Source organism: Amblyomma maculatum, chromosome 5 (assembly GCF_055883805.1).
Source record: "Amblyomma maculatum isolate TAMU_Amacu chromosome 5, ASM5588380v1, whole genome shotgun sequence".
NCBI classification, from domain to species: domain Eukaryota; kingdom Metazoa; phylum Arthropoda; class Arachnida; order Ixodida; family Ixodidae; genus Amblyomma; species Amblyomma maculatum.
Window position 1 is genome coordinate 4,987,137 of NC_139348.1, and position 144,179 is coordinate 5,131,315.

At 45.6% G+C, this 144,179-nt stretch overlaps 1 long non-coding RNA gene across 1 annotated transcript; it reads left to right on the forward strand.

The window, feature by feature from the left end:
• The first annotated feature begins 18,735 nt into the window (after positions 1-18,735).
• LOC146187651 (uncharacterized) lies at positions 18,736-119,233 on the forward strand. The gene is made up of 5 exons (XR_014707382.1): positions 18,736-18,797; positions 101,712-101,774; positions 114,275-114,515; positions 116,203-116,298; positions 118,487-119,233. It is a non-coding gene; the product is annotated as an uncharacterized LOC146187651 (long non-coding RNA).
• The last annotated feature ends 24,946 nt before the right edge of the window (positions 119,234-144,179 follow it).

Sequence of the window (144,179 nt, forward strand, 5' to 3'; positions counted from 1 at the left end):
CTCTTCAGTCGTGAAGTCGGCCGGTTTTGGTTCGGCTGGCCACCTTTCAGCTGCGCTTGTAATCCACGGTGGCCCGCTCCACCAGAGCTCGCTGGACTTCAGTTGTGCGCTTGTCAATCCCCTGGTCAGCAGGATTCGTTTTCCAGTGCTTCCATGTCGTGCCTTCCGTGTTCTGCTGAATCTCAGTTACGCGGTTTCTGACAAACTTCCACCTTGCCGCATCTCCACGGATCCAGCTCAGAGTGATCATGGAGTCCGTCCACAGATACACGTTGTCGATCTCGACTTCGAGATTGGCTTTCAAAAATTGGCAAAGTCGTGACGCCAGCAATGCAGCCATCAGCTCCAGCCTTGCAAGTGTGACAGGTTTTACTGGAGCCACACGGCATTTAGACATTACCAAGGTGGATGTGCACTGCCCAGTGCTGTTTTCGGTGCAAAGGTAGGCTACAGCGCCGTAAGCCTTTGTGCTCGCGTCTGCATATATATGCAGCGTCCTGCGCACCGGGTCTCCTGCGTTGTTTGCATCGTAGGTACGGGGGATCTTGAGATCGTTAAGTGACGAAAGGTCCTCACACCACTTGGTCCACTTCTCCAATATGTGATCTGGCAGCGGTTGGTCCCACGAAAGGTTCTCTTTCCAAATCTCTTGAAATAGCGCCTTCGCTCTCATCGAGTATGGGGATAAAAATCCAAGAGGGTCGTACAATCGTGCTGTTGTTTGCAGTACAAAGCGCTTGGTGTTTATCCTTTCCTTGGAGAATTCAATGATCGGGTCCAGGGAAAAGGTGAGAATGTCTTCGTTTGCCTGCCAGGTGAGACCAAGCACCTTTAACAAGTCCGCTGGCTGACCTAGCGGCCTTTCGTTCGGGCAACTTTCCTGGAAAATTGACTTCATCCTCTCGCTGTTCGATCCCCATTTATGCAAACGCATTGAGGCTGCTTCAAAAATGCCGTTCGCCTGCTCGTAAATTTCTGCGGCTTCTTCATCGTTGGCAGCGCCACACAGCAAGTCGTCGACGTAAATGCTTCCCTTGAGAAGCTCAGCAGTATCGGGGTATTGGTCTTTGACACTGTCAAAGTGGTGTCGCAGCGTCGCCGCCAGCAGGAAGGGACTAGACGTAACTCCAAATGGCACGCGTGTTATTCTTAACACTACGGTTTTGGGGAGCGGTTTGTCCGTCTTGGGGCTGCTTTCATACCACAAAAACCTCAATGAATCCCTGTCTTCAGGAGCCACCCTAACTTGTAGAAATGCCTTCTCCACATCGGCCACCAGCGCGATTCGATGGCGTCGGAAATTCAGCAGCAGCCGAAGAAGTTCTGGATTTAAATTTGGTCCGCATTCTAAATTCTCATTAAGAGATTTTGCTCCCAATCCATGAGCCGATGCGTCGAAGACAATTCTCAACTTTGTCGTGCTGCTGCTCTCACGAAATACAGGCTGGTGGGGCATATAGTAAATATGTAATTGACCGTCGCTACAAGCCTCATCGGGCACGATCTCCGCTATGCCTTCGGTCACCAAGCGTCGCACTTCGGCATCGTACTCACTCATTAGAGCAGGCGTCCTGCTCAGTCTTTTCCCCAGCTGGCGGAATCGTTTTTCTGCTACTGCTCGATTGTCTTGAAGATCGACTTGCTCCTTCCAAGGAAGCTTCACCTCATACCGCTGATCAACAACCTTTACGGTCTTGGTAAAGCCTTCCCAGAGACACTTGTCGATGGTATCTTCCTGTGTGTCGGAGACTCCAATGCTTTCCAACTCCCAGAAACATCTCAAAACAGGCTCAACTTGTTGGTCTGCAACCGTAGTTCTTAGCACGACTGCATGGGTGCAAGTGACATCTTTGCAGGGGAAAGACGTTTGCCCCTGCACTGCCCAGCCAAACACTGTTTCGAGTGCCGTTAGCCTGTCGCCCAGTTTTTTAACCTTGCCAGTTAGAAACTCCCAAAAGTGATCTGAGCCCACCAGTACGTCGATCCCTGCTGTATTGGGATAACAGCATTCGTCACCCGGTGGCAAAGAAAGCTCGTGGAGAGTCTCTATAATTCGCTTATCTGGACAAGGAATGGCCTGTTCGCATATTGTAGGCGTTTCTAAGAATTCAAATTTGAATTGAGTTTTCGGATCATCCTTTGCCAATAGACACACCTCAACGCGCCGGAATGTGCGCTGCTTTTGCTGTCCTCCGAAAATTCCAATCGACAGTATCTCTGTTCCGAGCAATTTGCAACCAAGTTTTTTAGAGCAGTCTTCTGTAATGAATGTTCTCTGACTGCCGCTGTCAAAGAGAACTCGGGAAACCTTTCTTGATTTACTTCCCTTGTTCAGGGCTGTCACGGTAGGCATTAGGACGGTGCGGTGACTGGGGTCTTCTGATCCTGAAGCATGCAGGTTTACTGGTTGCACCCCTTCGTTGGCCGACCGTGCGTTCTCGGCTTCGTTGATTGCAGGGTCGCATAACGCTGTCGCATGTCTGCGCTTGCACCTTTTGCAGCTGATATTGACTCTGCATTGCCTTGAACGATGTCCATGCTTCGTGCACCGAAAGCATCCGCCTTTCGCTGTTAATATCGTTTTTCTTTCTTTGACTGACATCTTCGATTGGCACTCTTGGCTGTCATGACCATCCGATTTGCAGAATACGCATTCCATGCAGGATGCTGCGCCATGCAGGGTGAGGCGGAAGAAGGGTGAAAGTTCCCTCGTTGAATTCGTGCCTTGTGTCCATCAAAATGAGAAGTAGGCTTACCGTGCGTGTCGTCGGGCCTGTCCTCCATCGTCCTCTCGCGGCTCTGCAGCTCGAAGCGGAAAAACCTCAGCAGAGATTGCGGAGGCGTCACCTGTGCGGGGTCTGATGGTGAGCTCGTTGACCCAGAATCATCGCTCATCGTTGACGCTGTTGCCTTGTGGGCCTCAGCATATGTGCGATGAAAGTCCAGGATCAACTCCTTCGGCATAGCACGGAGAAGGACGGGATACAGCATCGCCTGGTAACCACCTTCGTCGATGCCCAGCGCCTTGAGTCCCCGCATGTGAACCTGTACATCATCATATAGCCGCCGCAAGGCCGCCACGTTCTTCGCAGATAATACAGGTTTCACATCAATCAAGCCTTGCATGTGATCTTGGATCAACGCTTCCTGATTCCCAAAGCGCTGCTGTAAAATGTCGACCGCGTCGTTGTAGCAATCACCTGATGCTTGCAGTCCGGCGATAGCTGTCTTGGCCTTCCCTGTCAGCAGCGTCTTTAGGTAATTTAGGCGATCTATGTTGGAAACATCTGTGTTCTTGTGAACTGCCACCTCGAACTGTTCCCAGAATGGCTGCCAGTTTTTCCGTTTGCCGTCGAATTTTGCCAGCTCCAGCTTCGGAAGTTTAATTTTCTGAGCCGCGGGACTGGTACCAATTGAACCTTGATTCCGGAAATCTTTAGTCCCGATTGCGTGTTCAGCTTCATCTTTTCTCAGTTTTAGACGGCAGATGCAGGTAGTCACTCTGTCGCTATATCCGATGACTTGTTCAAATTCAGCTTCGGCTTCATCTTCTTTAACGGTAGGTTCTATTGCCGCATCCACATCGATAAGCTGTTGCTTTACCAATTGTAAACGTTCGATGAGAACGCTCACCTTTTCGATGGTGGGTAGTGGTTCAGCGTCCAAGATGTCGTCCGTTTCTTTGGTCAGCCGCGTCGCTTGGCTTCTGATGGTCTTTCTCTTTTTCCTCAGAACATCCATGTCGCTGCTGTCGTTGGTCGTTTTAGTCGCTGGGTCCGGTCGATAGTCCTGATTTCCGTTCCCGTGTTTCGGCACCAAATTTTTTTTTTACTGTTGTAACTGATTCAAATCGTTACGGCTGTTGTAGTTTTAAGATAACTTCGTTTATTTACAACAACAATTGAGAACCAAATACAACATCTTTAAGAGGGGAGCAAGAGCTCGGAAATACACATGCTTATCGATGGGGCTCCCCGTTCGTTCTGTCCGCCCGCATTCTTTTCTCCCTCCGGTCAGAGGGGTCCGCGGTCCGCTTGTCCCGGCGTTGGCCCCTCTCCCATGGCATCCCGCAGAGGGTGGCCCGGGGAGGAGCTGTCGCCGGCCATAAATTGCTGAAGGCGCCTGTTTAGTGTCAGGCGAACACTTTACACAAAGGGAGCAAAAAAAGGAGAGAAAAACGCAAGTTTCAACAACTACTCCTCCATGCATATCTTTACTTTCTTGCTTCTCCCACCCCTCTGCTTTTTAATGCACCATTGTTAGCAGCGTCGCCCACCAAATCAATCTTATTTTACTATTCATACAGGTACTTTGGAAAAATAAACCCTTTCAAGGGCCGAGGAAAAGGGCCAACCAGCGGTATTTCACCGAGGTCGTTGAGCCTGCTACGGGTGTTTTTACACTGGTGAGTTGACCTTTGAATTGATCACAGTCACTGTTATGTGGCTTGTGCTACTGTGATAGCTTATAGCAGTGGCTAGAGTTAATGCACATCTACACAATGCATTTGGATTTCCTTCACTCCTCTTAGTTCAAGGAACCTCATTCCTACATGAAAGGCTTTTTAAAGAAAGTGTTGTTCAGTGTGACTTGATTGATGCACCATTAGACATGAAAGGCTAAGTTGCAAATTGTGTAGTGCATTAAGAAAAAATTCATTTGTATTATAAATTCGTCTGAGAATAAGGCGAGGAAATATTCGGCGGCAGCTGGTAGTTGCTGTGGTAGTTAAAGTAAATTGCAAAAAACCCTTTACTGTGATTATTTCTTGCAGCTCCAAAAATTTGAATATATGTAGTTGCTGAGATTTGAAGCAGGCAATGTGCAAAACGACCAACTATGTAGCATTCAAAGGCGAAATTTCTGACCTGTGAGTTTTCCGACTCTCGATTATTTCGACATTTTCATGGAACCACAGCAGTAGTCATAGAACCAATGTTTCAAGTTTTTCAAACCTTTTACATTCGCCGCAGTGCTGCTGCAAAGAGCCGAACCACTATATAATATATGCAGAGTGGAAAGTCAATAATTCAGAATTCAAGGGGGCCGAAAATGTGATCAGACAGAAAATTTAATCCAGAAAGGAGCCTAATAAAAGCAAGTCTATTATCAGTGGGTTCATTCGGTACATGCGAATGGCTGCAAGCTCTTACTGTTCTTAGATATCGTCCACTGCCAAAGCTTGCACTGCTCAAAGTTCGCAGAGCTCACATGTGCTTGCTTTCTTCGCAAATACAACAATCTTGATTAATTCATCATTAAGAGATGAGGTAAATGCTTAGAATTTTTGAATAACCCTATGAAACTGACAAGAACTGCCAAGAACATACAGCATCACAGTACTTTTGCCTAATGAACGCGCTGAATATTATTCAAAACCATGCGCCAAGGAGCATTTTTTCCATTTAATCTAGTGTTCTGCTTTTGCACACATTCTTGGAAATGTTCAAGAAAAGATCCAGAATTGTGAGCGCCTTCGCACACCTTTCTGCAGTGCAACGCAGTAGCAGTGGTGGCTTTTCGCAGCTATAACTGCCATGTTTTGAAAGTGGTTAGCCACATGAACTACAAGACTGTGCAGGGAAGTGTCCCACAAAATGTGGTCGTTCAGTGAGCTCAAAGAAAAAATATGTAGCGCAAAAAGACATGGACACAAGTAGGAGAGACATGCAGTGCAACAAATGTTTATTTTAGTAAATAAATGTTTTTATACCTTCATATCACAGTGGACCATCAGGCATGCACTAGCAAAGTGTATCTGACAGATACACAAGTTCCCTTGACAACAGTGCGACCGAAGGGTTGCTTGCATAATTTTCTTTCGAAAGGGACGATCCACTCGGCTTCAATTATTTCATGTGTTAACCTGTTTTTATGCACTTTTAAAATCACACGTTTTCTGAGATGGGGAATGCATTCACACACATGGAATTGGGTCGATAAACCTTTCCCACACATGCTCTTGACGCCCAGCCCATGGTCCCAAAGCTTATCACTCAAGCATCTGCCCACTTGTGCTACATATTGTTTGCCATAGCCCATAGGAGAGATCAATTGGATAGAGAACATTTTTAGTGCAATAAATGGATTTTTCTTCAAGCTCCATTGTGCAACTAACTGCCTTATTGAGTTTTGAAAACGTTTTCGTGCACAGATGACTCAACTTATAAGGAGCCGAAAAATAGAACTCTGCCACTGGGTTGCTGGGCTCAAAGGAAAATAGCGCAGTGATCTAGCAGCAGAGTGGATTTTTCGGCTCCTAACAAGTTGAGTCGTCTGTGCACAAAAACTTTTTCAGAGCTCAATAAGGCGGTTGGCTGCTGCACAAGGAAGCTTGGGGAAAATTTGTTTATTGCTCCGAGAATGTTCCCTACCAAATTCCTCACCCATGTGGCAAACAATATGTAGGAGGAATGGGCAGATGCCTGAATGATAAGCTTCGGGACCATGGGCTGGACGTAGAAGAGCATGTGCGGGAAAAGTTTGTCGACTCACTGCCATGTGTGCGAATGCATTTCCCATCTCAGAAAGCCTGTGGTTTTAAAAGTGCATAAAAACAGGTTAACACGTAAAATAATTGAAGCCCATGTGATTGTCCCCTTTCAAAGAAAATTATGCAAGCAGCCCTTTGGTCGCACTTTGTCAAGGGAACTTGTGTATCTGTCAGATATGCTTTGCTAGTGCATGCCTGATGGTCCACTGTAATATGAAGGTATAAAAACCTTTCTTTACTAAAATAAACATTTGTTGGAAGTTCGCACTGTGTGTCTTGATCGTGTATCCATGTCTTTTTCTGCTATGCTTCTTTCCTTTTATACCATGAACCAACAAGCCCAAGCATTTACCCTCGAGTAAACTCACAGTGGCAGGTTTATTTTGAGTCTAAACTTCGTCTAAGCCCATGTTTGCCTTAGGCTTGCAGAACCACTACAGCCATTGTCATCGATTACTGCTTGTCGTCTATGTAAACAATGTGCTGAGACAGTCAAGCATCAGAACGGAAACAAAACTGCGAATCTCTTGCTCCACCATGTTGGCAATTGGAAGTTTATGTAAAGTCATGTTTTTGTACAAAATTTGATTTTTCTAACCTTCCTGCAGCCCTAGTGAATCTGAAAAGTTGGTTGTCGGTCTTGTGGCGGTTGCAATTGTGCCTTGCGGGAGCGACAATTTGTTTCTAGGAGCTGGCCAGTTGAGTGAGATGGTAATGATACATTTCCATAACTAAGACTGTGCCTAAATTGCAGCATATGAAGTACCCCATAAGCGAAAGTTTGACCTTGAGGAATTATTATTATTAGGATTGAAGATGACTTTAAGCGTTTGTGTTCTTTAACTGAAAGAATCAGGCAAAGGAAGAAAATTGACCAATATAATTGCCTTCACATGGGAAACATAAAAGTAATTGCATGAATATAATCTCAATGGTTTAGAGATGAAATGTTAATGAAGTGAGAAAATGAAGCCATTCCTTCCGACAGTGTAAAATGTTTACCTCAACTACAGTACTATAAAGAATTTGACTGTCATCTCAACTTTTGTGGTTCATCTCTGTTCAAATTGTTTATTTTCAAAGGCTTTGGGAAATAACAGCTGGTATAAGTGGACTTGGAAACTGGAATGTCAGGCTAGCTTGACAAAATCACTATCTCTCGCAGAGTCAGGGAAGAGTTTGAATAAAATGACTCAAAGCTCATAAATACGAGTTGGACAGATTTTTGTTGTCTCATTTTATAGAAATTACTGGTATGCAATGATGGTAACAGAAGTTGCCCAAGTTTTGAATGTTTGTATTTTTTACATCCGAAGTTAGTTTCAGCGTATGTTGGATGCTTTTCTTATGGCCCCGTATTGTTCTATTTACCCTTAATATGATCATGTATCTAATATGAGTATACGTCATATTCTGTTTTCTAGATACACCGTGCATGATTTTGGGAAGGATCTGCGAGCAGCAAGCTGCAAGTTCAAAGTGTATTTTTACATTACATTTTAGCGCATTTATAACAATAAAGGTTTTTTGAAAGTGCCCATTTTTTGTGACTTCCTTAAAGATATTCTGCGAGTCAGTCTGCAGCTTGACAGCAGCAGCAGTGGAAGTCCTTGATTAAAAATAAAAAGGAACAGATCCAAATGAAAAAGACAAGCAGTTGAACTTATCTCTTGAGGCTCGATTTCAGAGCGACTTAAATTTTGATCAGCATCTTACAACCGATGCTGTAGGAAATTCTAAATAAATGTGTTTCAGATTCAAAAAGCTGAAATGATATTGATGGATTCTTATAGCATTATATTGATGGCTTAAATATGCCTTATGCTGAATGATAAAAAATGTTTAACTGATACTGTACTGTAGAAAAAAGTACTTAATGTCATTGGACCGTGAAGTGAAAACATGCTAAGTTGTCATATTGACGCTTTAAATGTATTTCGAACTGACACAACAACCGTAAATATGACGGCACATTGTACAATGGCACATTGATGACTCCGTTGTATTCCTGGTTCACAAGCAGTACATCAAAATGATTAACAACACCATCATGTGGAAATGACAGCCAGCCATCATACTGACGGCCTAATTGTATTATACCAAATAATGAAATGAACCGTCATTTGAGAAGGACAATCAACTTTGATATTTACATCGAAATGAGGAAATGCACCGTCATTTAGAAATGATGGTCAACTGTCATATTGACGGCTTAAATGTATTGCAGTTTGACAAGTAAACATCAAAATGACTAAAAGCACCATCAGTTGAAATGACGGATAATGCTTGGAAATAGAGCTGCCAAGAATTTTCCGTCATTTTGACCAATTTGTTTTACAGTGTAGCGAGACGGACTTGCGGGTGGCTCAAGGAGCGCATACTAAAGGAATTCATAGAAGTGAAGAAGCGAGCGCGGAAGGCGCGCGAAGAAATGCGTACACGAGAGCAAGCAAGGAACGGTTCACAAGATGGCCGATTACGGAGGGAGAGCCGACAAGATGACGAAGCAGACGGAGTGAACTCTGCGCGCAAGGGGAAATGCTGATGCGGGCGCGCACAGAAGTTCGCGGGGTTAGCACCCAGGCGATCAGTGGCATAGAAAATGCGCCAGAAACTAGTCTAGGCAAGGTAGAAAGCACTACTGTAGAAGCCGCCTGTGTCCCGGGCCGCTTAAAATGGAGGCGAGCGTCATAAAGAGTGCCCATGAAATTTGTGGGCCGCCCGAGGGTAGGAAGAAAATCCGTAGCAGATGTCCACAGGAATTGGGGCAACAGGGGAGCGGTAAAGAGAAGGGGACGTGTGAGCCAGCCCTTGTCGTGACGCTGGGACTAAGTCGACCCGGCCTTCACTTGGTAGCGTGTCGAGACTCGGGGTTGACGAAAGATTGAATCTTCGTAGCTGGTAAAATATATACAAGCAGGTTTAATGGCACTTTGAGAAAACTTATTTACATGATTATTTACATGAAAAAGAAGGGTACATCAGCAAAATGGCAAGCGTTAAGAGTTCATAGCGAGAAGCGACTGGATGAGCCGTTTACCCAGGGCCCAGAGCGACATTTCGTGCTCTGCAGCGTCCTTAAACCCCCTATGTCCAGCCCCTCTCTGAAGATGCTGACCAACCAAATCCAGGGCACGCCCCTCAGATATCGGCATCCAATCGAACACATCACTGCACTGATGGTCTGAAGCACTGACTGGTCCGGCATTAATTCGTTGGGCGTGATCACTTGTTGGCGGGAAAAGCTTGGGAACGGCGAGGAGAGGAGGTACATTTCTATTCTTCAGCAAAGAAACCACAGGCTGGTTCTGACAAGTGGGTTTACTTCTCAGAAACCCAAGTGCACGTGGGCGCCGCATACGCTCCCAGCATTGTTCGTTTTCGACAATTGCAAATCTTTCCTGCATTCCTGGGAAATCACTTAATGGCTGTATGCGTCATGCTCCTTTCTTGTCCTGCACGTCAGCGGACATGTCACTCTGTCGTCTCCTTTGGAAAGTAGGCATTCCTCACTGGACGATAGGGCTTCTCGACTGGAAGGGTGAACAAAAGAAAGAAAGCACTTCCTGCATTTCCCGCAGGGGGACGTTTGTGTTTTTCCAGACGTTCTCTTGACAGGGTCAATTTGGCATTTGCAGGGTGTCCACAAAGCAAAACAGGCTTACAAAACAGGATTCCTGGAAACAGGCTCACTTAGAGCCATTGGACCATCACCACATATCCACAGCACTTATTCATGCCCACAGGCGAACAATAGAGCGCGCCAATGCGGATGCACGGTCGTAACAGCCTCCTCCCCCGCCAGAAGAGTCTCGGAGGGCAGCAGTCGCAGCTGCTGCATGAAGAGACGACTTAATGGCCTGCACGTGAACGCTTGAAGCTCGCTGTTGCTTGTCGCGTTGTCTTGATTGTTGTAGGCCAAATTGCTCGAGCTGTCTGAAACTCAACCACATGTCTAAACAAGCACTCGGCTCCCGTCTGAAGAGACCAGGTCAAAATAAAACTGCCATTGTTGTTCGAGAAAAGCCCACTCTCAAGACGTTCAGGACCCACGTATGCCTCGAAAACCAAACGTGCTGCTTTACATAGTCACATATATTCAAGCGCACGAAGAAAAAAAAAACCTGATTATCAATTTGGATACATGGTGAGGAACATCTCGGACCGCTTAGAAAGAGCGGCTAAGCGCGTCCGCATTCCCATTTAACTTCCCCTTTTTGTATCTTATTTCAAAATTGTACTGCTGTAAAATCAAGCTCCACCTAAGAAGGCGACTGTTCTTCGATGTCGCAGTTTGCAGCCAAGCCAGGGGACAATGGTCCGTCTCTACGGTGAATTTGGCCCCTCCAAGATAGCACTGCAATTTTTGAATGGCCCATACAATGCAAGCGCACTCTTTCTCTGACGCGCAATAAGCCCTCTCTCTAGAACTCAGTTTTCTGCTCAGGTAGAGCACCGGGTGCTCATTACCGTCGTCATCTCTCTGGCAGAGAACAGCACCTAACCCTCGATCACTGGCATCACACTGGACCGTGAATTCTCGGTCATAGTCTGGAGCTCGCAATACCGGACGGCTAATCAGCACAGCCTTCAGGTTTACGAAGGAGGCTTCCTTTTGTTCGTCCCAGACTACATATGTCGGTTCTGTCCTGCGGAGAGCGTCGGTCAGAGGGCTGGCCAAAGCTGAATAGTTAGGGATGTAGTGATTGTAGTATCCAGTCAGACCCAGGAATGCTCGAATTTCCGTCTTCGTGCTCGGCCGCGGGTAGTCTGCTACCGCGGAAATCTTAATCTCGCTGGGTTTCCTGAAACCTTGACCTACATTGTGACCCAAGTAGTCCACGGTCGCCCTTGCCAGGCAACATTTCTCGGCCTTTACGGTTAGTCCAGCTTGACGCAAAAGGCTCAGTACAGCTCTTAGATGTACCATATGGTCCGCCCATGAGTCGGAAAAAACCGCAATGTCATCTAAATAAGGCACCGCGAATGTTTCACACCCCTTTAAAACCCTATCCATGAGTCGGGAAAAACAAAATGGAGCATTTTTGAGCCCGAAACTCATCATTGTTGGCTGGTAGCTGCCCGTCGGAGTGACGAAAGCCGCGTATCTGCTGGCGCGTTCAGTGAGCGGTACTTGCCAGTATCCTCGAGTAAGGTCCAGCGTAGTCACATATGCCGCTCTACTGACCTGTTCTACTCTCTCCTCAATATTCGGAATAGGATACACGTGATCCCTGGTGAGAGAATTTAGCTTTCGGTAGTCTACCACAGGCCTAGGGTCTTTACCTAGAGCTTCTACTAAGATCATAGGCGAAGCATAATCGCTTTCCGAGGGTTTTATTACTCCCAATTCCAGCATGCGAGTTACTTCCCTATCCAGAATTTCTCTTTGCCTTGGAGAAAATCGGTAGCACCTTGATCGCACTGGCACGTCTGAAGTCAGCTCAATATCGTGCTGAGTCAAATCAGTCCTGCCTGGCCTGTCCACGAAGCAGGCCTCAAACTCTGTTATTATTTCGCCCAGATTGGACAGCTGGGATTTCTTTAGTTCTCCTCTCTGCTCCGTCTTTCTGAGAAGCTCCTGAGCGTTGCTTCCTTTTCCGCTGAGGCAAATCAAGTTATCCCCAATCTCCTCAGGAAGCTTTAACGTTAGATTTACCATGGTTTCCCTCTGCTCATAGGGCTTCATAAGATTGCAATGATAAATGCGCACTGCTTTACGCCTATCGGAGATTTTCACTGCGTAGTTAGTGTTAGAAAGCTTTGCAACGACTTCAGCGGGTCCTTCCCACTGTACTTCGAGCTTATTCTTGGGATCATTGGCTTGCTCCATAGCTAAGTCCTCTCGGGTTCCACTTAGAAGTCTCGTGAGATTACTAGACACCGGCGGCAAGAGGTTACTCTCTAGAACGTCCTCATTCCGTGTCTTATCAAACTCACTTTCATGTTGACTTATCTGAAATGCCTCGCTCTCAAAGCTTTCTGACCTGCTATCTTCTGCATCTACCACTGTTTTAACTGCCGTTTCCTCCGCTGTGGAATTTTCTGGTATGAGCAGTGTAGCTAGTTCTCGCGCCTTTGAACGTGTTAAGGCTTGCACAACTCTGTCTCCGAAAAGGATGCCCCTCTTTCGCAGTAGCATGTCCGATTTGTTGGAGAACAAATACGGATAGCACTTAGGAAGCTTTCCTGAAACGGCAGCCTCGGTTGTTAACTTGCCGAAAGGGCCCTCGATGACCACGTTCGCGATTGGCAAGCAAACACTCTGTTCCTCCACTACCTGGCGGATCCATGCTCACTGCCCGGTATAGTCGGAAGGCGACACATACGCCGGATGGACAACATCCATCGTTGCGGCCGAATCGCGCAGTACCTTGCAAGGCTTCCCGTTGACTACTAGGTCATGCAGGTAGGGTTCCAAAAGCTGCATATTTTCATCGCAGTCACTGACATACGAGAAAGCAAACTTTTCTTTCCGGCAGTTGACGGCAATGTGACCCTGTTCATTACACCTAAAGCATGTGAGCGGCTTCCTAGCCCCAAGCTTGTTCTTTGTGTTCTGCGCGTTGGTCACTTCCCCATTTTTCTCACTGCCGTCCTTTCTAGGGCGTTTGCCTGAAGAAGCCTTCCTTTCTTCGTTTGCAAATCTATCAAAGTGCCTTTTCTGACGGTTATTCACACTGAACTTGGGATTGCGGGGCCTATCCACTGCTGGGTTGCTGAATTGTCGGCGCGAAGCATACTCCTCAATGAGTTCGGCAGCTTCAGTTGCCGACTTAATTTCGCCTCGGTCCTGTAACCAATTTCTTTCTTTTTCTGGGAGGCAGTTATAAAACTGCTCCAAAAGAATTCGCTCGACTACAGCGTCCCTATCACTGTAGGAATCTGTGCTCTTTAGCCACTCGCCCAAATTAACTCTTAAATTGTACAGGAATTCAGGGTAACTCTCGTCCCTGGACTTAGTAGCGTTCCGAAAACGTTGTCTGAACGCCTCGGCGCTAAGCCTATACTTTCTCAGAAGGCAAGCTTTGACCTTCTCGTAGTTGTCCGCGTCCTCCTTGCTTAGCCGCGCGACAACCTCCGCTGCCTCGCAGGGCAGAACCGTCAATAATCTCTGAGACCAAGTGTCTCGCTGGAAGGACAGTTTTTCGCAGGTTCGCTCAAAGTTAGCCAGATACAGACCGATATCCCCTGATATCACATATGGCTGCATGTACTTTGACATCTTGAAATCTGCCTCCTTGTTGAGACGAGGTACCGCTAGCTGGGGACAATCGCCCGACCTCTTGCTCAACTCTAGTTCTAATTTCCGGAGCTCAATTTCTTGGTCCAGCTTTTTTGCTTCTCTTTCAAGCTTCTCACGTTCATGCTCCCTTTCCTCTTTTTCCCTCTCAAGTTCACGCTCCCTTTCCTCTTTTTCCCTCTGACGTTTGCGCTCCCTTTCCTCTTTTTCCCGCTCTTTCTGCTGTCTGAGCTGTTCCTTTTTTTGCCCGATGAGGTTCCATGCTTCACTGAGCTCCTCATCATCGGTTCCCAGATCAGTGATTGCCTTTATAATCAAGGGTTTTCGTGCCAAACCACTTGTATCAATTCCCAATTCCTCACACAATAGCAACAGGTCCGGTTTCTGCAGCTTTTGTAGGTCCATGATCGCTCCGAGTGTCGGCTACTTCCAAAACAACAGTGCAAACTACCAAACCTAAAGGCGTTTCAACACTTTTTACCAGTTCTAAAATCTAACCCTGTTCTAGAACCTGGTCCACATCAGAAGAAAAGCCAAGCACTCATCCACACATGCGATCGATGTTCCGAGCTGCTTTCTTGTTGGCCGATTGTTGCTCCTGCTTGTTGCTTGAGATGCCACCTCCGATCACAAGATGTTGTAGCTTGTAGATCCAGATCCCACCTCCAGTCATCAGATGTTGTGGCTTGTAGATTCAGATCCCAACGCTGGTCACCAGTTGTCGTGACGCTGGGACTAAGTCGACCCGGCCTTCACTTGGTAGCGTGTCGAGACTCGGGGTTGACGAAAGATTGAATCTTCGTAGTTGGTAAAATATATACAAGCAGGTTTAATGGCACTTTGAGAAAACTTATTTACATGATTATTTACATGAAAAAGAAGGGTACATCAGCAAAATGGCAAGCGTTAAGAGTTCATAGCGAGAAGCGACTGGATGAGCCGTTTACCCAGGGCCCAGAGCGACATTTCGTGCTCTGCAGCGTCCTTAAAACCCCCTATGTCCAGCCCCTCTCTGAAGATGCTGACCAACCAAATCCAGGGCACGCCCCTCAGATATCGGCATCCAATCGAACACATCACTGCACTGATGGTCTGAAGCACTGACTGGTCCGGCATTAATTCGTTGGGCGTGATCACTTGTTGGCGGGAAAAGCTTGGGAACGGCGAGGAGAGGAGGTACATTTCTATTCTTCAGCAAAGAAACCACAGGCTGGTTCTGACAAGTGGGTTTACTTCTCAGAAACCCAAGTGCACGTGGGCGCCGCATACGCTCCCAGCATTGTTCGTTTTCGACGATTGCAAATCTTTCCTGCATTCCTGGGAAATCACTTAATGGCTGTATGCGTCATGCTCCTTTCTTGTCCTGCACGTCAGCGGACATGTCACTCTGTCGTCTCCTTTGGAAAGTAGGCATTCCTCACTGGACGATAGGGCTTCTCGACTGGAAGGGTGAACAAAAGAAAGAAAGCACTTCCTGCATTTCCCGCAGGGGGACGTTTCTTTGTGTTTTTCCAGACGGTCTCTTGACAGGGTCAATTTGGCATTTGCAGGGTGTCCACAAAGCAAAACAGGCTTACAAAACAGGATTCCTGGAAACAGGCTCACTTAGAGCCATTGGACCATCACCACATATCCACAGCACTTATTCATGCCCACAGGCGAACAATAGAGCGCGCCAATGCGGATGCACGGTCGTAACACCCTGCAGACGCGCGCGGTCCGTGAGCAACAGAACGACGGCTCCCGAGCACGAAGGATTGAAAACCTCCGCCCGCTCGGACGTGTGCACCTTCTCGGCAGAACTCGACGGAACGTTTCAAAATGCCGCACTCCTTTCCGCATCTCCCCACAACGCCTGGTGGAGTCGTGCCAGAAGCCTTGGCAACCGCCAAGTATCATTACTTCGCCGATATGAAACACGACTGCATCTAAGCGGAATCATGGGTCTACGTAGACGAAATTCTTGCATGGGTCAGTGCCATGGAGGAAGGAAACAACTTAGGAGAGGCCCTTGCCATTCCCAATGCATTAGAGAAAGTGTGGCTGAAGTGACGTCAAAATTTAGGGTTAGCCATGGAGGAAGGAAAGCTTAGGAGAGGCCCTGACGTCATTTTTTTGAAGCCGGCTCGGCCGCGCCGTGACCGGACGCTGCAACGTCTCTCCTCCTCCTTTACCCTCCGCATTCTCTTTCTCCGCGACGCTCAGGTACCTAGGGCCCTTAGCAACGCTGTTGCTAGTGGCCCGAGTTTTCATAGCACCAGCGTCGCCGTTGCTAATGGCCCGACTTGGCTAACCCTAAATTTTGACCTCACTTCCGCAACACTTTCTCCAATGCATTGGGAATGGCAAGGATCTCTCCTAAGTTGTTTCCTTCCTCCAAGGGGTTAGCCAAGTCGGGCCATTAGCAACGGCGACGCTGTTGCTATAGGCAACTTGCAGTGGCCAGGCCGCGCTAGTGGAGCACAGCATTAAGCGCCGCCAACGGCGGCGCCGAATAATCTGAGGTCGCCGGCGCGGTCGGGTTGCGTTCGCGTTGTACGGCAGGAAGCATCTCGGCTCTCATTTTCTGCTGTTTAAAGCAATCGAATGTCTTCAGAGCTACTTCCGAAAACCAATACTGGTGAAAGGACACCGCCTGTTCGAGAATGGTCATGTTTAGAACATGAACGGTGTCGATGTCAGCGCGAAGTGCGCGTCGCTCGCGACGGAACACCCGCGTGCACAACTTTGAATTTCGCGTGAACGTAGGTTATTTTTTTTATGTAACGAAATTTATTGTCTCAGGGCCTCAGTCGGATATGTAATGATGAATTAAGAAATGATGAAATGAATAGAAAAGTTTGTAAACGTAGCTTTTTATTTACCTATTGCGTTCACACCTCATACCGAAACATTGAAAGTGCAGAGAGAACAGTGAGAAGAGATTGATCGCCATTTGTTCTTTTTTTATTCTTGCTGTTTGATTTCAGTAGCATAATAATTTCCTCGAGGTTTTGCTTTACAGTGTACAGTTGACACCATGACGAACACTTTTGTTCGTGGTGCACCTTTCGACAGTGCTGCGGAAGTTGCAGGAGGCATGGTGCGGTACCCGCTACGGATGTCGTGGCGATGCCAAGCACTGTGCGATTGTAGCGTGCGTCATCAACGAAAACTGCGCGTGCCGAAAGCGGGGAGTAGGGGGCCTCCTACATCGGTAGAAAAATAAAGCTCTTAACAACAACAACTGGCATGCATTTTATATCTCCGTACTCCAAGCTTGGGGGAAGCCGGCGGGTAATGTTGGCACTCAACGGCAAAGGTTTCGTAAATGAGGTCGTTAAGAATTAGGATTTTTTACTGTTGCTACTAATGATGGAACGGTCTATCGGACAAGAAACTCTTGAGCAGTCGGAGCAAGAAATGTTTGGCGCGGAATGATAGAACGAAGTTCCGTGCTCAGCGGTATCAGCCTCCACACACCGCCTTTCGACCTTTTCAGCACCTTAAGAACCAATGTACAGATAAATATGCTTATTCAAATATGTAATTGGAAGTTTTGAACATATTTTGGCTTCGTGGTTCCGAATAAACACCGCATTAGAAATCCGGTTCACAGATCCACGAACATATTTTTTGTTATTTCGCCTCTGATGACATGGGGCTAAAATTCGATGCTGCGGCTGCGCGGCTTTGTTGCTTTTCTGAACGTTACGTCCTTTAAAAGAACAATGCCACTCGATCTTACACAGCATATACCAGTACACGCCAGATTTTACAGCGCGGAGCGCGTACTGGGGAGACTGCACCAACCAGCGTGCGACATCCCGAGTCAGAAGTTTATACAGTTTCCTCCGCTCAACGGGCAGTCATCTTATTTTAGCTCCTTGGCGTCTGTACGCCATTGGCCCCATAACAAAACGAATTTCAGTTACATTACTTTCTCACAGCCACTATCCCCTTCTCTCATCATTCTCCCCAGGTTGTTCCAGCAAGCGGTACGTTTAAGTTTCCTTCGCTATTGTGGCAGTGTTTCTCGCCGCCCCTGCGCTTATTTTTATTCTTGTTCACATCCGTAGTAGTCGAAGCATCGCACGAGACCACTGAAGTCATTAAATGAGTAAATCACTGGGATAACAAAACGCGAACGCAGAAGGAACACAGCGGCCGCAACATATACGGCGTCCGCTTCTGCGCCGCCTCAGTATTAGCTCCTGTCAACCTGCAGGTAAAGCCACGTGTCTCAGCAAACTCCATTGCAGGTTGCCTATGAAAACTCGAACCACTAGCAACATTTTCGAATAACAGCGCGAAGGACGAGGACGAAGATCAGAAGGACACAAAACACAGCGCTGACTGACAACTGATTTTATTTCCAGAGGTTGGCAAGTATGTATACATGGCTTGAAGATAATTGGCTTTGGTTTCGGCATGCGCATTGCATCTGTTTTATCTGTTTTTTCTGTCACGCTTCAAGCCATGTATATATACTTGCAAACTACTGTAAATAAAATCAGTTGTCAGTCACCGCTGTGTTTTGTGTCCTGATCTTCGTCCTTGTCCTTCGCGCTGTTATTCCAAAATGTATTACCAACTAGCCGGCACTTCAACGCTCACTAGCAGCAGCGTTCCTAAGGGCCCTAGGCACCCTAGGTACGTGAGCGTCGCGGAGAAAGAGAAGGCGGAGGGTAAAGGAGGAGGAGGGACGTTGCAGCATCCGGTCGCGGCGCCGCGCCGGCTTCAAAAAAATGACGCCAGGGCCTCTCCTAAGTTTTTTCCTTCCTCCATGGCTAGTGCGAAGACGGTTAAGACGCCATCACTGCCTTCTTTCTCGCATAGCAACAACCCAGCAACGGACGAATGATCATGTGACTCTTTCCTGAGAGTTTATTGGGTCTGGAGTGGGTGACGCAACGATTCGTCTAGCCCAGTTTCAGTTGCGGAGGTGCCGCCGTGCTGGCCGGAGTGTTAGGACTGAGGCTGTGTGATGGTGTCGTGTTCGTGGCCAGCGTGTTGACGTTCGGGAATGTGACTGAGGTTGCTTCGGGGCTCACCGGCTGTGGTCTCGCCGTCGTAAAGACTGTGAGTATTATTTCGCTTGCGCGGAGGTCCTGTAGCATGGTTTTTATTTTCATCCAGAAGAACGGAGTGTGGTCCGCACGTTTGAAAAAGGTCGGACAAAATACATCGTTCCGTTCGATGTCGTTTACCTCGTTCAGCTTTAACGCAGGTTTGAAGCACGTGACGTCTTCATTCCAGCCTTTGCTGAATCGTATTTTCTGACTGCTTATCCGCGCTGAGTTTATTAAAGGTCTTAGTCACCATGTCAGCCTTTGAGTCTTCGTGGCGCTATTGCACGTGGCGATGCTTGCCGTTGACGATAGTTTGTGGTCGCTTGTCCGCGCTATGGTGGCTAGAAGGGGGAGGTGACGCCAACGGCGGACGGAAGCCGCTCCTCCATTTCAAGCCGGGTGTAGGTGGCGCTGTTGGCCGTAGTGCGATGTGCGATGCATGGTACGCGCCGCTCGCCTTCAGCCACGGTACTTGAACATACGTATGCCCGCCGTGCGTGCAACGCGTCGGCCTTTCAGTGATGTTGCAGGTAATGGTTTAGCTCATTAAACTCTAGTCGAACCTGATTACGGCTGACAGAATTCAATTTTAAGCCATGGTGGTGCAGTGGTTAGGGCGTTCGACTGTTGTGCCCAAGGACGAGGGATCGCATCCCGGCCACGGCGACCGCTTTTCTCTGGAGGCGAAAAGCAAGGCGAAGAACTCCAGGTGGTCGAAATTCCGGAGTCCTCCACTACGGTGTCTCTCATAGCCCGAGTAATTTTGGCACATGAAACCCAACAAACAAAACGATTAAAATCGATCGGTTGGTACTCCAATACTTCTGGTGCGTAGAATACGGGCGTATCTATCCTTTCAGTTCCAGGAATTGGAGGGTCTTGAATGAGTCCCGTCGGATCGAGATAGTGCATGTCGTAAGTAGAAGACAGACCAAGATAATGAGTCTTCAAGGTATACTGCCCACACACAAAACAAAGACGAGAAATTTGGTACACAACAAGCGCAACACCTGCGCTTAATTGTTGTGTACCTTTCTCCTCCTTGTTTTGTGTGCGCGCAGTATACCTTGAAGATATGTCTGACCGACTCGCCCAACAACGCACTCTTTCAAAAGAATGAGGATGGAAGAATGTTTCGGCTCCGTGCGGTCGCATTTTTTTCCCACAACGTTGTTTGCCCCAAGGCATAAAATAATATGTAAGAAGAAAATTAAAAGGGGTAATAAATGAAAGAAAAAAGGTTGGCTGTTCTTTGGTCGATGTTTTCCACCTCCTTCAGTTTCAAGGATACGAAGCATCAGCATTACGCTTAAAAAATGTGATTGGGGATCCAAACAAGCAAAACAAAGCATAGCAAGCATTTATTGCATATCGTAGTAATAGCAATGTACTGCTCATAATAACATTCAGGGTAATTCAAAATAACAGATACATTTACACATGCTTCTGTGTAATTAGAAAGAAAAAAAAACATTAAACATTGATTATCAACACTGCATGCATCGCTTAATTGGCACTAAGAAATGGGGAGCAAGGATATCTCTTCCCGCTAAATAAAAAAAAAATACTACATTCGACCTTGAATAAATATGCAACTTAGAGCACCCTCTTAAGTTTCGGCACTTTCATTCTTCCCTGCTTAGCGTTGCGCTTACAGTTCTGCGCCTTAACATAGAAGTGCTGCCTGGTAAGAACATAAAATTTGATAATTTTGCTTGGGAGGGACATACTGTGATTTTTTTTTTTTTTTTTGCGCTGGAGTTCATCATCTGTTCGGCGAAGTTAGGCCCTCATATTAAAATGTCAGCAGCGCAACACATCTGGCCATAAACGAGAGATCATGCTGGCAGCCGCGAACAAACAGGAACGCTGCCGCACCGTCCATACACCGCGCGCGAACCTGCACACGCGCGCGATCGCGTGACTCCATTGCCAAGCTGACCGCAGCGCCACCGCGGCCTTCGCGGCAGCGCATGAACCAGAGGATCGCGCTTTCTGGGCGGATACGCCGGCGCTGGCGCCACCTCTCCCTTCTAGCCACCCTATCCGCGCTGGGTTCGTTCAGAAACGCCCTCGTCGCCATGTCAGCCTTTGCAGCTCATGATAACACGATCGATGTTCACAAAGAAACGAAATTTAATGAAGATTGAACTGGATTAGAACAGGTTACACAATTCAATCCGATGTTACGTCCGTCCGTCACGAACGCTCTCCATCTCCCGTGCCCTCTCTTCGCCTTTCGACGATACTCCCTCTATTGGCTCCGCTGTCATTTCGTCCTCTTGTCGGTAGATGCCGCTAGTCTCTCAGCTAACGCCACCGCTAACACCATTCGCGGCCGGTCTCGTGGGAGAGCGCGCGCTCTTTCTTGCGGCCTTCTCAATCGCCGCGGGAACAATGGGAACGTTTTCCTTGAGTAATTACGCTCTCCGCTGCGGCAAGGAGCGCGACCTGCTCACTGTTCGCTCCGCGTGTGCGTCAGCGGCGGCGGGTGGCTTTTGCCTGGTTTCGCGCTGTCGCTTGCGGATTCGGTAGGGAGTGCGACCCTGAAATGAAAGAACACAGAAGGTAGATGCTACAGCGGCATGTCGTCAGCGTACTACACACGTGAACGGAGCCTTTATATAAAAAAAACAGATTGCGGCATGGTAGCCACTTTTGTCCATTTTAATACGAATTTTACCAAGCCTGTACAAGAATAGGAATAAAAAAAAAAAAAAAACTATGAACAGTGATCCCATCGAGGCTTCTTCAAGGCTAACATGACAGCAACTCGTCTGCAACAGCAAAACCGTCTTTCAGCGCTAGATGCGAAATCATCCATGTAGCACCAAAGATGAAAATAATTTCATAAAAATGTAAAGTAAATTTTGCATGATATAAAGTATGAGTATAACAGTCAAAGTAAATGTTGTAGGGTTGAGTTACAAATGTTATTTAAATTTATATATTAGCCAATGTGTTGTATTAAGAACATATTTTAATTTGCAAATAAACGTTGTTTTGCTGAAATGTTTACATCATTTTAAGCTTATTATGAAAACAATAAACAATGGTTTGATATTCATGACACCACTTGTGCTGGAAGTGGTAAAAAGAGGCCAATAAATGATAAAGGTGATTGCAGTGACTACTTACAAATGAGTTCACTTGCTATATGGAAAGTATGCAAGATACTTTTAAAGCGTTAAAGAAGGACACTCTCACTATGGGCACATTTCAAGCCCTATATAGCGACCCACTGAGGCTCTCTTCGGGAAAGTAAGGCTAATGAGCGGAAGGAAGCGACATATGCTAGATGCGAGTAGTGTTCCTCCCTGCGGGAGCATATACAGGAACACTAGATGCGAGGGCCGCAACAGCTAGCGGCACTTGACTACATGGACGTTTCCTCTGAGAGCAAAATCAAGGCACCTTCGTCGATGACAAAAAAAAAAAAAAATCATTTCTACTGTGCTGCAATCAGTAACGAAACAACTGAAGTAAGTGATGGCATCTCCTGTCATCCCATTTCCCACTGCCACATATTCCGGTTTAGCTTACGTCGATGGATATATTAAGGTAATCAACTTCGGGTGTGACGCTTGCGCTATTCATCTTGAAACTAGCGAAAGAAGCAGCCCCATGTAAGTACTCTCTTCTACCAGGGCAATATTCTAGTGGACTGAATTATTTGAAACCAAAGCTTGTTGCCCTATTGGACAAGCTTTTATTTTTTATTTTTTTTTTCGAAAAAGCTGCCGTCCACCTACTACACACAAATGTTCTCGAATCTGCTTAACTGTTTATGCCCATTTCCTTGATCAAAAGTAGTCACGAGAGGACATATACATCTCCTGTCTTTCAACAATTGTTTTGAACGAAGCTACAATAGCCCACTCCACTAGACAAGTGAAATTTTAACTATATGAGTACATGTTTGTTCTTTACTCTGAATCTGAGACGCGCCATGAATTTTTGCCGGTGCCTCTTTTGATCTAAACGAAAACGGTAGCAGTTGACAGAATCTCCACCCAACAGTTCACCATGCACTACCGTCAAGTCGCGCAACACCTGCTTACAACATTGAAAGGCGCATTGCATAGCCTGGTGAATTTATTTTTGTGCAAAACTTAGGGGAAAAAAAATGTTGAAGTGTACCTGAAGCTTCATTCGACCGTGCACGGCCGCAGTGACGAAGGCGCGCGCGCGCCTGAACGGATTGTTGACTGTATATTATTTCTCGTACGCGATAAATTTTCGATGCTGATTATGGCCTTTGTATAAACCATGAGGGGCGAAATGTTATGGCCTACCAGTTGGAACTGACGCGGACGGAGTTAAGAGCGAGCGCGCGTTTCCCTTGTGCGTGGACAGCTGTAGCGGAGGAGCATGGATGGATGGATGGAATATAGGAGCGTCCCCTTTGAAACGGGGTGGTAGCAGTAGCTATCATGCTCATTTTTCTCCCTATATCTTAATTATTGATTTAGATTGGTTAACTAAACCATCATTCTATTTATTACATTGGCACCGCGGCGGTGGATAACGAGGGTGGGGAGGGCAACAGTGATGGGTCCCACACACGTCTCTCTGAAAGGCAAATGGAATATAATCTGAAAATGGCGGCCGGAAGAGCGGAGCAAAGCTTTGGAACCTAAACTAGAGCTCGCTCGACTTCATGGTCCCGCCACAAGGCGCACACGTGATGATGCGAAGAAGGAGAACCACAAGGCAGCCGGATGGCATTGAGGAATTAAGCTGAATTCCCCATAGTTGCGGAAGTACCCATCTGGTTCGAATGCATAGAGAGCTCGCTGGAGGCGTACGGAGTGCCGAGAGGGTTTAGGGCACAGATTGTTTTGCCGTTTATTGCGCAGAGGGTGCAGTACCTGTCAACGCGACTCATGCCCGCTCAGCACCGCGATCACGAGATGCTGAAGAAAATTGTGCTGGAAGAGCTAAGGCTGTCTGCAGCCGAATATCAAAGACAATTTCAATCAGCTCCCAAACGCACAGGCGAGACTTGGAAAGCGTTCACGACGCGTCTGCGCAGCTACGCGAACTTTTACGTAGACGCACGCGGCGTGAAGTCTTTTGAGAGCCTTATGGAGCTTCAGGTTGGTGACCAACTGAAACCAGCTGGTTTAAATCAAGAAGCCAATAAATACGTAAAGCTTCGAAAAGGCGAAAAATGGATGAGGTGGCTCACTTTTTGCAGACCTTCGAAGAGGCTGCGGGAGAGGGTAGAGCACAGACGAGCGGTAGCGGCCTTAAAACCAGTTGAACCAAAGGACGTAGAAGGAGATTTTGGTCTCGACCGGAGCCGAGCACGCGGATCGTTCTCCCGAGTAGCCTTGGAGTGGGTTCACGGTGCGGCCGGTGAGACATCACGCCGAGTTGTATATAGTCATTGTAAATAGTCTTCTGTATATAAAACCCATTTACCAGTGCTCAACAAGATTCCCCTGTCTTCGCTCAAGTATCTTCCTATTGGCAAATAACTTCGTTGGAAGAAAAGAGAAAACAACCGCACCTTAATATCTCCGAAACCAGTCACACGCTAAAAAAAAGCTTATTTCGTATTATCCGGCCACTCCAGCCTAGTTTTTCAGTTGTCTCAATTTTGTCCTTGTGGGATCCAGGCGAAGTGCGAGCAGGGCCAGCTAGCCTCATTGCCGACACACGGTGACATCAAGGAAGCACAAAGACAGACATGAATGCAAACAAGGAGGATCAGCCAAATACTGCACCGGCATCCACAGCCAGCATGTAGCTGAATCAATTCTAGGCTAATATTTTACATTGCTGAATAAGTTACTAAAAGAGTGTAACGAAAATGAATTCCTAAACTTGTACAAGCCTGCCATTAACCGCGGTGTCGCCGGCAGAAAGCTTTCAGCTTGCTGGGCACAACTTTTCGCGCTGTGCACAGCTTGCTGGGTACAGCTTGCTGGGCACAGCTACTCGTCAGTTCAGCTGTACAGCTTCTCGAGCAATAAGCGCGAAAATATGTTCACGCGGTTTTTCTTTTTTTTTGTGTGTGTGTTGGTGTGCCAGGAGCTGCATTCGGGCAGTAAATTAATAGATGTACTTGGAGTAGTAAAGGATACGCTCTCGCAAGAAATCGGATATTACAACATGCCTCGCCTCTCTCACTTAACATTAACGCGGGTTTACTTTTTTTTTTTTTTTTCAAGGAAAAAATGTCGAATTATAAGGAAAGCGATAAAATGCTAAGAATTTGTTGTTGTTTGCGCCGCACCTCCGCTGCCTCGTGCGGACAGAGGAGATATTGTGGACGAAAGAGAAGAAGAGAGAAAGAAAGACGCGCGTTGCAACAGCCTTCGTCCGCCACCGAAGGAAGCGTGACGGTTACAATGACTATACCCTTCGACCGCGGCCGCAAAGCATTTCAAGTTGAGCCGCTGTTCATCAATCAGAGATACCTACTAAAAGCGGGTGTTCATATTCCTAGAACTCCTGGATGTCAGGTCATTTCCTTCGTGTCGATCAGTTTTCATTCCGCAGGTAACAACACCGTGTACACTGTGCACGAACAGCTATAGTTCGTTGTGCAGTTATTTGAAAAACTTCAGATTAAGCTGTTCGTAATGCACGGAGGATGCACAACTGCAAGCTTTTAAGATGTGTTGGGTCATGTCTTGAAAGCTAAACATTTCGACAGATTTGCCTCTGTGGTTGGGTTGATAACTCAGTGAAACTTGAAAATTCTCCAACCATCACATTTTTAATTTTATAAAAACCCGACGTTTCGGAGCCGGCTCTCCTCCTTCTTCAGGAGTGCATGATGCGGGGCTTGGTGCAGAAGGCAGCCGAGCCGGCTCCGAAACGTCAGTTTTTTGTAAAATTCAAAATGTGATGTGTGGAGAGTTTTCAGATTTCACTGCATAATTTCTTGTAGCCAGTTTTAACCCCCTTTCTTCCAGAAACAGCGTCGGCAGTAAATTCACGATTCGGAAGGCAGGCGCGACAAAAGGGTGCGGTCGGTTAGGAATACGCATAGAGGTTTACATGTTACCCGCGCAAACGTACGTGTCCCAGCACTCTTTGTATCATCGCGGCCGTTAATCACAAACCTCAAAGTGCGGGTATCGAGCGCCGCTTCGATACATGCGCGTCTTAATTTTGCGCCAAGGACGGCGGAGAGAAATCGGACACGCGTTTGCTGTTAGAAACCTCTTAGTTCGTCGTACAGCACCGACAGTAGCACAACTTGCTAATATACCCAAACTCTGCATACCTACCACACGAAAATGTAAGAAATGCGGACGAACGCGGCGTGTTTTTCTAAATCGAGAAGGTCGCGGTCGCAGGAACTAGAGCACTGCACGGGCATTAAATACTTAAATCCGATACTTAAATCTAGGCCTGGACCCGGCCCGGACCCGAAGAAGCTCTGATCTACCCGGCCCGGCCTGCTAGGTGGACAGGCCCGACACAGGCCCCGAAACCCGAGTGCTATAATCCGCATCGGTAAAGCCAAAATATTTTGTTAGTACGAATCTCAATAAAAAAACACCTTTATAACTTTAAAAATGGAAACACTACACTCTGCAGAGATAGCAGCAGTTGAATAACTATGATTTCATTACTTTGTCTGGTAACTGGTAATGTATAATTTACTCTGGTATAGTTAGTAATGTTATCAATTACTTCATTTCAGTAATCTCGTAGCAAATTTCTTTGGAAACTGCGTATACTAAGTGCAATTTTACTGTTTATAAACAATTCAACGTACGCCCGGCTGGGGCCTCGAGAGTAGGCACGAAGCGCGGCAGTCTTGGGTCAGCGTAAAGGACCAGCGTGAAGGGGCGAAAATGAGAACTGACCTCTTCCGAAGGGCCGCCGAAGAGGGACGGAGTTCTTCAGTGTCAGCACTGCGCAGCGCTTTGTGGCACTGACTAGGTTGCGCCGGCTAGGGCAGTGTGGTGCCTGCATGGTTGGCTGACAAAATTGGAGGGAAGGCGAAAGAATGCTTCTGTCGGGACATCTCGAGGCTGGCTGTAGTTCCGTTCAAGCCGTTTCTTCGTTTTTGTTTATACATCAAGACCTGAAAGTAATTTGAGAGAACTGTATTACTTTTCGATAATAACTGTAGTACAATATTAATTTTTGGGATCAATAATTTGAAGTATAATTTTATTATTTTTGTGCTATTTTCCGGATAGTATTTGGTAAGGCAGTTGAATTCGTTTTCAGACCCTCCGTGGTGTTGCAGTACGTGGTTAAGGCGCTCGACTACTGCGCCCAGGGATGCGGGACCGAATCCCGGCCGTGGCGGCCGCTTTTTGATGGATGCGAAAAGCAAGGCGCCCGTGTGCTGCGCGATGTCAGTGCACGTGAAAGAACCCCAAGTGGTCGAACTTTCTGGGTCTCTTCACTACAGCGTCTCATAGCCTTAGTCGCTGTGGCATGTTAAACACTATAAACCAAGCCGAATTCGTTTTCAAAAGTAATTCTTCTATGTATGACGCTCTCAGCCTTTTTTTTTTCTTTTATTTTTTTTTTTTTTTAAGCTGAATGGACTTCTGGCCCACTTTCCCGAACGTATTGCAGTAAAGCCCAATGCAGCCTCGCGAAGTTGCTTTTAACTCATGCGAACGTGTAACAAGGATGCTTGCGACTGGCAACGCGGCCGGCAACGCGCAGTGCACGCCGACTGAATTGCTCTCATCTGACGCCGAGGCTGCAGCGTTGCCTGACAAGTCCCGTTCGGGGCAGCTTTTTCGTTCCTTAAACTATAACATGTGTTGCGATTTGGCGTCCAGAAACACGGAATATGTGGAAAAGGATCGAGATGAGGACAGTGCAGCCAGCTGGAAAAAAGAAAATAGCAGGCATAACGTCAAGAGGTAAGAAGATGTTTGTCAGGGAACAAACGCGAGTTAATGACGTGAGATCGAGAAGACGAGCTAAAGGCATGTGCAGGCTACTATTCTACACTGTGCGTGCGTGTGTGTTTGTTGAGATGTGCCCCTTGCTTTGCCTTCACCGGCGCGAACTTTTGTTTTCAACCCAGCACTCTACCTTTATTTATTTATTTATTTTTACATTACTGCAGACAAAATGTTCGGCCCCAAGCAGGGGAAAAGTAAATAATACATACAACTATCACACAAATATAATCACAACTGGGGTGTGTTACAGAAAGATTTGTGATGAGAACACACACTCAAAACGCACATAAGCACAAACAATAATAACAGAAAAGAAAAAATAAAGTTAAAGTTAAATTGGTTCACAGGAAAGGAAAGGCGCAGTAACTGTCACACTTGCTCTGTGGACACCCGAACCGCGCCGTAAGGGAAGGGAGGGAGGTGGGAATGAAAGTGGAAAGAGAGAAAGAGGAGCCGTAGTGGAGGGCTACGGAGTAATTTCGACCACCTGGTATTCCAACAATGCCTCGTCAAAGTTTTCACTTTGTAGAACACTTTCTGGTAAGTTGTTCCTTGCTGAAATGGTTCGGGCAAAATAAGAAAATTTGAATGTGTTTGTGCGAGCAAAATAATAGGAAGAAGAAAACTTATGATGGCGAGTCTAACACGAGTTTCCAGGGGCTTTGATAGTCAGTGGAAAAAATTCCAAATTTCCTGTGAATGAGCAAGTGCGTAAATGACAAGCGCGACACTTTTCGCCTATTGTGAAGAGGAGGAATACTATTTCCGAAAGGAATAAAAAAATAAGACATAAATAACGGACGCCGTCACAACAATTTTTAAATAATCTATGATAATGCTAGCTCTCTGAAATGAAGAGTCGTCAGTAAAAGTTTACATAATCTTATGTCTATGCTTTATCTCTCAAGCGAGGGCAAAGCACCAAATAACACGCATGTGGCTTTTAAATACTTACAAGTTACAGGTTTTTGTTCAAAAACAAAAGGTTGTCCAGGTGGCCGAAAGCAGGTTATTCGTTCATGAAACATGAAACCAGCGGCACTAAAGTTCCTTTCGCTGCTGGCACTTGTGGCTGGTATGCACAGAACCTTTTTGGCCGGGAGAGAAAGGCCTGGAAACTTTTCGGGATGAGTCTTCCACCACTGCAGCACGCTGTCATTGTTGTATGTGTCAGCGTCATGAAGGTAGCTGCCCAGCTCGTGTTCATCAGCTTGAGTTTCGACGGTGTCGTGCCACTCCTGAAACTCATCCATCAGCATTTGTCGCTTCGCACATGATGATTGGTTGCTGGTAGTTTTTTCTCCTGCAGAAAGTGATGGCATATCCACAAGCGCTTGCCTCACTTTCTCGCAAACAGCGTTGTAATGTTGCAGTGTTGCAATTTTATGGAGTTCCCCGGGCTGCATTTTACTTTCAAAAACCTCCGTTGCTCTCCTCTACAGAATGGCCATTTGTGAGTTGGTTGTAGAAGATGCAAAGTGTTTCTTCAGCTTCACAAAGTAAAGAAGAACAAGTGGCAATGTTGGCTGATTATCTGTTGCCTCTTCGAACGGCTCAAGGAAGTCAGCAATGTCCGTCAATGTCGCCTTGCTGACATCCTCCATCAGGGAGTTCTCTCTCGATTCAAGCAAGGTTTCAATGCTCTCGTATTGGGTCAGAACTGATCTTATCATTGCAAGCTTTGCATTCCATCTCGTGCTCACTTCCTGGCACACGGTGTGGGGAAGCTGTCTTACGAGGCCACTTTGCTTTAAAAAAGTGACGGCATCCTTCACTTTCTTCATTTGCTCGCGCAGCTCGGGTAGATCTTCAGAAAGATAGGCATCCTGAGTACAGTGTTCACGATGTGAGCGCTGCAACTCATTCTTGTGTAAGGGCGGAGGGCACTGATAATATTGGCGCCCTGGTCAGTGGCAAACAGAATTAAGAGGGCTTCGTCAGAACCAATCTCCGCGTTCCGGCGCAGAAGTTATTTCCGAATTTTCTCGCCTGCCTTTTCCTCGGGAGGAAAGTCGCCTGTGAAAAACACCAGGCGTTTCAGCTTCCAGCTATCATCGACGTAGTGGGCAGTTGCAGTAATGTACGAAACCTTCTTATAATCATCAGCCCACGGCGAAGCAACACCGACCTTTCTCCATTGCAGCTTCGATGCTTCACGCTGGGCCACTTCACTAACATTACGGGACTCAGTTGTAGGCTGTGGAAGCACATTTTTTTATGACACGCTGCCATACCACGCACCGACAGAGATCAGTTCATAGACAACCTTCAAAAATCCATCTTCACATACGACGTCGAATGTCCTCATGTCTTTCGCGCACCAACGGACACATGTTGTCAATCAAGTTTTCTTTCACAGTGGCAGGAACACCTGTTTATTTATTTATTTTTTTCACTGAAGAAAGAAGTAATGGCAGCACACTCTGGCGTTGACTTGCATTTGTGACGACTCTTATGGGATGTCCCTGTTTTGCCTCCATCGTTGGTCAAGAAGCGTTTGCAGTCTTTGCATTGCATATGCCCTACTGGTGGCAAGGTATTGGCGTCAACCAGTACGAGAAATTTTTTCCTTACTTCGCTTTTTCTGGCTTCCTTAGAAATAAGTTGCAGCTTTCTCGAAGCAATGTCACTTTTAATTCGTGCTGCGTTCATATTCCAAGACTTATGCGGAGCCCTAAACACGAAACACTATGAGCAGATGTATGAATACCTTGAAATGAGAGCTGGAATGCCTTGGTAGGTCCACAGGGGTGCAATGGCCGTGCACGGTGGCAGTGTCTCTTTAGTGATGTATAAACATCTTGTATCCCGCTGTTCGCCCAAGGAGTCCCAGCTTGTTACCCGAGCGTGCCCAGCAACAGTATCTGCCGCAGCAGCGAGGCGACGTCGTGGCGCCAGCGACCTGCACCTGTGGCCGCGGCGGCTACACCATTCGCCGGGGTGGCGTTCTCCGTCAACACAATTCCACAACGCCATCCGAGACCGATATCCAAGGTCGGGTGATGCGTGCCGCCGCGGTGGAAGCGGTAGATAGACCACATCCCCCCCATCTCCTTTTTTGTTCGTCGCATGCTTTCTGCTTTTTTTTTTCTTTAACAGCGCAGAAAGGGGCAGGCAAGATGGCCAACGTAGTCGGTGCAGTTTCGAACTATACACGCTTGCGGCAGCGGAGGAAGCGTTAAAGATATGACTGCATCTCGGCGCAGCGCGTTAGAGAACATCGGCCGCTTTTGCACCTAAAGATGCACCCGTTATGTGAAACAACTACTGTCACGGAAAATTGTCCGTCCATAAGCTGATATGATCGGAGGACCGGGGCCTATAGGACTTCACCGCAAAGCGTTGAGGAAAGCAGACGGCGGCAGGGGTTGTTAGGAGAAAAGAAACTGAAGATTTATTTTACATATTTACCTTAATGCAAACGTGCAAGCACGTCAAAGGGAGCGAGATAGCCTTTAATGAATTGAGAGCACAGGCGATTCATCCTGAAGCAGCCCTCGTTGGCTGCCTAAAATCCCTTTTCAGTCCAACTGTAGAACGCGCAGCTTCCCAAACGTCCAATGAGCACTGAGCCGTTTCTTTTGGCTCCGACCATAGCTTCCTTGGCTCCGCCCAACTGTTCTACCAGGACCTCACGCACAAACGCGCACACATACACACACTTCCTCGCACTTGGACAAGGAATACTGTATACCATTGCAGAACAGCGAGGCTATCCCCGCTCTCTATAAAGCGGCGATGTCCCCCATCTGGGCCCGCTTGCACGAACGTGAAGGTATAGTCCTGTCTTAAGACCGAGTCTAGTCTTATCCAAATCTATAAAGACTGGGTTTCCCGGCGGCCGCCGGGCTCTTGCTCGAACCGATGAGACTGAACTACAGTCCAGACTTATTGAAGAGTGTAGGTACTTTTGGTCCCTAGGCGAGTATTTTAGCCACCGGCAGGAAGTGAGACGGGGAGCTGGCGGAAGTCGGCCGCGAACGCGGCCTGCGTTTGCGCCGACCAATAGCTGATCACAGTTCTTTGTAAACATCCGGCTGCTTTTGCTTGCGCGCGTATTTCGAAAGTTGAAAACTGTACATTTTGACAGCGCTGCCTGTCTGATCGCGTATAACGTTTATATAACAGTGCGAAACACTGGCTATGAGGTATTGCTCAGTTGCGTTCTACAATTCTCTTACCGATTTCAACACGAGGATAATGTATTTAATCCCAGCTGGAATGCAGAGCCGAAGCGCGCAGGAGTGTGAATAGATGTCTCCAGCGCTCACCGACCTCTTGAGTTCGTTGAGCTCCCCTTGTTTATTCTCAGGCACTTCCCTCCGTAGGTCGTAGAAATTGAAAGCAACAACAGGCTAATCAAAGCAAGCCCCCCCCCCCCCCCCCCCCCCCGCGCCCCCCCTTTCTGTGCCCGCATTTTGAGCACTGAATCGTAACTTCCTTTCTGCTGCTCTGTGCTGAAAGTTTGCTTTGATCTCAAATTCGCTCTGCACTCAACCACGCAGCACGAATGAAGTAGCATTTTTTTCTCTTTTTAACACTATGACGCAGCAATCGCGCCCTACGACTGGTAGCAAAACATAACACCAAAAGCACATATTTCCAAAAATGCGGTGGGCGTCTCCAGGCGCATATTTTTAACCCTTCCTAATTTTAACAATGACTTTGCCTTTTCCGAGAAAAAAAAAGGTAACCGCGTGAGCAGCCTTGGGTACATTTGCTCTCAATTACTCTTTTAAAGCGCCTGGTATTGCTAAAGGCGTCTGTCTAAATATAATTATATATTTTATTTCTAGTCTGCGAGTGATGTTCAGACCAATTGCCATTCCATTGAGCAACAGGCATCCCGTGCGTTTCGGCGTTTTGAAAGTGCGAGGCATACGTGACTGCGCCGAGGAGCGAGAGAGGCACAGGAGATAAGTGGAAAAGGCAAAATACTGCCGGGGAGTCCGCGCTTGCGGCGCTGCCGCTGACGGGCGCAGGTGTTTGCGATGGGTATCGGGTTAGGTGTTTCCAGGGTACACGCACGTACACAGGCCCGGTCCAACGTCAAATCCGCACATGAGTGCCGTCGATCGCAGCCACGACGCGCGGAAAACTGGCGACCGCGTAGAAATCTCCTTGTACATCTCGCAGCTCATTCTGCGACGGCCAACTGGAAAAAAGGAAGAAAGGTTTTTAGTTTTCCTATTAACTTAACGTGTGATACACAATCGAAAGCTTTCGAAAAATCGAGCATCACAATATCCGTCTGAATGTATTTGCAGCCTTGCATGCGGCCAGTACACTTGCACGTTTTCATTACAATGGGGAAAGCAATTGCACAATTCCTGCAGCGCTCTGCGAGGACGCAGACTGACTCATGATTCCGAGTCCCTGCGTCCCTTCGCCTACCACCTACCCCGCCAAACCACTCGAAGAGAAAGAGCCAAAGCAAATATTTCGCGATACACCGAATCAGTGCTCATTCTAAATTCCTGCGCATTGTACATTTTAACTTAACAAGCGCGCCCATCTCTAAAAGAAAAAATCTCCACGAGACGTATGTGACGTATAGGCTGTGTCACCCATGTCACGTGATTATGCACTCTTCACACAAAGAATAATGATATTATTCAAAAATGAGTATGAAAATCATGAAGGCCGAATGAAAGCAACTTGAAGAAAGATACATTCCGTGAAAAATGGAATTGCGATGCGTAGTAACTCAAAATTTAACAAAATGTACGAACATAATACTAATTGCTGTTGAATTTAGGCTAGCTAATAATAATACCTTCTGACTTCAATGATTCCTCTACATGCATGTATGACGTATGCACAGAGCTACGATGCCGTTTAACAAAATGCTAGCTTCTATTACACGCCCCCTGCTTCAGAAACTAAAACGTCTTCTAGAAGCGTCAATGAGAGTGTGCAAAATGCTAAAGTATATTAGATGCACTTTCAAACCTTTTTGCTGTGCTTATAACGCTTTTTCAATTCCAACATTTAACGAAGCATTAGTCTACCTAAAGAAAATCGCACACGGGAATTTTTCAAAATTGGCACCTTCCCCTCAGCTGCCACTTGTTAAATACGGGCCCAAGCCCAGCCCAGGCCCGTAGACACACAGGCCCGAGCCCTGCCCAGGCCCACAACCCAAAAGCCTGGGCCCGGCCCAAGCCAGCCTTAGTATTGGTGTACCCGGCCTGGTACCTGCGCCGGGGGGCCAGGCCGGGGCCGCGCTTTCGTGTAAGCCCGAGCCCGTGCAATGCTCTAGCAGGAACACAGCCCTGAACCCAGCAGAGAGCTCCATTGAAGTCGCCCGTGGCGCCACCTAATGCACGTAACATACACTGCATCAGGGAAGGAAACCTGGTGAGCCCACTACCCCATTATAGCTCACTTTATCTCGGAAGCAAGCGCGCGGGGATGATCTCGGAGGCCACGCTGGTGTGATGTAGAAACGAGCACTCATGAACTGCCTTCAAGCCGAGCCAATAGATTGTAGATGAACAGACTTCGGATGGTGTGCTTTAAAAAGTTGGTTACTGAAACGTGGCTTGACGGTCTTTTAAGTTTTTACAATGTGTGAAGTTTTTATGCTGAAAGGTTGTGTAGCCGTTGGGGGAACGAACTCGCACGGCGTGCAAGAACACGCGCGTCGCATGCCCTTCACAAGTGCAGAAAACATAGAGCAAAGCAGAATGCAGTCCACGTTTACGGTTGGTGTTCGTTCGCAGGTTTCTAATTCATGAGATCGGCCTTTGCTTACGTCACATTAGTACCAGAATATAACGCGCGAACACTCGCTGAGGATTTTATACAAGAAGCAGAAAGCCGCCAAAATTCCGCAACTATATATAATGCAGCCCAGGGTCTGGTTATACCCTTTTCTACGACATTTCCCGCTTTGGTAATGGCCGCCCTTTTACCAGTTTCGGTAAAAAAAAAAAAAAAAAAGAAAAAAAAACGACAGTTTTTGGGAATGATTAAGAAACAATAGCTTCAGTTACGATTACCACGTTTTGTTATCAATGCTCTCCATTGACATACTACTACAAAACGTTCCATTTATGGGGAGAAAAGTTTCTTTGCAGATGGCCTTTGATGGCCTCGTATTTTGTTGTTGCTGACGCTCCATCTTTTGGCTTCTCTTATGTATAGATAGGTACATTGGTGCTCCTCGGTACTTTCCCCAGATTAAATTTATTTGTTCTTGAAAAGACTTAACATATATGATCCCAAGAGTGTGAATATGCCGGTTTATTTTTCGAGTACTGTCTAAGGGTAAGAAAGTATGCGATAACACGATGCTTTAGCGGCACCCCAGGAAAATTTCGGAAACTTTACCTGGTCGAGCGAATACTTCACTGGCCACAGTTTAGTTACCGTAGAGCAGATTTCACAGTCGTAAAGCGGCACGGCAAGGTATTGAAGAGGCAGGATTCTGAAACCCCGTTCACTTCGCGTGCCTGCCGGGGTAGCCTGCGTAGAGTGGTAGGGCTCAGTAACGTCAGTAGTGCAAGCCATGCAAATCTTCGATCGCTCTGCTGTAGAGTGATAGGGCTGCCGTTCGTATCGTTAGGTAAAGTGTTTCGGCCCCTTTTCATTTGTTTTGTCTGATGTGTGCTTGGTGTTGAAAAGCGGGCGGGGGGGGGGGGGGGGGGGGGGGGTATCTGCCGTCATATACCTATATACTTTGCGTTATCATCCACGCAGTGTTTTGTGGGGCTGTAAGTAGTGGACGAAATCGGGGACTTCACATGCTACTTTCTCAGCAACATTGTCTTTACATTTACTCGCAGAAAACAAGCAAGTAGGGTTGCCGAAGCCAGTGTAGCGTATTTTCCTATATTATTGATTTTATATTTTGCGTTTTCAGTTCACTGTTATCTACGCCCCGCTATGTGGTGCGCTCGACTGTCGCCCGTGTGCTGTGCGATGTCAGTGCACGTTAAAAAACACCAGATGGTCGAAATTTCCGGAGTCCTCCACTACTGCGTCTCTCATAGGCTAAGTCGCTTTGGGACGTCAAACACCACAAACCAAACCAAAACCAACCAAACCAAGTCGTCCGTGTGCTACGCGATGTCGGTGCACGTTAAATAATGACAGGTGGTGGAAATTTGCGGAGGCTTCCACTACGGCGAGGGTATGCTGCTGGGCTAGTTGGTGGTGGTTGTCAAACATTGAAAGTTGTCAAACAAGTTGAAAGTTCAGCGCAGTTGTGTGTGTCCCTAGTCCTTTCTTTCCTTGTCTGCCAGCGTTGCGACCCCATAATGTTCCACTACGCCGTCTGTCATAGCCTGAGTTGCTTTGGGACGTTAAACCCATAAACCAAACTCTTTTCTACGATGGCAATCCGAAAATTGCGTCCTGTATTTGTTCTAGAATTTTTATCCACAAAAGTATTTCATTCACTTCAGTTTAGTCCTAAAAGCCCTGCATGACAAAAAAGGGGGTGCGGCACACGAACACATACAAAAGAAATACAGAAATAACACTTGAAGAACTAAAATTCACACAATGCGCTGATACGAAAATATAGCAATTTTAAAAGCACAAACCATTGCAATAGTTAATACTAAATAAGTTGTTACACAGCATTTGTGTTGGAAAGCAGATTGCAATGATAGTAAGTATATATGTTATGGCAGCTTATTCCAGTCTATTATTGTGCCCGGAATGAATGATCTTGCGTAAAGATATGAGCTGCAAGTTATGCGTTTTTCTTCGTTATTCTAATCACGGCGCGGGAGGAGTGCAGGGGGCGGGAGTGCATGTGCCTGAAACAAAAGTGTGTACAGGCACAGAACCGATGCTGCAAATTTAATTTTTCAGCATGGTGTGTTCGCTTTTTCGTGCACTTCATCTATCGGGCTACAAGTTTGCATATCGTTTACAGCTGTGGCGTTTCTATTTTTTTTTTTTTTCGCGAATCTAGTTTTGCATCGCTTTCTGTAACCTCTCGTTTGTATAGCACTCCCGGGAGCGACGTGCTATAGGAGCAATATTTCATTGCGGATTTCTTGCATATTTTTGGTGTCGCGGCTTGAAAATACGTTGACGCTCATTTAAATCTGCCCTTGTCTTTTGTGCGCCTGTATATTTTGGACAACCTTGCAAGACATCATTGAGGAGATCAAAGCTAATACCGCTGCCACACGGGTATTTCGAAGGCCCGCGAACCGACTGTCTATCGACTCGAAGGCTTTCGAAAGCTGCCACATGGGCGTTTTCAATGGCTATTCAGTCGATAGTCTATCGAGTGAATGGAACAGCTCAAAACTCTTAACGAGATCTCCAAGGCCTTCGAACGCGCGCAAGGTTGCTAGCGTTGACCCGAGGAGCGTCACGCACACACGTGCACAGCGCGTTACGATGCCGAAACGGGAACAAGCGTTATTATTTATATATTTAATTTACGCGGTAAAATATTAATGTCCGTAATAATTTTAAAATAGCAAAGCTCTTTTTAAAGCGCATTATTTATCTACTCTCTACCACTGTAACATGCGCCGTCGTGAAAAGCAAACACGATGAAAAGCACAGTCGTTTGAATGTCAGCACGATAAAAAAAAAAGTTGTCCTTGAATAACAACTAAGCACCTGCAGCTACTAAAAAAGAAAGTAACAGTTATATTTTATTTTGCATTTATAGATATTTTAGTTTTTTAAGCAAAACCGAAAGCAACGATAGTGGCGCCACAAAAGTTTGGCGCCAAACACCAGAACTATTTCAATAGCCTTCGAGTTTTGCCGCGTAGCAGCGGCGCAACTCCTTCGAGTTCGATCACGATTGAAAATCTCGAAGGCTGTTGACTCAACCGCCTTTGAAAATGACCGTGTGACTAGGGTATTAGTCTGTACTGCAGTAAAATAATTGCATAAGATGAATTTCATCCCCTATCACGGCTCCGAACAGATAAATCTGCTACTGCTCGCTGTTCCTCCTTGGTGCAAAGTGCTAGTGGAGCGTGCTTTACGCGGTGATTGATGACTGGCAAATGATGCGATCGAGACCAAATTGCGCACATCTGACTACGGCGGTACGAACTCGACACGTGCTTACGCAGACGGTCATATGAGGGCCATTCTGCATGTGTCGCTGATCAGAGACCTGCGAGTAGCGGTACAAAAGTGGCTTCTCGACCAACTGGAAATATTTTTGGAAGGAATAGGCAAGCCCGCGGAATGATGAGCCAAGTGCGTTGAAAACGGAGGAGACTATTTAGTAAAGCGTTGTGTATGTTCTACTTCTGCCTTCGTACATGAGTAAAGTTGTACAACAAAAATGTAGGTAATCTTTTACTCACTTTCTTACCGCTCGTGCTTACTTTTTCTGGCGAAAAGTCTATCTTTTAAATGATAACCCAATCGTCGGAGGGATTAAAACCGCTCGTGGTACATTATCTAACATCGAAGTGCTTAGTGGGGCTTCATTCTATAAAGGCCTGTTATCTGCTTCCCATTTCAGATTCATTTGGTCCTCTGGCGTTGGTTGCTGTTGCTCGGTCGCCAATAATTAGCTTATTGGCGACTGGACCTTGCAGAGCACGGCCTCTAGTTTTGCTCATGCTCAACAAAACGAAGTATAAGCAAGTGTGAACCCATGTTGTCCAGGAAGATTAATAACCTGCATGTACAATCATCATCATCATCATCATCATCATCATCATCATCATCATCATCATCATCATCATCAGCCTGATTATACCCACTGCAGGGCGAAGGCCTCTCCCATATTTCTCCACTTAACCCGGTTCTGTGCTAGCTGCATCCACTTGACCCCTGCGAACTTCTTAATCTCATCCGCCCACCTAACTTTCTGCCGCCCCCTGCTACGCTTTCCTTCCCTTGGAATCCAGTTTGTTACCCTCAGCGACCATCGGTTATCCTCTCTTCGCACTACATGTCCTGCCCATGTCCATTTCTTCTTCTTAATTTCCACTAGAATGCCGGTAACTTGAGTTATTTCTCTGACCCACTCTGCACGCTTTCTATCTCTTAATGTTACCCCTACCATTTTTCGTTCCATAGCCCTCTGGGTTGTCCTCAACTTAAGTAGAACTCTCTTGGTTAGCCTCCATGTTTCAGCCCCATAGGTGAGTACAGGCAAGATGCAACTGTTGTATACTTTCCTTTTGAGCGATACCGGTAAGCTGCTAGTCATAATCTGCGAGTGCTTGCCAAATGCGCTCCATCCCAATCTTATTCTTCTTGTTATTTCCTTTTCATGGTCCGGATCTGCGGTTACTACCTGTCCTAAGTAGACATATTCGCCTACTACTTCCAGTATTTCGCTACCTAATGTATAATATGCGCGAGAAATCGTAAAAGAAACTTGGTTCCCACATTATAAACGGGGTCTATTTTCACGTATACGTATTTGTACTATGAGAGATATATCTGCGCGACCTGCGCAAGTGGGCTGTGTACGTAAAGAGGGCACCATGTACGTATACTATAGTCTAATGACTACGATATTATATTTTTACGAGGTAATAAATCCTCTACCTTTCAATACATCGGACGATAATAGGAAATTCCAGACCATCAGCATAAAACTTCTGAAATGTTCTTATAGACAGTGTCATTCAGTTTCCGTGTCAAAAATACGCATTGGTATCTCGTTAACATTTCAGAATTGCATGGTCATAAAGTGGCGTTGATCGCTGTGGGGATTCACAATCCCCTTCCTCCATTATAACGCCCGCGCGTAATTAACACGCGTGATTACGCGTGGTGGTAGAGAGGTTGGCGGAGGAGAGGGCATGCTGGCCACCCCCCGCCGCCTCCCGGGCCTGCGGCGACGCTGCCGCGGGCTTCCCTCTTTCCTGCTGGAGTAACCGGGAGACCTCCTCTCCCGTTCCATGTCGAGGAGCGCGGCTGTAGCAACTCGCTCGGGGTTCTTCGGCGAATGGGCGTGCACGCGCGCAGTTCATTATTTTCGCCGAGGAGACCACCGCCGTCACCGAGAATCGCCCATTGACCGTAGGCACTTACCGCAACGGGATGTGAGCGAGAAGCCGTGTCAGGTGAGAACTCTTCCTCTCACCTCCCTGGCGCGCTTCCCCATTAGGTGGTTTTTATTTCACCCCCGTACGCGGCGTTCGCTCGCTACACGGTGGTTATTCTTGATTGCTATTCCTTTGCCGTGTACTCGAGCAAAATAAACTCTGTTCGAGTACGTATCTCGGTGTTTGTCCCCTGTGGCCCGAACCCGCTGCAGTGGCGATTTCTCGCACCGCGGGTTGGGGGTCACAGCTCTGTCTGCTAGGGCTGGCACGTCGGGGCTAGAAGGTGACTGTAGCGTCTAGCCCCCCCGTGGCGCATTCTTGCGAGAATTAACCCCCATATCGCATATCTTATGCAAAACATACATGCTCTGTCTGTATATTTGATGATGCAGACGAAAATATGATTTCAACAAACTGGTATGTGCGGGGGAATCTGAGTGCATGGGCGTTTTTCCATTTCACATTGATGAAAACGCGGCCTAAATCGGCAGTCGAACGCTACGGTCAGTGAGCCGCTAAGGGTGTAACTTAGCGCTCAGTAACAAAGCAAATATAAATGAGGTAAGAACTTACAAGCACCAATCGGACGCAAGTTTGCCTGAAATAAATTGTGAGGCATCCTGAGCGCTCTTATGTACGGTCAGTGAGCCGCTAAGGGTGTAACTTAGCGCTCAGTAACAAAGCAAATATAAATGAGGTAAGAACTTACAAGCACCAATCGGACGCAAGTTTGCCTGAAATAAATTGTGAGGTATCCTGAGCGCTCTTATGAGCTAATGTGATAGCATTAGAACGTCGACCACTGCCGCCGTGCCTATGTCCTTTACCCCGAAGGTCCAGTACACTAAAGGTACTTGGACCCAAAGTTCCTTTGCCTAAAAGGCAATTTATCCTAAGTGCCACTTACCTTAAACGTCATTTACCGTAAACGTAATTTAGTTATTTATAACTTTACCCTAAGGGCAAGGATGTGCGATCATCGTTCTTCGACTAGTTTTGAGGGGCCCAGTTTTGGAGGTGCGTTTTAAAGGTTCCGGCTCCACTTTAGTGCCGACCACTTTCAAATTTAGCTTGTGCTCCTTCGAATTTTAGGGACAGTGCATTCCAATTCGATGGTGACCACTGAGTGTTGCTATGTAATCATCTATCTCGACATATCAGGCATTATATACGCCGGGATGCACGGCTCCGGTGTGACTACTTATACCGCCGCGATGGCGCAGTGTTTATTTTTTTTTTTATTCGACACGTTTTGCCATCAGGCATAGTGAAAAGAGAGCGGAGTGTAGGAGAAAGCTATAAAAAGAGTGTAAACAGGTCTCACTTAAATATTCACATAAGTTGTGGATAAACTGATTGATTAGCGTTCACTTCCTGTAATAACATTCAAGGTCCCACTGCAGGCCTACTTTCCGTAGGTAGCACTGTCTTACGGATGCCGTAGCCGGGAGGTCCACAATAGATGCTTCATTCTTGCGTACAACAGTCGAAAGCCCTAACGGAGGCGCAGTGGTTAGGGAGTTCGACTGTTGTACGCAACGATGCGGGATCCAATCTCGGCCACGGCGGCCGCTTTCCGATCAAGGAGAAAGTCAAGGTGCCAGAGAGTTGTGGAATGTGGTTGAAATTCCCGCAACCTCCACCACGGCATCTCCGAGTCGCTTTGGGAAGTTAAAACTCATAAACCAAACCAACATCTAATTGAACGGAAAAGCACACACACCGGTCGTTAGTTGCAGTTTACTGCCTGCGTTTCGTGCAAGCCACTGACCCGACCCGGTTGTTAGACGTTTTTACCAGTTCAAGCCGTATTCTGTGCGTGGTTTATGGTGCCTTCACAAGTTTCCACCATCGGCAGCTGTCAGCAAACGAAACTTGGCGTGCCTGCTGGCGAGTGGCCCCTGCTTCGGAACGTCGGGTCAGTGAGCAAAGTCGAGGAGCCGTTACCGAGAGGCGGGAGTGGGCGAGGCGAGAAAGCTATGACTGTCTACGCGCATATACACACGAGCGGCGCAATCCTTCCTCTTCTGTCTCCCTCTCTCACTAGAGCGCACTTTTATTTCTAACATGTTTGGTGGAATACCCTGGTGCTGTTTGGGTTGTGCGGATGGCGTTTCGCCAAGCGCGCCGCTAGCGGATGCCGTGATGAAACCTGGAGGGGATATATGGCTGTGTGGGTTTTTATCTTTTGCACTCATCGCTTTTCACCTCGTCGGGCCCATTGGAATGAGTGGCAATGGGAGGGCCGCAGCATGGAATGGCGTGCTGAGGTGGGAATTACAGACACGTTCTTTTTCCCTCCGGCAAACACGCCTAGCGGGTGAATGGCACCAGCGCGAGAACGCACATGCGCACAGGCAGGAGTGTCGTGCCATAAGAAGATGGGAGAAATCCCCAACGGCTTCAAGGGAGTGTGCTTCAAATGACAGTAGTCAGAAACGATGTCTTCGATGTGAGGCTATAGTGTAAGAATTCTCTCGAAACAAGTTCGATAGAGGCATTTATCTTGTTAAGAAATTATAAAAAGAAATGCGCACATGCAGGACATGTAGTTAGGAGAGAGGATAATCGATGGTTTCTAAGAGTAACCAATTGGATTCCGGGGGAAGGTAAGCGTAGCAGGGGGCGACTAAAAATAAGGTGGGTGGATGGTATTAAGAAGTTCGTAGGGGTGAAGTGGATGCAGCTAGCACAGGACCGGGTTAATCGGCCTTTTGCGCTTTCCTGTGCTGCCACCTCGTGCACAACGCCGCAACCAAACTGGCGCGATACTGCGCCGCACGGACACGCTCCTCCGCACGCTGAGCCCCGCTGCGGAGCACGTTTTCTTGGCGCGCATAATTTTGGTTCTGTCGACGATGGTGTGTCCTGGGCAGCACCTGATACCTGGCGGGTATCTAGGGCTAAGTGATGGCTGGGTTTCTTGCCCGAAGAATGCAGCGAAGCCTACTAACGAACAAATTCAGCAGTACCTGCAGTCGTCCGGCATGCGATGCGATCGCCAGTTGAGTAAGGGCCACTGCTTCAAAGATGAAGGCTACATACGAAACGTAATGTTTCGAAACATTCGTATAAATGGGATGTAAGGCAAAAAAAAAAGAACAAAGACCAATGCAACCAGAACCAGGAGTTTCATGCTACTATACCGGCCTTTTTTGCACTGAAATTTGAACCAGAACATCTGCATTAGAGAAGTGTGCTTAGCTCATATTTTTTTTCGGGCTTCAGCTGGGCCCACCCACATTGAGGGCTGGCAAGTAGCTAAGAATTTCTTTGGCAATAATTATGGCCCATGAAGTGTTCTAATTACCAGTGTAAATGAAAGAAACTGTGCAGTCTGTAATAGTTGTTGTGTACTTCTATCGCAGTTCATATTTACTTCATCCCACTTTTGCAAAGTTTCTACGTTACTGCAGAATCCACAAATAAATAAAAATGCCAAGTTGAAGTGACTGAATCATGCCATGTTTCTGCACATTATGCTAATGTATTAAACAATGACTTGATAACCCTGAGATGGACTGCTATGACTGATTCTTGATTGCTGAAGCAGCGGCAACATATTGCCTCGAAACCTTCAAAACTGTATTTGTTGTTTTTTAACAGCCGCCGGCATGCGGCCTTATCGCTGTGATTCTGGCACGCGTATCAATTCTGTATCCCGTTTCGTTCATGCTCGTTGTCGCGATATGACGCGTTATCATTTTCTTTGTCGCGAAAGGTGCGCCAAGATCTGTCTCGAAGATTCCGACCACTCGCGTATGTTTCTGCAATGTTCCAGGTTGTAGGTTGGGCTAGCAGCAGTTTGCGACGTTATCTAGATTGTTCTGAGCAGCCTTTAAATTTAGCGTTGACGAGTGTGACGGGCATTCTTTGTTCGACGATTGACGAGCACGTTTGTTGCTATCGCCGCAGCCGAGTTGCTTAGTTCTTTTGCGGGCGCAAGTCAGCTCAATAAAGAGCTTCTTCAGTGCAATCACAGACTCCTCATTTGTGTCATCGACCCTGGTCACCACCACGTGACATCTGGTGGTGACATCTGACAATATGTGAGAAAAGAAAGTTTAGCAACTATGCTGCAACCACATATCTAACAGTTTCTGAAACAGCCTTCTCGCTCTTCTGAGTCAGCATGTGACACTAAATGTCCATCAAATAATGCAGCAACGTCTGTAACCCATCAAGTTTTAATGCATTACAAGCAAATGGTAATGAAACTGAATGTGGATAGTCCAATGCTACATGGAATTTTAATGAACACTCTCAAGGCAATGAACTTGGTGGTGCTAGAGGACAGCCATCAGAATTTCTAGGGTCTGACTTTGAGAACGGTCTTGCAGCCACTCAAGTTCGCAAAAAAAAAAAAAAAAACAATATTCGACTTCTAGAAACAAGCTTCAAATAATGGCAGGTTGATGACAGAAAAGTTTCTTCCATATTTTTGTTTTAAGTGAAATGTTTACTAGATTCTATAGCTTTCAGACGTGTGCACGTTTGTCCCCACAAGCATTGTTCTGGCATGTCTCAGCTGGTCGCTTACTCTTCTGGTTTCTTTTGTTTTGCTGTCCGGTTTGTCGCACGTTGAAAACGGCTCATAGCATTCGCCCGCTTCGCCTCGTTGCTCGAAAAGTAGAATATCGTCGGGATGAAATCAGGGTGATATGGAGCGCTTTCATGCTCATTAAAGTTTTCATTACAGCTTGCGCAAATATCTACCCTCAGTACCTAGTTCGTACCTTCTACAAAGTGGTTCCCGCACAGTCTTGATGCGGTCGACGGCTCCCAAGGGCGCCCTTGATCACCCTGCCGACGAACAGTTTTTATTCAAGCTTCGCGGTGAAGACGGTCTCGTGAAGCGCTTGGAAAGCGAAAAAAGGCGAGCCCGCTTCCCATTAAACATTGTGTATCGCAATCAAATGCTACACAAGTAGTCGGAATCGTCGGGAGCGTCGCAATATCCAACAACGACCACCGAAACAACCGCAGAAATGCAGGCGCCGCGGGCAGCCGTCGGATTGTTTAGCCCACCGCCGGAGCCGATCGCGGCGGCCACGAACCCACCAGTCCGCTTCGCGACTACGCCGCTAGGGGTTGGGCGCATGCGCAGTCGTGTCCCGCGAAAGGCCGAAGAAAATGGGAGAAGCCTTCGCCCTGCAGTGGGTATCGTCCGACTGATGATGATGATAACTCTATCTTATTTATTTCATCTTATCTATTTCAGGCATGGGCACGAATATCATTTGGTAACGCCCTACGTTGGCGCATAGCATGTGAAGGAGGACGTAGTTGACGGCCCGCATTATAGCCTAATAGCTACACATTGCCCATGTTAAGGAAATTGATAAGAATTCGCCAGGTGATGCAGTTGTGCCCGGGGGTCGAGTGGCTCCACTCCTTTGAGTGAGAGCTATGGAGAGTTTCTCATTTGTGAATGGCCGGTCAGGATCGGCATCTAGCATGGATCAGATTATCTGGAGGTGGCCTCAAGCGTACGGACAAAATGTACGGAGGATTTGTTGCCCAGAGGACATTAACAGTTGGAATTACGGCTTGCGACGACGAAACAACTCTTTTACAGTCATGCTTCTGTAAATAGTGGCCCTTGCACGATGTTAGCGCAGACGTGGTGTCAGCGTGTCTAATCGGAGGTATCTATTTTATGGCAGTAGGGGTGGCGAAGGTTTAGAAGGCACTTTTTCGTAGAAAATTATAGACGCCCGCTTTTACAGGTTGACCAAATTGTCAAAATGATGACGCCATTTGCCAGTAGTTAGAAGCTAAGTATTGCCAGTAAAGCGCTGACAGCGTCTCGGTTTGGAGGCGTTTATTACCATTGCGAAAGGCAATAAGGAAGCTCCCCGCCGCGGTTGCTCAGTAGACTGGACTCTGAACCCAAGGATGCAGGACCGAATCCCGGCCTCGTTTCGAAGGATCCGAAAGGAAAGGTGGGCTGTGCGTTGTCAGTACGCGTTAAAGGACCTCAGATTGACTTTGTAGAGTCACAGAGCTCGCGACCATCACGTATCAGGCGAAATACGCGTTCCCGTCGGCCATTTGTTGTCGCGGTTGCGTTGTGCAGACCTCGCGCCAAGGGGCTGGGCATATTTACTACACGGGAAATATTTCTTAATGGCAGCGTGAACTCGGGCCTGTCAGAGTGCACGTTCCTAGGTTAAACAGGGAATTGGCGAAAACGGTCACGTGCCTGCGCCCCCTCCCCCTCCACCCCTAGTTCGCCGAAAACGTACATTAAAGGCGGGGACACATGTCCGAAAAGCGAGCGCGATCTGCTCCGGCGCGCCGCGTCCGGACGAGTCCGATCCGGCAAACCGGCGCTCGCCGCCCGCGTCCAACCGGGCAGATGTCTCCGGCAGTCCGCATGCGAAGCGTGGCGAAGCGACGCTCCGGCGGGTGGCTGCAGCCAATACGAGCGCGAACAGCGGCGACGTCACGGTGACGTAGGGGGGGCTGTGCGGTGGAGCAACTCTCGGCTCCACCGTCGAGGTACTACCGAGCAGACGACGCGGACGCGCCGGCATCTGAAAAACCCCTCAGTATTGTTTCTTCGTGTGCATAAAAAGTCACTAAATACAGGACTGTCAGCTACAAGTAAATTGTGAAGATCGCCAGCCAATACTGAAGAGCTGCTACGAGTGATAATTGCGACACAAGCGAGTTTGTTCGCCCAATAACTGCTGCTGCCCGGTCGATCGCCAAACGTCTGCTCGCTCCGCTGCCGAATGCGCCGCTCAAATCGAGCTTATGTTCATTCTATTATAAGATGGCCTTCTCAGTACCCTGGTGATGAAATTCGAACCTTTATTACAGCGTTGGCCCGTTCCGAAGCGCGGTCCGCTGCCTCTTCGGTACGACACCGGCTAGGCCTAGCGACGACTAGGGCAAGCATGAATCGGTGAAGTTCGTCGCCCAGCGCGTCCGCGAGTGGCATCGTTGCCGAAAGCTTCGTACGTGTGCAGGCTTGCTGTTGTTGCACGAGTACAGCAGACAATCCTTCTGATAACATCGCTGTTTTGTCATTTCTTGTACGAGCGTGAATTCATGTGAAGTTTATCAAGCCAAGCAGCCTTCCGTCTCCGCTGCGCAGTGGCACGGCTGTGGGCGGAGCTTGAGGGAGCTCGCTCGCCGGACGCGCGGGGCTCCATGTGTCCCGTCTGGCACTGCGACGGCAGTTCGCATGCGGCGTTCGCTGCGGCACGCCGGTCAAGCTTTCGCACATGTGTCTCCTGCTTAATGGCCGGTCGAGGGTACGAATCCCACCAAGGCATCGCGTTAGAAACGGCACTCTTGGCTTCCGCGAGCGAAGGCAGAAACACGGGACCGCTTGTGTGTAAACGTCGCGCTTCCCGAGCGACCGTCCATTTTGGTGTTTTGTTTTGCAGCTTACGGTTTGCAGAAGGGAAGGTCTTTGTCCGTTATTGGCGTGAGCTGACAGGTATAAATGGCTACGCGGGGATGGCTGCGCTCTCGTTAAATCAGCTCATTCTTGAGAAACGAAGGAAGAGAGTCATTCTATTTGACGTGTGTATTCGTAGGCCCCGGTTGGCCCACGCTGCGGTGGTTTGCAGAGAGTAAACGCTGTCCGTTCGTGCTTTCAATAGATGTGTTGGATCGCGTGTGCGCGTAGGCGATTTGGTTTTTCTTTTCTCGACCTGTGTTCTACCAGTTCACGGTGCTAGCGCAGACATCAATTTTATTCTTACTTTTTCTTGATTTGTATTTTGTTCCGTCACCAGATACCAGCGTCGCATGTAATTTAGTGTGTTTTTCTTGGTTTTATTACCGGGTCACGAGCGATCCGTTGGAAGAACGGTGGGCTCGCCTATCTAAGCCGCAGATAAAGGCTACTGCTGCGTCACAAGGCCTGCCCAAGTGGGCGACGAACTGAGGGATTAAGAAGGGATGCTTCGAGAATCTAAGGGTTCTCGATGTGAGCTTCTGGCAGCGACAGCTTCAGCGGCTTTATCTAATTGCTTGTCTAAAGGTTAGTCCGTCTTCACTTTAAACCATGCTATTCCGATATGTAAAGTTTTTCATTCGTCACCGTATTAGTCCCCGTCGTCATCCTTGGAGCCCAGTGCCATTCAATAAGAAAAAGAACAAAGGGAAAGAACATCTGCTCTATTAAATTCCAGAGTTCTTCACCTTGGCGTCTCTCATAGCCTGCATCGCTTTGCCCCGCCGCGGTGGTGCAGTGGTTACGGCGCTCGACTTCTGTGCCCAAGGATGCGGGATTGAATCCCGGCCCGCTTTTCAATGAATGGATAAAATGTTTCAGATGTTTCGAAACGCCGTGGGTATTAAAAATGAAGCTCGGGGTGGCGCACCTTCATCGAGCAGCAAGGCCCACAGGCATGGAAACACGTGGCTCAATGCCAAGCCGTAACAGAAGTCTTCGCGATGACGTCCTTAGCCAGTTGGTAGTGCGGTAACGCTATCACTTCTGCCATTGAAGTCACCGCCTACAATTGAATGTGGTCATGAGTTTGCAATCAGATGCTTACGTTTTTTGGTATTTGTTAACTTTGGGCCATGTGGTAAAGACCTTTGGTAAAAACGTACTTCTATCATGGGCTTATGACCCTGTGGCTTAATAATCACAAACATGACTTCTAGATGTTCATCACTAACTTCAGGAAAGCAGAAATACATCACCTCGCAATCACTATGCATAAGGACTGCAGCCTGAACTGATACGCAGATTCAGATTCGCAGAACAGCCTTAATCAGCGAGTTCTAGAGACGGTTCTTATCAATTAAGGTAAGGTGTTTCACAGTCTCCATCATCACTGCATCTATAGCTTCCTCAGGCACATTGCTTGAACTACATCTGCCTTGCAGTGTCTCGGATGAAGCTTGCGAAACCTAAGTAATGATGCCGATCATAAGCTTCCTGTAAAGCTTGGCTTTGAGCTGTTGAAACCAACAATGGTTTCAAGAAAATTGACGTCCATTCTAGGCACAACGCAGCCAAATTTAATCGTAGGGTGTAACGAATTAGGGCGTGAGAGTTTAGTCTCAGAACCGTGTTTTGATATCACGCAGCTATCGTCCATGTAGCACACTCTGAACAATTACAATTAAGCCCATTAGGGAGTAAAAAGGGAGTAAAGTACGTATTCTCTAGCGGACATCCTATCGAAAACATCGCCTAAGGTCTGGGGCGCAGTTTCGTCACTAAAAACGCTGAATATAACTATGGTCGGCAGAAGAAGCAAATTCTCACTTCAAAACATGCGAAGCACTAGCGGATGCCAATGTCTTAACCTAGGTTTCTGTCTCATATAAATATTAATCCTCACAATTTCTACTGCCGTAATCGAACGACTTGAGCGACTGCTAAAGCAGAACATTTAGCACTGAGCCATCCGCCGCCAACTGGAGCGGGCCTTAAAATCCGCTTATGACGACACGCTGAACCAACTGAACGCGCTGCAGTGAAGGCCAACGCTCTGTACGCCTGTAAACCCTTGCGCCATCCGCGAAAATGAAATATTTCATGAAAATGCGAATTCCCAGCTCTTTACGCTCGGATCTGTCAATAACATGGAGAACATGGCCGGTCTGGAGCGGCGGCTGTGGTGCGCGGCACCGCAGCCGCAAATATTCTGATCCCCAATTTGACAGGCAGTGCTCGCAATGTGGGGAGGTGTCTGACACCTACCACATGGTGTGGGCCTGCAAGCAGAACCCATCCCTATCCCCTATCCCGAATCCCACCCGAAACAACTGGGAGGCGACTCTGTCCGGCTGCTGCACCTTCGAGGTCCAAAAAGCCTTAATGCAGCGTGCCCAGACTGCGTTAAACGCCAATAGATTTACTGTCTAGGCATCCCGCCTAGTGATTATAAGGGAATGACCTTTCAGGTCTGAACGCTTTCTCTTTCTCTCTCTCTAGAGAGAGATAAAGGGGGAGCGCGCCACTCTTCTTAGGGCGCTCTCAATGGCGTCTGTTTCCACCTCCAGCCGCACATCAGTGGCATCACCCACTTATTGCTTCTCGCGCGCTATTAGTGTGTGCACTTGATGTATACAACAGTCGCATAAATCCTCAAATTTCGCCCCTTATTGTTTATGCAAAGACCGTGTAATCGGCTTCTAGAGTTTACCATCGATGAGATATACGCTGATACGAGCCTCAGTATGAACGCATTTTCGCATAAATTAAGCTCTGATATTCCGACACTTTCTACCACTGGATTCTGTACATACCCAAAAGGATATGAAGCGTGCTTTTGGCAGGTATTATTAGCTGGTTTTGTTAGCGGCAGGTATTATTAGCGTTTTCATGACAACCTTCTGAGGAGTGACAAAATTCCTGAAATCTCAGTCGCTGAAGTTTTCGTTTAGCGCAAAAGCACATGAAGCTCCACAAATTCAGAGTAAATAACAAAAAAAAAAAAGTATTCATAGCGTAAATTCCAGATGTCCAATGTTGTACACTCCTATTTTTTCACTATTTGGAACACGTCCGATGCCGGAAGGGGAAGAAATGAACAGTAATACAACCCTGCAAAATATATAAAAAAAAAATACTTAGGTTCATTAAAGCGCATTTAAATCCGAGAAATCTTGCGTGTGCGTACACAACCAAACATGAGCTCAATGACAGAGTGCACAGTATCATCATAATAGCCAGGTGGAGCCACGTCGTTCGAAGAAGCCCTATCGCGAATTTTAAACGCCCACAGAAGGATATATGAAAAAAAAAAAAAAATCGCGAAACGCTAATCACCGGCTCGATATATATTCGAACCCGCTTACAACAGTGCCAAGGAAATATCATTGTTATAGCAGATAATTGTTGCAACTGGGTTACCTCGGCGACATTATTGCCAGCGGGGTGGACGCTACAGAGTGTGCATAACGTCTAGACAGAATACTGTCGAACTCCGTGGTCTAAGCTGGAAAGATCTACGCCTCAAGGAAGAGAAATGCCGCTTCGACTTTAAACCATTCGAATTTATCGGATATGATATTGATGCGCAAGGCGTTCATACAACTGAGAAAAAAGTTTCAGGCAATCCAAGTTTCAAAGCCGACTAACAACACTTGTCTGCAGGCGTTCTTGGGGCTTTTGGCACTTTATAACCGGTTTCCGGAAAAAGGAATGCTATGGACAGAGAAATTGTGCAGTCCGTTTTGTGTCCATAGCATCGCCCTTCTAGAAAACAGAGCTACAGTTGAGCTGTGCCAGCTTCTCGAGAATAACGCGCCTTGCTCGTGGGAGAAATAAGCATTTGATGCGCTCAAGCGAATGATCCGGCCTTCTACAGTGCTTGCGCATTATGACATGAGAAAGCCTCCCTTCCTATCTTCCAATGCGTCACTATAAAAGGCGTTACCGCGATTCTAGACCAGAAAGATAAGTTCGGCAGAGAGGGTCCAATTGCATTCGCGTAGCGAACTTCGGGAGTCGCAGAAAAAAGAAAACCACTCTTACCTAGACAAGGAAGTCCTCGCTGTAGTTTTCGGCGTGAGCCATTTTCACCAGTACATCGTTGGTCGGCACGTGACCGTATCACCAACCGCTTATGGGCATCACGGGAGAAAAGAGGCAGCTACCTCACTCACTGTCGCCGAAGGTTGGTCACGTACGATTTGGTGTACATGCCTGGACGCCTGCCCCAAAATGCTGGCGCACTGAACAGGCTGCCTCAAGTAAATGAGCCATACCAGCCTGGAGATGCGTCCATTCTGGTTTCCACGACCAGCCTCAAACTCTGTCCACGTCAACTCGCAAAACTAACCCGGGTAGGCCCAGTGCTCTCCCGGGTAATGAGAGCTGTATCAATCGGAGGTCTGCACAAGTTTCCTAAGCAAGAATTTTCTGCTTTGCTAAAGTTTACACCTCAGCTATCGCTACAAGAATGTTGCCTTGCTCGAAGTACCAGACTACTGGTTTACATCAAAACGAGAAAAGACCTACTCGACTTGGCACACGCAGGTCACAGGGACTTAGTGGCTATGAAAGCATGCGCTCGAGGATACTTCTGTTTGCCCGGTATCGACCACGGCATGCTAGTTAAATGTTTTGCGACTTTCTGCCCGCATCAAATAACGCCGCTTAAAAAAATCACCTCCGACTGGAAGCGCGCGATAGTACTATGGCGCGCAATCCACGCCGACTTCTCGGGCCCCGTAAAGGGAAGGATGCTGCTAATTGCTGTCGACGCATACAGGAAGTGGCTCGAGGTGCGCAGCAGAAAGAATTATGTTTGAGACAAAGCCTGCGTTGGTTGAGCCACCTTCACGCAGGCCGACACGGTGCCCGCCAGCTGGTGTTGTATGGAACAGAGGTGTGCACGGGCAGAAATTTTGAGTCCGAGCCCGGCCCGGGCCGCGTATTGCCAAAGCATATCCCCTAGGCGCACTGGAGCAGACGAAGCTCTCAGCGAGTTAAACGGCGATTGTTGCTGAAAGGTATCTCAACGCAACCTAAAGTTAACATGTACTCACTGAGGCAGGAAATAATTACGGTGAAGGTAATTGTTTAGTGTAACCGTTCCCATACCGATTGTTACTGAAACGTGTCATTGAACGCAATCTAGAGGTAACACACTCACTGAAGGCAGCAAATAATTACGGTGAAGGCAACTGAAAAAAAAAAATCAAAAAAGAATTACAACCCAGGCGTCGACAGATATTTCCGTGGCATCAGTGCAGAGGGGGGTGATGTCAATCCAGTGTGCCACAAAAGCGACGGGAACAGTGGCTTTAAATGCGTTATTATTCGTTCAGACAATATATCCACAATTTGTTGCCAGGTGGCGTTGCTCAGAGATACAAATCAAAGATCCGTTGGACGATTAGCACTAGGTGCCCACGGCAAAACTACAAATGAGGCGGTACAGGGAGATATGGGCTGGGCATCTTTCGAAGTACGGGAAGCTCAGAGTAAAATATTATATGAGGAACGCCTGAGAAAATTGGACAGTAACAGATGGGCAGCTAAAGTATTTAAATACCTGTACCTAAAAAGCGTTGACTCACAATGGAGGAAAAGAACTAGGAAACTAATTAGTAAGTATGCTAGTAACAAGGACGGAGAAATAAAGAGCATTAAGCAACAGGTGAAAAACACAGAAGGTAAAAATTGGATAAATTCGATGGAAAAGAAACAGAGTGTGGAATTATACCGAAAGTGGAAAATGCAGATCAGGAAGGAAGATTTCTTTGATAACTCAAGAGGCAGTGCCCTACTTTTTGAAGCTAGATCAGGGTGCCTTAGAACACGCAGCTACAAAAAGAAATTTAACAATGGAGATGACGCATGTGCTGTATGTGGAAACTCCAGTGAAACAATTGACCATATTATACTCGAATGTAATGGTATCTATCCGGAAGTTGGTGCAGGCGCAATCACTGTTCCTGAAGCTCTGGGCTTTAGAGATAACAGTGGCCGGGTGAATAAACCGGCGGTGGAAACTAGCAAACAGCGGCTGGAAGATTGGTGGCTTAAAAGCAGAGAAGTGACATAATATTAGTAATGTAGGAACAAAATTTAATAAATAGAATGGTGGTTTAGTTAACCATTCTAAATCAATAATTAAGATATAGGGAGAAAAATGAGCATGATAGCTACTGCTACCACCCCGTTTCAAAGGGGACGCTCCTATATTCCATCCATCCATCCAACTAGTGGCCGGGTGAATAAACCGGCGCTGGAACTAGCAAAAAACGACTGGAAAATTGGTGCCTTAAATCAGAGAAGTGACATAATGTTAGTAATGTAGAAACAAAAATTTAATAAATAGAATGATGGTTTAGTTAACCAATCTAAATCAATAATTAAGATATAGGGAGAAAAATGAGGATGATAGCTACTGCTACCACCCCGTTTCAAAGGGGACGCTCCTATATTCCATCCATCCATCCCCGTTCCAGAGCGTCGTCTGCTCTTCTGACTTTTGTTTTCCGGAAATCGAACTTGAATCAGGTTGAAAATTTTGTTGGCCATGTGGGCTCTCTGAAGCAGACAGTCGACAACTACGATACATATTGGGCGCTATGTGCGCTTCGGAAGTCAGCGATCACATTGTAAACGCTGCATCCTTTGTGTTAGTCATTTTAAGTGATAGGTTATACATCTCGTTCGTTCAAAAAGCCGCCGGCATAGTTGTAGTTGTAGTAGTAGTGCTAGTACTAGTAGTAGTAGTAGTAGTAGTAGTAGTAGTAGTAGTAGTAGTAGTAGTAGTAGTGGTGGTAGTAGTAGTAGTAGTAGTAGTGGTGGTAGTAGTAGTAGTAGTAGTAGTGGTGGTAGTAGTAATAGTAGTAGCAGTGGTAGTAGTGGTAGTGGTAGTAGTAGTAATAGTAGTAGTAGAAGTAGTAGTCCAGTGCGCAACCGCGTGTCGTAAATAATCGAGGGCTTCGTAAAAAAAATGGATTATTATAAATTGTAGTTCTAGTGATTGATTATTGACTGCTGCGTAACAGGCGATGACGAGTTTATGAAACCAATGTAACTGATGAATAAAAGAAATAAAAAAATAAAAAAAAATTGAGAAGGGGTTCATAGGTGTCAAAATGCTCGGAAGGAAGAGCCAATGCTTCGTGATGCTAATTAAAAATGTAATGCAAATATGAAAATATGACCTGATAAATAAATCATGCAAATTAAAGAAATAATGAAAACTGCATTCAGTGTTTTCAAACTGCTCAGAATGAAAAGCTAATGTTTGCTGATGCTAAGCACGGGTGTATAAAATAACAATAAAAATAAAATACACAGAATAAAAAAAATAAAATAACATCTGTGTGTATGTGAAACACTGTCATGTCATCAACGGCGGAGCTTAACTGTCCCCTAATTTTTGTTTGGTTCATGAGAATATGGGCTATACTCGCGCGATACAAATGGCTGTACAAGTAAGTTGAGTGCCGATGGGGCCAAACCAGTGCACGCGATGCACACGCCTAAATAACTAGAGCGCAAGCATACACAAAACATTGTTAAGGAAATGTTTATAACAAGTTTTAGTGCTTTATGCTTCTTTGTATCCGCACCCTGAGGATTGGACAGGGATGCTAACAAGGTCAGCGTTTGCCGAGGAAAGTTTGGGAGCACCGTTAAGACAGCGGTAAAAGCCAACGCTTGTTCAAATTTTATTCGTCGAAGGCATGATCATCCCATGAAAAGTGAGGGCTTTCCTTTCGATTCGGAAGATGCTCTTGCAAAGCTATAACTTACGCTGACTTCAGACGAAGCTGCGGTGGCCTTCATGTAAACTGTTGCCTAGCAAACTCATGCACCAGTGGCGCAATAGCCAAGGTTTCTACCTCTTCGCCCGCGAGTTGGAAAAACATTATAATGCAAATATTCGGTAAAATCAATGTGCAAACGCTGAACTCACGATAAATGTTTTCCGGCGAGCAACGGCTTATTTTTTATTTAATGGGCAGCTTCCACTGTCTGAACGAACTGTTAGCCTGTTCACCTCTCATCTCACTCTTTATAGCAGACAAGAAGACCAGCATTCTTGAACGAAGACCTACTGAATCAAGCCTTTTTATCTTTTCGTACAAAGGCATCCACTGAGAGAGTGCGCATGCCCGGCGCCGCTCCCCTCGTTCTGCCCGCTTGGCAGCGCCCGCCGCATTCTTCCCCAGTCTAATAGCCATGAGGAAAAAAGTTGTTGAGTTGTATGCTACAGGAGAGATTAGCGTTGCTTATTTTTCTTGCAATTGCACCACCGTAGAGTCACTTATGTGTTTATAAAAAGTCCTAATATCTGTGAAATCCGTCCACCATGCGCACAGTCACTTATAACAGTACATATTCCACTCCAGCAGTCACCATCTATGCACAGATTCCCTCACAGTATAACACAGTCCACTCCAGAAGTCGCCATCTATGCACACATTCACTCACAGCAAAGCACAGTTCAATCTAGCTGCCACCATCTATACACACATTCACTCGGTATAACATAGACCACTCCAGAAGTCACTATCTACGCGAACAATAACTCATAATGGAACGTAGTCCATTCCAGCTGTCACCATCTAGTCAAGATCAGTGTGCTGCAGAAATTGTAAAAGAAGGCGTGATGCCTCCCTTCTGAATGTCTGGTTTTCACTCGGGTAGACAATGTCCTGAAGTGCACTGTGAGGGGCTCCTGTCTTCTTGAAGGAAGCGAGCATCGCACACCTTTCCGCGTCGTACTCTGGACAGCACATGGACACCACAGCCACATACCCCCGCACACATCACATATAGAACATAGCGGAGACGATGCCATACCCGTCTTATGCATCCAGGCAGGAGTACGAGCAGAGCCCGTGCGAATTCGATGTAGTAGAGTGACATGATGTCTTCCCAGTCGCTTGGTCACACATGACTTGTAGGGCGCACTCCACAGGGTCTAAAATAGTTGAGTACCGTTTCTCGGAAGCCTTTGTATTTTTTTATCTTGAGGAACTGTTTTTTAGGAAGAACTTAACAGTGCGTTATGGGCGAGTGTGTCTTCCACCTTGTTGCCTCTGACACCTAAGTTTGAGGGCACCCATTGCAAATGTAAAGTAAAGCCTCTGCTGTGCACATTTTGCACCAAGCGTAGCGAGCTTATAGACAAGGCATCAGTAGGGAAACCACGCTGTAACCTTTGAAGGGCAGATTTTGAATCTGTTAGGATGACAACAGGTTGAGCCGGACAAGACCCTAGCTTCCGTAAAGCCACCTCAGTAGCAGCATTTTCGGCCGTTGTGAAAGATACGACTTCAGTAAAGCGTGCAGGTCACGAAAAAATGATGGAGCGCTCGGCAATACCCTTGAAACCTAGTCATAAAAACTAAAAGGGAGCGAGTCGGTCCCCACGTAATTAGACCTCATGATAGCGTGCGGTGATATCTACTACCGCTGCGCGCGCGCACGGGGTCCATCGCGCGCGCAACGCCGGGAAATCGTCGCGGTGACCCATGCTCGCCACAGCCACGGCCGCTCGATGGAAGTGTACTTCGAGCGGCCGTGCACAGCAGACAGCCGCGCGCCCTCTAAACCAAATCGACATCAAAACATTAGGGATTAACTAGGAGGCGAAAAAGCGGGGGAGGGAACGGCTTTATCGGCACTTTGTTTAGTAAGGTTGACCACGTGACGTCACGCTTTGTTTTTTTTTTTACCTCCATGCTCCTATCACACGGGCACTTTTAATGAACATTGAGTCGATGGAGATCGACCTCAATGGGGATCGTCCACTGCCACACGGCGGGTTTCAATGACGATTTAACTCGATCGGCATTGACTCAAGACGTTCGCGAATGACCATTTGAATGCCAGTGAACATTGGGAGCAACCCCGCATGCACCGTAAGGTGAAGAACAAGGCACAAACTTAAAAGAAGCAAGACGGCTTCTGAATTAAATTATTTAGGCTAGATTAAAGAGTTCGCCATCGAGTCAAAATGATCGCTCTAGATAATGGGCGGTGTTCAGAAGTAACCAAATGGAGGCTGTTCTGAGTGTCTAGCCATGTTTGACAGGGGCATCAGGTATTGTTTTTTTGCTGCTCTTTTAATTTCGACGTTGCCGATATTTGATTCACTGATAATTTTCCAGTGCGGTGTACTTGCAGCCACAAAAGGTAAGCAGGATTATAAAATTCGTCACTTTATTCCTTGGCAAAATCACGTCACCCGTGATTATTTCTTAGAGTGGCAACCTTAAAATTCTATTTTGCTGCCGACCAATTTGATCCGATAATACTCCAAAATGTGGAAGAAAGAAGCTGAAACCGAACGCAATCTCAATCTTGTTCCCATATGGGCCGCCGCGAAAGGAACGACAGCTTCTTGCGAGAGGAAGCGAAGGTCGCACACATTTGACGGAAGCCAAGAGATGATCCGTGCAAATAATAATAACTGCAGTGACTAATTTAATCAAACCATGATGCGTTATTTTTGGATCGTGTATCCATGCAATGAAATGCAAGCGCTTATTCCTATTTGAAATTCTTCCCCAAGCTTTACGGTGCGATTGCGGGAGAGTGGAAGCTTGGTTTTTCAAGCCCACGTGTGGTATGCAGCTAGGTAATAAACGTAAACCGCAGGTGCAAGGGCAAGGGGTTTCCAAAAAGCGATTAACATTGCGCGCGTCTGCTGAATACACTGGGATTCAAGTAAGAGCTTCCTGCGCGGGTTTGACGTTTTTATGTTTGACTCGGTCTCCAGCGCAATGGCTCTGTCGGTTCTGTACTCATTTTTCTCGCAGTGTTCGGCCACCGCTCTTCGCGCACTGTTCGTTCGTGTGACATCAGCTTTTAGCTACTTCCCTTCCGTCTTACAAGCACGAGGGGCTTTAATAACCATGGCTGACGTTCACTGACATGCTGCAAATCGCCCGCAGTCGCACTGTGAAGAAATCGAGTTGGTTCTGAGCGTCTTGTTACCATAAATAACTTGATTGTCGTGCAGTTTTCTTCGCTTTTTCCTTTTAGTCTGGTTTTCAGATAGAGCTCAAGGCTGCAGGATGAAAATTTCGTACAACTTTTACCGCTGTAACAAACATGCACTGCTCATCAATTGAAGTAGTTCTCCACAACAGCAGGCCGGCATGAAAGACAGAATTTCGTTGGCATCTTGATTCTCCACCTGCGATGATGTGTAATAGAGATTCTGTTTTCGCGAAAATCGTGCATCCAGATCCCCGTCGGAAATGAAGGTCTAACAAGGATCCACTGACAGTGGCAAAAATTAAATGTGGGAGCAAAAGCATAGGCATGCAAGTTGCTGCAGCCTATATTGGATGACAACATGAATGCATCATTTCATGCACAATTTGTAAGCACATTTGGGAAAGTTGTGGTTTGTAAATCTGTGTGGAGTTAGTATTTTGCCTCTCGTGTGCATCACTTGTAAATACTTGCAAGTTTCTTTGTAAACACGTTTGCAAATATGTATACTGCTATCACTATATGTCGCTATAAAAGCTATTACATATGTCAAAATCCACATATGTTCTTAAGCCTTCCACACATCTTAAGCTTTCAAAAAAAACCACTATTGTGCCAGTAAAGTGAGACGCTGTTTCGCCTGAGTCACTTTGCTGACCAATTATTTTTAAGAAAAAACAAAAGGGACTTTTTTGGGCATGCATGATTAGCTGGCGCAGGAGCTTTGGTCTATCCTTTTCTTACTGATCGTGAGTTGGAAATGATACTCGACGCATCATCCATGACTGATGTCAGCATAATTACCTTCAGGATGCTTGAGTACCCGAGCACGATGCTATAGCGCAAACTTCATTGCCATTTCGAGTGTCTTTGTTTTCGCCTCTTTGTTGTTGTGCTGCTACAATGAGTGGCGTCGCGAGGGGGTGCAGCTGGGCAGTGAGAGGGAGGGAGGGGCGAAATGAATGAGTATTGTGTAAAGACACGAAAAGGCACGCATTCGTGCCGCGAAGACAATGACTGGCAAGTGCGTTCTTCTCGTAGAACGAATTGCTCTGTTGTGAGGAGTGCTTGAAAACACATGCCTGCAGAGACTCCACGCCATTTTAACGTTGGTCCGAGCCTGTGTACGTGCGTGCACCCTGGAAACCCCAATGCCCATCGGACACCTCTGCGCGGGGGCGTGTTAGATGACACCCGTCGGCGGCCGCGCTGCCTCATCGCCTCTTTTTGTATGCGGCGTTCGGTGAGTGTGAGTGAAAAATGTTTATTTTCTGATAGGGTGATTACATATTGAGGGACGAGGAGTGGTACCCTCAGTCAAGGGCCGCGATAGCCCTCGCAGCTGCTTCAGCCCGGCGAATGAGCAGACGCTGGTCCTCCAGGTCGGGTGCGCGAAGGGCATTCTCCCAGTTCGCCTCACTTGGCGCGAGTATACGAGAGGCCGCTTGAATAGCTTGGCAGGCTCAGACAGTGTGGTTGAGGGTTGCTAGAAACCCACAGAGTGGGCACTCAGGACGATAGAGAGTTGGATGGATACGGTGTAGACGAGTGAGGTAGGTGAAAGTCTGAGTTTGGAGCATTCGGAGAGAGACCGCCTCGGTCCGCGAGAGGCGGCGGTGAGGTCGCGGCAAGGCGCAGCGTGTCGCGCGGCAGTATTCAAGGATCTCCCGGTAGACAGGGAGTACAGGGTTAAACGCTGCCGGAGGAGGGCCTGGTGACCTCGGCTGCGAATCAGCTCGGTAGGCAAGAGCGCGAGCCTAGGCATGTGCCTGTTGATTACCGTCGAGAACGTCGTGTCCAGTGGTCCAGACTAACGTAGTCGGTGGGGCGGGAGTCTGTGCATGTTGAAGAACGGTAGCGGCGGTGTGGTCTACGACTAAGTCGCGGTACCCACGACAGGCGGAGGCAGAGTCGGTAAAGACAGTCCGGGATGTGGATGGGTCTGGGGTAGTGAGAGCCAGAGTGATTGCCAACTCTTCTGCTGACTGAGCGCTGTTAGTACGTAACGAGGCCGCAGTGAGGAGGCGGCCCGTGTGGCACACCACGACCGCTGTGAAGGCAGCTAGCGAGGCATATTTGACTGCATCGACGTAGATGGCGGACTTGGACGAGCCGTAGCGGCGGAGGAGATAGTCGGCCCGGGCGGTGCGACGGGCAGTGTAGAGAGTGGGTTGCATATGGCGTGGGATAGGGGCCACCTTACAGAAAGTCTGGAGTGACCGAGGAAGCGAGTTTGGTTGTTGGGAAAGAAAACCTGGTGGGCGAATGTCGAGATGGGTCAGGAGGGCCCGGCCAGAGGGGGACAGGGTTAGGCGTTGTAGTTGTGCGAGGGAGTGGGCTTCAACCAATTCGCGCGAGGTGTTATGAAGACCGAGTGCGAGAAGTGCCGAGGTAGGCGTGGACGGTGGGAGGCCTAAGGCAGTCTTGTAGATTCTGCGGATGAGGATATCGAGTCTATCGTGGTCTGAAGAGGTAAGAACAAGGTAGGGAACAACATGCTGAAAACGGCTCAGGAAGAGTGCTTGGACCAAGCGGAGAGCGTCAGCTTCCGCGAGACCCGCTCGATGGTGTAAGATGCGGCGGAAAAGGCCCACAAGCTGCGCAGTCTGTGTAGAGAGGCGGCTTAGTGAGGAACTGGCACGCCCGTCGGCTTGGAGGTGGAGGCCTAAGACTCGTAGCGATGTGACCGTTGGGATTGTGCTGCCATGGACGAAAAGAGCTATAGTCGTGGCAGGGTCGAGGGGAGTGCGAGACCGATCGCGCTTGACGAGGAGCTCGGACTTGGAAGGCGAAAGAGTCAAGCCGCAGGAGGTCGCGTAAGAGGTGACAGTGTCGAGGCCGTCTTATCGAAGCCGAGCCGGCTTTTACCCACTGGGTGATCATCGGCGTAAATGGCATGATGAAGGTCAGGAATTGCGGAGAGTGCCGCAGGGAGGCCTGGCAGAGCAACATTGAACAGGAGCGGGCGGGTAGAGAGAAGGCTTGGGACCGAAGTTGCCCGAGGCCGACTGTAGCGGTGCGATCAGCGAGGAAAGCACTGACGTACGCGAAGGTACGGGGACCACAGTTTGCGCCACATATCTGAATACAATGGGTAGCAGCTAGACCGTCTAAGATGGCAGAGTGGGATACATTGTCAAAAGCGGCATGCAGATCCAATGTGAGGATAGCCCTACTGGACGCTGGAGTGAGGCCTTCGAGAATATCGTGGCGAAGTTGGAGGGGGACATCGTGGATGGAAAGGTGACTTCGAAAGCCATATTGTGTATGGGGGAGGAAAGAGCTTGAGTCAAGGTATGGCTGGAGACGTCTCAGAACGGCGTGTTCAAAGAGCTCTCTCCTTTCCCAAGCGAGGACCGCTGGCAGTCTCTCGGGCAGTCTTTTCTTTTTTCTCTTGTTCATTTCAATCCTATGCATTTCTCGCTCCTCGGCCCAGTCAGACATTCGCCTCACACTTCTATAACGCTGAAAGGCACGGAATGCCTGTTGCTCAGTGAAATGGCAACTCTGATCACTACGCGCTGACCAGAAAAAAAAAAATAATGAGAAGAGGCAGCTTTAGCAACGTCAGGTGCTTTAAAAGGGGAATTGAGAGTGAATTTACCCGGGGTTGCTCAAGCAGTATGTGGTTCTTACTTTTTCTCTCTGAAAAAGGCAGTCAGTGTTAAAATGAGAAACGCAACTGAAAGCGCTAAAAAAATCGAGTCTGGAGTTCGGCCACCGTTTTCCAGCTCCAAGAGGCCGTTTTGCGCTCAATATTTTCTGTTGGTATGGCATCAATGCGCGTTGGTAACTTGCAGTCTGGATGCGGAAGTCAATTTGCACATTCTGGAAGCAAAGACAAGAGAGAAATTAAATTTAGAGAATGCAAAGTAGAAGGATTTCACCTTTATCCATGTGGCATGTGAAAGGCTCTTGCTTGGGACCTAACTATAACGCGTGGCCTCATACTGGGTAATAACCTGTCCTAAGCCGCTTGCTCAGTGAATTTCCTCGCGCCTTACACGTGTTAGTGTTTCTGCCTTTTCCGGAAATGCGTGCTTTTGATGTGATGTTTAGCTTAATTATCAGTCGTGGGGAACAATCGCTGCATCTAAGTGTAAAGAAAACTGGCAGTGGCCTAGCTCTGCTATGCCTGGATATACATAGTGTAAAGTTACTGTTATGCTTGGTGCTGAGTTGCGCTTTCACTGAGTTTTATCGTGTGTGCAGTTCAGCAACGAGTCTTGAAATCACTTTCTTCATCCTTGTTACAGAATAGGCGGCATCCATTAATTTGCCCATGTTGCATTTATACACGCGCGAAATTGTTGTTCTGTAAACCCCATATGTTCACGGGACCTGTATATGTGACCATCGGTCTGGCGCGCAAGAGCGCGTACGTGCACGCTGCCTCGGAACAGTGTAGCTTTCCCTGTGTTAGCTACAACTCTCTCCATGCTCGAGCAGAGGAGTACGCGCTGCCTATGTCGTATGTTCCCCACTCAAAGTCACCCCGACTACTTCCTTTGTATATCCGTATATTCTTTCTTCCCTGGCAATGTGACCCCCAGAAGAACCGAAGTTAGGGGCGTACGTGACGGTTGTTTTTGTTGTGCGTTATGTTTTTCAAACCCAAGATGGCGGCCATGCAGTGCTAAAGTGTGGTGTGTCTACGTGCGCCTTCCTCTGTGAGGGAACTACTTTGTGCGCTCTATGTGTGTGTTTTGTTTCGTACCCTGACCCTGCGCACAAGGCATCATCGAAGAGGGTTTAAAAAGGAGCCGCCGAGGCCCCAAAGTCAGTCCGCCCAGTTCGCTCCCGAAGAGGGTAACCCAAGCTGCCGCGTGCTCTCGGGGGGTACCCCAGCGCCGCCGCCAGCACCGCATTCTCAGACCACAAGCTGCCCCGGAAGGACCGTCGCCTTCGAGGGCCGCCCGTCTGCGTTGTCTCAGTGATGGACTGCCGCCGTGCTCCCCGGTCAATTGTATGTTCGAAACTACTCTGAACTTACTTTCCCTTACTGTTACTTGAATTGTTACTTCCATCCCGGAAAAGCACGACCCTGCATACATAATTCGAAGTATTGAATTAGGTTGTTTCTTCACTCGTGTTGTTTCCTTTTATAATGTTAATTGCTGCCCTCTAAATGTTTGTGTATTCCTTGTTCTGAGCTTATAAACGTCTTCTTGTTGTTTCATGTCAACGCGTCTTCGTCTCATTCTCCACGTTTGCTTACCGGCTACGCCAGGCATCGAACGACCACCCCCCTTTTTTGTCATGTCTCGGTGATGACCTCCGGTGATTACCGAGTGCGTGACAATTAAACTGGAGTCCGCGAACAGGACGTTTGATGCAAAGGGAACGTGGCAAATGGAGAGAGAGACGTGTTGATTCTTGAGGTGTGCCTCCGTAGACTGGAAAAGTGCTGTGCGTGAACAGGATTTTTTGTGGCGAGCTTCTATTTGAATTGTTGAAACTGTTTTCCTAGATAGAAGCATGGATTTTGAAAAGTTGATCGCGATGGGTAGTCAGCTTCGCTTGAGTGGCACTGAGCTTAGGAAATGGGTAGAGGGTAAGCAGCGTGAGGAGCGAGCGTTTGCTAGACAGGCAGCGGAGGAAAAGCGTTCGGCCGCAAAGGAAGCTGACGAACGTCAGATTGAGATGATGCGCTTGAGAATACAGTGCCAGCAACTGGAGAAGGAGATCAGAGAAAAGGAAGGAAGCCGAGAAAAGGGTGAACTAAAGCTAAACGCAAGTAAACTCCTTATCCCATTTGATGAGAAAAAGGATGATTTAGACGCATACATAAGACGTTTTGAAAGCCTTGCAAAACGCCAGAAGTGGCCAGAGAGCCAGTGGTCGACGGTTCTGGCTACTTGTTTGAGTGGGGAAGCACTCAGCGTTTACGGGCGTTTGCCACCGGGGGATGCAGCCGACTACACCACAGTTAAAACAGCCCTTTTGAAGAGATTTCGTTTCACGGCGGGCGGATTCAGAGACAAATTCAATTCCGGAAAACCGGCAGATGGAGAAACCGCAGCTCAGTCCTCAACGCGTCTCAGCCACTAATTTGATCGCTGGATCGAGCTGTCAGGTACGAAAACTGAATTCAAAGACCTGCGAGAGCTCCTGATTAGGGAAAAGTTTCTGCATGGATGTCATTCCCACATGGCGCTGTACCTGAAGGAAAGAAAGGCGAATACGCTGGAAGAGATGCTGGATTTAGCTGACCAGTTTTTAGAGGCTCAGGGAAGTCTAAATCTCGCTAAATCAAAGAAAGACAGCCGAGACGATACTGGGTGGCCCGAGGCAGATGATAAAAGAGGAAGTTATAGGACAGCTTCCCGATGTTATCTTTGCAACCGCACTGGGCATCAAGCTTCACAATGTCGGTTAGAGCTCACCACCAGCACTCCGGGGCACGTAAGGCAATATTCCCAGGGAAGCAGCATACAGAACAATCGAGAGAGAGTGCTTGGCATTGGTTTGGGGGATTCAGAAGTTTTCCAACTACCTGTACGGGGTGCTCTTCCTTGTTCAAACGGACCACCAACCGCTGAGCTACACGCAACGGGCCAAGCAACTAAACAGCAGGGTCCTGCGCTGGAGCTTGCTGCTCCAAGAGTATCAGTTCAGAATAGAGCACATAAAGGGCAAAGAAAACGTGGGAGCCGATTATCTTGGCAGGTTATAGATTCTTTCGCATTTAATTGTCGCGCTCGGTAATCACCGGAGGTCATCACCGAGACATGACAATCCTCCTCGTCCTCTTCACTTTCCCCGGCTGCTGTTGCTGTTTTTAACGGCGGCCTTACTACGTCGTTGAGTTTTCTGGAGACGTCTTTTCGTTAGGCGTTTTTCTCGTTCAGGGAAGATGCGGTCTTCCGGGCCTATCTCGCGGCGGCTCTGGGAAAGTGTCTTGATGTGACGGCGCATTGTGCGCCCCTTGTCGAAAACAACCTGCATTTCATTGAGCGCATTAAAGTTCACCGGCGTTTTGTTATTCGTCTACAGGAAAGGAAAGGCACAGTACCTGTCACTCGCGGAATCCCGCTATCATTCTCACTGTAGACAAGGGGAATTATGAATTCGAGCAGGTCTGGCATCCCTGTCACAGTGATTCATTTTCGAGAGAGTATAGAGTGTGTTTATTGCCATTCAAAACGTAGCTGCAGAACCTCCCGAATGGCTCTTTGTTGTCGCTGCGGGAGTTTTAATGTGACGAGGACAATCTAACGCTGGCTGATCATGATATTCATTAATGTATATTGCCTTGTATGTTGTTGTCATATTTTGATCGGAGTTTCGTATTATGTCGTATGCCAAACCCAAGCAATAAAAAAAATATGGCCGATTTGAATAGTTAACCAAATACGAAGTAGGTGCGTAGCACCGCTTATCCCCGTTATACCTTTAATGCATTACCACACACATTTGCGATTTACACTCTCCAATATCTTCCCTCAGCTCACGGAAGAGGTGGCCAGCAGTCACAAAGACAAACAGCGCCGACGGTTGCGCTTCCAAAACACACAACACACAAACCTAAGACCCAAACATTCCGATCGCTGCCCTTGGTCGGTTGCGCGCGGGCGGCGGTTTCAAAGGGACATATGTCCAGGCGTCTTCCCGAGAAGATACCGATAGCAGCTCCCTCTGCCGCGCATTCTCCCCAGCCCGTGTTTCGCCGCGATTTATGGCCTCCGCTCCCTTTCCCCACAAACCGAGAGACAGAGCAGTTAGCGCCGAACTCGCAACCACTGCGCTTACGCTGTGCTTTTTAACTGCTCTGGTTTGCCTCCTTTGAGGCACGGTCGAAGCGCGGCTTTTCGTAGAATCGGAACGAACAGAACCGACAGTGTAGCCCGTTTCCATGTGTTCCTATACCACTTCCGAAGAGCGGCCGCCTGCGCGACCGTTATAAATAAACTCGTGTCAAGCTGCCACTTGACCTTGGCCGCCCCTTCGGAATCTCTCCCGTGACAGTGGACCCGAGGTGAACACTTCGTTTCTGGGAGAAACCCGCAAAATTAACTGTCGATTTATGGGTCTCCGGCTTTCCGGTTCTGCCTTCGTAACCGTTGTACTTCAGCACGTCGAGCACGGCGAACCTACACCGCAGTGCCAGATGGCCCGGCTTCATCCATTGCGACCAGAAGCAAACGCACACACGCTTGTGGTGGTGGTGATGACTATGGTTTATTTTTAGGGTGGGGATACTGGTCACGTCTTATGTTAGCCATCTTTGTGGCATCACTCTTGGTGACCAGGGAGAAGGGGAAGTTGGAATTAGGGGGAGGTAGGGGAGAGGGAGGTTGCTGACGCCACAGATGACGCCACCATTTCCGCACGAAGCACTATAGGCCCATGCAGGCCTACAGAATACAGCTGAGGCCAGTCTCCTCCAGATAAATCAAGAGGAGCCGGTGAGCAGAAAGTTGGTTCCGGGCTGGAAAGAGCAATTGCCATTCCGTATCAGCAGGGAGACCAAGATTCCGGTAGCCAGTCAAGAGTTTCTGGCGATGGCCAGGGGAGGCTGGACAGACAAGGAGGAAGTGTCCCAGTATGCCAGTGTTGCCGCAAGAGAGACAGGCTGGGCTGGGGGCTCGGCCACAGGCATACATACGGGACGGAGTCCACGTGCAGCCTATTCGAAGTCGTAGGAGGACGGATTTGTCCTCCCGCGAAAGTTTGTCAGAGAGCCGTTGTAGATGTTCACCAGCGGCGATACGACGTGCAACGTTGCCCAGCGACGGCTGCCACGTCCGCAACTGACACGCCCCTCTCTCACTGTCTTACTCCATGCGGTCGCTCCGCCCCCTCAGTGTTAAGTCGCGTGATGCGGGCGTCGCCGCTTTCCTTTCCTCCTCTTCAAGCTCATGGAGAAATTGATGTACAGAGAAAGAGAGCGGCTTCTACTACAGCTCTGTGGCCGCTCCACCTCTTCAATGCTGAGCCGCGAGACGCGCGCGTAGCCACCTTCGCTTTCTCCACTTCAAGTTCACGAAGAGAGAGAGTGAGTGGCTTCAGACAGACACCGGCGAAATTCGTCACTGCGGCTAGTAGTGCTACGCACTCAGTTCAGTTCAGTCGTGTCCGACTCTTCGTGACCCTATTGACCATGTCACGCCACGCTTTCCGGTCTCTCACTATCTTCCTAACATCACATAACTTCATTTGCAGTGCCTCGAGGATGCCATCTAACCATCGCGTTCGCTGCCTACCCCTTCTCCGGCAACCCTCAACCTTTCCCAACATCAAATCTTTCTCCAGCGACTCCTCTCTTCTCATCAGATGACCAAAGTAGCTGAGCTTTAACTTTAGAATTTGACCCTCCAGTGAGCAGTCAGGATTTATGGTCGACAATATTGACTGATTTGATCTTCTGGCAGTCCAAGGAACTCTCAAGAGTCTTCGCCAGCACCACAATTCAAACGCGTCAATTCTTCGGCGGTCAGCCTTTTTCACAGTCCAACTCTCGCATCCATACATCACAACTGGAAAGACCATAGCACGAGTTATACGGATCTTGGTTGGCAGACTAATGTCTCTGCTCTTTACTAGGCGGTCAAGGCTAACCATTGCTCTCTTTCCCAGAAGCAGGCGTCTCCTAATTTCATGGCTGCAGTCTCCTTCCGAGGTAATCTTGGAGCCCAAGAAGAGAAAATCTGTCACAGCTTCCACTTCTTGTCCCTTGATGCTCCAGGACTTGATAGGGCAAGACGCCATGATCTTTGTCTTTTTAATGTTCAATTTAAGCCCAAACTTCTCACTCTCTTCTTGTACGCGCATCAGAAGTCTCTTGAGTTCCGCTTCACTTTCTGCCATTAAAGTGGTATCATCCGCATATCTAAGGTTGTTGATACATTTTCCAGCAATCTTCACTCCAGCTGAAGACTCGTCCAGACCGGCTTTCCTCATGATGCACTCTGCATATAGGTTAAATAGGCAGGGCGACAGTATGCAGCCTTGCCTCACTCCTTTCTCAATCGGAAACCAATCAGTAAGACCATGCCCAGTTCTGACTGTGGCCTCTTGCCCTTCATACAGGTTCCTGAGGAGACAGATGAGGTGAATTGGAACTCCCATCTCTTGGAGAGCTTGCCACAATCTGCTGTGATCTACGCAGTCAAACGCTTTCGCATAATCAATAAAGCAGAAGTAGATGGGTTTCTGGAACTCTCTTGCTTTTTCCATGATCCAGCGAAGGTTGGCAACTTGGTCTCTAGTTCCCCTGCCCTTGCGAAACCCAGCTTGCACGTCCGGAAGCTCCCGATCCACATACTGCTGCAGCCTACCTTGGAGGATTTTCAACATCACCTTGCTAGCATGCGAAATAAGCGCGATCGTGCGGTAGTTGGAACAATCTTTGGCACTGCCTTTCTTTGGAATGGGTATGTAAACTGACCTCCTCCAATCCTGTGGCCACTGCAGGGTTGTCCATATCTTCTGACATAATGTATGCAGAATGTTAACAGCGTCATGGTTGAGGTTTTGAAGCAACTCAGCTGGAATGCCATCAATTCCGCTAGCTTTGTTCTTAGCAAGGCTGGCTAAGGCCCATTCAACTTCACTCTTCAGGATGCCCGGCTCGAGATCAGTGACCACAACCGTCTTATGTTGGGTTTGCACATTCGTGTCCTTCTTGTACAGTTCTTCAGTGTATTCCTGCCACCTCTTCTTTATCTCTCCGGCTTCAGTGAGGTCCTTGCCTCGTTTGTCCTTTACCACGCCCAGCTTAGCACAGAAGCTTCCTTTGATATCTTTGATTGTCTTATACAGAGCTCTTGTGTTCCTTAATTGGATGTTGTCCTTAACTGCTTGGCACTGTATGTTCAGGAAGGCATTCTTATCTCTCCTCGCTATTTTCTGAAAATCCGCATTGAGAACCTTGTATCTTTCTCTTTCCCCCATAACTTTTGCCATCCTCCTTTCCTCAGCTATTTGCAAAGCCTCTTCAGATAACCAGATTGCTTTCTTGCACTTCTTTTGCTTTGGAACTACCTTAGTAGCAACTTCTTGTATTATATCACGAACATCAGTCCACATCTCTTCGGGCTCTTTGTCTTCTAGATCTAATTCTTGAAATCGATTTCTCACTTCCACAGCATATTCTAACGGAACTTGATCCAGATTATACCTGAAAGGCCTTCTAGTTTTCTGCGTTTTCCTCAATCGAAGCTTAATCTTGGCAACAAGAAGCTGATGATCGGTGCCACAATCGGCCCCAGGCCTTGTTTTTACTGCTTGTATAGCGCTTCTCCATCTCTGCCGGCAAATAATATAATCGATCTGATTCCTGTACAGACCGTCCGGTGAAGTCCATGTGTACAGGCGCCTCTTGTGCTGTTGAAAATGAGTATTCGCTATGGTCAGGTTGTTTTCTTGACAAAACTCTACTAGCCTCTGCCCAGCTTCATTTGGCTCACCAAGACCGAACTTGCCTGTAATTCCGGATGTTTCTTCACTCCCTACCTTAGCATTCCTGATGATGGGGTGCGGTCTAAAAGGCATTGTAGGTCCGCATAAAATCTCTCAACGTCAGCTTCTTCAGCAGTAGTGGTCGGTGCATAGACTTGGATAACTGTTATGTTGAAAGGGTGACCTTGGATCCGAAGTGAAATCATTCGGTCGTTTTTGGGGTTGTACCCTAGCACTGCATTGCCCATTCTTCTGTTTACTATGAGAGCGACCCCATTCCTTCTCTTGGATTCGTGCCCACAATAAAAGACATAATGGTCGCCGGAGTTAAATTCTCCCATTCCGGTCCACTTGAGCTCGCTGATACCCAAGATATCAATGTTCAATCTGTCCATTTCTCGCTTGACGATATCCAGTTTACCTTGCGTCATAGATCTTACATTCCATGTTGCTATGTGATACATCTCCTTGCAACATCGGACTTTCCGGTCGCTTCCCGACACATCCACAACTGAGCGTCCTTTTGGCTTTAGCCCAGCCGCTTCATTCGTCCTGGAGCTACTAGGAATCGCCCTTTGTTCATCCCCAGTAACATGTGGGACGCCTTCCAACCTGGGGGGCTCATCTTCCGGCGCCATATCATTAATGGTATTGTGACTGGCCATAGGGTTTTCTTGGCAGGAAATACTGGAGTGGGTTGCCATTACCTTCTCCAGGGAATCACATTTTGTCAGAACTCTCTGCCGTGACCTGTCTATCTTGGGTGGCCCTACACAGCAGAGCTCACGACTTCATCGAGTTTCGCAAGCCCCTCCGCCACGACAAGGCAGTGATCCATGAAGGGGCTACGCACTAAAAGTAGACAAGGGAATTATGAAGAGCGTTTCACGAACCGGGGCGTGGCGCAGTGGTAAAGCGTTGGGCTGGGGATGCAAGGGATGGAGGTTCGGTTCTCTGGTGGAAGACAAGGTTTATTAAGTATTTTTAAGTATCGATTCAATGGGGATTGCTCATGACTTTTCGCAATGCAGCAGGCACACAAACATGAACTTTTACCAAATGCACACAGAGAAAGTGGCAGAGAACAATTTTTTTCACTACTGAGGAAATGTTAACGGGGACTCGTATTAGTTTCACTTCATAACAAATGAAATTTACATGATACAGTAGGATGAGCTGGTATATGAGCAGGTCGTTAACTATGTGTTCAAGTTTTTTGCCCCCGCAGGGGGCATCTGTTAAAGCAGATGTTTGCGTGTACTGTGCGACACCACGGACCCCGAGCACCCACGCTTAGCCGTGCGTGGCATCGCCGTGTCTGGGGAAAAGGGGATCCTGGTGGTTGAGCCGATGCCGAGTGTTTGGACCTTTAAGGCCCCTCGGCGGAGGCAACACACCACTTTGGCCCACGCTTCCCATAGACGGCACCTCCGGGCTGACCCACCCGGGGGGAACCGGCAGTCGCCTTTTCCTATCCTCCCCTCCATCTTTCACTTTCCTATCTTCTATCCCACAGCTCTCCTGTCTTCTTCTCTCTTCTTGGATTCTTCCTTCTTCCGGGCGGCTAGGGTTAACCGTGTGTGGTGTAACTACCCTGGGTTACCCATATTAGGTTATAGTTACTGTGTACAGCTGGCGAGGGTAGGACTTATTTATTTAACTCCTGCCCCGTCCCCTTGTTGGGCTCGATGGTGGGTGGCTGGCACTGTGACCGAACAGCATACTTACTTTATGGCTTCTTCAAGACAAAATGATCGCCAAACAAAGAAAAGGCGGACCGAAGTAACCTCTCAATTCTTTAATGAAAAACTAGAAATATTCCCCAAGTTCCACGTTATCCACAGTGAAAAACCAGAAAAGCCAGCCCGCATGGTGTCTCCCTTCATCGTGTCCAAGTCTCTCACACAAGCCCTGGGTCCAGGATACAAAGTATCCAAGCTGGGCAGTGGGGACCTCCTGCTTGAAGTCAAAGACAAAACTCAATATGACAACATTCCAAAGCTTGAGTCGTTTGGGGACATCCCAATTGTAGTGTCTATGCACACATCATTGAATACTGTCCGTGGCGTGATATCTGAGAGCGATTTCTTGAGCCTCACAGAAGAAGAAATGCTTGAGGGGCTTAAAGAACAGCATGTAACCAATGTCCACAGAATAAAAATAAGAAAAGATGACAAAGAAATGCCCACTAAGCACCTTGTCCTAACTTTTGCCACCTCCACACTCCCCGAATCTATTGAAGTAGGATATATCAAAGTGACTGTGCGACATTATATCCCCAACCCCAGACGCTGTTTCAATTGTCAACGCTTCGGTCATGGCTCACAGAGCTGCCGTGGCCGTCCAAAATGTGCAAGATGTGCTGGAAATGACCACACCTCTGAAAACTGTGCAGCTGTGCCACGTTGCGCCAACTGCGATGGGGAGCACCCTGCCTACTCCAGATCATGCCAAACTTGGAAAAACGAAAAGGAAATCATAGCCATAAAAACAATAGAAAACATCAGCTTCAAAGAAGCGCGCGAAAAACTGAAAAAGAAAAACCCATTCGTTTTTACAGCGAAGGCAGACTACTCCAAGGTGGCGCGTGGGGGCGACACGCCACGCTTGAATCTGGCTCCTGTCCAGGCAATGCCTCAGACAGGACCACCCCCGCCCCAGGCAGGGACAGCGAAAGCTTCCTTGCCATCTGCAAAACAGGGCCTACCGGTCTCACAACCGCCAGCCCAAAAGGCTTCCCTTCAGAAGAAGCCTGAAACACAAGCACCCGCAGCTGACCAGCGGACGTCCAGCGCCTCCGAGGAAGCGATGGACACTAGTCTTAGTTCGCCGCCGCTTCTGCGCCGGCACAACTCCCTTGAAAAGAAAAAAAGGGACAAACCCCGAATAACGGGCCCTGAGAGACCCGAAACCTAAATTTTTAACTCAACAAAATCCACCTAATATGGCGTTCCTCATTCACTGGAACTGTCGAGGTCTAATTAACAACTATAGTGATGTAAAAGATCTCTTAAACACGTTCTCTCCATTCGTCATCTGTTTACAAGAAACAAACCTAGGACCTGAATATAAAAACATCCTAAAAAATTATAAAGTCTTTCGGTGTGACCGGGAGCAGTCTGGTAGATTATCAGGAGGTGTCGCTATTGTTATCCAGAGTGGTGTTGCAACCAGACAAATCAAGCTCAAAACTAAATACGAAGCCGTAGCTGTTACCACTTTGCTTTTTAAAACGATAATGATATGCTGCTTATATCTTCAACCTCATTCACCAGTAAACCTCCATGACTTAGAGGAGCTTTTAGACCAGCTGCCAGAGCCTTATCTGGTAGTTGGTGATTTTAATGCCCATTCATCTTTTTGGGGCAGTGAATTAACAGATACTAGAGGCCGCATATTAGAAGATTTTATATTATGTAACAACATATGTTTGCTGAACACCGGAAAGCAAACATACTGCTCACCAAGGTCTGGAAAAATGAGCTGTTTAGATCTATCCCTCTGCTCGCCATCGATTTTTAATTATTTTAAATGGGACGTGATAGACAACCCGTATGGAAGTGATCATCTACCTGTTGTTATTGAGCTTTTATCTTCTCCATCAATCATCCCTTCTAAACAACGTCGCTGGAAGCTCCACCTAGCCGACTGGTCATTGTTCAAATCAGAAGCCAATTTAGAAAACATTTTTTCAGACAGCCTCAGTGTAGATGAATTAAATGAGCTTTTCACGACCCGTATCCTTGCTGCTGCTCACCTTGCTATCCCCCAGTCCTCGGGCAAAATACAACCAAATCATAAACTGTGGTACACACAGGAATGTAAGGAAGCAAAAAAACAACAAAATCAAGCCTGGGGTGTCTTTCGCAGGTACCCAACGCACGAGAACCTATTGAACTTTAAGAAAGCAAGAGCAAAAGCAAGATATATTCGTCGCAGCGCAGAGAAAACATCTTGGAAAAACTATGTTTCATCTATAAACAGTTCCATCACATCCAAAAGGGTATGGGAACAAGTTCGCAAACTAGATGGTACCTACTCCCCCTACACAGTCCCTCTCCTAACCCCTCCAGGTGTGCAAACTAGCTTGCAGGAGCAGGCAGATATACTCGGTGAGCATTTCTGCAGAGTGTCTAGCTCTAACCACTACACAGAATCATTCTTAAGATATAAAATCACAGCTGAAAAACAAACTCCCAACTAGCGGTGGCAGCAACGAACTGATTAACAGTTTAATCACATTACAAGAAATTCATAGAGTTCTATCTACTGGCAAAAAGACTGCCCCAGGCCCCGACGAGATACATTATGAAATGTTGTCCCACCTCTCTGAGCCATCTGTAGAAGCCCTTCTAAAGTTTTTCAACAAGATATGGGTAGTAGGACAGATACCGGAGGCGTGGAAAAAAGCTCTTGTTGTACCATTTTTGAAGCATGGCAAACCACCAACTTCGGCCAGCAGTTATAGGCCAATATCATTAACTAGCTGTCTAGCAAAATCATTTGAGAGTATTCTTAATATTAGATTAATGTTTATCCTAGAATCCCAAGAGCTTCTCGATATTCATCAGTGTGGTTTTAAGAAGGCATGTTGTACAACTGACCATCTTGTCCGTCTGGAAAATACCGTCAGAGAAGCATTCATACACAGACAGCACTGTCTAGCGGTCTTCTTCGATCTTGAAAAGGCATACGACACAACATGGAGGTTCGGAATATTGCGTGACCTTGCAGACTTGGGCATCCGTGGGAGAATGCTAAACATCTTGCGTGATTTCCTCTCTAACCGCTCATTTAATGTTCGTCTAGGCACAACTATGTCAAAAACATTTATCCAAGAGAATGGCGTACCACAGGGATGTATTTTAAGTACTACATTGTTTGTTGTAAAAATGAATAGTATAAGTAAAGCAATCCCAGAGTCTGTTATGTATTCACTCTACGTTGATGATTTGCAAATTGCCTGTACATCATCCAACATATCATCCTGTAAGAGGCAAATACAGATAACATTGAATAAGTTAGCTACATGGGCAGACAGGAATGGGTTTAAATTCTCCCCTCAAAAAACAGTAGCTGTTCTTTTTTCACTGAAGAGAGGCCTACAGACAGATCCAACTTTATACCTAAATGAAGCTGAACTGCCAGTAAAAAATAAACACAAATTTTTAGGTATAACTTTTGATAAAAAATTAACATTCCTGCCTCACATAACTAACCTTAAAAAGAAAGCTTCTAAGTCCCTCAACATACTCAAAGTTCTCTCAAAGAAGCACTGGGGATCCGATCGAACATGCCTTTTACATATTTACCGCTCTCTTGTACGCTCCAGTTTAGATTACGGTTGTATTGTGCATGGCTCCGCGAGGTCATCATATCTAAAGCGATTAGACCCAATACATAACCTCGGCTTACGTCTTTCTAGTGGTGCATACAGAACATCCCCCATTAAAAGCATCTATGTAGAAACAAATGAACCACCCCTTGCCGACAGGAGGAGCATGCTTACATGTGAATACATACTCAGGATAAGATCTTTACCAAAACATCTCTGTTTCCCCTTAGTTACAAAGTGCCCTTCCAGAACACTGTTCATAAACAAACCCCATGCTATCAGGCCTTTACTACTCCGCTTTGAAGAAATATGCAAAGATTTAGGAATACTGGATGCACTTCCAACTGTAGCTCAGAGACAGTATCCATTTCCGCCCTGGTACAGCCTTCCCTCTACATGTGACCTCACACTGACAGCCTTCCGAAAAAATCAAACAGCACACGAACACATATTACAGGAATACCTAGCACTACGGGAGAAGTATATGAACTTCACAGAATTTTTCACAGATGGGTCAAAAACAGCAAATTATGTTGGATGTGCTGTCGTGCAAGGCAACAGAGAAAAAGTTGTAAGGCTACCTAACAGTGCCTCAATATTTACTGCAGAATGTTACGCTGTCTATGTAGCTGTAAATAAAATTATGCAACAGGACTGTGAAAAGAGCATAATCTATACCGATTCTTTAAGTGTGCTTACGGCATTACATTCCAAAAATGCAGTTGAGCCTATAGTAGGGAACATCATTCACGGCATAGAAAAAATCACAACGCAAGGCCAAACCATAATGTTTTGCTGGGTTCCTAGCCATGCTGGGATAGATGGTAACGAAGTAGCCGACTCATGTGCTGCACAAGCTCGAACTAAGAAAATAAAGAAAATCCCAATTCCCTACAAGGATTGTATTAAGTTAGTAAAAAGAAGCCTGATAGATAAATGGCAGAAAAAATGGAATAACGAAGAGCAAAATAATCTACACACAGTAAAACCCATAGTAGGAGAATGGAAATCATGTACACAGAACAAACGCTTCAGTGAGGTGATTTTGTGCCGTCTTCGAATCGGACATACACACTTGACACACAATTTCTTACTGAGAAAAGAGCAAAAACCATTATGCAAAGAATGTGGAGGTGAGCTCACCGTGAACCACATTTTGATCTCGTGCACAGAAGTTGAACAGTTAAGGAAAAAATATTTTACTCCATTCTATAATGAACGCATCCCATTCCACCCCTGTTTACTATTAGGAGACAACCCGCTTGTTGAAATTTCATCTGTTTTTAGTTTTCTTAAAGAGTTAGGGATCCTAAATCAGCTGTAATTTTCTAAACTTTTCATTTTCACTCATAAAGAAGCTCAGCAACCTAGTGTTTGGCGCATGATGGCCATAGCAGCCTATGTGCCAAAAAACCCAACCCAACCCAACCCAAGTTTTTTGCACTGACTCTCTCAACATACACTTTAATTCAGTTGCTTTGAAAACGTTTGATATTCCTAACACACACGCACACACACGCGCGCATACAAACACACACACGCACGCACACAGACACACATGCACAGACACACATTTCTGTCCCAATGCTAGCGACGAATTTAAAAATAAAAAAAATACCTTCCTAAGGTAACCAGACAGGCTGAGCGCCAGACCAGAGCTTATCAAGTGTTTCCAAAGCGACGTTGTTATAGCTGACGATAACTATCCTTTTTTTTACTTCAAGCGACGAAGCAGATGATAGCACCAGCCGCGCTCTAAGCAAGGCGCCGAGGCTCCCTAGCTAGGGAAATTAGCACGCACGTTTCGAATTGCGCACTGCGTAGAGTCTTTTATTACCGCTGCCGCTTACCGAGGCGGGAGGGTATTTTTGCAGATCGGGAACGCACAATCACGTGACACAAAAGTGACGTGGAGCTACTACGTCACTTCTGCGTGTCCTGTCTAGAGGAGGCGATTGCCCTGTCAACGTTTTTTTTTTATTCTACTGGGGCAGTGAGAAAAGCGCTTGGCCGTCGGAGCGCGGCTTTGAGCTGGCGGAGGGAGAGCATCTAGCCGTCCGCACTTAACAGCACGCATGCTTTCTTCTGTATTTTTTTCCTATTCGTGGGGAGAGGTTGAAAGGAGGGGCGGGTAAAGCCCCTCAATAAAGGGGCTTTAGAGTAGGGCAGGCTATAAGGCTAGCCAACGTAGACAGCGTGGTTTGAAATGAGTGATGGCTTGGGGCTGCCCTCGGTAAAGCAGTATGCACGCTTGCTTCCTTTCTTTTTCCCTAGCTGTGAGGTATGGGCTGGTTTGGCTTGGGAGTCAATGCTCTTAACTGGGCTAGTTGGTGAACGAATTCAGGCATGGTACTAGCGCTCAAGGAGGACACACAGGGCGGGTAGGCGGACAGGACAAACGCTAGACTTAGAACTGAAGTTTATTCCGGGAAAGATACATTTATACTTTTTTTTTCCTTCTCTTTTTTTCCCTCCTCCTTAACATGCTCCGCTGGTGCCGCCTTCAGTTGCAGTCGCGTCAGAAGTGATAAAAGCGACTTAAAAACGCCACGTTTACAGAATGCACTAAGAAGATTAAATTCGATAATTCTGAAATGCAAATGGGGCGAAGAGCATGAGGAATACGGTACGAAAACACCTTACAGAACCAAAATATTTACACAAAATATAACCGTTGGGGCGAAAGAAATGTTCCAAAGGTGACGTGAAAGCTAAAACGGACATCTGTAAAGGCAAGCCAAGGTGTCGTTAGATGAAACAGACAAAACAACCACAAAGAGATAAAAATACACCGCGATAACCCAGCAACATTAGAAACAGCAACAACTGGATGAGACGGACAAAACAACCATGAATTGATAAAAACTACACCGCGACAATCCGAGCAACAAAACGAAATCCTTGAGGCCCTCTATATAACACAGGCAGGAGATGAATGCGTGAGTAAGCCCTCTGTCGCGCTTGGTAATAAAGAATGGGAATATCTAGAAAGGTATGGTGGCTATAAAAAATTATGAAGGTTTTCCATCCCCAGTAGCTGATGATACCGTGGCCCTTGGTACTATCTGGCGGGCAAATTGTTTTCTCCCATAACTCCTTCCTCTGCCCTAATACTTGCGCCTGGGTTTGCGCCAAGGGTTTTCGGTTCTTTACTTGTGTTGGAGCTCCTGCTCGTTTTGTTGCTCGGATTGTCGCGGTGTAGTTTTTATCAAATCATGGTTGTTTTGTCGGTCTCATCCAATTGCTGCTGTTTCTATTGTTGCTGATTTATCGCGGTGTATTTTTCATCTTTATAAGGTTGTTTTTTCTGTTTCATCTAACGTCACCTTGGCTTGCCTTTACACATGTCCGTTTTAGCTTTCACGTCACCTTTTGAAGGTGACGTGAAACATTCTCCCCACTCCAAACAAAAACATTCTGCCCGCTCCATCAGCATAGCACCCGCTGATTGGTCCCTGCGTGCGGAGTCCGCTGACATTTGACTAAAGCCACTTTACATTTGACAGGGATGTGGCGCCATCTGTCGCTCTCGGGGTGATCTGCGCATGCGTGCCGACGCTCTCGCGGTAGCGGTAGGCAGTAGCGGTAAGCGGTAGCTGTAAGCGGTAGCTGTAAGCGGTAGCGCTAAACTAAAAGTCCGCGCGTCACCAGCTGACGTTGCGCTTGCACCATACTTCCAGCGCTCAATTTCGGTTGCGTGCGGAAAAAGGCGTCGGATTTCATTGAGCTGCACGGCTCTAGAAAAATGAGCTTTTCATCGTTTCAAAACTGATATAGCATCGTCTGATTCACGGCATCAAACTGCCCATTGAGATTAACCACGCAGCTATGACAATTAAGAAATTAATTTGTTAATTGCAAGAATAATTAGCTCCATATTGCAGCATGTTTTGTCCACTGGTAGAGAGAACGGATTCCTGAAAATATTATTGTGTCTGTTTTGGAGCTTCAATTTATTTTAATATTAGTATATATTAGTCTTCTCCGGAACACCTTGTATACGATCGTGTGTGTGTGTTTGAGGGGGAGGGGGAGGCAGGTAAAAACGGCAATTGGGGGTGAGGGGGGGACAAATGTCTTGACACAAAGGAATGAACTTTAGCTTTGCAAGATATGCAGTAGTTTTCACGGGAAAAAAATGCTTTATCACGACAGGGGGAAAACGCCGATTTTGACATTTCAAAAAGTTGGCAAGTTTTTAGCCATGGTGCTTTGACAGTAAAATTTTGTCGATAATTATTTTTTTTACTTTATATATCTACGTAACATCTACTTTCAAGAGGAGTTGTTACAAACATTTTTTTTTCTTGCTGCACTTGTTTTAATAAAAATCGAACATTTTGTTCCTGGAGCAACGCGCTGCAGTAAAGTCGATTTTCAGCCATACATTCTAGCACGAAAAATTAAGTTGTCATTGAAACCTTTTATCTTGATTACGAAGGTTATTTTCTTAATTTCAGGCAAAATATAAGGCTCTATACCTTAGGTATTTTCTCCACAACGCCTCAAATTCGGCCAAATTTAGTAAACAGGAAAAATGGGACAACTTTGATTACAATTAAATAAGAAACAACATCTTCGATTTTTATTAAAACCTCTCTGAAGAACACTCAGTACCCCAGAATCACTAGGGACTAAAATGGTGTTGCATTATTTTGTTTAAACTTATCAAGATTAATATAAATCTGAGAGGTTGTACTGAAAATTGTCAATATTCAGCTCTGCATTCTGGCGCGATTCAATAAATTGTTGCCATTGAAACTTGCACGAGGTAATACTCAGGCCCTGTTCTATATTCTTGCAAAACTTTGTAGCTCTGGAGTTTTCTGTTCGTACTCCATTTTACTTGCAAATGGCCAAAATTCAAGAATATAAAGAAAATGAACAAAATTTATTCAAATTAAAAAAATCACCATTTTTGTTTCTTATTTAAACCGCATAAAAACAATATTCAATTCATCATAAATATCAGGCCCTAAAAAGTTTAGTATTGTGTTGTGTAGAACAAAAATATATCAATAAATATAAAACTGAGCTCATGGTTTTATTCTAAAAAATTGCTTAGGCCTTCCCATTAAGGAGTAGGCGTGACGGCTTCTTGAATATGCCATGCCAGAAAGGTAAGACGACCGAAGATTGATTGCCGAAAGCGTGTTCGAGGTTCAAGAAAAAAAAAACAAGAAACCATTGATCGCTTACCTTTCCTAAGTGTCAGACATCGAACGCATCGGTCGCTCTCAACCACACTAATTAGTGTTGCCAATTTAGCTTATTTTTGTTTTTTGTAGCTACATCTAGCTACTTTTGCACTCAACCAGCTGTTCTGGCTCCTTATTTAAGGTGTCTGTAAAGTTGTATAAAAGGAATTTTGAAGCCTAGCCCTTCCTGGGCTTCTTTAAATGAGTCGTGCACATTCTTGTTCATTGTGTGTATATATTGCACTCATCCGGTATAAATGTTTTACTGTTCTTAAGGCTTGCTAGTAAATTTTTATCACTCTACCTTGTCGTAAATTATGAATTACGGTAAGGTAATAAAGTGCTTCAGCCCGTGACGTTAGTTTAGATGCGGCGGCGCTGGCGACAGCAGTGATTTTCGTGGTGTAGGCAAAAGCATAGGCCGTCTGCATTGGATGCGCGGCGCTTGCTGTGTTCTCGAGCATAATTTCCTATATTCCTGCGATGTGTGGTGCAGTTGGTTGCGCCACAAGGCACAAAAAAAGAAATGGTACCTGTTTTCACTTGCTTCTTGTGGTCGCATACAGATGAGAGCGAATGACAGAGGCGTTGAGCGCGACAGTTGTAGACCCTTCGGCGACGGATTGCCTTGGCAGCTTACGTGCGTTGCACTTCTGCACTGAAACTTGATAACTTCGTTTGCAACTCCTTATTGTCGTAATTGCTTTTTGGCCACACGATGAATAGTGCAATAACAAACGCCTGCAGCTCGTTCACGTTTTGTTGTATGTACTACCAGGGCATAAGATGTTTAGACGTGATATTCCGTGCGCGTATGATCTTAATCGAACGCAGCTAGGAAACCGCGCTGTGAGTTTCATTCATGTGCGGTACTACCCGTGCATATTTTCGCACAGAAAGGACACAAAAGCTGCTGCGAAGGCAACTCCAGCGCGATAATGCCAGAACAGGCCAAGAGTTGTGAAGCAGTTTTTCTCTGTTTTCACTTTCCCGAATTTCAACGAGTCACGCACTCTTCATCAACGGTCCTAGAAATCGAGTGAACATCGTGAGGATCCGGACAAAGTCAAGCAGCGCTATTTCTCAGAGTATTACATTTTTTTGAAGGTCATTAAGATCATAATGAACGAATTAACCATGTACAACCAGCTCTGATCGAGCAAGATATTTAATTGCGGTATATACGGTACAATATGTTTAATGTCCCAAAGTGGAATTGGCTTTGAGGGATAAAATATAAGCAGAATAAGATGACCCTCATTTGAATAAAAATTTTCTCAATATATTAAAAAAAAATGCTCAGCAGATCGCGCAAATTGCGTTGCAAGTGATTGTGGACATCGTGGAGAACATTGCATTTACGCTCATAGCAAAAAAAAAAAAAAAAAAAAAAAAAAGCATTTTTACGAGCCTTCATGTATATATTAACCTGTGAATGACCCCGACTACGTTTGTGCGATTAAACAGACGTCGAACGTCTTTTTATCGAGCAGGATAAAACAAGTTGGAAGCGCGCCCACTAGGCGAACCTTACAAGGAACTAGAAGATTGAGTTCTTATTCAGTGAAATTCTATGACTTAAGTTGCTGGTACAGTGAGCTAAAAATATGACTTCTAGTTCAGTATAGTTGCCGATAATATTGTTCTTTAGAGTGAAGGTGCTTAGGGCAGCAGAAAACGTACCCATCAAAATAGTCGTCATATGAAAAATGCACTTCCAATCATTTATATCATCGTCCTTGCATGCGCTAACAATAGGCCCGGAAGTTGGACAGTGTTCGCTATATATTAGTTTTTCTTATTCATTCTTATCTCTCGTTTTTATTTAATTTAATCGGTCACTACAGTTCAACGTTGCTACTGTAACCCACGCTGTTGAGGCCAGGGAGAAGGAAGGCAATGCAGCGCTCTTCGCCAGATAATTCCAGCAGTAATCGGATAATAAAGTGCTGAACTACTCTCCAGGCAGAGACCAAACTATTTCTATGCACAGGCAAAGGTTACACTTCAGAATATTTGCACGCGCGAACCGGTTTCGAAGGCGGCGTCGCTTAGCGCAGTGTAGGCACGCTGCGTTTTTGCCTACACCCCTTGTCGCTGCCGATAGTAGCTCCACCTTTGTTTACAAACATGACGCTTGCCTATAGATGCATCGGGTTCCGCTTTCATGTGCCTTTGGGTATGCCCATAACGGATAAGTACTTTATTTTTTGCATGTGTAAAGAGCAATAATGTATTCGCAGCTACGTTTTTGTGCGCTTTGCGAAAACTACGTCTGTCCTAAATTAGGAATCAAGCGGGAGCACATTCATGCTTCGTTTATACATGTTCTGCGTAGTCGCTTGCAAGAAAACATGATTTGAAAGATATGCCTAATCTTTGCAGATAATAAAGCAGCCATTAAATGTGTTATATACACTAAATGTTTTGAAGAAAACGGTTCAAAAATCTTTAGTTATTTAAGCTCCTTGCTGGATTTTTAGCTACACGATTCTGGTTACTTTCGTGTCGCATTTATAGCTACTTTTACTCGCCAACATTTGGCAACAGTGTCCCAGCGAAAGCGTTAGCAATCCGCTGAGTGAGCAGAGCAGGAGCAATTAACGTCAACCATACACGGAATATGCAGCCATGGCTCGATCGATGACTCCGCATGTTGAAGAAGCACTGGATGTTTTGCCCTGCGATGGGTTGCGATCCCAACAGCTGGCGGAGAATTCAGGTTCAGTTGTAATTGAGGCGGGCGCTCTTAAATAACATTTTGCTCCCAACTTCCCGCATTTTGCCGCCAGTGAGGAGGGATTTCTCGTGGGCGCATAGGCCGCTGATGTCGATAGACCCAAACTGGTTGCTACAGTCAGGGGAGACTTTTTGAAATTGCATTCATTTATTTATGCCAGCAACTGGGCAAGCATCGCGTGATACCAGACCGGTACAAGGAGCCTGCTCGGACCGCCAGGAACGACAGCATGGAGTTGTCGGGTTGCGCCTGCCGTCTGGCACAACCCCAGCTCCTGGCGGGTTCAACGTCGGAAAAGCAAGTTAAGTAAGGAGAGACCGCTCTTACGGGAGCGAACTCGGCAGGCGGCGAGGGGCGAAGGACTCCGATGGCACACCGAGCTCAAAAGCGGAGTCGCCGAGCTTCCAGAAAGGCGAGCAAAGGCGGTATGTGACTGGAATACGATCGTATGGCACACCTGCAGATGCACAGTATACCTTCCCAGAACTGCTCAGATAGCAACTTAGCAAGGGTGGACAGCATTGCTGGCTGCTGCAAACACGTTGAGCGATTGACACCGGGATGTCTAGACAGGCTCCCCCCATTCTCGGTACTCCGTCTGCCTGCTCATCACCTTATATTTAGCGCACAACAGGGAAAATAACACAACCCTACTGCCTAATCTTAACTGGTGTTGATGGGCTCCTGTGACGCCTCAAATGGAAGGGATCGATAACTGAAGAATAAGCGCCTTATACCCCAAGCAGTCACGAATGAGATCCAGGCGAGAAATGGCTAGTTTGTTTAGCTTTGACAAAATAACAAATAATATCGGTCAATGTTAAGTTCGCCGAGCGCTCTTCGCAAACCGATGAGTATTCCTCTATTAAGATATGACTGTGTATTAACCGTGTATTGCCAATTCACTGACGGCTTAAGGCTACGTTGAACCATTCCTGATTTCTGTACCTCCGCCATCTGTGTTCATAATGGATTTAATGCTGTGGTATTATTACGGAGTTAAAGCCACATTCATTTTGCCAGAAACATTTTATTTGTTTTCGGAACGATGATGCAGTCTCAGGCCGGGATGCTATTCGCGCAGGTAGTCTAGTGGCTCGGTCAGCAATTCCTCATTACAGATATCGGAATGTGGCTGGCAATCTAACAAATATGAAGGCTAAGTTACTTCTCTGGACATCACTAACATTTCTACGTAATAGGACAAGCGGGTGTTGCCAATAAGTGACGGAGTGAACACAACTGTTTTTTTTTAAATCTAAATTGGGCTATACGGCTTACAGTTGTTAGCAGCCCAAAAAGTTCGACTGATGGAGTAAATTTGTTTTGGTTTAATCGTTTGATTGATCTCAAGGTCCCTCTATGGCAGCACCACCAACATGATCAGGGCTTTTTGATTCATTCGTAAAAATGCTGTTGTAATCCTTGTATAATGTCGTGACGTCCATGAATTCCTGCGCAGCGACACAAGTCATGTTTAGTCAAGTCGGGTTGCACTGTATGTTTGCCTCATCCCCGTGAGCAAGCCGTTCCTGAGCTTCAAGGAAGGGGAAATATAGCAAAAGTTCCGTGAAGTGCTATTCAAAGTGGAGTTCAAGAAGGCTCATTTTGAAAAGTGGTTAAAAAAAAGCTGCGTGGTGGTTGTGGTCATTGGCTTTCCTGTAGAGATTTGGAAAAGGATACGCTCGAAAAGTTTCCGTTTGCCAATCGAAACCCTCAGTTGACGGCAAACTGAACCAGAAACCCCTAACATGGTCACAATTCGCCTTTGTTGGTTGGAAATGGATCTTTGTACCCGTGTCAATTTCAGGCTGTGCCCATACGCTGTTATTCCAGCTTTTTCGGCAACTGTGGTTCTTTTGTCGATTTGACCAAAACCGCACGAAACAAATTATGCTTCTCCCTGACATCATCTAATCCCCTCCGCAGTCGGCACTATGCCGCCTCACCTGGAATTACGTGCATGACGACAGGGCTTTACAGGTGTTTATCTTTTATGTGCAGAGCATGCTCCTATTTTTTAAACTCTACACGGTCTTTCGGTCCTTCGGAGGCCCCCCTCCTCCAAAATAACGGCCGTAGCTGCTTTTGCACCTTGTGGCAGAGCAAGGCGGCGTGAAGAGGTCCGCGATGCCATAAAACATATAGAAATTAGTTGGACGCATAAGGTTCGCCGCAGTAGACGCGATATCGCCTTTTCACTTCGCGATTAGTTTTTTGTTCCAGTTGGGAAAAGCTAGGCGCAATTTCAGTAAACGCTTGTCTGACGTGCACATGTCGTCGGTTAGGGTATGCTGAGTGGGAAGCGAAAATGTCCACAAAAATGTAAGTATAAAATGTTAGTGGAGTTGGACGTCTCAAACAATGGCTACAAAAAGAGAACACGACGAAACGAAACTGCAACCACTCAGGTGCGATGTTCAGGCCTGCCGTAAATAGTTGAGTTGACCTTCTCAATCATGGTTTGGGTTTATCAAGGATACGGCCAATGTGCAGGCGGTGTTCACATGATCACACACACTTCTTTTTGATCATGACTACTAGGCGTTGGACGGGAGCCTTCGGTTTCTCAAGTACAATATTACATATCGAGAGGCGTTTACCTTGCCTAGAGATATAGAAATCATTATTTCATGGGTATACCGAGTATATTCGTAAGCTTCCTTGACACCAGTGCCTAATAATGTTCGGCGAATTGCGGTCAATGAATGGTTGTCCGCGCTCCTTGATCGCATTGAAAGTGCGCAACTGTTTTATTTTGTGAACAAACTAGAGTGCAAAAGCCACTTTCACACTGAGACAAACCTATGGACGGAAGATGCACTCATGACTAATTTATTGTCAGCGGGTGCACGCTAAATAACACCTACTGCACGCAAATATGCACGGGCAAAGAAAAACATTTCGATGCAGTTCGTGGTAAGCCTAGTTAGTGTGTTAGCTCTGTTGTTGGGATGTTTATCTAAGTTTGGCTAGCTAGCATAATGCGTTTACACTTGCCCTTAGTTCGCCAGCTATAATGCAAAGTTTGCTTTAAGTGCACTTAAATAATTAGCACTAAATTATTTGGTTCGATAACTAGCACAACTCATTTGGATTCAACCTAAGCTTTCGAAAGGTATTTGACTCGATGCTATACTGCAAAGGGTGGTTTCGATTGCATATAGCTCACTAACGCTAATATGGATCGCTAACTCAGAGCATTTGGATTCATCCTAAGCTTCTCCACGGTATATGACTTGATCGTAAAGCTCAAAATTTGGTTTTATACAAAATTAATTAATTAACGCAGATTAATGAGGATCGCTAACTACTACAGTGTCATTACACCTGGCCTAAGCTTTCCAACGGTATATGACTCGATGCTGAAGCGCAAATTTGGGTTTCAAGTGTGATTTACTAAATATCATTTAATTTGGCCCATAGTTGGTCAAAATAAGTATAATTAACCAATGATCCAAACTCAAGGTTTATCACGTGACATATACTATGCTTAGCCAAGATAGCCTGAAAGTAGCGAAATATAGTAAGCCACTTTGACTTTCTCTGATCTTAAAGTTCAAAGCACCAGCCTGGGTCGTTTTGCGAAGTTTTACCGCGGTGACGGAGTTCACGCTCAAAAAACAAACAAACAAGGACAAAGTCAGAGACAGTACTAGATCCTGGAGTGCAGACCTGGACCAAAAACGCGCGCTTCACTGACTGCTGCGGCCGGCCGGCGGGCGCCAGCATAGTTTCTTACTCTTACCTAAAGGGAAAGCTGTGCTGCCGTCTATGGGAGTTTACATGGAGTTTCCATACGGCCAGTTCAGCCACCACGGGCGCTCAAAGCATCATGGGCCGGAGAGCTACCGAGTGCAGAACTACAACTTTTGGCCAAAACTAATGCAAAGATAAACGTTGTTCTACCATAAATAATGTCCTAAGATTGAATATTGTGACTGTAAATTGCAAAAAGAGAGAAACAGCATGTCAGTGATATTTATCCAATATAAGCAATGGCTCTTTCTCCTATTGGCTTAGTTTTGAGCAGCACAAATACCAATATTTCGCACTTAATAGGCAAAATTTGAAATAAAAAAAAAAACGTTACAAAAATATTTATGGTTGTGCAATCACTGAATGAAGTTTTTAGAGGCATTTCGGGAAACAAAAACCAATTATTGGCGACGTCTGCTTTTGCGCCTTCGCTACTAAGGCTTTCGCGGTCTATGTATGCACCTTCAGATGGTGATGATGACAAAAAATAAACATCGCAGTAACGCCGCTTCACGCACCCGAGAAAAACCGAGTGTCCCGCAACAAGTAGCACTCCGGCCCATGATTCTTAGCGCGCCCATGATGGCTGAAGTGCAGCGCCCTCAGCTCTCCCTCTAGTTAGTGTAAGTAGAGTCCCTAGAAATATTTGCTAGTCTGCCGTCCGAGCGGGGTTCCCTATGGAACCGGTTGGCCGCTTCTCGGATGAAAGCGCTGGTGGGGCTGCTCGCTTTTGGGGCGTGGTGTAGGTTGTGCCGTACTGCGCGTCTGCGCCCTGCTGAACCGCTAGTGCCGTGGCAACGCTTGTGCACCACGTGCATTTTTTTGCGCTCGCGAGTCGGAATCCGCGGAAGTCAGCAAGCATGTGTGTTGGTACTCCTTTTTATGGATGTGGGATCGCGCCACGTCCACACAACGGGACAAGCGTGACAGCACGTGTTTCGAACCCTACCGCCTTCTATAGGAACTGACGCTAACACACAAATAATATTTGCCAAGTATGGCTCCCTTAGTGGCCTGATCAGAGCAATTTGATTTGAGTGATGATCTGTGGAAACAGTAAAGATTCTGCCTACTCCACGTTACCTCCATCCGTGGCCATGAGCCGTCCTATTCACTAAAGGACTTGCAAATCAACTCGTGCTCGCGGGTGCAAGAGCGGGTAGCGCTCGTTCAAGGTGAAATAATCTGTCTTAGGATACCGAAAGACGCAGAGAAGAGGCAAGAGTGGAAGCGCACCATCAAGCGCAGCGACAGAGTGCTCGACGAAAGTAGTGTCGTTTGTGAGCGACACTTCGAACCCTAGCTGTTTTATTGAGAAGACTGTGATTCAGGGAAAGGTTGACTAAGATTCCTCGGGATGTTACCTCACGAAGGATGCCGTCCAGACAGTGTTTCCTGACGTTTCAAGATATTTGCCGAAACCACTGCCTCAAAAATGAAATGAGCGCAACTTATTGTGCGAGCAAAAACAGTCAGCAGGGAGACCTGCAGAGAAAAAGAAGCGCATTGATCCCAAAGCACCAGTGAGCCGATTGAAGAATACAGTAACGGTGGATCGTACGTGTGATGCGAGTCTGCTCCAAAAATGCAGAAAGCTGCAGTCACCACCACCGCGTGGACAAATGTCGCTCTTTCTGATGATGAGCAAGTAACATTCGCACATGCAGTCTCAAGGGAGGATGGATCTCCGGATGATATCTACGTAAGCCGGCGAGTTCTGCTCTATCGCAGTTATACAAATGAAGCTGCCATGAATGCTGCAGTGTACATTCGAGCAAAGAAAGTGGAGGAGATAGCAGCTGTCAAGTAAACAGAAGAGATAATTCTTCGGGACATTGCGAAACTCAGTTTATGTCCTGGCTGCGGATTGAAGCCCATGCATGACAAAGACCTTTCCCTCCTCCAGTGGGCGTTGCTTAATTTGCGATGAACTGCACCATTCTTTGTGATGCAGCACGCATGCATAGCCGGCAAATACATGCGAAAGTTAACTCAGAACACCCTGTTAAGAAGAAAAGGTCCAAGCCTGGCAGGTGTAAAGAATAAAAAGACTTCCAAGTCTCGAGCAGGTTTTCGTATGAAAAATGTACAATTGGGGACAAAGTTGGTAAAAGGTCTATGAAATGAAAATGAACACCTTTCAAGGACAGTGGTTGAAAGAAGGGCTAGTGGCCTTCCTCTTTGAGGCTGCAAAATGCAATTCAAGAAAAGGGGTAGTATATTCGAGTGGCTACTCGGCTTCCTAAGCACCAAAGAATGCATATCAGCAGTTTGCCTGAAGCGCGATGCGATTTGCAGGGCTCGGGTTTCCATCATGCGTGCTTTAATTGTGCATGCATCCGAAAGGTTCCAGTTCTATACGGTTTTGAATATTTGGGGGCTGGGATTTAAAACATTCCTATGCAAAATCTACTACACCATTCGAGCTGAAATAACGTTCACAAAGTAGCAAAATATCGTCTACGTTATCTGATAAGTGATTCAACATCGGTACTTGCCTAGATTTTCCGAAATCGAGAAAAAACTGCTCTCGGCGGCGTGCACAATTTTCGCAGAAGAGAGTCGAAAAGCTATTTTAACATGGTGCGTCATCTGTCGGGCAGCGAGGCGAGCGCGCCAACGGCCGGGATGGAGCTTGTCTCACTGCTCGACAGATAATGCATCATATGTTAAATTAGCTTCTCGACTCTCTTCTGCGAAAAGGCAGCCGTCACCATGCACAGTTGGTTGTATTGCAGCGCTGGCGTTGATAGATTTGCTTTCTTCTATGTATAAAAACGAACATCCTGAACAGCGTGCAAACAGGCTCGTTGGAATAGGCGAATTTTTTTTAAACGTAGCCAGAAAGTAGCCAACCTAAAATTTTTGTTGCCCTGGCCATCACCGACCGCGACTGCCACACAGTGCTATGCGACTCGAGGCAGGCGGTTAGAAGTCACGCCAAAGGCAGGATAGCGAAGGAAGCGGTGCGCATACTGCAGGCAACCAAGAACGACGATGGCAGCAAACAAGTGAGAATCAAGTGGTTCCCGGCGCACGCGGGCGAGGCGTCAGACCGCAACGCCAACCACAACGAGACGGCACACGCGGAGGCGCGCGCTAATGGACCGTGCCTCGGTCGACTGGCCGCTGTGGTTCAGCACCAAGGACCGAATGACCGGCTACAACGAAATAAACAAGGCGTTCCGCCTAGCTCGCAGAACTCTTCCACCCCCTTGCTCGGGGCTCAGTCGAGAACAAGCCGTTTTATTCAGACAGCTACCGACGGGGCTCACTCCCCAGCCCGTCGCTGATGCACAGAATGTGTCCCGAGACGTACCCGATAGACAAATGCAGCCTGCCAAACGGAGACGGCCGGCTTCGCACACATTCTGTGGAATTGCAACAAGTACCAGGAAGAAGCTAAGTCTGGGAGGATCCCGCCGCGACTGGAAGCAGCCGCAGGGAGCGACAATCAAAAGGATCAACTCTGGGCCGTCCAGCAGGTCATCAAGGCGCTGGCCCGGCAGGGAACCAGCGAGCCTGCAACGGCGAGCGGGGACCCAGGCCGCGCGGCCGGTGCCCAGAGGACGACGTAGGCCCCGTCCGGAGCGCGCGCGCCCGCGTTCTACTGCAGGCCCCAAATAAACGTTTTAACAATCCAACAATGTCGCCAGGCGGCTCAGAAAGTAGCCAAATCTGGCAACCCTGCCGTTAAGACGCCATAACTATAGTGCCTATATTCTAGGCACTATACCATCACTGCTATAGTGCTTTAGAATATTATCACTGCCATCTTTCGCGCCTAGCAACAGTTCAGCAACGGGCGAATGATCACGTGACTCTCTCCTGAGAGTTTATTGGGCCTGGATTGGGTGACGCAACGATTCGTCTATCCCAGTTTTAGTTGCTGAGGTGCCGCCGCGCCAGCTAGTGTTCGGACTGAGGCGGTGTGATCAACGTTTATAGATATACCTATTAAACGTTGGGTGTGATGGTGTCGGGCTTTTGGCCAGCGTGTTGGCGTTCGGTAATGTGACTTTGAGGATGCTTCGGGGCTCACCGGCTGTGGTCTCGGCATCGTAAAGGCTGTGAGTATTATTTCACTTGCGCGGAGGTCCTGTAGCATGGTTTTTATTTTCAGCCGGAAGAACGGAGTGTAGTTCGCCCGTTTCAAAAAGGTTCCGTTCCGTTCCGTTCCATTCGATGTCGTTTCGTGTCGTTTACCTCGTTGACGCAGGTTTGAAGCCTGTGACGTCTTCATTCGAGCCGTTGTTGAATCGTATTTTCTGGCTGCTTATCCGCACTGGTTTTATTAATGGTCCTGGTCACCATGTCAGCCTTTGCATCTTCGTGGCGGTTTTGCACGTGGCGATGCTTGCCATTGACAATAGTTTTTGGTCGCTTGCCCGCGCTGGGTTCGTTCTGAAACGTCTTCGTCGCCTTGTCAGCCTTTGCAGCTCATGATGACACGATCGATGTTCTCAAAGAAACGAAATTTAATGAAGATTGAACTGGATTAGAACAGATTACACAATGTAGCTTTCGACGTTACGTCCGTCCGTCACGAACGCTCTCCTCCATCTCCCCGTGCCCTCCCTTTGCCTTCCTCTCGCCGATACTCCCTATATCGGCTCCGCTGTCATTTTGTCCTTTTGTCGGTAGATGCCGCTAGTCTCTCTGCTAAGATTTTCACCTGGGAATGGCAAACTTGATGGCACCCTCCCTTCAACCTTTCTGCGCTTATAGGTAAAAAATACAGATGAAAGTCTGCGTGCTGCTGAGTGCGGACGGCTAGATGCTCCCCCTCATCCTCCCCGTTATATCCCAGCACAAAGCAGCTCTCCAAAGTGTGCCCTCTCATTGGTTGCATCCCCAGAGCGCGCGTGCCCTATAATTGGTCGTTTCTAGGGTGGGCGTGTGCTTTCGCCTCTCCCCTCCCTCAGGATACGAAAGCTGGTTGAGCGAAGAAAGAGGAGCCGTAGTGGAGGGCTACGGAGTAATTTCGACCACCTGGGGATCTTTAACGTGCGCTGACATCGTCGTGTGCTGTGCGATGTCAGCGCACGTTAAAGATCCCCAGTTGGTCGAAATTACTCCGTAGCCCTCCACTACGGCTCCTCTTTCTCTCTATCCACTTTCACTCCCATCTTCCTCCCTTCCCTTACGGCGCGGTTGCGGTGTCCACAGAAAAACAAGTGACAGTTACTGCGCCTTTCCCTTCCTATAAATAAATCAGTTTAGATAGATCAGGACGGGAAATTCATTTCACTTGAGCGGGAGGGGCCATCTTTCCACGAGCTATGTCAACGTGTTCTGCTCGAAGTGCCGCCATTAGGGCAAGAACAAAGAAGCGGCGCGCACGGGCTTCCCGAGGAAAAACAGGCGAGCGCGCTGCACAATGCCCCAGTTGAGTAGCGCAGGGAGTGCATATACGTAACGCTATTGAGTGTCGAGCGTTTTTCTCCATTTCGGCGCTGTATACCGGATCCTAATTGTGTTTTAATGAGCGTTATAGTGTTATAACTGGTCATAACCAGGGCGCCACGAAATTGCTATGGACAAGCGTCTGCGGTCTCGCGTCCATGTACGCTCGGGTAAGTCGTTTGATTGCGTTCAGTATTGCCACTTCAGATGCTTCGTTAGTATATTTGGTAGCTTATTGCTTATGATGGCTTATGATCAGTATTAGTCTTGTCGACCTAGTATTTTGTTAATGACTTTTATTTTGTACCTTCTATGGCTGACAACACAATAAGTGCCCAAGTTACTCCTGCACGATATCCATAGTACAAAGCAAGAGCCTACATGACTACAAAAAAAAAAAAAAAACTGGCGAAGCTCCTGGAGTGGAAACACGTTCAGTCTTATCGGATCGTGAAAGCGGCCGCCGGGAAGCCCAGTCTTGTTTTAGATTCGGATAAGACTAGACTCGGTCTTAAGACTGGACTTATACCCTCACGTTCGTGCAAGCGGGCCCATGCAATTGAGCTAACAGCGTCATTTTGGTCTCGGACTGAACCGACGCAGGCGGGCGCTCTGCACTGAAGAGAGAATTGGCTAGTGTTTCGTGCCTGTCTAATCTAGGGTGATTCAATTAACTGAGGACTTTTTTTAGCTGGGGATTATTGAACATTTATTACAGTATGGGCTACATAGGTCTGATTAGGCGGAATACATGGCTGGGTCTGCTGCGTAGCAGTTCAAGTGGAGACGCTGCAGAATCCGAGTCGTCTGCTCCTTGTTTATAAGAGGGTGAGGAGGACGGCGGCCGTCAGCGGAGGGTGCGTTGCTGGCACAGTTAGCGCCATCTACAAGAGCATCTTGTAACAACCTCCCTGTTTGTAGCTTGCCGTCATCCAACCAGGTAATCGTGAAGTGGCATCGGGAGCATTCTTGCCCTTTGAGGTTAATTGTGCCGGCGTGCGAGTCACGTCAGTGCGCTGCTGGCTTTCTTGCTCTTCAGTTTCATTGGTTTGTTTGTCTCCTGTTTCAGCATTACCTCTTTTCTTGTTCCTTTTGGCTGCTGGTTGCACTCTTCGGTGGGCTTATAAACACGCGGTTCCTTCTCAGAACACTGTCTGCCATGTTGACTTCATACGATCTGTCATCAACTGTTTTTGTCACGGTTTCTTTAGACCATGGTCCACTTCTAATCGGTTGGACAGTCACATCTTGTCCTTCTTTCAGTGTTGACAGGTCCTTGGCATGTTTGTCATGATAAAAGATTGTTCTTTGTCTTCTTGCCTGCCTCTTGCTCATTACGTTTATTGTTTCGGGTTCAAGCAGCTTTGCTGTGGACGGCAGTGTCGTTCTGGTGCAGCGACCCATGAGCAGTTGTGCCGGGCTGGCGTTTAATCCTTGCAGGGGTGTATTTCTAAAATCTAGTAATGCCAATTGCGGTTCTGAGTTGCTTTATTCCACATTTTTCAATAGCATGTTTGCCGTTTTACTGCTGATTCGGCCATTCCATTCGAACGTGGATAACCCGGACTTGACGTTTTGTGTTCGAAGTTCCAGCTTTTAGTAAACTCAAACTCCTAGCTCGCAAACTGGGGTCCGTTGTCGCTCACCAGAATTCTTGGAACCCCGTACCTACCTAGCAAAGTGAGCTTTCAGCTTGAGGATCACTTGGGTTGAAGTTATCATCTTCAGCTGATCCATTTCCCAAAAGTTGCTGAGGTAGTTGACTGTAACGAGAAAGTTTTTCACTTGATGCTCGAAGATGTCGCATCCGACTCGTTCCCACGGATAACTCGGTTCCGGATGAGGGATGAGTGTCTCTCGTTGTTGGGAACGCACATGCTTTTGACATGCTTCACAACTTGCGATGTAATCCTTCAGTTCTGTATTCATCCTTGGCCAGAATACACACTCGCGAGCTCGCCAAATTTAACTCTCAATTCCCATGTGCGATGCGTGAAATTTATCTAATCTCACGGCGCAGAGACAGTGGGATGAGCAGTCATAATCCCTTGTAGATGAGGTCCTCCACTGTGAGTTCATCTCTGAATGGGTAATGGACGCGCATGCCTCGCGGCACTTGGTGCCTTTCTTGTGGCCATCCTGACAATATGATTGACTTTAGCTTCTGCAGGAAGTCATCTTTATTCGTCACTTCGCGAATTTTTTCCAAGGTTTCCTTGCACACTGGCAGGTAGTTCACAACATTGATGCTTTCTAGTTCACTTTCACTGCCTTGGTTGGGAAGGAATGCCCTCGACATTGTGCCGGCTAGAAGTAGCTCTTTCCCTCGTCTGTGCTCGATGTTGATGTTATACCTTTGCGTTTGCAGTATCATACCTTGCAGCTGTCTTGATACTTGATCGAGTCTGTTTTTCATGATGGATTGTAGAGGTTTGTAATCACGGATGATCATTGTAGCCATTCCGAAGGTGTACTGATGGAATTTCTGCAATGTAAAGACGATCGCTAGCATTTCCCTATCGATCTGGGCGTAGCAACTTTCTGTCGGTGTTAGTGCTCTGCTGGCGAAGGATACAGGTTTTCCTTCTTGGATGAGAGCTGCTCCAAGTCTGAGGTCGTTGGCGTCGCACTGTATTTGAACTGGCTTTCGCCTGTCGAAGTATGCTATAATAGGAGCTCTTGTCACTGCATCCTTTGCCTTCTGGAACGCTTGTTCTTGTTCTCCCCAGCGCCACGGTGTGTCTTTTACTGTGAGCTTCCTCAGTGGTTCCAACACTCGTGAAATTCCGGGCAGGAATCTGGACAGGTAATTGATCATTTTGCAAAACCGCTGCACGCCTTGGACATCAGTTGGTCGAGACATTTCTTGAATTGCCTTTGTTTTATCTGGATCTACTTTCAGTCCTTGTCCCAGGAAAACTGTTGTGTTTGTGCGAAGTTGCGTCTTGTATTTGTTCAGACGTATTCCAGTCTGTCAGCATCTCTGCATAAGGTTTTCGAGCATTCTGTCGTGATCTTTAAAGCATCCTTTTGATTTTCACCAACTCCATAGACGAGGGTGTCATCTGCTAGGCACAGAATTCCATTTAGTCCTTCAAGTGCCATTTGCAGTCTCTTCTGAAATATTTCACTGCTGACTGCTAACCCAAACGGGTGTGCCGGTCCAATTTTTTCTTCGCTGCTCAATGCACGAAAATTTAACGCACTGCGGTAAATTGAACTGATAGCTTATAGAGCTCGTTCGTTCGAAAAGCCACCGGCGTAGTAATAGTAGCAGTGCAGACACCGCGTGTCGTAAATAATCGGGGGCTGCGCAAAAAAATGTATAGCGGTAATTTATGCTGCTAGTGATTGATGATTGATTGTTGTGTAATGGGCAATGATGAGTTAAGAAAATGCAATAAAAATACAAAAGAAATAAAAAATAAAGAAAAGCTTCAAAGGTGTCCAAATGCTCACAGTGCCCATGCTTGATGATGCAAGGAAATGTAGTTTGTAAATGATCGAATAACCGATTAAAATAATTAAAAGATAATGAAAAATGATAGAAAGAGGTTCAAAGTTGTCAGAATGCTCAGAAGTAAAAGGCAATCATTCATGAGGTTAATTCGAAAAAATTTGTGTAATTGATCAATTAGATAATTGAGTAGCTAAAAAAATTGAGAAAGGTCGTTCAAAGGCATCAGAATGTGCAGAATTAAAAGACATTGCATGATGAGGCTAATTTAGAATGTGTATGTAATTGAAAAGACATTGCTTGATGAGGCTAAGAAAATTTAGAATGTGTATGTAATTGATTAAATAACTGAAGTTATTGCAGGGTGTCTACCAACCAGAAAAACCAAACATTCTCAGGCAATCTGGATAATCTGGAAAAACTCGGGGAAAATTAGCAGCAGTTCTACTTAAAGGGAACTAAAGTCGCGATAATGCTAGCTCGTGTAAACAAAGCGAGCTGGTGCTGCAAGATTGTACACTACGATAAAGTGTTGCCGCGTACCGAAAGTGGACCCCAGAAAGTGGACCCCCGCGTTGTGGCCTACAGCAGAACAAGTGCTTTCTGTTTCGCACCAAGTGGGCCGTTCAACTGGCCACTTGCCTCCCCTTGTTTTGTTGTTTTCGAGTAGGATTGAAGCATTGGGTGCTACACTGTAGTTTTGAATGACCATTGAAAAGTTTCCTTCATGTGCAATAGGTGCCGTGGAGGGTGGCCGCACACTGTCTTGAATGTGCTTGAAAACTCGAGCACTTGAGGAAGCTGCTTGGAAAACCTGGATAAGCATTGAGTTGAATACAGATAGGGTTCAATGACGATCAAAAGAGAGGCATTAGTCACATGAAACATAACAGGACTTGGCACTTAACAAAGTAGCATACTGTCACAAGTGGAGCCTAGAACTTCCATTTTTCTTAATCACAATGAGCTGATTGACGGTTATAGACAAAGGCCAGCAATCAGTGTGTTGCAATTGCACTCTGTATAAGCTGTCCTGTGATATGGCTTGATGTAGGCTATTAGCTAAGCTCTGCAATTAGGGTACGAGACTTGCACTTAACATTAGCCATCCCTTGATATATGACTTGATGTAGCTTAATGTTGCAAGTGTTAATTAACCAATAACCAGCTATTAGGAAAAATTCACAATTAGTGTATTGAAACTATACTAGATATAGGCTATGCTGTAATATATGTGGCATTGTAGCCTTCAGTTCAAGTGGTAATCACAATTAACTAATTACAGGCTAAAAACAAAGACCAAAATTAGTGTATTGCAATCATACTGGATATAAGCTATCCCGTGATATATGACCACATTGTAGCTTAAAGTTGAATTGCTATCTGATCAACTGGAATTGGCAAATGTCAGCAATTAATTGTACTTATTATAAGCTATCCAATGATACATGGCTTAACGTTGTAGCCTAAAGTTGAAGTGTTAAGCACTAATAATTAATTAATGTACAGTCAAACTAGATATAAGTTATTCTGCGATGTATGACTTGATGTAGCTTAAAGTTCAATTATTAATCACTAATAACTAATAACTAAAGAGAGCAATGGTTAGCCTTGACCGCCTAGTAAAGAGCAGAGACATTAGTCTGCCAACCAAGATCCGTATAACCCGTGCTATGGTCTTTCCAGTTGTGATGTATGGATGCGAGAGTTGGACTGTGAAAAAGGCTGACCGCCGAAGAATTGACGCGTTTGAATTGTGGTGCTGGCGAAGACTCTTAAGAGTTCCTTGGACTGCCAGAAGATCAAATCAGTCGATATTGTCGACCATAAACCCTGACTGCTCATTGGAGGGTCAAATCCTAAAGTTAAAGCTCAGCTACTTTGGTCATCTGATGAGAAGAGAGGAGTCGCTGGAGAAAGATTTGATGTTGGGAAAGGTTGAGGGTCGCCGGAGAAGGGGTAGGCAGCGATCGCGATGGTTAGATGGCATTCTCGAGGCATTGCAGATGAAGCTATGTGATGTTAAGAAGATAGTGAGAGACCGGAAAGCGTGGCGTGACATGGTCCATAGGGTCACGAAGAGTCGGACACGACTGAACGCCTGAACTGAACTGAACTGAATAACTAGTTAACAGTTATTACCTAAAACCGGCATTTAGTGTAACAAACATACTCAGTATAAGCTTTCCAATGATATATGACGATGCTGTAGCTCGAAGGTAAATTTTTAATCAGTTAATTAAATAACGGCATTTAATCAAGACTTGCAAATAGTCAAGTGCAATTATACTCGACACAAGCTATTCAACGATATATGACTTGATGTTACAGTATAAAGTTAATTTTTATACACAATCAGCTAATTAACCATAGAATACTTAATGCCTACCGTAATGTTAGTGCAGTTATACTTGACATAAGGTTTCCATTGATATAACAATTGCAGTATTGTACCCGAAGTAGAACACACCTACATGGACACTGTACATTCTGTACACAGCACTCATCAGCCAAGTAATGCTGTGCATTAACACAAAGCATTGCAAAATTTTATTTCCTGCTAAGACATGTCATTTTGGTTTGGTATTTGATACCAGCTAATGCGGCCAAATTCTTTATCATCATCCTGCCTATGTAAACTGTGGATCAAAATGTTGGCCCGCTAAGCTTGTCGGATATTTTTGGACAAAATAGACAACCCTGGAGGGAGGTGATCACCCTAAGTACAGTGGCTAGTACCCTAAGCTGGGCACTGGCACAGAATGTAGGCTCCCTACTCTGGCCACAATGCACACGCCCGCAGAATGGAAGGGCCATCTGGGAGTTATGTGCCGTGCCACAGAGACGCTGTGAAGCTGCCTGAACATTTTCGCAGTATTCACAGCAATCTGTGGTCATAGAGGGATTTCTGGGTTGCAGTGGTCAATTGCACACATTTTCTCTAACCAGGTTCATTGTTATTCATGTCCCCAAACAAGTTTTACGAAGCTAAATCTTGAAAATATTGGATTGCTGCGATCCTGACTAGCAGTGAGCCGGAAATTATATTCGGATTTGCCATAAGGGGTTCTTCTCAAAAGAGGCACACTACAACCTGTTCTATTCATAATGCTTTTCAAGCCGTGAGAAAGAAAGGGAAACTCATAGACCCCTGTAATATCTGGTACCAATTAACTGGCATGCCTGCCAGAATAAAAAACACGTGCCCTAAGACTACCGCAGTGCGCATCCATTGGGTCACTCATGGATGCAGTTGATGATTGTAAAACCTTTATTTAACCTGTGCTGTGAGCTATACCTACAAATGACAGGGTATTGTCCCTGACAGCATGCAGAAACACGAGTACAATATAGAGTTACCAACGGGCAAGTAACATTTCTAATTGCATATTTATTAGTATTTTTCTTTCTTGCACCTTGTAAGTTCATGAATTTATTATTTTCACTATTTTTGGTGTTTCTCAATTCGCTCCTTTTTATCACGAAGCTTCACTTCTTGATTTTATATTGTTACAATTGCCTTGGCAGTGTCAATCTGCAGCCATCATTTGCGAGTTTACAGGCTTTTTGTATTTCTATCACTTTTTTCAGCATTTTTTTTTCTTTTCACTTCCTGCTTCCTTCATTCCTACTCTTCTTCCATACCCATTCTTTCCTTCTCTGCCGTCAACTTCCCCGCATCTTTTTTTTTTTTTTTGTCTAGGAATGGTTTCTCAGCCAGTTCCATTTGAGTTGATGCATTTGGGGTTGGCTTTGTGTGAAGTTGTTCTGCATGTATCGAGAGGACTACCCGGCTGTTCACCACAAATCTAATTTTGTACATTTTTTTCTATCATATTTTTAATTTCCCTCCCTTTGGTTTTTTCTTTGGCTGCTTGAGCACCATTGTAGCTGTTTTGGTGTTTGTTAAGTTTGCAGCCATGAAATAAACTGTCAGCAAACAGCCAGGGCTTGTCCATGACTTTAGATCTTGTGTCTTGTGGCTCCTACATTGTTAGACCTTCACCACATCACTCCAGTTAGCCCAAACCGCCATCATTTCGGTGCACAGACCCCGATTACTTTCCTTCCCATGGCTGCCTCATTCATGCATGCTCCCTGCCCAGGTGGCCACAACTTTGCTGGCAAATCTTCTCCGGTGCCCACTAATGGCGCTGCCTATTTACTGCGAGAGCTGCCCTCTGGGTTTCTGCATGGTAACCATTCCAGAGTACTTTGCGAGCATGCGGCGCAGTTGTACGAGTGCACGAAATAAGCGGTATTATAGTTTTCGTGCCGAGAAAGTAGTGTTGCAGATCTGTCTAAAATGAATCACTATTCGTCAAATATTTAGGGGAATCCCCTAAGGTGGAGTAGATTTGTAATCAGGGAGTAATTACTCATTGCATCCACCCAAGCGCAGCCCCACGGCTGCAGTTCCCGGATCAGGATGAATTTTTCTTTACCTACGAAGTTGGCTGCGCTTGGGTGGATGCAGTAACTACTCCCTTATTATGAATCATTGTTCATGTGCTGCATTTAGCAAGATTGGCCGTCTTTAGGCCACAGAAGTAGTGGTTGCGAACGAGCTGTGTGATAAAAAAACCAGCAGTTGGAAAAATGAGGTAAGTTTGTTATTTGTGAAAGTAGGTTATTGGATAGCGAAGAGTTCAAATAAGCAATTGTGGAGGTTCATCAACTGAGTCAAGGTGAAAGATCAAGCAAGGTGGTACAACCTTTTAAAGAAAGGTATCAGAACATGTGATGAAAGCTAGACAACGATACACAATGCAGGTCATTAACCAATACCGTGTTTTCTGTAGAAGTGACGACTGTGTGCAAGAAAATTTTGTATGTCGCTGCCACTTGCTGCCTGGTCGGGCTTGCCTGGCATCATCTAGTACCACAACAGGAGGCATTGTGTAAATCTATGGTGTCTTCTTTTATTATAATTTTAGTCTTTCACACTAGGGCTATGACAAGATTCTGAAGTGACGACCTGGCCAGAAAAGGCTATATAAGCGCCTTTTGTTGCCCGACACGGTAGTGCGCGGCGTTGTTGTGAAAAACTCAGCACTTGATCAGGCATACTTGAGGCTAGGATTATAGGAAGTTTCCTGTACCACTGTGAACGTACAGTGCCGTTCATTGCAGATGCAGTGAAAAGCAGGCTGGGGACATGCTGGGGCTACCTGAGGAGCAGTGGAGTTCATCACCTGATGCCCCCGCATTCGGCGTCATTGCAGAAATTTTGGCAATTGTGCTGAGCATGCTTTGACTTGGCTTGAGTGGAGCAGGCAAGCGTTCCTAATGATAGCATAATTTGTCATTTCTGCGGTGAATGCGACGTTTATCAAGTGAAGAAATGCTCACACACCGCTGTACAGTGGAAGAGGTGTAGGCAGAATATTGGTGAGGGTCATCAAGAAAATCTAAGACACTCGATTGTGGCTACAAATAAACTTATTGACGAGTTTATACTTAACCAGACTCAGCTAAACCACTTGCAAAGAAGGGGCTGCCGTTGTGTACATGCATTTCCCTTAAGCTCTTCGGTAACCCATGGTGGTGCTGAGTGTTTGAAAAAAAAAGGTGTATACTTACTGTTGCATCAATAGGAGCTTGACAGAAAAACATTGTTGGCTGAACTGCTTGGTTGTTCGGGCTAAAATTTTACAGGGATACTAACTAAAATTAGCTGCATATCTTGCTTTGACTTTAGGATGGTAAAAGTCAAATTGATATTGTTCTTATAAACCAACTTGTTTTGGTTAATAGGAAAGTCATAGTATATGTGCCACTTATGGCTGGACACCTGAACCGTATCATTGGGGAAGGCTGGAGTGAAAGGGTTACCATAGTGGAGGGCTGCAGGATAATTTATGCCTAGTGGAGATATTTAAGGTGCATTGACTTTATACAGCGCACAGACACCTTTGTGTTTCACCTCCAAATAAACACGACAGCAGTGGTTGAGTTTTCGAACCTGGGTGGTTCAGTTATATGGCTGAGCAAATCTGAAATTATAATGTAGTATATCTGTGGGTAGCTACTGGCTGGAGCAAGTATAACTAATCTGATAATGTAGTTAATTAGTGATGTTAGTGCAAATAATATTCATTCAAATATGGTACACTGAGCAATATATTGTGGGACAGCTACAGATGAGAACATTGTATTTACACCTTTGCTTAGTGATTGTCACACCATGAAAAACTGAGCTTATGCTTGATAAATTATGTTGCACCCCATTGAAAACTTATTGCAATGTTTGGATGGGTGCTTGCCTGATTTGATCAATGTTAGCGCTTACATAATTGTAATTTGCACTTGCAGTGGTACCTGTAGCAGCAATTGGCCCTACCGGAGAAACACAACACTGCTGTGAAGGCTACAAAGGTGAGCATGCATGGCCATGAGATGGCCCTACCAGTAAGGCTTTTATGATGATGCACATGATAATGATTTATAATTAATTCTGACCAAGTTGCTCGAGTACTCTACCCACACAAAGCAAAGACAAAAGCTTAGGTGAAATGCCGTCTCTGCAAAATTGAGCTAAAAAACGGGATTGGTTATCTGGAGAGCATTTTTTTTGTGATATTAATACTTGTCTGGCAACAAAAGACAGTTACTGGGGAGAAAATTGAAATTTTTTCTCACCAATAAATTGAGAAAGGTCTGAAGGCAGTGCATCTTATCCTCCGAGATCCATGCCCAAAAATGCACTTTGACACATTCCAGGTTACTTTCAGCATTTGGCTTTTTCTTGGCCTTTCAATGTTTACAAAAGCTCCATTTTCAGGAAAAGTGGTACCTTCGTAAATAGAATGTGACAGTGTCGTTTTAGGGTGACTTCAAGTTATCTATAAACTTGCAGCACAGCAGAGGATGAGGACTGTTTTTTAATATTTCAGCAACAAGCCGTACTGCTAAACTGTATTTTTTCTCCCCTGTTGAAGTTTAGGAATTGAGTCTTCTGTTTTGTTTGATTTTCCTATGGTCATTGGTTCATCATTTGATAATGGGGTATATTGTGATCTCTGTTGCACAGGAAGGGCTAAAAAGCATCATTAAATTTTGTTTGATGTAGTCCCTGATTTATAATGTTGATAGCTGGGTAGTATAAGGAGCCTGCACCACATGGTGTCTGTAGCTGTTGGAAAGAGGGAGAAGCAATTAAGGAAAAGAATGGAAGCATCACATGCGTGTGCAATAGAACAGGGTGGCTATTACAAGGATTTGCTTCAACGACTAACTTAGTGATAGTGCTGACGTGGACAAGAAATCCTATCCTGTGGTTCACACAAGTTCAGTGCCTGGTGCTTCTTCGTGGTAAGGCCTTTCCATGTTCGCGGGGTTTTCGATCAGGTTTCAGGCTAGCTATTTAGGATTAGGTATTGTAAAGTTTCATTAGTTTGTACACAGGCATGCCTTTCACCTCCCCGAGAGGGGGAAGGGGGCTCGGCAGATTGCTTTGCCAGCCTGCCAATTGAATGTCTATGGATTTATTTGCTGAAAATGGTTTCGATGTGATTGCTGTTGCACTCATACCAATAAGCGATGGAATGCTGAAAATGAAAAATTGCAAAACTATCCAGCACCAATTCAAGAGTCTGACCGATCAATATCTTGATATCCCTTAGGTGCGACCTTTCGAGAGACAAGGTATCGTTTTCAAATCTGTAAACATTAATTGTGTGTCAGATTTGCTACGCTGCAGGTCATATACCTCCATTCTAATCAGTCTTCATTGACATGTACTAAGAGTACTATTCGTGGAGTGGACCCTGCATCTATTGCTGAAGAAAGTTTGGAGAAGTTCAGGATGCAGGAGCTGGTATATGTGTATCACTGCTCTCGTGTGGTGGCCAGGGTGCGTGCTGCTACAGAGTTTGTGATAACTTTTCCTGGTTTCCTGTATTCATCTGCAGGGGGTCTCGCAACCGGGAAAACTGGGAATTGACAGGGAAATTTCATGCACCAGGAAAAATCGGGGAAATGTGAGGAAAACCATCAAAAATTTTGCCAAGTCGGGAAAAATTGCACAACGTATTCTGCAGTGCATTTTTATTTTAAGCTCACGCAACGCAAGTATGTTATTCATGCAGATGTTCTTTTTGTGTGGGCTGAGCGCGCAGCCCCACCGCGATTGCGCGGCAAGTTGAGGCACGATATATACTTTGATACCATCACATGGCTGAGCTGCCACAATAGAAGAACCAATACGGACGTGAGTTGGGTACTCAGTAAAATAAGCAGAAGCGCTGCGTGTGAGTAGTACGCGACAAAAAGCAGGAATGTTCGCTCCAGCAGCGATCGGCAAGCCGAGCTACTGCTGAGGTCCGTTGTGACACTCCAGTGGTTGACGGTTCGCATCTTCACGATCTCATCGCAGGTTCCACACTTCATGAGCGCGATAAAATTGCTTAACGCTTTCACACTCACAATCACAAACTCTGTGCTGGCATCGAATTCCGCACTAATGCCCAGGTGAAACTCGCTTTGGGCATTGGGTCGCGGGCCTTCCTGACAGAACGGGCTCTGCCGTGGGTGTCAACTCAGTGTACTGTGATCAGGGATGCAACTCGCACTGTAATTTGAACCCGTGGTGTCGTCATCGGGCAGCGCGGTTTTTGTTCGCAGCGCTGTTTTTGTTCCACGTCTTACTAAAGCTTCCAAGGCTCATTGCGTGCACGGTTGCAATCCAATCTACTGTCTCCGGGCAAGGAAAAACTGCACTACAGTGTACCGCTGCACAAAGTGCCAATGGAGACGCGCAAATGAAAAACAGCAAGAAATAAAAAATGACGCGCCAATCATGCCAGCCAATGGGAGACGCGGAATGGTGCGCTTGAAAAGCGATGCGTCCCATGTGAGAGCTAATCAGAGACCATAAATGGCCTTCAGAAAACCGGCGTGCACAGCCAATCCGCTTGAGCAAACCCAGGTAACGCAAAATGTCACTGGAACGTTATCTGAATGGCCACAAATGTCAGAGAGCAACGTTGCCTGATTGTTGCTAATGTCACTATTTTTGATCACCAGATAACATTATGCACTAATGTTTCTACAACGTTCTGAAAACGTTGACGTTATGTTATTTCAACGTTATACCAACAAAAAATGATGAAATGTTGCCTGTACATTACTTTAATGTATCCTAAACAATGCATGCGGTACCTTCCTCAAGGAGCTTCTAGGCAAAAGCTACATAACCCGCACCATCTGTTCCTACTAGACAAGGTGCAGCCATAGCTGATGAATCGTGCATGTGTGCGTTCTGCCTTCCTGAAGTGACTAATGTATGCTTATATGTCGACAAGCCACCGACCAAAAGGCAGTTACGCAGTAATCGTGGTCTGCTGACTGCTGACCGGTCACTTGAATGACACAGCCAGTGCAAAAATTACGTCAGGTGCACATGTGAGATCATTTACACAATTTATTTGGCATGATTGTACATCTGTTGAGTCAGCAATACCATGAAGAGACGAGCAATCACATAGCTGCCAGGTCATCCATTCCATGAATTAGGCCACTAAATTAAAAGAACAAAAACACACACAAAAAAAAGATTATTATTCAGCCAAAATTCAAGACAGCACTTACAAAGTAATCAGACATCTAAAACTAAACTTGCAGGACCAGAATTACTTGTGTGTGGAGCGTGCCAATATGCCAATATTTATTGGACAAATAGTACAAAAATAAAGAACACCAAGACACCCACTGAATTTCCGCTTTTAAAACCCTCAAAATTACAGCTGATGCAACATTGATGGCCTTACACTATATCCTAGAAGTTTACTTTTTTGTCCCATAGGTTTTGCCTATGCTGTTCCATATGATATGCTGGAAAGAAAGCTAAGTGACTGTGACAAGTCCAGTTTTTGCACAGCTTGATGCACAAGTAGACTAAATGATAGTCCAGCTTCCGTACACAGCATAACAGACCTACCGTTTTTTGCAGCATGCTGGTACGTGGCGAAAATGGTCGCCAATGTCATGTCTCATGTCCACTTCCTTGCCCAACAGGCAAGACTGCCGGAGGGCCACTGCGCAAACAAAACAATATCACAGACTTAGGGCAGTAAACCTAGACACTGATATTTACTACAAATTAACAAAACCCATTACATCTGTTATGAACTGTGAACACGCTTATGCATACATTGAATTGTCCATCTCAATCTACTGTACGACTCAATGAATCCACACCATTTGCACAACGTTCTTCAGAAGCCCTGAAATGAGCAAAAGAAAAAAAAAAGTAGAAAATACATTAGAACGCAGCAGCAAAAATGGACTGCTGGTCAGAATTTAAAAACTTGCCAAATATATATTTGTGCCAGAATAAAACCACAAATATAGAGCTGTAACATGCACTGCACAGTAAAATGTTGCTTACAACACCCACTACAGGCACAAGGCAAGCTTTTACCTTGGATGCCGCTTTCTGCTTGTGCTGCTGGGCTCACTGGTACTTGTGCTGGTCTCGGTGGAGGACGGCCAACAAATGGTAGCTGCTTGGCTTGTTGTGTAGGAACTGTAGATGGTAGGCGATGATTATCGCAGCTTTCACCGCTTTCACTTTCCTCACAAACAAAAAGAGCCTTCTGTTTCCTTTTTTTTTGTTGTTGGGACGTTGCTGCCGTCTTCATCCGACACTGCAGTTAAAAATGTTTCAATTCAGTTATTTCAATAGTGGCTTGCTAAAGTAACATTCACAAATATAGCAGCAAAGCAAATGGAATATGCATGATTACTATAAGAAAGTGTAAACATATCAGGCAAAAACATTTTAGCAGCAAAACTGGACTCATACTTCCATACAACGCCTTCTTGGTGGGCTTTCTTGGCCTTTTTGTCAGCCGTTCCTCATCAGTTGTCAAATCTGACACCTATTCAGCTTTCTTCTCTCTTCTTTTTGTGTCAGCATATGTTGCTGCAAAAAAGAGTTCAGTGTAGAAAGATTGAATGACACGGCTAAAGGGAAACTGAATGAAAATAGTAAGCAGACCCGTGAAAAGGCAACGTTCACAACTGCTTAGCAACAATATTATTGGAATAAGAGCATAACAATATCACTATAACAGGAACCTTGAGCCAATGAGCAACAAACACGATTACTGATAAGAGTCATTAAATTAAGATGATGTGTGATTATTTCACCATTTTGGCTCAAAAGTTCTCCCCTCTGGCAGTGCTTAACTTATGTGCATCGTTGCCTTTGTACACTGCCGCAACCAAGAACCTAAAGCTCCAACAGTACCCTATAATCACAATACTATCTTGTGACAAAAAAAGACGTACTAGCCTCGCCTAAGATTCGGCATTTGTGTGCAATCCATTCTTCTCCAGGCTCCTCGCAGTCTTTTATAGCGCTTGGGCAACGAGACGGGGTTCGGTATGGCGGCCATAATGTTTCCCCATTCTTCACCCAGAATTTTGGGGACAGCAGCAACTCGGTCCACACTGCTGAATTCGACGATGTAGAACATCCTGCAAGAATATAGCGCAGTTAGCATAACAACAAGCACTAGTGCCAAGCCAAAGGCATTATTTTCTAAGTGCCTCTGTTGAAGAGACACTACTGAGTTGCACTTCACTGCTCAAGTTTCCAATCAATGAGGGTCAATTTATGGTCAGTGTGTATTTTGCCAGCAGCTGAGCGAGATGCATGTCATTGAAACTAGTTTTCTTTGCACACTTATTGCTGGCGTTTCAGGAAATTAAATCGCTGCAAACACTATCTCCTACTTGGCATGTGCTAGAAATTTTCATCAACAAAAAGTTTACTGCTGATTTCTAAAGTAAAAACAGCGCAACACAGTCGTGGCGAAGAATTTCAGCATACTTAACTTCCAACTATTTTCAATCCACGCAGAAGACACGCACGCACGCACGCACGCGCACACACACACACACACACACACACACACACACACACACACACACACACACACACACACACACACACACACACACACACACACACACACACACACACACACACACACACACACACACACACACACACACACACACACACACACACACACACACACACACACACACACACACACACACACACACACACACACACAGCGCCAAAATGCTAAACCGGAATGGCAAAGGGCGCACACATACACTGAGCACGTTAGCGAGATGGCTGGCTGGTGGCCCCAACCGGCGGCCTGTGGGCTATCAAACGACGAATTTTCAGTCACACTTTGAGCAAACCATTAATGACACTAATCGGTCACACAGACCTAATGATGTGGCTCTTGTCATGGGCGTAACAACTTAGGCGTTAGCGTGACACTGTCACGGTGACCACACCGCCAAAGAGGCAAAATAATTTCAGCATTTGTCTCCTTATCAGAACATAAGCAGCTCTGCTGAACATCTGTGATGCGGGGCAGCGCAGCATTGTTCTGCTGCGAAAATGCATGGCCAGTCATTAATGACAAAGAAATTCATGATTAACAAAGCAGCAAGGAATAAACAGAAAACGCGTGGCGCATCCAATGTGGTTCCAGATGCGGCAGTCTGAGATATGCCTACAAGCTAAAAGGGAGGTCACCAAAGCAATAGCAACTCACCTGTGAGCGATGAACAGTGCATGCAGTTGGAAGATTGAGTTTGCACGTGAAATGCGGCTGCGAAGTCGGCACGAAGGCACTCAAAGTCAAAATGCAAGAGCACAGGCAAGTGGCAAGACAAGGCATAACGTGCGAAAAAGCTCCATAAAGCCCCACAAGAGCCATGTCGTCGTGTTTGTTTTGTCCCGCCATATTGAATGTGGTGCCGCCTGAACGCAGCAAAATAATATGAAATAAATATTTATTAATTTATGCTAATGTTTAAGCTTAGTAATTTACTGCGTGAAAGTTCTTTTATTTGCAAAAAATTGTTTATTTATGGTTATTTATTACATAAAAGCTTTTGTTGGCCAAGACAAGCAATGTATGGCACACAAACGAGGTGTAGTCGAGCCAAGCTCAAGCCTAGCCAGTGTGCGTTCACATCTCACGGGTAATGCTTGTGTAGCAGTGCGGAAAAGTGGCTTTTTCTCCTGAACACGCCTTATCATGTTGTATCAGCTTTGCGCTGTTATAACCCCGATACTTGTGCGTAGCTGAAGCAAGTGATCATACTGCTCATTCGTCGATGAAATTCAGTGCACCATGATGCGTACCGCGCGTGTTTGCAAGTAAAGCTGTGTCTACCAGCGATGGAGAGGACATAGTGGTGTATCATTGATGTTGGAAGAAGACAGAAATTCTGACGCAGGGCAACCAAAATAGCAGCACTTTGCCAATCTGATAGCCCTACTGTACAGCAGTCCCTTACAAGCTGAAACTTAGCTACTGCCGAGGAACATTTTGAGAGGGTGGTGTTTCACAGCAGTGAGTCCAGTGCTAGTTATCATAGCAATGACGATTAAGAATTGGTTTCTCCATTGTACCCCGTTGATCCACCGCCAACTGGCGAAGTTGCCAAGTCTCAAGAACAAATTCTACAGCAGTATTCATGCAGCAGTGAGCTCCGCGATTTTTCGTCAAGCGAGAGTGAGGTGGATTTAGCTCCGGCTTTGCATGACCCACTTCGTTCATGGGCTGTAGATAAAATTTTTGCCGCCCACATCACTAAGCTTCTGAAAATTCTGCAGCCGCACCACCCAGACCTCCCTTTTGATGCCAGAACACTGCTGCGGACGCCTCATGCCAGTAGTCACCAGCATGGGAAGTGGAACTTACTGCTTTTTTGGCGTCACTGGAAACCTCATTCAGCAACTAGAAAGTGGAGCCATATCAGTGAGCGCTTCAGTGATTTCCCTGACGATGAACGTCGATGGTGCACGCCCTTATCTAGGAGTTCGTCGAAACAGTTCTGGCCTGTGGTTGTGCGGGCCGAAGAAAGCTCGCGAAATGAACCTTTCTTTGCAGCTCTCTACATGGGGAACTCAAAACCCGAGTGTGTTCACTTTTAGAGCTTGGACTGCACCATGGTGAAGCTGTGTTCCCCAGTGATTGTTCATGCATTTGTTTGCGACATGCCTGCGCGGGCATTCCTTAAATGTACCAAGAGATATGCAGCATACTATGCATGTGAAAAGTACATGCAAAAAGGCATGTACTCTGTAGAGCATAGGAAAGATATATTTCCTGATGTGTTGGCCCCTCCGCATACAGGTGAAAACTTCTCCAACATGACACAGCCTGATCATCACAATTGCACATCACCATTGCTCAAGCTGGGCATCGGACTGGTTTGTAGGTTCCCACTAGACTATATGCGTTTGGTTTGCTTAGGAGCTATGAAGAGACTTCTAGTGCAGTATTGGACATCAACTGCCCCATCAGCGTCAATGCTGCCTTTGAGTGCACGTAGGGCCATTTCTGAGAACTTAGTGACTTTGGCTGTCAACACTCCACAGGAGCTTCAGCGCATTCCGAGGACCCTGCGTGTTCTAGAATTTTGAAGGCATCCGAGTATAGAAACTTCCTTGTTTACTTTGGCCCCATTGTTCTGAAGCAACACCTTGCTCATCCATTTTACACGCACTTTTTGAAGCTAAGTTGTACCATCACAATACTGGCCTCACCCGATCTTTGTATGACTTTGTGTGAATATGCTGAGCAGCTGCTGCTTAGCTTCGTTACAGAGGCAGGTAAGCTTTATGGCAGTGGCATCTAAAATGTTAGCATACATAGCCTCTCGCATCTGGAAGATGATGTGCGATGGTTTTGCCACATTGCCCTATTTTCAGCCTTTTCTTTTGAAGCTTTTCTAGGAAAGCTGAAGAGACTGGCCAGAGGCCATGCCCTTCCTACGGAACAAATTTTTATGCGAGCAGCTGAACTAAAGCAGTTCAAGCAACCAGTGACTCCTAGAAGTGAGGCCATCAAGCTGTACAATATTCACATAAATGGACCAGTCCCTGAAACATTCCGGGGGCAGCGATTCAGTAAGACTACAATTGGGAAAAAAGTGTTTTCTACAAAGCCGAAAGACAGCTGTGTGAGGATAACGGGTGGAAATTTTGTCCTAATAAGAAATTTTATAGCAGCTGAAGGTGACGTCCTTATTTGCGGGCAGCACTATGCCGATGTTAGTAACTTTAATTTTTATGATGCAACGCTGTGGTCTGTTGACATAGGTGTTTACAGAGCCCGAGGACTTTCACGGGGTCTGAGTACGTGGAGCATCAATGAAATTGGTACAAAATGTGTGTGCTTACCGGTCAAGAAAAATGCAGATGCTATTTTTTGTGTGCTCCCATTGTAAAAACCATACCTTTGCTTGGTACTCTCTGACAATGACAAAACCATTCCCACAACACGTTGTTTGTTTGCATTCATGTCCATGATATAATTTTCACTGTCTGTTGGGCTCTCAACAGTATTGTAAATTAATAAAAGTATAGTTTGTGATATTTTTGACCGTTGTGATCTGATGATTTGTTGGAAAATAATTACTATCTAAAATTGTTTCCATGTTATAAAGCTGCCATTTATCACTTGAGAATATATTCTTGTCCAACCAGGAATTTCGCATTTCACTTTTGCAGCTTTATTAGCTTCGCCAGTAATATCTAACTCGGCCTGTTTATAAATGTTGCAATAGCAATGTTATCAAAACATTGGTGAGATGTGTACACCCAACGTCAGTGCTGTGTATGCCTATAAACGTTATGATGACGTGATCTCTAAATGTCAGGGCAACGTATGTCTTGCAACGTCGCAGCAATGTGAGATTTTGTCACATAACGTTGTGTGGAAGTTCATACATACAGGCAACGTTTAGGCAATGTTTTGCGTTACCTGGGAAGCCATGTGCGCAAATTGCACAAAAAGAAAACAGCTTTAAACCAAGCCCAAGGTAGTGGCAATCGGATGGCTCCATGGAGGAGAGAAACAACTGAGAAGCCCTTGCCGTTCCCAGTGTTGCTAAGGACCCGAGGTACGTGAGTGTCGTGGAGAAAGAAAATGCAGAGGATAAAGAAGGTGCAGAGACGTTGCAGCGTCCGGTCGCAGTGTTGGTTGGTTGGTTGCACAACTTTTATTTCTATAGGAAATGGGCGTCCTCTTCCCCTCCTCGGCATGCGCGCTGGGGAAGACGGGGAGTCGTGCGCCCGCAGATTAGAAGCTGGCAGGCAGCCCTTGGCTTGTTGCATCCTCTTCCGCCAGATGGACGGTGCAGTGCTAGATCGCAGGGTTCGCGCTTCGCAGCAGCGTATCCCAGGCTTCTCTACATGGTATATTTAGGGCTATCCCTGGGGATTGTGGGCACTCCCAAATTATGTGGTCGAGGGTCCCTCTTGCATCACAGTGTTTGCACAGATCATTATCCCTGAGGTCTGGTAGCGCGTGAAATGCCCAGACCGGGTTCATGAAGGTATTGTAGCTCATGAAGGCTCATGAAGGTATTGTTCATGAAGGTAGTTGAGCTGCCACCGCTCAACTCTCGAGTCCGGCAGCGGGGGAGCTCACCATTAAGGGTCAAATCGCACCTCAAACTCTGCACTCGGTAGACTCCGAAAAGTTGTCCACTTATCCGGTGATGACTTGGAATGTCCCCATGCCACAAAAGCGAATTGCATTAATGCGACGATCAACACAGCACAGATGTCGGTGGCTGATCACGGTAATCCATGTTCGACGTGAGAGGCAGGGACAGCCGCAGGCTAGCCATGGCCACATTCATAAAACGATAGTGTGGCAGAAGTCCAGGGTCGCTGTCACTCTCAGCCTGTGCTTTAGAGAAAGGTTCGGTGCATCCTCGCCATATCCACTTTCCTGAAAAGATTGCTATACTGGTAGAACGAAGTCCACACAGTGAGCGAGTGATGCGATGTCCGCCATGTTTAGAGGTGGAGTGGCGGTCGAGAAGCAGCCAAAGTAGTGTCGTCGCCGACTCTCGATTCTCGAGAAAAGTGAAGCTTTCTCCGCCGCTGGAGGAGCGATTTCAGTGGAGGTTGCTTTCTGAAACGAAAAACAGGCCTCGATGGCCACTTTAATTAGAAGTTCGAGTGAAGGCGTGTTTCTGAATATGGTGGTAAGTCTCCTAGGCTACTTATGATTCTGTATCTCCAAGTGGTGTTGTGTGCCTTCTCTAAGTCGAAGACTGCAAGGCAGAGTGGTTTGGGCATGAATGCATCTCTGATTGCATTATCAAGTCGGACTAAGTCATCTGAAGTTGAAGTTCAGCATCTTCTTTTAAAACAGCATTGATGAATATCGAGAAGTTGGCGAGATTCTAAAATGAAGGTTAGTCTGGTGTTTAAAATGCTTTGAGAAGATTTTACGAGATAGCTAGTGAGAGCTATGGGCCTGTAACAACCTGGGGAGGTTGCGTGTTTTCTGGATTTTAGAAAAAGCATGCTTAAAAATGTGTCTAATCTAATCTTTCGGCATTTTCCAAGTAGCCATATCTTGTTTAAAAATTTTAAAGGTGCTTGTACTGGGGGATCGGATAGATATGCAAGCATATTGTAATGTATTTCATCTTTCTGAAGCACTGTCTGTTTACCAGCAACTAGGACTTTCATTACTTCTTGAAGTGTGAGTAAACTATTGTATAGTTAGTTTTTTTTGTTCTTAGCTGTGATTTTGTACCTTAAAAGAAACTCTGGGTTGTTTGAAGAAATGTTCACCTATTATATCTGCCTGTTCATATAATTTGTTTGCACTCCTGGGTCTACTAAAACCAGAACTCTGAAGGTGGAAAGTACCATTTAGCTTGTGTACCTGCTGCCAAATTTTTTTAGAAGTGACAGCTAATTATAGATGATATATCATTTTTCCAAGATTCTTCTTTCGTGTTATGATGAACGTACGAATATTATTAGATTCACATGTGACGGGTACCTTCCAAATATGCCCCATGCTTTGTTTTGTTTTTTGCATCTTTGCAATCACGTGTCCACCATACTTTGTGATGGTGTTTTACAATACCAGTGGATGTGGAATGGCCTGACATGTGGCATTTACAATTTATGTTGTGAACAGTTAATTGAGTTCATCAATAATATGAGTTTCTGAAAAGATTTTAGCTAAATTAGCTTCCTGTCTAAAAACATTTCAGTCTGCCATATGAATCTTCTGGCGTCTTGGTTTTCTGGGGATGACATTTGGTGCAGATGATAAAGTGATTAGTGTAGGTAAGTGGGCATTCCCATAGGGGTTGCCCAAACCTTCCCATTTAAAATGGCTAAAAACACTGGGTCAGCTCAAAAACAAATCTATGCAACTCATTTTTCCTGAGCTTAGAGAATAGTAAGCAGGTTTACTGGTGTTTAGCAAGCATGCATTATTGCATAAAATAAAATCCTCTATAGTCTGGCCCCACATGTCAGTTTTATTTCACTCCCCCCAAAATAAGAGGGCATTAAAATCACCGACCTGCAAATAGGATTCCGGCAGTTGGTTTAAAAGGTCTTGCATTTTATTTAGAATAACATTAAGGTTTGGTTGGATGTAGACACTTCATATTGTTGTCGTTTTTCATGTTACAAGAGTGGCAGCCACTGCTTCAAACTTTAATCAATAGCTTATCTCCACAAGCTGCAATGCTGCTATCAACTATGATGGCATGCCACCAGAGATTGTACGTAGCAGATGACTTCATAATTTCTTAAAATATTTGTGTGCTGGGCACTCGGGTTAGTTTCCTGCCCACTTAAAGCGACAGGTCATCTTAAAAGTCAGTCTTCTGCAAATCAAACTTACTATGGATTCCATCTAATGTGTGTAAAAAGAATGAATAATGAACTAGGTTGCTTTTGTCTCCCGTGGTTTGAGGCTTGCCTTTTTTCGTTTTTTCCAAGAAATCCCGCCACCTCTGGGGTGTTGATGGTTTGGGACTATCTTGGATTGTGTCCATTGCAGCTTCCATTGCACTGGAGATCCATGCAGGATGCAAGGATGCTTTTGAGTTTAGCTTCCCCATGTGAGGAGAAGCCTGGTGGCTGGCTGACTTGAAGAACCTCACGGCCTGCTTGGAGCGAGGTGGAGGTGCACCAACCACTTCCACCCGGGGTGCAGATGCCCCTGTATTAGGCTCACTGGATGTGGCCTGAGCTGGTGCTGACATCTGCTGTGGAGCTGGGCCCTGCTGAACCACAAGAGAGTAAGTAGAGTTATGTACAAAAAAAGACACTGTTGCGCTTCTTTGTACGTTATCTTTTTTTGTTACTTTCAGTGTTATAATACAGTGAAACCTTGATAGAACGAAGTCCTGCTTGCGGTCGAAAATGTTTTTACATTGTAAATTTTCTTACGTCGATGTTCCTATGTTTGAACTGACTAAATAAAGTAACAAGTTTGGGGTAAACTCCTAGTTGATGGGAACTTGTAAATGATGAATTCAGGAAATAAGCAAGGCATTCTAGCAATAATAGTGCTAACAAGAGCACTGGATGTTATTTTCTATATCAGCAGCATATAATGAGTGATAGCAAATGGACACAGACGAATTTTCTCCGTGTGCACAAGAGCGAGTACAGTGCCTAGTACTCAAAGGTGCCGCAAGGTATCGCCTCTGGTATCATCATCATCTAACATGTAGAAACGGAGACAAAGATTGAGTCAGTACGAGTCCCTAGAAACTTTAACAAGGATGCTTCAATTATAACTATAATTATAGTACACTAGATTAGTCATATCTCTGCATCAACCACGCCAGAGTGGCTGTATTGTGTGCGGCAATCCCACTCCCGGTTGGATCAGGCTGGATTGCTGTCTATGGAAAGCATGGGCCAAAGTGGTGTGTTGGCTCTGCCGAGGGGCCTTAAAGCGAGAAACACTGAGCATCGGCTCAACCACCAGGATCCTTTTCCCCAGACACGGCGGTGCCACGCTCTTGGGTAAGCATCAGTGCTTGGGGTCCATGCTGTCGCACAGTACATGCAAACACCTGCTTGAACAGATGTCGCCTTCGGGGGACTCAGAGGCTCCTTACCAACTGTTGCTCAGTTTTCTCTCATGTTTTGTTATAGCATGATATGCATTCTGTTCTCCACTGTAACTGGAACTACAGTTTGAAATTTTATTTTAAACAAGGGGCATGCACAACTTTGCCTCAAGACTGCTCTCTTGTCATTGCTTTTTAGCAGAACATGTCGTTGACCTGTATAGCTGTTTTTAAGCTGGGGCTATTACTGTAATGGAATTTGTTATAGTTCAGATTCAGAATTTAAGAATTAGTCATTATTGGTTAGTTCACTATAGGTCACATGCAGAAGGAAGAGAAAGATGGGACATTTTTGTTTAAATTTTTCCAAGGAATACTTAGTTGGCTATGATGGTAGTGGGGTGTTTATCATCAAATTTTGGCATTTCTGATCTGGATAGACCATTTTAGTAACTTCAAAAGGAATAAATTGTTGTGTGTCCTTGCTGCTTGATACCAAGTGAAGTAGGCTTTTTAGATGGTGATGATCCCAAGGGACATGTGCCAGCTCATTGTGCAATTCTTGTATCATTTGTATTCAGAAGATTTGTTGTTTGGGTGCACAACGAGCAATAATGAAATTTCAGTAGTTTAAAGCATATTTTCTCTTGCACAAAAATGTATTGCCAGTGTATTTCATAGCAGTGAGCATCTAGTCATGTTCTTGCTATTGGTTTAATATTTTGCGTGCCACGTTGCTACAGGGCAAATCAAGCTGCTGTTCAAATGAATGAAATAGGAGCATGATATTACTCTTTTGGGATGTTTGCTGCATCTAATATATTGATAATGATGTTGGTTGGGTTGTCATTTTTGACAGTGCAGTGAAAATATATATGGTTACCTTACTTGTGACTCCCTGCAGTTGTCACGGCCAGCAGCCATGGCAGTATGCGAACTGTTCACTCTTATTGCCAGACTCCTGTCTCCAGTGTGTTCTCAAGTCCTGGGTACTTTAATGGTGAGTTTGGTCACCATCTTGGCTGGTTAGCTGCATGCTAAGTGGTGAATTGCCGCATTGCCTTACAGATGACATGAAATGCAGTCTTAGTGCATAGTTTTTTCAATGATTGTTAGAGTAAGAATTGAATATTGAAGCATTTATTTATTTAAAAGTACTGCCAGCCTTAATTGTAGGACTTAGGCAGGAGTGGGCGATAATGATATGAACAGAACACAGAATAGATGCAAAATACTCTCAACAAAGGTTGCAGATGAAAAACATGGAAAGAAATCGGTGCTACTTATACACCATGGCTGTAAAATAAAACAGTGCAATATGGTAGCGCCAGAAGCAAAAAGAAAAAGTAAACAATAAAAAAAAAATAGTGGACAGAATACTGTTTAATCACCGCACAGAGACATTTCACATACTCACGTTTGGCCTAAGTGCATCGCAAAATGATGTGACTGAGGACCCTTTCACACTGTCTGGATTTACCGAGTTCCAATATCAGATTGTTCACGGGAAATACGAATTTTTGAAGGCATCGATTTTGCATCTATATCCCAATATTTTGAATGGTGTGATCGTGTTGGACGTCTGATGACTGATTCAGTATATGTGTTCTTGTCTGTTCCCAGTTTATTATGGTAGAGTAAGCACATGAACTTGTACCTCTCTCTGCAGCGTCTGACCTGTAATGGTTCTAAGTTCGCCTTTTTCACAAGTGTTGTTGCTGATGTATGCCAGTTGTAGGAATTGAATATGAATCATCAGTTTTTTAATGCTCTCTAACTTGTTTATATTGGAGGTGTGTGGATTTAATATAATAGAGCGTATTTAAGAATTAGCCTAATGAAAGTTTTATATGCTAAAAGTTTTAATTTCTTGGGTTGATGGGCACCAAGAGCTCTTCAGGTAACCCAGCCTCTGTATGCCCTGTTTTGTAATGTAAGAGATGTGTTCATTCCATTTGAGGTCGGATGTTGAAATACTCCTAAGTATTTGTAGCATTTGTATTTGTACGGAAGTATTTGCAACATTTTAGAGAAGAGAGAATGTGTTCGTTGATAAAATATTGGAAATTTAATTTCTATAGCAATATGTGAAGAACCTGAAAAGGCCTGATCAGTTGGAATATTAACTTCATGATAGAGTACGCAGTCATCTGCAAACAGTCTGATTTTTACCGGTAAAATTGTGACTATATCATTAATAAAGATAAGAATAACGTCCCGAGAACAGATCTCTATAGGATATCAGAACAAGCAAGTTCAAGATTTGAAAACACTCGATCACTGGAAATGCTGTGCTTCCTGAATGAAAGATATGCTTGTATCCAAGAGAGCAGACTGTCATTTTTTAATATTGGTTTTAGCTTTAGAAGTAATTTTTGGTGACGCACGCAGTCAAACGCTTTTTTGAAATCCAAGAATATTATGTCTATTTGTCCTTGTTTATCTAGAACTGCCGGTCGTGAACAGCTTTCATTAGCTGAGTGAGTAGATAGCCCTCTATGGAACCTGTGCGGCCGATTATCTATGATGTTTTGTTCAAGAAATGTCGAAATATGTTTGAAGATAATGTGCTCGAGTATCTTTGCACACGTGCACAGTAATGAAATGGGCCTGTGAGAAGTAATTAGTGAGCGGTCTCTAGTTTTAGGTATTGGTGTAATTTTAGCCCAATTCAAATCATTTCGTATTTTGCCTCCCGACATGATATGGCAAATATTATACACAAGTATTTTGCACACCACTCGATATACCTTACAAGAAATGGGTTTGGTATGGCATCTATTCCTGGAAACTTTTTGACGTTGCAATAAGGACACATCTTCTTCTGTAAAGAGATGTTGTCAATAGGCAAATAATTACTGCACAGATTGAAGTTTGGTCTCATACCATCATCATTTGTAAACACAAAACAAAAAAATTATTTGAAAGATAGTGCTATTGAAGCTTTATCAGTCACGGTTTTATCATTTATGCAAAACTGGATAATGGCTCCTTTTTTGAAGAGAATAGCACCAGAACATTGCCAGGGAAGAAAGGATAAAATTCTTCATAGACACAGTATGGAAGTACATTTTGGCTTTACAGATGCTGTTTTTTAACTTTACCCGCAAAGTGGAAAGTTTGCGTGCATGATTTTTCGAGGGACACTTGTGGTGCAGTTTTCTCATTTTTTGTGCTTTTCTTCCTAGGCGCACAATTTCCTTCATTTTCCACGGATCGCTTGATGCTATCTTTTAAGCCATACAGGTAAAGTGCTAGATGCACCCTAGAACACGTTCCTTGAAAAAACACCACAAGTCGTCTACGGAGCATGCACTTGATGCAGCAAGGAAATCAAAATCAGAAAATGAACTAAGGCATCCAATATATTGATGCCACTAGCACGTGCGAAGATTTGTACTGAATGTTCTCGCTTTGTTTTTTGTCATGTGGTTTTTCTAATGATAAGCATATCATTTTGTGGTCATATATGCCGTCAACAACTTGTATTTTTGGGTCACGTTGGAGTAGACTATTGCTGACTAAGAAATGATGTAATAATCGATGCAGTGGCGTTTTGGATGCGGGTAGGTTCCTTTGCCAATTGTGTTAAGCCATGCAAAATTATAAGGTCCGCAAGTGGTTCAGCTGCCTTAGAGTGGGGATCGGGGAAATTGCTGTTCCAGTCGATAGAAGGAATGTTGAAATCACTGCCTACTAGCATGTTACATGAATGACTTTTGGTGAAACACAGAAATTCGTTAATTTCATCAAAAAACCTATTATCGCTGTTGCGCCGGTGGAATCCACCTATGCTGATGTTACACTCTTTGAGACATACAGTAGACTCCCTTTAAGAGGAACTCCAAGGGACCATGAAAATTGTTCGTCTTATCAGAAGTTCGTCTAATCAGGAGTGCTTCCAAAAATGATGTTTGAGCATGCAGATTGTGTCCAAATACAGTTGAATCCCGCTATAACGAAATTCACGGTGCACGAAAAAAAATTCGTTCTCGCGGAACTTCGTTATCGCAAAAATTTGACGTGAAATGCAGAAAGAATTGCCCAAGCAGCAGCAAAGGCGTTTAATGCCAAAAATCTGTAAGCTTGGTTTGCTTACGCTTCACGGCGAGCAATGCCGTCACGCGATTTTCACACTCGGTCAGCAAACCCATTGCAACATCGTCGTCTCGGACAGCAACGAAATTCCTGATGACATCAAAAGCGTCCATCACCTGTACGGCGGTTGCCGCAGCCGGCGCTTCCTGTACGTCGTCGTCTTCTTCATCGGAAGAGTCCTTATCATTCCGGGCAGCTTTTATGATCTGCTCATCACTCACATCTTCGTGAACAACAACACAAGCGTCAGCGCCGATGTATTCGTCGAGCTCGAGATTAGGCGGCACGGTTCCTATTTCTCCCAGCGTTTTCCAGGCGGCCGCGATCCCCGGAGCCGGTGACGCCTCTTCGTCGTCGTCTGTAACGCCTGGTGTTAGGCCAGCAGAGTGTACGGGTCGACCTTCGGCAAATCCGGCGTGCCTGAAACAGTTCACAATTACTGAGCGCCCCAGTGTGCTCCAGGCAGCAGACATAATCTGCAGTGCCACGTACAAGTCCACCTTCGTGTCTCGGCCGGTTTCAGTGTTAAAAAGCAGCCGCTGAATTAACCTCCCGCGGTAAGCGCGCTTCAGGCTAAGAATCACGCCCTTTGTCCAAAAGCAAGCAAACTTTACGGCCCTGCCGCTTCATGTCGCGGTCGAATGCCATCATCCACTCGGTGAAAATAGCGCGGGTCATCCATGACTTGTTGTTCGCCTTGTACTGCACAGGTAGGCTACGAGTTCCCTTAAAACAGCGCGGCTTGGCACTTTTGCCTATGACTAACGGCGGACGCTTGTCCGAGCCATCCATGTTTGTGCAAAGCAGCACTGTGATGCGTTTTTTGCTTTGTTTGCCGCCGTGACAGCGCTGCCCCTTGAAGTCGAGCGTCCTAGCCGGCAACATCTCGTAGAATAGACCGGTCTCGTCGGCGTTGTAAATGTCTGCAGGCGCGAAGTTGCTTAAAATTCCGGGCCTTCCAAGCAGCTGCTCCGTCCACGTCTGCTGACATTGACTCGCCGCACAACACTTTTCCAACGATGTTATGGCGGGCCTTGAAACGGTTTAGCCAGCCAATGCTGGCTTTAAAATCATCAATGCCAAGTAGGCATGCATAGTTCAAGGCTTTCTGCTGGACGATGCTTCCGGACAGGGGGACGTTGCTGGCTCGTGCTTCCACAAACCACGCATGCACTGCTTTGTCCAAATCTTCATGGAGGGGCCGCGTCACCTTTTTGTGCTTCGAGGATGTGCCTGAAGCAAGTGCCATTCTCACGCTGTCCTTATTGCCTAGAATCGTTGACAGCGAACTTGCAGGAATTCCGAAGTCTTCAGCAATTGCCGCTTTCTTCCTTCCGCTTTCTGCTTGGGCGATTATTTGAGCTTTTTGCTCAAGGGAAAGAGTTTTGCGTTTTTTCACTTGCGTTGCCATCGTGTCCTGCGGATGAAAACTCGTCGTTGTCCAAGAGAAAGGCAGCGAGTGAACAACGCGACCACGACACAAAGCCAAAATGGCGGAACTGCAATCACGTGATTTCATGCTTAATGTGGCTTTGGATTTGACTTGGACTTCTCGCCAATAAAACTAGTTTCGGTTTCGATTTTGAACGCGAAAATTTTGTTGAAGCGGAAACGCTCTGCAAAAATGGTTCGTTGTGCAGAGAAATTTAGGCCATTAATTCTTATAGGATACTCGCGGGGAATAAAAAATTATTCGTTGTCGCGGAAATTTCGTTGTGGCGGTATTCGTTGTGGCGGGATTCAACTGTACCTCGTATATGAGAACAAATGAATAAAATGGCCTTTCAGGAAAATAAACTGCAGTACAAGCATTTATTGGACTAATGATTGTCTACAGTAGTAAGGCATCAGGCATTGTTGACTGTTACCCAGTCTGTTATTTTTTTTGTCTGTCATAAAAATCGATGGCCTGCTACAAAAGCAGACATCTCGCTTAACTTTTGAAGATACCCTTCAGTGCCCTCACATTGTTAAAAAAACTGCGCTAAACTGTCTAGGCAGGCATCAGCTGCATCACAGGTAACTAGTGTAGATTCAGGTATAACATTCAAGCTGTCATCTTCAGCAGCAGTTTTCAATGGTAGGTCAAGCACTTCTCCAGAGCGTCCAGTGTGTCAGCCCTGCACGTTTCCACACTTTCGTCAATGCTGACATACGCACTGATGTCAATGAACACACCCTTACTTCTCAGTGCAGAAACAATGCTTCTATCCTCCAAGTTTGCAATGTGGTCCTCATTTGTAGTATTGCAGTCATTCTACACTGAGCAATCACTAAGCGCCACAAATCCTGCATGGCGGAAGGCGTTGGCATAGTGGCTTGAGTAACTTGCTCTCAGGCGCTCGTCAGTAAGTAGACAGCACTTAACTGGTTTACTGTGTACTTCTTACTGCTCTCCATGCAAATCAGCATCCTTTGCAGCAGACAGCGACGATAGTGCCTCTTCAAGCTACTTATTATTCCCTGGTCCATAGGCTGTAGCTTCGCCGTTGTATTCGCTGGTAGAAACTCCAGTCGGATGGCATGAAGTCTGGCGACGTGGCCGTGTCTGGGACAGTTGTCAACAACAATGAGAACTTTTCTCTTCTGTCTCTGGAAGTGGGGATCCATCTCTTGAAGCCACTGCTCGAAAAGTGCCTGCGTCATCCACGCTTTTGAATTAACCATGTACGTGACTGGCAGCGTTTTTATGTTTTTAAAGCAGCGCGGTGCTTTAGATTTGCCAATCACCAGCAACTTTAGTTTCTGAGTCCCAGTCATAATTGCGCCCATGAGGACCATCACTCGAAGCTTGCTCCGTTTGCCCGCCACGCAGTCATCACCAGCAAATGCGAGCGTTTTATTTGGGAGTAGCTGGTAGAAAAGCGCAGTTTCGTCCACATTGTATATGTCTTGAGGGTCATATTCGTCCATGAGTTCATTCTTCTTGTTCTGCCTCTCATCGCTGCAGACCGCTTCATCCACTGCAGCGGCCTCGCCGACAACACAACGAAAGGCCAGGCCAGTCCATGCCATTTCCGAAAACGGTCGAGCCACCCATCGCTGCACGCAAACTCGACATTCAGTCGCAGGGCAATTTCTTCCGCCTTAGCTTTCAGTAGCACTCCATTCACTGGCAAATTCACACTGCGCGCTCTCTTCACCCAGGCAAGCAGAACGGTCTTTGTGCATAGCTGTGCGCATCCTCTTCCGCTTCGGCGCAAGCTCACCATCTTCCAAAGCACTGGTAATCCGCACTTCGTCCTTCACGATACTGCTCATGGTACCGTTCGCGATGCCGAACTTGCGTGCTACTTCAGTCTTTGAAAGCCGGCTGGCACAAACATCGGTCAAAACTTCGGCCTTCTCACGAAGCTCAAGCGGCTTTTTTCGAGTTGTTGGCTGACTATCCATAGTAGCAACACGGCAAACACGGCGCGCACGAAAACAAACAGCGCACACCACGAGGTGACAGTGTACAGCCTGGTAGAAAATTGCAGGACATGACGCGCACACCCGCCACGAACAATAGATATGTGCACTGCCTAGTAGGCGTCGTTGGCGGTCAGCAAAGGCGCGGAGCTCGGTAGCACTAGCATAACGACACTATCACGTGATCACCATTGGGAAACGTCATTGGCTGCTTTTTCTTCTCACCGTCTTTTTTTTCCCGCGTTTCGCTAGTTTTGCTGGCCAGGCCGCGCATGCTTTTTTTTTTTCTCTCTCTTCCTCCTGCGCTCTGTTTCTTCCTTGCCCGAGGTTGTACCAAGACAGCCGGCGTGACGCGAAATGCAAACCTACTCCTACTGCGGGGACAAAAGGAGTGAGCAGGGGAACGGTGGGAGAGGATGAGCAGTGGCACTATTCCGCCTTCGTAGAATCGAATTTCCGACGCCAACGTGCTTAGGTCTGCGTGCGTCGGCGGCACGGATGGTCGTGGCACTGAAAAGCTTTTTCTTTTTTTTTCTTTCTGCTGAAGCGCTGCTCGGACGGTCGAGTAAGCTGCGCGGGTGGGGTGCGGCCGGCCGTGAAAATTCATCTTAACCAATTAGCGATTGCAAAGCGTTTATCTTAAGCGGATTTTTTTGCATTGACTCTACACGGAACCAAACAAATGACCTCCACTGTTCATCTTAACCGAGGGTTCATTTTAAGCAAGTTCATCTTAACGGGAGTCTACTGTACTTTGATTATGGTGCATTCGATCTCAGGTATGTCAAGTAGTCTTATTAGGTGCAAATTTACTTGAAATATTGTCACTACGTTACCACCTCTAGAATTTCTGTCTTTTTTATGTATTGTAACCTAGTGGTATAATTTCATTATCGCTAATGTTACAGTTTAATCAGGTTTCCATTACATTTAATATGTGTGGTTTGTTTGTTGATGTTGTAGATCTTCATATTTATATATTATGCTGCGAGCATTAAGGGTAATGCATCGAAAAGGGCTTTTAATTCTATGTTGCTTGCTGGCTTGTCTCTTTGTGAACGGAAACCCTTTTATTGCTCGCAATGTCCCATTTAAACAGCTCATCGTTTATTTTAATTTTGTGATAGACCAGCTGAGCTTTCCCCCTCTGCCTCTGATTTCACTAGTGCTGTCCCAGTTTCTTTCACTTTTGTCTAGTGGCTACCGAAAAAGCCTCACTAACTGAGATCTGTTTGTGTTTTTAAATTTGAAGCAATTCTTGAGTTTTGTCTTGTTTCTTGCCTATTCTATGTTTCTTTCGCAGACGACACTAGCACACCGAGTTCGGTGTTGAATGCTTCCTCGACCACACTTGTAATAAGCTTCATGTGTTTCATTGTCTTTCTCAGCTATATCATAAACAAAGACATTGAGCGGTCTTCTAGATCAGTCAGTTTTCTCTAGACTTCGGACAGTGTCCTCGAGGCCAATTTTGTTAATATCTTTGATAGCTCTTGTTGACCCTGCTACTATTTTCAGTTTTGATTCGATTTCATCTAGACGTTTCTGCATGTTTTTTGGTCCTTCAAGTATTTCAGTTAGCATTTGCTCAGTTGTAGGCCCCGGATTGTGCTCTTTGTCACCATAACACATCAATAAGGATGAAACAAAATTTATGCAAGTGATGAGCCGCATGTAAAAATTATGTGCGCGCATCAGCTGCACGAAACATCGGTCACTAGTTTTAACAATAGAAACTATGTCACTAACCTGCATGAAAAATACCAATGGGGTTGACATGAAGTTTACAGGCGGCCAGCCAACGGGCCCACAGAAGTAACTTGAAGGCGGCGTGCTTCTTATAGCTTCTTATAGCCAGAGTTGTTGATGTCAATGATGCTGAGCACGACAATGCCCAGCGATCGTCTTAAAGCGGTGGTTTCTCTGCACTGTCTTCATGAGAGAATGGCACCTCGATGATCAGGTGCATAGGAGCTTGAAAAGACTGTTGGTATGCGCAATCTCCGTCAGGGGATGGCGCATCGATGACTGAGCATGCTGATGCTTGACCGTCACTGCTGACTGGCGCTATGCAGCCAAGTAGGAACATCTGCATGAAAAATACCAATGGGTTCGACATGATGCTGACAGGCAGCCAGCCAACGTGCCCACCTCCAGCCGACGTGCCCATAAAATATACTTAAGAATTCAGGCTCGTGCCACTGACAGTGGGACCGCTCAGCAGCGATTTTAAAGGAGGATGTGTGGATCGTATCACAAAAATTGCAAAAAAGTTGATTTTACAAAATTAACTTTTCATATCTGTAGCACTCATACTCTCTTGTACCAATTAATAGTGCTTCAAATAAATGTGCAGGTAAAGTAATGTAAGTACATAGGCAATGTATGCTAGTTTAGAACTCTAAGGCTTGTTTTCTCAAAGTTTGTTTTGAGTATGTCACTTTGCTTGTGTAAAGCATATAGCGCTGTAATGAATGCATGGATTTGAATGTTCTTTGCTTCGCTGACTTATGCTTTGTATCAAAAGTCTGATTTACCATCTATGTTTGTTTTATTAATGTGTAATTAAGCCATGATCCATTCTAAACATTGGGAGATGATGCATACTGTGTCCTTTAAAGCAGAGAAATTCAAAAAGAAATTGGGAGTGTCTTGATTTATACTATGCTTATTAAATATAAAACCATTATAAACCCATAGCCAATTTCTTTGTGCTAGGCTTTCCACAAGCAAGCAAGATGTGAACTGTGACAAAATAAAAACTACAGAAGATATAATTGTGAAACTTTATAGCTTTATGTTTGATGCTATTTCAAGCCAGTCTGCTTAATTTCATCCTTCTAGATAAAAGAATAAATGTTTGCTCTGATCCCCTTATCCTTCCTCAAGCAGTTGATATGATATACCTTATTTTGTTGGGTGGGTGTGATGATTGGGTTAGCCTCAATGATACCCTGTCAACAGATAACCAAAGCCAAGTTCTGTCTTTCAGAGGCTAGTTTCTTGTTTTAATTTATGCATCGAAAGAACAACAAACCTTTTTTAACGAAGTAGTACAGGGTATGAAGATTTGTTTGTTATATCTGATATTTGTTTGAAATGTACGCATAAAAATTCCTGCAAATACATCTGGTAATAAAATCTATGCATACTAATATAGATAAAAGCTGCCAAAATGCAGAATTTTTAAAATTCAAAGCTTGGTACAAACAAATCTTGCCTTTCGTTGTGTAGCAGAGCTAAAATTAACACACAAGTTGGGATGTTGCCTCCGTGCAGAGAGAGTTGTTTAGAAAATGGTGCAATCTTGGCTTTGTTGGTGGCATCTGCACTTATTAGAGCTCACTCTTCTCTTGCTGGTCCTCCATTATAGTCATCTCTTGCATCATCTGTTGCAATCAGCTTATTGGCAATTTCTTGGTGGCTCAGTTTGGGTGCCATGGTGCCACAACCAAGCTGTCATCAGCAGTCACAAAGTACTAAAATGTAACATTGGAAAGCACCATCTGATGCAGCAGCAAGGCTAACACGCTTCTCATCATTCTTCACGGCGCCTTTAGAGTAGATGCTTTCAATCGGCACTTCAGCCTTCTGCTCGCATGCAAGGTTGTCGACACTGTAGGTACAACAAAGTTTGTGGCAGCATGCTTTTTTTGCTTTCGACAGTCCAAAATGATTTTTGCCACAGGCGAGACTGCTTTCTTCTTTTGCATTGCTATTCTGTGCAACGGAGTCAATGGACTTGTTGAGGGCAGGTGCAGCATATGCACTCGGTTTTGGTTTGGATAGGAGTGACAGGGGTGCGTGGAATAAGAAGGCAATTGTGAATATCACGTGCTGGTCACATGCAAATCAGCCATTGGTCAAGTTTTTGTTTCTGCCCTCAGATGCTGTGGCACACATGCATGCAAATGATTCAAATGCACTTCTGTGGTGGGCAATTCAAATTATTGCAGTTGCATTTCATGGAGGTTTTTTCCGGCTTGTTAACACATTTTCGCTTGAATGAAAACAAAAAAACACTCCTATGTTATAATTGGTCGAGTATCAAATTTGCAATTTTTTTCGTTTACAGACAAGTTCTATGGAAATAAAGCATAGACCAACCAAACTGGTCATTTCATTTAACTCAGTAATTTGCTATTTGCTATATTCGTGTTCGTTATAGTGCTGTTAAACTAGCATTGTGCGAATACCAACTAATGTTTCTTGTATTGAATATAAAATTGCATTGAGAAAGCCTGAATATCGAATAGTAACAAATTCATTCAAACATGTGCTCAAGTGCTTATAAGTTCTGATGCGAAAATAGCAACTTCCACACGTGATCCAGCAATAGCTTTTCTCGCCTAAATGTGACAGTGTTGCCAGCAGTAGAAATAGTTTTTCGCTTGGAACTTGCTTTGCTGGTGTAGCCACGTAGTTCATGGCCATTTGGCACAGCCAGGAAAGTTCTGCTTGCCTATTTTCTTCTAGTATCAAGAGGGTCTTTATCCCTGCTGCAAACTGACTCTCAGAGGTGCAGCCTAAATTTATCGATGTGACCTGGTTCCCGGTTGTGTCTTCCCAGATTACCTTCCAAGTTTCTCAATATTGTCCTGTATACTGGCACTGAGCTCCTTTTCTGCTGTGGATGTTAGGGCTCAGCACAGTCACTGGATAGTGGCATTAACGAGTTCTGCAGCTCACTCCAGGGAAGTTCCAGAAGCCTTGTTTCTTGGAAAGCTTCAGTACAGAAAAGGATTTTGAACCTTGGTTCATATACTATTGCCATGATACACTTTTTTTTATTGTGGCTAGGAAATCTTCATGATTTTCTGCAAGTTTTTTGCAAACAGTGATGTGTCATTTGCAGCACATTCCTTCAGCACAATAGGCGTTCCGTTAAGGAATCATATCACCAAAGACAGGGTTGCATACTTCTGCCCACTCAGGTCTTTGGTTGCTAATGCAAGTGGCTTAAGGGCCTTGACAAATCCAGCAGCTGTTTTTCAATCATCTGTTGTCAGGTTGGATACCACTGTCTCAGAGGTAGCAAGTTCCAGGCAAACTGCCTCTTTAAGCTGAAGGAGGTGGGAGAGCATATTATGCTCACTATTCCACCTGGTGTCTGCATCTTGCACGAGCTTCAAGAGGGGTAGCTCCATCCACCACTGGCAGTCCTTTAGTCTTGCTGCAGCTTAGGCACTGGGCTTATAAAATCGCCCACTATTGTTCGGCATGTACGGAATTTTTTAAAAATGGCGTGCACTCCTGAACATTTTCCTAGGCATCCTTGATGGCCAATTAACGTATGGTCTAAACTGCATGGTGGTACATTGAAAGTACCGAAGAGCCACACGGAAATTTCTTGCTGTCCATCACAAAAAATGGCACCACTTGCATTGGCAGGTCGCACTCGCTGTATTGCTTCTGAGTGCATTAAGATGTTGGATGTACTGTGACTCCTAGTAACTTCCAGTTTCCCCACATCAATGACCGCATTTCGATGTTTAAGTCAACTAATGCCACGTGAGACTAATATAACTCTGGTTTGACTTTGACGTCCACATTTCACTTTTGAACAAGACTGCACACCTTCCTGCAGGTTGGCATGAATTCGCCACTTGACAGTGCCTACAGTGTCTCTTTACAGGTCGGTGATGATTGTTCTTAAAAAAGTTGTCCCAGAGGGGATCTTATATGGTCGTGCCTCATTCTGTGACCGTCGTTAATATGAACGACTCGAAATATGGACAGTATTTCTGAAGCCGAAAGTTTTTCAATTTTTTATGCCTCGTTAATATTGACAATCGCTGTTCGGATAATAAACAAAGGGAAAATACAGTTTGTTGGGGCTTCAGGATTTCTGCCGCGTTAATCTGGACAGAGATAGGAACAAATTAGTGCATGTCATCAGAGGAATGCAATTATGAAATGCAAATAGCTAAGTAATGCCCATTTTATTCCATGGTTTTTGGTTTACATTGGGAACTTTCCTAGCCAATGCCCTAACCCTTTCCTTATTGCATGAATGGCTGTGGAGAAAACACACTCTGCAGCTTGTGGAAAGTTTGTAGCATAATTTTTAAATGAGACGTCATCAAATGCCGTAAGATGCATTGGGTTGAGCTGCATTATTTTAATCATAATGATGACAAATAACGGGCTTGTAGTTGGCCAATCTACGACAGATTTCAGCTTCTCTGGCCTCTGCTATGCACAAAATAGGACCATAATTATAGCCTGTTTGTTTTTAATAATTCTCCTTGATTCGTTTTCCGTTTCTCCACATTCAAGCGCAATCAAGAAACCTATTCAATGGGAGAATTTTTCTGCGATTTTCTTGCAGTGACATGATGGTCAGTATGCATGAAATAGTCATACGAAAAATGGCAGTTGATTTGGTTAGAGGAGATTAATTGTGCTTGTCCTAACTGCAGCATCAACTGCAACGCCTTGTTTACACCCTTCTCAAGAAACACCGCCAAAAAACACAGATGACCAAACAGCAAAGAAAGAAGCAGCAGGTTAATTACAACCATTACTAGCATCACCCTGCGAGTAGAAATTTTGATGTTAGAAGATATTGAAGGTCCACCCTCTGTCAAAAGTTTAGAGCCCACGGGGTCTAGTTCTGAGTCGTACTATGTGACTTGTAATCCATTCCCAGGTTTCCAAACTTGCTGAAGGCAAGATTTTTCGTTCTACCCTCTGCAACGGCTAGGAATTCCACGATTGTTAAAGAAGTCATAATATGCGGCTTAAAAGCAAACCCCCTGGGCTCTAAATTTCTGACAGACTGCCTCAGTAAAGCATCTAACAGCGAGCATCAGACGACTGGACGTTCTTCACAGTGAAGAGAGATGAAAGCTATTTATTTATTTGGTGTTTAAATGCAAACAAGTACATTGTCCTCACTTAGGATAACAATGACTAGATTTGACCACGACTCGAAGCTGACGTTGGGTCAGTGCATACGCTGGCGATGTAGGTCATTTGCTCAGTTATTTTCTCCCATATTGCATGTTTTTCAGTAGTACTGTGATGCCATTTTCATCCCCACTTTGTCCTTGCATTTGCATAATCTCATTGAGGCATCCCAAATGATAGGCAAATGCTTCAAAGTCATGGTGTACAGGTGGGCTGACAGTAGTCCAAATACAGCAGACAACATATTGTGTTTCGGATGCTTTATTAGCGACTGTAATGGTCATTTTCCAGTAGCTGCTGCAGGGAAGGAAAAGTATTAAGGTGGACAGACAACACAAGTTTCACTCTTAATTCATATTCGTTCCCCATCAAAATTGCCTTGCAATTTTGACGGGGGACCAATTTGAATTAAAAGTGAAACTTGTTCCCCATATTGGTTCCCCGTCTATGTCGCAAGGCAAAAATAGTTCTTTTCCCATTAGCGACGTCCACAGGCATGTTGGTTGCTCTGAATCTATGACATCAAGCTACATCACACTCGATTCATCCTCAACATCTGCAGTGCAGTCCATCATGTGAATCTAACTTTAAGAACGTATATATAAACCTGTTATGGGTCCCCAAGGCATGTAAAAGTTAAAGGCAATCAGAGGCCAGTTGTGCATTGCTCAGTCTTGTGATGAACAACTCGAGGAGTTCATGTGAAACTATTTCAAGAAAGTGATTTCATGCCACTTTTGCATTGGACATATACATCTTATATCTTCGGGCTGACAAAAGGCGAACCACAATGTTATAACACATGCAAACTAGTTTGTTATAAACCAGGTGTCATGCACATGGAGAAAATTTTGCCACTAAGAAAAATTTAGATAATTATACAATGAACACCTCTCTTCTTACTATATTGCTTTAGGTGAGTATGCTCTCGTGGACCTGTCGAGTATTTTGATATTTCTAAAAGGAAATGTCTAGAACATGTACATTTGACCAGAAGGATGATGGACAAAATATTGTCAGGTGCCAGCCTAATCTCGTGTTTCTGCCAGAAGAGTTCTTTGTATTTGACACAAGTACCATTCACTTAACCTTTCGAAATCACTTGGTCGTCAAGGTGGGCGGTGCATGGTCACAACACAGGTTCTGTCCTGGGCATTCAGCACAGAGTCACACTTATGTTTGCCCAGAGAACTAGGCTCTGTTTTTATGGTAAGCTTGCTGGCATCCAGTAGTGGCTTTTCTGGATGCTTTTCTTTGGTTGCAACTCCTGGTGTCTGTTTTGATTCGCAAGAAACAAACAGCCTTGAGAGCTCCTAAATCTTCAGAACATGCAATTGATATAGGCCTTTTCCTTGACCATATATAATTTAAAGGAGGCTGAGAAATAACCATAAAAAATGCACTGACCTGTACATACATCTCACGCCTACTGGACACAGTCTGAGATCTTCTAGGGACTTGACTTCTCGTATTTCTGATGCAAATTGGTCAAGTGACTGTTCAGCTGTCTGAGTAAATGCAATGTTTCTTTTGGCAGGCTGGCTATTGGCACTTTCTTGGCTGCTGCAATTTGGCATGAGTTTGGTAGGACGATGGACACAGCTTTGTCAGGTTGAAGAGTTCCTTGTGTTTCACAGACGTAATGTTCAAACTTTCAAATTTACTTGGTCGTTAAGGAGGATGGTGCATGGTCACAACACACATTCTCTCCTGGGCATTCGCACAGAGTCACACTTATGTTTGCCCAGACAACTAGGCTCTGTTTTTATGGTAATCTTGCTGGCATCCAGTAGCAGCTCCTCTGGAAGCTTTTCTATGGCTGGAACTTTTGCTGTCTGTTTTGATTCGCAAGACATCAAACAGCCATGAGACATCTGAAATGCTCGAAACACGCAATTGATATAGGCCTTTACCTTGACCATACATAATTTAGAGAGGGCTGAGAAATAACCACAAATTATGCACTGTCCTGTAAATGCATCTTTTGCCAACTCAACAGTCTTGATGTGTTCTGGGGAATTGACTTCTGACATTTCTGCCAGTACGAAGAGTTTGTGTTTAACAGAAGTAATGTTAAACAAATTTTTGAAATCATTTGGTCGTTAAAGAGGATGGTGCATAGTCACAACACACATTCTCTCCTGGGCATTCCACATAGATTCACACTTAAGTTTGCCAAGAGAACTAGGCTCTGTTTTTATGGAAAGCTTGCTGGCATCTAGTAGCGGCTTCTCTGGAAGCGTTTCTCTGGCTGGATCTTTCACAGTCTCTTTTGATTTGCAAGTATCAAACAGCCTTAAGACGTCTGTAATGCCCGAAACAAGCAATTGACATAGGCCTTTACCTTGACCATACATAGTTTAGGAGGCTGAGAAATAACCACAAATAATGCACTGTCCTGTAAAGACATCTCATGCAAACTCAACAGTCTTGATGTGTTCTGGGGAATTGACCTCTGACATTTCTGTCGGTATGAAAAGTTCCTTGTTTTTGACAGATGTTAACACAAACTTTCGAAACCACTTGGCCGTTAAAGAGGATGGTGCATGGTCACAACACACGTTCTCTCCTGTGCATTCCACACAGTGACACGTATGTTTGCCCCAATAGAACTAGGCTCTGTTTTATAGTAAGCTTGCTGGCATCCAGTAGTGGCTTCTCCATATGCTTTTTTTTTGGCTCCGACCATCATTTATGTTTGCCCAGAGAACTAGGCTCTGTTTTTATAGTAAGCTTGCTGGCATCGAGTAGTGGCTTCTCTAGATGCTTTTGTTTGGCTCCGAACGGTCATTTATGTTTGCCTAGATAACTAGGCTCTGTTTATATGGTAAGCTTGCTGGCATCTAGTAGCGGCTTCTCTGGAAGCTTCTCTGGCTGGAACTTTTGCTGTCTCTTTTGATTTGCGAGAATCAAACAGCCATGAGGCCTCTGAAATGCTTGAAACATGCAATTGATTTTGGCCTTTACCTTGACCATATATAATTTATAGGAGGCTGAGAAATATCCACAAATAATATACTGTCCTGTAAATACATCTCATGTCAACTCAATACGTTCAAACAAATTTTCGAAATCACTTGTTTAGGTACAGAGGATGGTACATGGTCACAACACACGTTCTCTCCTGGGGACTCTGCACAGAGTCACACCTATGTTTGTCTGGAGAGCTAGGCTCTGTTTTTATGGCAAGCTTGCTGGCATGAAATAGCGGCTTCTCTGGAAGCTTGTCTCTGGCTGGAACTTTTGCTGTCCGTTTTGATTTGCGAGAATCAAACAGCCATGAGACCTCTGAAATGCTTGAAACATGCAATTGATATAGGCCTTTACCTTGACCACATATAAAATTTATAAGAGGCTGCGAAATATCCACAAATAATACACTGTCCTGTGAATACATTTCATGTCAACTCAACACATTCTTGATGTGTTCTGAGGAATTGACCTCTGACATTTCTGCCAGTATGAAAAGTTTCTTGTCTTTCACAGAAGTCACGTGCAAACAAATTTTCGAAATCACTTGTTTGGGTACAGAGGATGGTACATGGTCACAACACACTTTCTCTCCTGGGGACTCTGCACAGAGTCACATCTATGTTTGCCTAGAGAGCTAGGCTCTATTTTTATGGCAAGCTTGCTGGCATGAAATAGCGGCTTCTCTGGAAGCTTTTCTCTGGCTGGAACTTTTGCGGTCTCTTTTGAGTCGCAAGAATCAAACAGCCTTGAGACGTCTGATATGCTCTAAACATGGAATTGATATATTCCTTTACCTTGACCATACATAGGTTAGGAGGCTGAGAAATAACCACAAATAATGCACTGTCCTGTAAAGACATCTCATGCCAACTCAACAGTCTTGATGTGTTCTGGGGAATTGACCTCTGACATTTCTGTCAGTATGAAAAGTTCCTTGTTTTTGACAGATGTTATGTTAACACAAACTTTCGAAATCACTTGGCCCTTACGGAGGATGGTGCATGGTGACAACACACGTTCTCTCCTGGGCATTCCACACAGAGTGACACTTATGTTTGCCCAGAGAACTAGGCTCTCTTTTTATAGTAAGCTTGCTGGCATCCAGTAGTGGCTTTTCTAGATGCTTTTTTTGGCTCCGGACGGTCATTTATGTTTGCCCAGATAACTAGGCTGTTTTTATGTTTAGCTTGCTGGCATCTAGTAGAGGCTTCTTTGGAAGGTTGTCTCTCGCTTTAACTATTGCTGTCTCGTTTGATTCGCAAGAATAAAACAGCCATGACACCTCTGAAATGCTCGAAACACGCAACTGATATAGGCCTTTACCTTGACCATACATAATTTAGAGGAGGCTGAGAAATAACCACAAATAATGCACTGTCCTGAAAATACATCTCATGCCAACTCAACAGTCTTGATGTGTTCTGGGGAATTGACCTCTGACCTTTCTGCCTGTACAAAGAGTTTCTTGTGTTTCACAAAAGTAACGTTCAAACAAACTTTCGAAATCACTTGGTTGTTAAAGAAGATGGTGCATGGTCATAACACATGTTCTCTCCTGGGCATTCCACACAGAGTCACACTTATGCTTGCCCAGTGAACTAGGCTCTGTTTTTATGGTAAGCTTGCTGGCATCCAGTAGTGGCTTCTCTGGAGGCTTTTGTCTGGCTCCGCACGGTCACTTGTTTGCCCAGATAACTAGGCTCTGTTTTTATGGCAAGCTTGCTGGCATCCAGTAGTGGCATCTCTGGAAGCTTTTCTCTTGCTTGAACTTCTGCTGTCTGTTTTGATTTGCAAGAATCAAACAGCCATGAGAACTCTGAAATGCTCAAAACACGCAACTGATGGAGGCTGAGAAATAACCACGAATAATGCAGTGTCCTGTAAATACATCTCATGCCAACTCAACAGTCTTGATGTGTTCTGGGGAATTGACCTCTGACATTTCTGCCTGTACAAAGAGTTTCTTGTGTTTCACAAAAGTAACATTCAAACAAACTTTCGAAATCACTTGGTCGTTAAAGAAGATGGTGCATGGTCATAACACATGTTCTCTCCTGGGCATTCCACACTGAGTCACACTTATGTTGCCCAGATAACTAGGCTCTGTTTTTATGGTAAGCTTGCTGGCATCCAGTAGCGGCTTCTCTGGAAGCTTGTCTCTGTTTGGAACTTTTGCTGTCTGTTTTGATTTGCGAGAATCAAACAGCCATGAGACCTCTGAAATGCTCGAAACGCGCAATTGATATAGGCCTTTACCTTGACCACATATAAAATTTATAAGAGGCTGCGAAATATCCACAAATAATACACTGTCCTGTGAATACATTTCATGTCAACTCAACACATTCTTGATGTGTTCTGAGAAATTGACCTCTGACATTTCTCCCAGTATGAAAAGTTTCTTGTCTTTCACAGAAGTGACGTTCAAACAAATTTTCGAAATCACTTGTTTGGGTACAGAGGATGGTACATGGTCACAACACATGTTTTCTCCTGGGGACTCTGCACAGAGTCACACCTATGTTTGTCTGGAGAGCTAGGCTCTGTTTTTATGGCAGTCTTGCTGGCATGAAATAGCGGCTTCTCCGGAAGCTTGTCTCTGGCTGGAACTTTTGCTGTCCGTTTTGATTTGCGAGAATCAAACAGCCATGAGACCTCTGAAATGCTTGAAACACGCATCTGATATAGGCCTTTACCTTGATTATACATAATTTAGGAGGCTGAGAAATACCCACAAATAATGCACTGCCCTGTAAAGACATCTCATGCCAACTCAAGTCTTGCTGTGTTCTGTGGAATTGACCTCTCACATTTCTGCCTGTATGAAAAGTTCCTTGTTTTTGACAGATGTTATGTTAACACAAACTTTTGAAATTACTTGGTCGTTAAAGAGGATGGTGCAGGGTCACAACACACATTCTCTCCTGGGCATTCCACACAGAGTGACACTTATGTTTGCCCAGAGAACTAGGCTCTGTTTTTATAGTAAGCTTGCTGGCATCAAGTAGTGGCTTCTCTAGATGCTTTTGTCTGGCTCCGAACGGTCACTTATGTTTGCCCAGATAACTAGGCTCTGTTTTTATGGTAAGCTTGCGTGCATCTAGTAGCGGCTTCTCTGGAAGCTTTTCTATGGCTGGATCTTTCGCAGTCTCTTTTGATTTGCAAGTATCAAACAGCCTTGAGACATCTGAAATTCTCTAAACACACAATTGATATAGGCCTTTACCTTGTCCATCCATAGTTTAGGAGGCTGAGAAATAACCACAAATAATGCACTGTCCTGTAAAGACATCTCATGCAAACTCAACAGTGTTCATGTGTTCTGGGGAATTGACCTCCGACATTTCTGTCGGTATGAAAAGTTTTGTTTTTGACAGATGTTAACACAAACTTTCGAAATCACTTGGCCGTTAAAGAGGATGGTGCATGGTCACAAGACACGTTCTCTCCTGCACATTCCACACAGAGTGACACTTATGTTTGCCCAATAGAACTAGGCTCTGTTTTTATAGTAATCTTGCTGGCATCTAGTAGTGGCTTCTCTAGATGCTTTTTTTGGCTCCGGATGGTCATATATGTTTGCCCTGAGAACTAGGCTCTGTTTTTATAGTAAGCTTGCTGGCATCGAGTAGTGGCTTCTCTAGATGCTTTTGATTGGCTCCGAACGGTCATTTATGTTTGCCCAGATAACTAGGCTCTGTTTATATGGTAAGCTTGCTGGCATCTAGTAGCGGCTTCTCTGGAAGCTTGTCTCTGGCTGGAACTTTTGCTGTTTTGATTTGCGAGAATCAAACAGCCATGAGACCTCTGAAATGCTTTAAACATGCAATTGATATAGGCCTTTACCTTGACCATATATAATTTATAAGAGGCTGAGAAATATCCACAAATAATACACTGTCCTGTAAATATATCTCATGTCAACTCAACACATTCTTGATGTGTTCTGAGGAATTGGCCTCTGACATTTCTGCCATTATGAAAAGTTTCTTGTCTTTCACAGAAGTGACGTTCAAACAAATTTTCGGAATCACTTGTTTGGGTACAGAGGATGGTACATGGTCACAACACACGTTCTTTCCTGGGGACTCTGCACAGAGTCACACCTATGTTTGCCTAGAGAGCTAGGCTCTGTTTTTATGGCAAGCTTGCTGGCATGAAATAGCGGCTTCTCTGAAAGCTTTTCTCTGGCTGGAACTTTTGCGGTCTCTTTTGATTTGCAAGAATCAAACAGCCTTGAGACGTCTGATATGCTCTAAACACGCAATTGATATAGGCCTTTACCTTGACCATACATAGGTTAGGAGGCTGAGAAATAACCACAAATAATGCACTGTCCTGTAAAGGCATCTCATGCCAACTCAACAGTCTTGATGTGTTCTGGGGAATTGACCTTTGACATTTCTGTCAGTATGAAAATTTCCTTGTTTTTGACAGATGTTATGTTAACACAAACTTTCGAAATCACTTGGCCCTTTAAGAGGATGGTGCATGGTGACAACACACGTTTTCTCCTGGGCCTTCCACACAGATTGACGCTTATGTTTGCCCAGAGAACTAGGCTCTCTTTTTGTAGTAAGCTTGCTGGCATCCAGTAGTGGCTTCTCTAGATGCTTTTTTTGGCTAAGGACGGTCATATTTTTTGCCCAGATAACTAGGCTTTGTTTTTATGTTTAGCTTGCTGGCATCTAGTAGAGGCTTCTCTGGAAGGTTGTCTCTGGCTGGAACTATTGCTGTCTCGTTTGATTCGCAAGAATAAAACAGCCATGACACCTCTGAAATGCTCGAAACACGCAATTGATATAGGCCTTTACCTTGACCATACATAATTTAGAGGAGGCTGAGAAATAACCACAAATAATTCACTGTCCTGTAAATACATCTCATGCCAACTCAACCGTCTTGATGTGTTCTGGGGAATTGACCTCTGACATTTCTGCCAGTACAAAGTGTTCCTTGTGTTTCACAAAAGTAACATTCAAACAAACTTTCGAAATCACTTGGTTGTTAAAGAGGATGTTGCATGGTCATAACACATGTTCTCTCCCGGGCATTCCACACAGAGTCGCACTTATGTTTGCCCAGAGAACTAGGCTTTGTTTTTATGGTAAGCTTGCTGGCATCCAGTAGTGGCTTCTCTGGATGCTTTTCTCTGGCTCTGCATAGTCACACTTATGTTTGCCCAGATAACTAGGCTCTGCTTTTATGGTAAGCTTGCTGGCATCCTTCTTCTGGCAGCTTCTCTGGAAGCTTGTCTGTGGCTGGAACATTTGCAGTCTGTTTTGATTTGTAAGAATCAAACAGCCATGACACCTCTGAAATGCTCAAAACACGCAATTGATATAGGCCTTTACCTTGACCATATATACTTTATAGGAGGCTGAGAAATATCCACAAATAATACACTGTCCTGTAAATACATCTCATGTCAACTCAACACATTCTGATGTGTTCTGAGGAATTGACCTCTGACATTTCTGCCAGTACAAAGTGTTCCTTGTGTTTCACAAAAGTAACATTCAAACAAACTTTCGAAATCACTTGGTTGTTAAAGAGGATGTTGCATGGTCATAACACATGTTCTCTCCTGGGCATTCCACACAGAGTCGCACTTATGTTTGCCCAGAGAACTAGGCTTTGTTTTTATGGTAAGCTTGCTGGCATCCAGTAGTGGCTTCTCTGGATGCTTTTCTCTGGCTCTGCATAGTCACACTTATGTTTGCCCAGATAACTAGGCTCTGCTTTTATGGTAAGCTTGCTGGCATCCTTCTTCTGGCAGCTTCTCTGGAAGCTTGTCTCTGGCTGGAACATTTGCAGTCTGTTTTGATTTGTAAGAATCAAACAGCCATGACACCTCTGAAATGCTCTAAACACGCAATCGATATAGGCCTTTACCTTGACCATATATACTTTATAGGAGGCTGAGAAATATCCACAAATAATACACTGTCCTGTAAATACATCTCATGTCAACTCAACACATTCTTGATGTGTTCTGAGGAATTGACCTCTGACATTTCTGCCAGTATGAAAAGTTTCTTGTCTTTCACAGAAGTGACGTTCAAACAAATGTTTGAAATCACTTGCTTGGGTACAGAGGATGCTACATGGTCACAACACATGTTTTCTCCTGGGGACTCTGCATAGAGTCACACCTATGTTTGCCTAGAGAGCTAGGCTCTGTTTTTATGGCAAGCTTGCTGGCATGAAATAGTGGCTTCTTCTGTGGAAGTTTTCTCTGGCTGGGACTTTTGTGGTCTGTTTTGATTTGGAAGAATCAAACAGCCATGAGACCTATTAAAAGCTTGACACACGCATTTGATATAGGCCTCTCCCAGCCAGGCTATATAAGCCAGTTGTTCGGCCTGAATAAAGGCCTTTCCCCTTTGAGCGTCCGTCTGTGGCTCAGGGAAGCACGGAACGCGCTATGCACATACTTGTGATGTAACAGCTACTTCTGTGGAACACAAGGAACTTTGTATTGGCAGAAATGTCAGAGGTTAGTCTGGCACCTGACAAGGTTGTGTTCGTCATCCTACCAAACTCAAGCCAAGTTGCGGCAGCCAAGAAAGTGCCAATAACCACCCTGCCAGAACAAACTGCGTCTAATTGTACAGAAAAAAAATCACCTACAAAGTTTGCATCAGAAATACGACCAGTCAATTCCCCAGAAGATGTCAAGACTGTTGAGTTGGCATGAGATGTATTTACAGTACAGTGTATTATTTGTGGATAATTCTCAGCCTCCTATAAATTATATATGGTCAAAGTAAAGGCCTATATCAATCGCGTGTTTCAAACATTTCAGAGCTCTCATGGCTGTTTGATTCTTGTGAATCAAAACAGACAGCAAAAGTTCCAGCCAGAAAAAAGCTTCCAGAGAAGCCGCTACTGGATGCCAGCAAGCTTAGCATAAAAACAGAGCCCAGTTCTCTGAGAAACGTGTGATTCTGTGCAGAATCCCTAGGACAGAACGTGTGTTGTGACCATGCACCATCCTCTTTACCGGCGAAGTGATTTCGAAAGTTTGTGTTAACATAACATCTGTCAAAAACCGGGAACTTTTCATACTGGCAGAAATGTCAGAGGTCAATTCCCCAGAACACATCAAGACTGTTGAGTTGGCATGAGATGTCTTTACAGGACAGTGCATTATTTGTGGTTATTTCTCAGCCGCCTAATTTATGTATGGTCATGGTAAAGGCCTATATCAAATGCGTGTTTCAAGCATTTCAGTGGTCTCATGGCTGTTTGATACTTGCAAATCAAAACAGACCGCAAAAGTTCCAGCCAGAGAAAAGCTTCCAGAGAAGCCGCTATTTCATGCCAGTAAGCTTGCCATAAAAACAGAGCCTAGCTCTCTATGCAAACATAGGTGTGATTCTGTGCAGAGTCCCCAGGAGAGAATGGGTGTTGTGACCATGTATCATCCTGTGTACCGACCAAGTGATTTCGAAGGTTTGTTTGAATGTTACTTCTGTCAAACACAAGGAACTTTTAATACTGGCAGAAATGTCAGAGGTCAATTCCCCCGAACACATCAAGACTGTTGAGTTGGCATGAGATATATTTACCGGGCAGTGCATTCATTTGTGGTTATTTCGCAGCCTCCTCTAAATTATGTATCGTCAAGGAAAAGGCCTATATCAATTGCATGTTCTGAACATTTCAGAGCTCTCATGGCTGTTTGATTCTTGCGAATCAAAACAGACACCAGATGTTCCAGCCAAGGAAAACCTTCCAGAGAAGCTGCTACTGGATGCCAGCAAGCTTACCATAAAAACAGAGCCCCGTTCTCTGGAAAAACATAAGTGTGACTCTGTGCAGAATGTCCAGGAGAAAAACGTGTGTTGTGACCATGCAACATCCTTTTTAACGACCAAGTGATTTCGAAAGTTTGTTTGAACGTTACTATTGTAAAACGTTCTGCATTATAGTTCCACCTTTGGCGAACACCGTTTGGCGAACGCCAGCCAGAATGCCTTCCACCCTTCCCCTCATTCCTTCTTTCCCCCTTCCCCCTCTCTCGGTCAGGCTATATAAGCCGGTTGTTCGGCCTGAATAAACGCCTTTCCTCTTCGAACGCCTGTCTGTGGCTCATGGAAGCACGGAACGCGCAATGTACGTACTTGTGATGTAATAGTGGTGATGAGCACAATGCGAACCCATGACAAGAACCAACCTGAAACAACGGTCAAGACTGAGACGCTAGCTGCAACCACTTCAACCATGGCACATCACCAGCTTCCCGAGTATAACGACTGTGGTGACAACTGGAGGGAATATCTGATGAAGGTTGAAGCCTACTTCGAAGAAGGTGGAATCGAAGATTCAATGAAGAAAAGGGCATTGCTCCCTGCACTGAGCACACGCACAGTCCAAGTGCTTTCAGGAAACGTTCACCAAAGAAGCCAAATGCGATGAAGTACGAAGTAATCAAAGTCCTAAGTTCATACTTTGACTCAAAACGTCACGAAATAACAGAGTTTCCGCTTTTTCAACCGGCGCCAGCTGGAAGGTGAGTCTATTCATACCTTCATTGTCGAAATTCGCCAAATAGCGGATGGATGCAACTTCGGGAGCATGCTCGATAGAATGCTTTGCGACAAGATAGTATGCAGCGTCCAGTCAAGTGCCCTACAAAAGCAGCTTTTGGCAAAACAGACCTCACCCTGCAGGAAGCTGAAGTGATAGCATTCAGCTCTGAGGCAGCAGAACAGGGTGCCAACGCGATTTCTTCGGACTTGACTGCTGTAATGAAGATAAGCGCGCGTCGACAGAGCTTTGACGAGCTGGTATTAGACTGTGGACGGTGCGGAAGCATTAAATACAACAGAAACGCGTGTGACTGGACGAACGCTCGATGCTACCACTGCGGCAGGTGTGGGCACCTTGCAAAAAAATGTCTTAGCGACGTCAGCAAGGAACGCCGGAAAAACTATGTTCGGAGCAGGTCAAGCCAAGCTTTAAGTGAAACAAAGAAGAGTGGATGACGCGGCCAACAGCATGCACATCTGGACTTTAGTTGCATCTCAGAAAGCTCATTTGGAACCTCTGATTCGCCAAACGTTCACATGGTGTGACAGCGATATACAGATAATCTTCGATACTAGTTCGGCTGTGTGTGTTGTGCCTAGGCAAGTTTTTGAGCAGCACAAGAACCAATGGTCACCATTGTCGTCGTGCCACATCAAACTTTCCTGTTACCTAGGAACCTTACCAGTGCTGGGGCAGTTGGATATGCTTGTTTCGTACAACGGGACCAGCGTCGAGGGCTCATTAATTGTTGTTGACTGCTTAGGGCCAAGTCTCTGTGGACGCAACTTGATATCAAAGTTCAGCAACGCAGGGTTGTCAGTCCTCAACGTCAGGGCGAAGAGCTTAGGGAAGAACTGCACATCAACGGTTAACGATGTTCTCTCTGAACTCCAAGATGTTTTCAGCAAAGAATTGGGCCTAATAGATGGACCACCAGCGCATCTGCAACTGAAAGAAGCCACACCAAAATTCTCTAAGGCCCGTTCTCTTCCATTTGCATGGCACGACAAGGTATCCAAAGAGATTGAAAGGCTTGAAACTCTCGGAGTATTGTCCCCAGTAACGCATGCGGAGTGGGTTATACCAATTGTGCCGGTGCTCGAAAAGGATGGCAGTGTTCGAATCTGTGCAGATTTCAAAGTAACTCTGAACCCTGCATGCGAGCTGGAACAGTACCCGCTACCTGTTATTGATGACATTTTTGCGTCTGAATGGTGGCGAACAATTCAGCACTCTTGACCTTCGTGATGTCTATAATCAGATCCGTGTCGATGACGAGTCCAAGAAACTGTTATCAATACACACCGTGGGTTGTTCTTCTACAACCGCTGGCCTTTCAGTATAGCTTCCGTGCCTGCCATTTTCCAATGGAAAATCGACACGATATTGCAAGACATACCAGGTGTCCAGGCATACCTCGACGATATTCTGGTATCGGAAAAACACGGCGAGACTGATAGATTGACTTGTGTTCCAGCGTTTCCAAGAGCACGGGGTCAAACTCAGACTGGACAAATGTAAATTTCGCCAGGCATCGGTTTCCTACTTGGGTCACCGAATTGACCACGAGGGCTTACATCCGATAGAACAGCATATTGAAGCAATCATGCAAGCTCCTAGTCCAAAATGTGCTGGAGCTGTGCGCATTTTCGGGCATGATCACACTTTACGCCAAGTTCATGCCAAATTTATCATCTGTCCTTGCACCATTGTACAAGCTGCTAGAAAAGAACGCACGATGGGTGTGGGAACCTGAACAGGAGGCGGCATTTATGCAAGCTAAACAAGGCCTTCATCGAGCAGGCGTACTTGCCCATTTCAATTCGGCTGCAGCCAAGTGTGACGCTTCGCAACACGGGATGGGAGCCACGCTGTTCCACACATATGGCAAGGTGAATAAGCCCATAGGCTTCTGTTTGCAAACCTTAAGAAAGCCTGAACGAAATTACTCGCAACTCGAACGCGAAGCCCTAGCCCTTGTATTTGGCGTAACGAAGTTCCGGGATTTTCTTGTAGGTCAAGAGTTCACACTTGTTACTGATCACCAGCCTCTCCTGGGATTGATGAGAGCTGATCGACCGACCCCATCGCTGGCAGCCGCGCGAATACAACGTTGTCTGTTTCTGGGTGGTTTCCATTACAAGCTCCAATACGCGCCGGGTAAGCAACTTCTGTATGCCGACGCGCTGAGTCGAATACCATAACGTATGACAGAGTTGCAATCAGATCCCCCTGATTACATTCTTGCTCTAGCAGGACTTGATGACGGAACGGTGTCCCTTGATGAACTGAAGCAATTAACTGCGAACGACCCGCAACTAAAAAGGGTTGCGCAGTTGACAAAGGATGGCTGGCCATCGACGGCAAGATGTATAGCTGAAGAGAGCGTTATCACATTTTTTGAAAAACGACAAGGGCTGTCTTTGGCCCACGGGCTGGTGTACTAGGGGCACCGCGTAATAGTGCCGAAAGAAGTGCAAGATCGTATTCTACAATTGCTGTAAGAAACACATCAGGGGTCTACAGCGATGAAAGCAGTTGCCGGATCATCATTGTGGTGGCCAAGATAGGACCACGACATAGAACCACTATCAGCAACATGTCAAAAACTGTGTCCAAAACTTGCCCATGCCAGCCATAGCACTACCAGAAAGCTGGCCTACTGCTCAAGAACCATGGTTCAGAATACATGTACATAGACTTGATGTCTTCTAGGGACTTGTCAGCTCGAATTTCTGAGCAGAGGCCTTACATGCTTCCTTTAATATTATATTCAAGCATGCTATCAGCTCATTTATACGAAATACATACAAAGGCCACAATACCCTCATGGCATAAATGTCAGTTCTGATGGGACAAGTTTTTTCAAGTCTCCATTACACAATGAGGTCCACGTAGCCAACAGATAAGCAAACCATAAAACGGAGCACAAGTTCTTGTTGACATAGA